A 110807-nucleotide genomic window follows, 5' to 3' on the forward strand; every position below is an offset into this window, starting at 1 on the left:
CACCTTTGGTCGTTAGCTTCAGTCTAATATTGCTTGCGACTACATAGCCTACTTGCGAGGCCTTCTAGTGGGCCGTTGACGGAATTCATCGAATCTTCCGCGCGGGTTTTGTTCTTCTCCTCAGAAATGTGTTGACCAACGTCCTCGAAACGCTTCAAGCTTTCACGCTTCACGCTTTATGCTGCGCGATCGCAGTATCGACGAAAAATATCGCAGCGAGATAAGATTATTCGAGAATAGGTTTGGCTAGCATAATTTTTGGGACGTTGTAGCCTCGTAGCGGGATACGGTGAACTTGCGAACCTGATCGCGGCGACGACTATATATCTCTTTCGACGGTTTGACAGCCACCATTGTTAGGTATGGCCATGATGGACCCAAGCGCTTGGAATGGACAAGACCAGCCCATGTCCTCGGCTGGCGAAGATGACTTTCAACAATTTCTTGAGATGGGAGGCATGTCTAATTTGGAAGACGGGTTGCAATTTGATTTCCATGACTTCAACGGTGTTAATGGCGCCTCGATGATGCACCAGCCTCATGGCGATTCTATTGATACTCCGATGAGTAACTCGAATGTACCAACGATTATTTCGAGAAATGATATGGGGCCGCAGAGCCAGATGTCCCCCATGACATCTGCTCCGAGTCACCCAGGAATTCCAACCCAAATGATGCCTCCGCACCACACATCCTCTGATGCCATCTCCGAGATAGATGCGCAGATACAGTTCCTGCAACAGCAGAGGCTACAGCAACAAAGGAGACAACTAGAGGAACAGCAGAGGCAGTTTCGGGAACAGCAAGCTGCGTTCTATGCCCAGCAGCAGAGAAACATGGTACCGCCCACCCCGCAAAGCCTTGAGATACAGGCAGCAAACCAATTTTTTGCTTCGCAAGACCAAGCGCACTCTTCGGGCATGTTCGATGGATATCATCAACATCTAAAGGAGCCACAAGATGCATGTCACTCCCCCCCAGCCTTGAATATCGTTGGCTGACCGTTCAGCAGATGGCTTTCACCCCGCTAGTATCTCCTGCGGTAACGCCCCTTGAGCCTCACTTTCCAGTTGACCCTGGATTTTCTCAGTCAGGACCCTACTTCAGCCCTTTGACCTCTCCTGCGCTACATGCGCAGAATGATTCTGCGTCAACATTTGACCATAGGCACTCGGGGCATACCACGAACTCCCCCATCGAAATGGATATAGACCCGTCTCTAGCGCAAAGCAGCACAGCAAGTTTATCGAAGAAGGTACGCAAAAGCAATGCCACCAAGGCGAGAAAGTCGAACGTCCGACAATCTCCGATCACAAAACCTCAAAGACGGAAAACGGGTTCGACTCCCATAATCAATGCTCAGGTTCTTAGTGAATTAGCCGAATCTGCAGCCGAGAGCTCAGAACACCCCCCGCAACCCAAGTCAGTCTCGGCAGTGTCGACGGAGGAATCGGAGAATGCCTCAGTATCTCCGGAAGCTCTTGAGATGCCCCCTCCGCCGCTTCCTCTACCACGTTCCGCCAGGCAATCTCCGTATATTCAGCCGCAGACTAACGGAAGCACGGCGCCTTCGGTGTTGCCTACCTCCTTGGGTGGGAAGCCATCGCCCGCAACTCCGGCTTCACTTTTTAGAATATCACCGAAGAGCAAGTCGGCCGATCCGAATAATCCCGAGCACGGCGGTTCCGAACATATAGAAAGCTTCGAACTTCCTGAATCAATTAACTTCTCCAAGCCCGACTTGCCTTTAATCGATACTCAACAACCGGTAGATCTGTCTTCCGAAGTAGAGACGGCAAAGACGTCCACATTTCAGTCTCTTCCATCCCCGGTTTTTCCTAAGCCAACACGCTCGGCAACGGCATCGGCAACGCAGAGTCCTCAGATTACTCCTAAATCTACCACTCCCAACCCTAGAAAGACTCCGTTGATAGCTCCGAGAGGTCCTAAGAAGAGGCCTAGCATTAGTTCTGTTTCACCAGCTCTACGGCCGAAAATATCCCCGAGTATCAAGCCGCTGCTCCCGGGGACACCTGGCTTGTCTGCAGAAGATTCCGCATCGAGGCTACTAGCATCCAAATCGAATTACCAGAACATATTGGAAGGGAATACCGTCCCAGGAGTTTCGTATCCAAGCGAGCTATCCACAAATCTAACTTCGAAGCGGACTTCGCACAAAATTGCAGAACAGGGGCGTCGAAACCGTATCAACTCTGCACTCCAAGAAATTGCAACTTTACTACCAACAAATGTTGCAAGAGAGTTAAGTGAAGGTGATGGCGAGTCTGGGAGCGGGGACAAGAAGGACGGCAAGCAATCCAGCGCGCCGAATAGTAAGGCTAGCACGGTAGAGTTGGCAATCATATACATCAAACAATTACAAGAAGAAATAGCCGAGGCGAATAGGAGAGCAGACGAAGCCGAGAAGAAACTTGAGGAGAAAGTGACGGCAAGTTGACAATGGCCGGATGGCGAGGACCGGGAGGCAGAGCCTCTATTTACTAAAAGCTAGCATGTGTCGGTTTACTTATACCGTTGGCGCACCGGATTGCTATACTAATTAGAAGGCACATTGCTAGCCGACATATTACATGGGAACAATATAATATGAATGTCCCTAGTTATCACTTAATGAAGCTAAAATGTATTGTCATATATTAGGTACTTTGAGGGAGAGTATCATTTTATAATATGAAAGGAGGTGGTTACCGCTGTAGTAGAGCGTTACGACGATCATGGTGGGAAACATTAACGAGGGAGTTAGAAGCTTTGTATCTATATCACGAATGTCGTATGTGTTACGATAGTAAGCTTGTATGGGCCTATGTATGATATATGTAGGTACTTGTTATTATAGAATGACCTATAAAATTATTTAAATTTTAATTCAGATGTTTTGTTTACCTAATTATTGTTTTAAAACCCAATCTACCAACAGTGCATATGAAGCAAGCCAATCAATTTCTTCCTGTAGTGTTATATCATATCACCTAATAAGGCTTGAGTGAAAAGGTGATGCAGCCTAGAAATTACGATGTATGATTGGACGAGGAGGAAGTACTTAGCCCTAGTTGGTACCTGCCTATCTGCCTCAGGCAAATTATGGAGCTTGAATGTAACGCAATGACCTGCTTAGTACCTAGGTACAGATTACGATCTAGGTAGAAGGTAGCTAATGTTTCTGTTGCCACTGCAACGGAATTTCCACTTCTTCAACTCTTTTTTATCAACACGATCAATCCCCCGCTATATTTTTTTCACCACCGTGCGTGTTCCCAATTTTGTCTACCATCGCTAGACCTGCTGGTGACAGTTTAGTAGCTTTGGTGACGTTCCGAGTTAGATTTTCAACGGCACTTAACCGAAAGCCGCGTCCTTGAGTACATTATATTTCGTTATACGTCACCAAGTCAGAAATATCTTGGTGCGCCTAGCGGGTATCCCTCAAATATCAGGTTTAGGTGTTAAACTGTGCGAAATCACAAAGTCACAAAGGGTTCTTCTTATTCCATATACTCTTCAAACTTGTAATATTTAATATAAGATAGTCGCCGACTATCTTATAAGCGATCCGCAATGTCCGACTCAGAGAGCCTCGACTATCTCCAGCCGGGCTTCGATGCGAAGACCCTTACGGTCCCCCGGCTACGATCGATTTTAGTTGCCCACAATGTTTCATATACATCGAGCGCAAAAAAGGCACAATTGATCGAAATTTTTAATGATCAGATCGTACCCCAGTCAAAGAAAATTCTAGCTGCACGTGCACGAGCAAAGCGCTCAAGCAAAGGCATTGTCGATGCAGAATCACAAAGCAGCAGCAATCCCTTTGAAGAGCAGGAAGAACTTGCACCACCTCCACGTACTACTCGTCGATCAAGGTCGCCTAGGAAAGCACCTACTAGAATCAAGACAGAAGAACCGGAAGATCAACCAATGCCGCCGCCAACCCCAAGTCCTACTAAACGAAAGCCCCGGGCTACAAGCCGCCCGGTTCAGGCTTCGGATACGGATACCGGTCCGGAGCATGACAATGGCAGAACGCTCAGTAGAGTCGGACGGCCCGTTCTTGCGCCTCGAATTAAGACTGAGGAATCTAATGAAGGCTTTTTCCGACGTACTTCGGATGTTTTCACCAATGACAACCCGTTCCAAAGTGGTAGTTCCCCACCAGCTGTGGATAACACCCCGAGCGTACGTCGAAGAACAGCCGGGCCTGATAAACCGCGAAGCCTTAGTAGGGGCGCGCGAAGGCGAACAGATGGCCACACTGTTCCTAAAGAAGAGTCACCTGGCTTGCCTATGAGTTTCAATCCTCCATTACCTCAGCAGAAAACATATCTAAAGGCCCCGGAGACGCCTGTTGTCGAGGCCGGGGAAGAGTTTACCCCAGAAGAGCAACTCGATCTTATCTCAGACGAAGCCGTAAATGGGCGCGACGCTGTTGTTACTCGGCAATCCCGACGCCGACCAAATAAGACTGGAGGTGGTACAATCTTTTCTATATTCTTTGTGACACTCTTAAGTGTCTACGCTGGGTGGTATCGACAGGAAAAGATTGCAGTCGGTTACTGCGGCGTTGGTCAAGTTGGAAGCTCGATTCCTAATGAGATCGAAACACCTGAATGGGCGCAGTCGGTACTACCACCTCAAATTACGGTCCCGCAGTCTGTCATAGACACCCTAGAGCCCGAGTGTGAACCATGTCCCTCTCATGCTTATTGCTATGCCGACTTTTCTGTACGGTGTGAACAGGATTACCTCCTCAAGCCTCACCCTCTATCACTAGGCGGTGTGGTCCCTCTTCCTCCAACCTGTGAGCCTGACGGTGTCAAGGTCCGACGGGTACAGGCGGTGGCAGATAAGGCGATCGAAGAGCTTCGCGAACGAACTGCTAAGTACGAATGCGGTGAACCCGTCGATGAAGAAGGTACAAGGCTCGAGACACCGGCGATTGAGGAGCAGGAGCTAAAGGAGATTATCAATAGCAAGAGAAGCAAGAAGATGAACAATCAAGAATTTGAGGATCTCTGGGGATCTGCGCTTGGCGAGATTAAAGCTAGAGAAGAAGTAGAGATTGAAGTCAAGGAGTAAGTAAAGTATCTTTGAGTAATTACTTTTCATACTTTATTCACCTATCTCATGGAAGATGCCTGTATCACAAGTTAAGAAGTCTGACCATTTGACTAACCAGAGTCCCTCCGGCCACCTTAGAATATCCGATTCCGGAAGCGTTCCAAACACCTACTACACGTCCACCTCTCTCGCTCGAATTTCAATCACCTGCGCCGTCCGCAGATCAATCCGACTCGGGTTGGCAAGATATCGATTCCATATTAGCGTCGTGATTGCTCTGATCGTGACAGCGATTTATGCACAGTCTCGATACAAGGCTAACCGTGCGGCGGCTGCTCAGGTGCCGGCCCTGGTTGACCTAGTGCTTGAGAGGTTAGCGAACCAGAAGCAGCTAGGGGATGAGGATATCGATGATCCGTGGCTCTTCCTTCCGAACCTCCGTGACGACGTCCTGAGATCGGTCCATTCGCTCTCACGACGCGAGAAGATCTGGCGGAGAGTTAAGGCAGTTGTCGAGCAGAACAGCAATGTTCGGACTAGCCAGCGGGAAGGACGCAGCGGCGAGGTCGGCAGGGCATGGGAGTGGATTGGCCCGATGGCTGGAGACCATAGCGCTAGGCGACGGAAGAGCGGACGTACATCATTCGGACCGGATGCGGGTGTGGATTCACCGAGTAACGGAGCAGGGGATAATGCGACCCACGCACGACACCAGAAGTGGGAGGAACCAAGACCAATCTATTAACGGAAGGGGTTTCAGACGGAAGCCATGTGGGATAGATGGACGAACAGTTATTCAGTTGGCTGGCGTTTTAGGCTTTGCTTCATTGGTACCTTGTGACTTGACGCGATAGCTACGTGCAATCAATTTATGGCATTCTCTTTTGTAAACAAGCTAGTTAGGTGGTACTCTATAATGTCTACCTACTTAATGTAACCTGTGATACGACGACCTTTCCCCCTCCCCCAAATTCTCTGTCTTGTGTCTTATGCTCTATACGTAAATGGTGGCGTTTCCAACCCGCAATTTATATAGAGGCACAGCCGGCATTACCTCGCAGTAGCTATAGATATCTACATGTGAACTTCATTGCGGCGTTGATTCTTCCCCTTTGGACCTAGGAGACTAGGCTAAGCTCGTTTCGAAACATCTCACGCTCCGTGCCGCGTAGTATGCGTAGCCATGCGTAGCAGAAATAACTCGGCCAAGATGGCCTAGTGTTTCACGGATACGACGACGCTTATTCGTCTACGTCTACCTTTCGAGGGTTCTAATTATGGGATTGGGGTCTAGGATTTATTATTGATTAGGTAGTTTGGGTTTATTTTTGACGATGTATGCGAGTCATGACGGGAGGAGGAGGAGGGTACGGCATTTGCGTGTGCCCGGGTTTGAGATAGAAATTGGGTTGGAATACGTACTTTGGGCTAGGATAGGAAAATTAGTTCATGTCGTGTTGCTGCGCTGGACTCTGCTATCACTCGATGTCGGGACTGACGCCTACTAGATTGGTAACGGGCGAGAACGTGCCTGGGTAGTCTGCATGTCGGCAGATGGATAGACACTTTACAGATACGTAGGATGAATACCAGATCTAATTAACCAAACGCCATCTATAGTTGCTTAGAGTAGGAAGCTTAAACATTTCTAAAATCTATAAGTTACAAAGTCTATTGGAATAATTTACTCAGAAGAGCAGTCTATAATTGGTATCAGAAACAAGAATCTCAAGGTCAGAATTTGTACAATTAATTCTCCCGCTACTATCCAAGTACTATACACAGCACGGAACCTCGCTCTTTGCTTAGAAGCCCGTGGGAATAGATCGCGTAAGAGATATTAGCTGTTAGATACACGCCTTAGACCTAGATAGATACAAGGACCTCCTCCCCCTTCATTATATCGCACAACCACGACGCAACTACACCGCGTTACGTCTCTCTTCTCATCTCCTCTTACACCTTCTCGCTCTCGAGCACGATCGATAAAAACAGACAAACAAAAAAGCTAGATCAGAACACGTCGTCGGGAGCAAAGCCAGTCGCCATCGCCTCGGGGACGGAGTCTAGTGGTATCATGCAAAAGAACGGATAATGAAAAGGGGCAGCCGGAGAGAAATAAATATAAAAATGTAAGTGAATATTGCTGATGACGAATGTCGAGAAAGTACCGTGGCGCCACCGATCTCTAGTAGGACGCACAACGTTCGAGCGGTGTACAGCATGCTGTAATTATTGAAGACCGAATATAAAATTGTATATGTTCAAGGTTAAAAATGCCGGCGGCTGCGCCTTTCAAATGCGAAGAGGGGTTTGCAAGTATGTTGCGGTGGTAAAAGATGATATATCCATAGGTTTATGCTGAGCTGCGCTTAGGCAGCTTGTGGTAAATGACGTCTGAACGAATGTGCGCTTTTCCGATTGACCCCCTTTTTTTTTCTTCTCCCGTGGGCGTTGTGAAGACTCGTCTATCTCTGGCCTGGCCTCCGAGTCCGAATCCAGAACTTTTGCTCCTTAAATGAGAATGGGTATAAGCGAAGGTCATGAAAGGTTTCGTAAGAGTATCATTAATGCGATGAGCAATTGAAAGGGAACACCCAGTCTTGGAGTATGTCTAAGGATTATTTAAAAGGCTGGTTTGTTGTTGTCTCCCAGGTTCAGCCAGCTCAAGTCGTTCGAATTAGATGCCTTATCCAATGGCGGCTGGTTAGAAATACCCGTTGGAGGTCTGTTCGTGGCAGGAGGCACAAGAACTGTCTGATAGATACTCTGGCTATAAGTACTACTTGGAGCTCGCACATCGCCCCAAGCCTTTTTCGCCGTTGCCGGATCCCAGGTATCGTGGACACTGGCTGGGATGCCACTAGAATAACCAGAGGATGATGCATTGGATATAGGTCGTTCTATTTGGCCGGTCATTCCCTCTATCTGAAGATTGTGCTGCGAGATTGTCGGGCTGTTTGAATTGACCTGGTTCAGCTCTGGTCGTCCTTGTGGGACTTGTAAGGCTGGTATAGATAAGGCTGGTACGGTGGCAGAATCCTGCGTTAGGCGGTTTTTATCCGAGTAGAAAGAACTTTGTTCAGAACCATTGCCACGCTGCGAGTTGCCATTCCCGAGGCCAAGAACAGACAGCGCGCTACCATCAGACCAGTATCGATTCCAGCCAGAGCTCCTTCTCATGGTATCATCTACATTATCCACTGCTGGTCGAGGTCGCGGCTTCGGCTCGCTTGCATCAGCAGCGAAGGACACGCCCTTTTCATCCCTTGAGAGGAACTCCGGCTCCGGACTCGTTTGAGGCTGCGGTCGACCAATGGTACTCTTGAATTGCTTACTGAAGATGCTGTTGATAGAACTGCGCTTCGTTTCGTTGCTCGTTTTGCGCTGTACGGCAGGTTTCTGTACCTTACCCATCAAGATGGCCATTGATGAAAATGAACCTACAGAGTCCTGTGGAACGTGCCCTCGGAAATGTCCACCCGAAGTTTTCGCAACTTCCCGTTCGAAGTCAGCCTTCTCATCCGGTATTCCACTAGCTCTTCGCGCATGTCCTGCGTCAACATGATTTTGTCGCTTCCGAAGATGTTTGATCCAGAATAGCAAGCCTAGTAAGATAATCGCGAAGCCAAAGATAGTCCCAAGTACTATACCTAGTAGAGTTGTCGCAGGAAGCCCGCTATCTTCAGCTGCAGGCGTGGTAGAAACAGGAGTAGTGGCGGCGGCAGTAGGAGCTTCAGTCGAGGTAGTAGAGGGCGCGAGAGTGGAGGAAGATATCGATGATGAGGTTGATGGCGTCGACTCGATAAAAAACCCTTTTTGTTGCCCAAGTACAGCCGTTGCATTTTTCCAAGCGTTCTGTTTCGCATTGAACATGCACAATATCTCGTCATCGTTCCCACCTGATATCACTACTAACCCATTCGCATCGGTAGCTATGGAATAATCATTTCGTATGCTTTGCGGCGCTAGAGTCGAGTTATATTTTGGCCAGTTATCCGCAGTAAGCGCTCGCTTCTCAACCGCAGCATCATCATCTTGTAATGCGCGGCTCGAAACAGTCGCTACCACAGGAGCCGCGTCAGCTATAGGGAGACCATTGCTAGTCAACAACATCGTCCTGTTGACCGTGTTCGGCGAGGTGCTCATATCAAACGTATAAAGGTGTTTGCTACCATCATCACCGGCCATGATAGCCGCCTTCATCAACGTGGAATTCTTAGGTAACGGCTCTGCTAAGGTTATTCCTGGGTCAGTCCACGAGGCAACTGGATCAAAAAGCATCACCCGCGTGTTAGTCGGGTTGCCACCGATCATGACGGCTTGTGTTTCCGACCATGGAAGTATTATTGGCGCGATTCCTGGTGGGGAGAGGGTAGACTGAAAGGCCAGCACAGAGTATGGCTTAGATGCCCCAACTGTGAAGGTCTGGGAAGATAACCCCATGTTTCCCTCGGTCGATCCCGAATAGACCAAAATCGAATCGCTGCCGTTGATGTACGCCGCGCTGTGGTATACCCGATTTTGCGTCACATTCACCTCCGGGGCTATAGTCTCCCATTTTTTAGTCGAGTATGTGAACTTTTGAAGCCCCGGGTAGTCGGACGATTTCGACTTTCCGCCAACAACAAACAACCCGGCCTTCGATAAATCTTTTGGTGTCGATCCAACACAGACGCCACCTTCAACCGAATGTCCACTGGCCAATTTTTTCCATTCTGCCCCTTCCTCCAATTTCAACGACTCGAGTCCGGCGGCCGAGTAGGAATATAAAGTATTATCGAATATGACGCTGCATGCGCCTGTTAATGGCAACAGCGGTTCTGGAAGTGACATGGTATGATATAAAACTCCAACAAACCCGATGTGATGACTCCGAATAAATGAGCGACAATGAGACCAAATACAGTGGCCTCCAGATTACCGTCGCTTATCAAAAGGTCATGATCATCTGTTAAAAGAGTGGAATGGGGCTTGGTATTGTTGGTTGCCGATGTTGTATCTTGGTTAGGGAAGTGTAGCACGATGTCTATAACATCCGCCGGGGGAACAAATATGCCACGCTATTAGAACTAGATAGTGATCTCTTGATCGTATTGGAATTGGTGATGAAGAGAAACCAAACTGCTTGACTTGGTTGAGGAACTACTAGAGTAATCCGATGCCGAAGGGAAGCTTGTCACCGTCAATATACTGGCTAGGGCTTTACTCGGTATAGCAAAGCTAACTCGATGCTAGAAGGCCGGCCCACGTAGGACAATATGATCTGCAGAACAAAGTTTGGTGGTTCCCTAAGAAAAAAAAGATGTTTCCGTCCCGTAGTCAAATGGAGAAGACAGAGTGGGAGAAGGGTGGAAACGGTCGATCTATCTCCTGACGGGCGTGGTGTCGCAGGTTGTCAAGGTATCTCAAGCCTAGCGGATCAATATACGCCTCCGGCAGGTCTAGTTGCTTAGCTGCTTTGCCTAAAAGTGTAACCCACTTCCGTAGTAGGATGGATTTATTTAGATGTGCCGCAATATCGAAATATTCATGCGCCAGCCTAGATGTAAAAGGGGAGGTTTACGGAAAGATTATAGAAGGCGACGATTAGAGGGCTGATGGATTAAAACGCTGACGAGCGAATCCTGTGGAGCGAAGGATGAAGGAATTAGGTACAAGGAGAGGATACCACAGCGATGGGATGGTGAGGTCCCGAAAGAGAGGCAAGCTGTAGTAGCAAGAGAGAGCAAGGCTTCGGCGAGCTGCTCAAAAGAGAGAACGTATGAGAGGGCGAAAGAAAGTTACACTCTCTGTTTGCGGTCGAGCACTTCGATGAGAAGGACGAGAATACGACAGGGGGGAGCGGACCAGGACCCCCCGGGCGATTATGGACCTCCCATCTCCTAATCGAATAGGAACGTAGCAATCGTCAGGGGACAAGCGATTAAAAGGTAAGCTATTGAGATAGCGTCAGGTACCTCCAACGACCAAGATACGTCTAAAATACGTTTGGTAAAGCGGGAATAGGTTAGACGCTACAAGGTACCCCAACGGGGCTACAGTACATAGATGCAATTACCCTGTGGCTGGGTATGTAAAGCGTGCCATACATAGTGGATTCAGTACTACACGAAATTTAGTGGTTGCTAACAGAAAAAAGGGGTAGACTTCTCTTTTAACCCCTGCTCATACGACCATCTGGTGGAGAGACTTTCTCGCGTGGTTATGGGTTCGAGCGAAGGATCCAGTGAGCAATTTGACATCGTTTCGCTCAGTCCGAGTTTGTTTGTTTCTTAACGAGGTTATTTAGCATGTTTAGCGGTATATTTTAGTTTGCAATAGTATATAAAATCTCATAGTTAATCTAAGTAGTTATAGTTATATGTAACTAGTTATAAAATGATACATTGTTAGATGATATATCCGTCCAGGTTGTGCGGAAAGTTTTGAATCGCCTCGTGTAAAAGGACGAAAGGTTGGGGGTAGTACCTAAAGAAGTGAAAGGCGAGAAGTGACTGGGTAAAACGAACGATAGAATTGTCCAATGGAACCCAACTTTCATAGCATGATCTGAATTACATCGTTTCTTACGAAATAAGCCTTACCTATTAGGGTTCGAACACGACGGGCACTAACCTATAAAAGAAGGCGTACATATTGTGAAACTCTAACCCCACCACGTACCGAACTCATATTGCAATGGTATGTAGTAGTTGCAGTACCTGTTGTGCGCTAGGCACCTCGTGTGCGACACACGATTGGCCACTGAAGATTCCGGTAGTATTTGTCGGAAATCGCTACCGATTAACTCTGGGTTCCTGGACTCTTGCTTACTGCGCAATAATTGATTAAACATGCAGTTAACATCGCTGAATTCTGCTACTTTCAGCTTAGATATTCTCTATTGCAGCTAAATGACATGGATAGTATACATTTATATTTACGACGTTGGATAGAGAGTTAGTCAAAACTTATAGCGTCTTGAAGGACAAGGGGAGTTGTACCTAAAAAGCCGTTTGCTTCAGAAATATTATGTGGTTTGTCATGTTTGCCTAACGGCCCTGAACATGCGACAACTGCTATTCTAGGCTAAGAAGCCATGTCTCATATTTAAAGTTATGCTGACTTTATACCAGGTAGATTCTATTCATATCGTATTAACTAGTCGAATATCGCATTTATTATACTAGAGAATATATACCTGTTAGTTAAATCATCACTATCCTACCAATTCTTGTCATACACCAACAGACTTTTCCACAAGTACCTAGTCGCAAATGACAAGTGATCGCAGAGGGGGGCCAAATTTAAAAGAAAAATACAGGCATGTCGTCATCCCGTAATGATTTCTTTCAGCAGCATAATGGATCTCTACATATGTACCGGGGACCACGTAAATCCACAGGGTCTATCGAGATGAGGCACGACTGCTGCAGGCTGCAAGCTGCAGGCCACCGTTATTCGTAAGCGCCGAGCTGCGAAACATCACTACGAGTTTCTACGCATCGCTTCACCTCACGGACCAATTGTCACCCTAAAATGTCTTCTTTATTGTAATTCCGCTTACTTCTCCCCGGGCGCCAGAGAACTTAAAAGCGCGCGGCATCAAGTCTTAATGAGCACATTAGATATTGGTTGGTTGCCCTTTATCTATTGGCCCTGGCGTCTTCCTGATAATTACCTCACAGGCAACTGGGTTAGGTATTTACATTCCATTAGCATCAGTGGCCGTCTACGTCAATGATACTAAGTCTACTTCACGAGATAATAGGGAATATTATTAAGCGCGTTTAATATTTGCTTATTAACTGATTTATTTTTCATGCGCGAAGCTTCGCCAAGACGTAGTTGAACCTGGCGGTTTCTGACCTCCAGTCAATGAGAGCTCGACATCCACGTGTTTCCGTACGGGGAGTCTCAGTCTGACTAAGGGAGTCGTCTCTAGACTCGAGAACTCTGCTTCGACCTCTCTTTCTTGAGGCCATGACCTGACTCCTTTCCTGTATATACATAGCTACACGCAGACGTAACCTGCCTAGCAAGATCCCATAATCGTTGTACAACGTAAAGACTCATAAACCATGAACTCCTAAGCCTATGCAGCATTTCTGCGAGAATTCCGAGCCAACCCAATCTAAACCCCGTCATCAGTTCTATTGAGACGTCGTAACGAAGGCGTTGGCTGGTAATTGTGCCTATTACATCTTTAGTTAGCTCAAATATCATCAATGCTACACGGGAGGTACTTACTCTTTTTTCGTTGAACATAAGAAGGGCTTGATCAAAGTTCCAGTTGGCTCCATCCAAACAGAACTTTGAGTATTCCGGAGTCATACCCGTTCGTTTGCAAAGCTCAATGACCATTTGTTGCTGCAAGTCTGAATTCGGCTGTGCTATCGGCTGCACTGCCGGTTGAACTACTACCGGTTGAGCCGTCGGTTCCGGCGTTGGCATTGAGCCTGGCGGCGGATTGAAGGCTCTGACGGAAAGCATGTCGCTGATGACGCGGATAGGATTTCTACCCGGAGCGCCAGGGCCTAGAACGAAAGTACGAGAGAAGCTTCGCTTGGCCGTCTTCATGGTACCAGGCTCTTGATCCTCGAATTCTCCATGTATGGTGATGATCATTCCATCTACACCCACCGGACTTTGACCAGCTGGGTCAGGGAGACCGTGGACAGGATGGCAATCGACAATATACTTGTTAAATTCAGCCAGTAGATCAGGGTGCCGCGTAGGAGGTAGCTGTTGCCATGCGCTTTGGATAAGATGTGTTCCGGCGAATAAACGCTGTATTCTAGTAGAGGTATGGGTGATCTTGTTGTGATTGCGGGAGAATTTAATGTATCCGCCCCAACCGGGTGTCTGACTGTTCTGTGGGTGTGGAGAGCTGTTGATAACAGCCATAGAAAAGGTACTCTCGTTGTCGTAGTACTTAGCCGCCAGACTATGTCGATCAACATCGTACATTGACATGAACTCCCTGATGAAAGCTTCGCCAATGCCATTGATATCTCGAAAGTCGGCACCGTGCTGCGGGATGGGGGTAGGCCGAGATGCGGCTTCCATTGCGGCGACTTGTTCCGGGGTCCTAACCTGGATGCCGCTGAGGTTTTGTAGTCGAGGAAACCAATTTGTTAACTCTGCTGCGTAGCTGGGATTTGCCGCCTCGATAGGGTTGTCGTTCAGGAGGAGAGTTTCGAGCTTCCTAAGGCGATATCGCCACTTTTGAAGACCCTTCAAATCCTTGAAGTGGTTTCGGCTTAAGTCCAAGTTGACTAAGTCAGGGAAGGTTTCAGTCAACGACATGATCTGAAAGACATCATCAATGTTGTTGCCTGCGAGGCTGACACTAACGACAGCGTCTCGTTTATCCTGGGCCGTCTTAAATAACCCATCACAAACAGCCATTAGTGCGCGAAACAGCTTCTCGGGTTTACTCTCGCCACTGAAGAAACCCATCTGGTTGAGCCCGGCATCTTCGCCGAGGGCAGATAGATTTAGTAGCTTCGCGCTGCCGTCGTATCGGAGGCTAAGGACGTTACGAAGCGCTTCTCTTACCTCGAGAGCGGTCGAGGACATGTTAGTCTGGCTAGCCAGGGGCAATTCGCCCGGCGCTTCTGTGATGGTAAGAGTTGTGCCGGCAAATGCGAATCCATTCAGCTTAAGAATTTCTTCCCCGTCTTCCTTGCTTGTTATGATGTATACAAAGTCACCATTGATGTGTGACTGCTAGACGTTAGCAAGGTAATGAAACCTTGATAATGCTCTAGGAATCCGGGATAGGTATGCGGCTCGGTTTAAGATTGTCTCTCCTCGTTTTTGCGAGCTATACGGCATGATAACGAATGCGGAGAATTTGTGTCGCTGCGTAACCCCCCAGATTCTCGGACGGAATGCTATCACATACCTTCTTAATCCTTATACTTCGTGTAGTCTTCGAGACGGCCTGAGCTTTTCGTTCCAAAAAGGTCAGCAACTCTTTGAGGCCGCCTCCTTCGTTACCAGCCGCCTTGCTAGACTTAAGACCCTGAACTTGGAGTGTCATCGTATTCGGCGCGTTGACTTGACGGGTGCTTTTAAAGGCTTTAGCCCCCGCAGACATTCCGGTAGCGATGCGGGAAGAAAGGCTACCACCAGTTCCATTGAAGACTCGTTGTATTATTTGCTGCGTCTTTACGTTTGGTCTCGGTGCGCGTGATCCGTTCGGTGCCGATCGTGTGGATCGCGGTGTCGTGGTAGAATCGTGCGCTTCGGTGCGCTTCGCCTTCCGAGGGTTACGGTTGGCAGCACCGGGAGCATCCATATCAAGGTCGCCATCTTTGTCCACTCTGCCTGAAGTATTACCACGACGCTTAGATATTCCACCTCTAGAAGCCGCATTCGCACCATTTGCTCCACCTCGGGAATTTCGCGGGCCAGTAGGGGCAGATCCCTTTCGGGGACCAGAGGGCGCCATTATTCGTCGTATGAGAAGCGAGCGAAACCCGCGAAAATTCTGCGTAGGGAAACAAATTTAGAAGCGATAAGAGGTTTGAAGGTTGCTACTCTAATAGAAGAGCAAGGAAGTGGTTGTAAATGATCTGGAGATGATTCCTTATGAATAGTTGTGGAAAAGTCGTCAATAATTGACGATTTTCAGGCAAGGCTAGCAAACCATGAATTGCAGATGAACGGATGGCGTTGCCTAGAAAAAGATTGTTGTAGGTTGTGAGAGTTGTGGATCCACCCGAGGCAAGTCAAGAGATTGAAGTAAAGGCAAAAATAGTTTCCCTCGTAGTATTTTTACGAGAGAAATGGTAGAACAAGCCTTTAGTTTCGTTGCATCCTTTGGGTGGGGATAAAGAAGGGAAAGATGAAAGATGTAAAAGGCTGTGACGTCGAAACAAAGGCTGACGAGAAATCAAGACACGGACAGAGGTTGATACCTAGCGCGCACGGACCACTAAAAGATGATTCCCTAGGTCAGCAGCTGCTTCAGCCACGAACCCAATTTTCTAGAAGTAACGACAGTAGGGGCAGCTTGTACCGATAGGGGATAGGTACATAAATGCTTAGGTAATATACATATTAAATGTACATAATTTAGATAATTCAAGATAAAGCCATCAGAATTACATTATAACAGCCACAATATTCACATGACTTCGCGACATTTCAATGCCAACTATTTTATAGTTGTACCCGCATTAACGCGTCTAACCCACATCAGCTCCCAACGCATGTTCAGTGACTCTCAGACAAAGGACCTATCACAAAGAGCCTATTAAATAGTAAATGGTCAATAATCTACCTATTTAGGTAATTATGTGATAGTTACTTATTAAAAAAAAAAAAAAAAAAAAAGGCTACCCTAAACTATGGATTCGGATGAGTTCGACGACGATATTGCCGACGAAGATCTTATCATCGCCGCCAGTCAGGTGCAAGCTCCAGTTCGTAGTCAACCTGCCAAGATCAACCAAGGTCGATTTCAACCCCATGTTCAACGGCCACCAGTTCAGGGGAACAAACCTAATTCAACTCACACAAGCTCCCTGGTATGAATATCTTGATTTCTATTTTCTTGGGCATGACTATGAATAACTTCGAATTATGGTATTATGACTATCACAGTTATCGGCGTTGCTCAACTGTATCTTAGTTTAGGATTTCGAAGGGCCGCACTAATACACATTTCAGCAGCGATCAAATTCTAATGGGCAATCTTTTATTGACCTTGACGACTTACCTTCAGATGCATTCTCAAGTCCACTAGCAAATCCTCAGTCTGTGTCTCAGAAGGGACCAGCAGGATTTCTACAGCCACAACGTATTGGTGACCCAGTCCCTACCTATCGACAGACCACCTTATTTGGTCAAACAATTCAACGAGATCCTGGCCCTGGATCCTCTCAGTCCAATAGAAACCGAGTATTTCGTGTAGATTTACCACCTGAGCCTCCAACTCATCATGAACTAGACTTGGAAGCTATGAAAACTTGGGTTTATCCTACAAACCTGGGGCCCACTCGAGATTATCAGTTCAGTATCGTTAAAAATGGCCTGTTCAACAACACTCTCGTCGCCCTCCCTACCGGATTGGGCAAAACATTTATTGCAGCTACTATCATGTTAAACTACTTTCGCTGGATGAAATCAGCCAAGATCGTGTTTGTGGCCCCTACCAAGCCGCTTGTATCACAGCAGATCGATGCGTGTTTCCATATTGCCGGTATTCCAAGATCGCAGACGACCTTGCTTACAGGAGAGATACCGCCAGCTCTTCGAGCAGAAGAGTGGGGGTCTAGAAGGGTCTTCTTTATGACTCCACAAACGTTGGAGAATGATTTATCTTCAGGGTATGCAGATCCCAAGTCGATTGGCTTACTAGTAGTAGACGAAGCCCATAGGGCTACAGGAAATTATTCCTACGTAAAAGTCGTCAGCTTTTTAAGGCGATTCACTAGTAGCTTTCGCATACTTGCCCTGACAGCAACCCCTGGATCCAAGGTTGAGTCGGTACAGGAAGTTATCGACAACCTCGCTATTTCACATGTGGAGATCCGCACTGAGGAATCCATGGATATCCGCCAATACGTTCACCAGAGAGATGAAGACATTGTTCTGTTAGATCCATCAGATGAGATGAATTTCATTAGAGACCTATTTTCGCAAGCCTTAAAGCCACTCGTGGAAAAGCTAAGTCAGCAGAACATTTACTATGGTCGCGACCCGATGAGTCTCACAGTGTACGGCCTCCTTCAAGCCAGGAAAGATTGGATGGCTCGTGCTGGGCAACATGTCAACCAAGGGGTAAAATTCATGACCATGGCAATCTTCGCTGTTTTAACAAGTCTAGCCCATGCTATCAAACTACTAAATTTCCACGGCATCAAGCCGTTTTATGACAGCTTAGTCCAATTTCGAGATGAAACCGAAGGGAAGGGTGAGAAGGGTTCCAAATATAAGAAGCAGATTGTCGAATCTCCCAGTTTTCAGGAAATGATGAGTAAAATCGCCAGCTGGTCGAAGAAGGATGATTTTGTCAGCCACCCAAAACTCACATATCTATCTGATACAGTCTTGAACCATTTTATGGATGCAGGTGAGGGTCGAGAAAGCGGTTCTACGAATACCAGAATCATAGTCTTCAGCGAGTATCGCGACAGTGCCGAGGAAATCGTACGGGTCCTTAATATTCACAAGCCACTTATCCGCGCCGCAGTATTCGTTGGACAAGCAGACTCGAAAAGATCAGGAGGCATGAAACAGTCTGAGCAGATCGAACGAATACAAAAATTCAAGAAGGGCGAATTCAATGTCCTTGTCGCCACTTCGATCGGTGAGGAAGGACTGGATATTGGTCAAGTAGATCTGATTGTATGCTACGATGCGTCCGCATCGCCGATTCGAATGCTTCAGAGAATGGGACGAACTGGAAGAAAGCGCGCGGGGCGTGTTGTTTTACTCCTGATGCGAGGGAAAGAGGAAGATAATTACGCAAAGTCTAAGGACGGTTACGAAAAAATGCAGCTCATGATATGCGATGGAAGCCGCTTCAACTTCCGTCATGACCTCTCAACAAGAATAGTCCCAAGAGATATCCGGCCCGAAGTTGACATGAGAGCTGTAGAGATTCCCGTGGAAAACACCCAGGCTGAAGGTCTCCCCGAGCCCAAGAAAGGAAAGCCACGAAAGAAGAAGCCACCCAAGAAGTTTCATATGCCCGATGGGGTCGAAACCGGCTTCACGAGTGTTGCTTCGCTACTAGGGAAGAAATCAGAACCCAAAAAGGCAAAAAAGGTCCCCGCACCCGTACCCGTACCCATACCAGTCGAAGAGGATGAGGTTGTCGATATACCGGCTCTTGACGGAATATTACTCGATAAACCCAAAATTGAAGAGTTACATAAGAAATACAAGAGTCTCTCATACCACCGAGACTCGATGGAAGATATTGAGCAAGTGGATATGGCTGCAAATCCTACCGCGCAAAGGACATTACGGAAGACTGTGCATGTGAAGCATGGGGCGTACACGAAGCGTTGCGTGAAGCTGCTTAAAACATTTGCGAGATCACAGTCTCCTTCAGACCGCTTCAATAAACCGTACGATGAAGCAGATGCGCGTCGTTACCGTCGACTACCACTTCCAAGCTACGGACCTGATTCAGATGAAAACGCCGCAGATGAACCAGCGTGTAAGAAGAGAAAAATAACATCCCCCATTCCAGAGGAAGATGTCGAAGTCGATAAGCTGCCAGCCGCCCCGTCTCGTCCACCGCGGCCGAAGAAAGCCTCTCTGCCCGCGAAGCAGAAGCCCCGCGCTCGAGCACGCTCCCCAGAAGAAGCTGATGACAGCGAAGACGTGGAAGAACTTCCACCGCCCCCCAAGAAACGTGCCTCCAAGTCAAAAACAAAAACTTCGGCACCACAACCACGCGGGCGGGCGAAAAAGAATACACGGACCCCAGCAGTCTACGACGAAAGTGCCGACGAAGGCGATGATTGCCGCCGCACCAGTGACCTAGATCTGACAGACGATTCAGACGATGGTGCCGACCTAGTTGGTTTCGTCGTCGCAGACGAGATGGCGACATCAAGCAACCCAGCCCCAACCTCATCTCTGCCACGGAGAAACCGACGCTCAACATCGCCCACATCACCATCTACGCCATCTACCATCGGTAGTCGTCCCGCAAAGCAGCAGAAGAAGTCGCTATACTATGAGCCTACGCACTTCGATACCACGCAGGACAGCGCCGACGACAATATCCCGTCCATGAGCCAACTCGTTAGGCAGAAACGTACTTCAAAAAAGCCCAGTGCTCGCAAGGATTCAGATAGTGACGAGGAGAGCGAGGACGATATCCCCGTTCGGAAACGCGCGCATGCTGCGAGAAAAGGGAACAATGGGAGAGCTGGGCCGTTTATGCTCGATGACGATGACGACGACGGTGATGATGATAATGAAATAGTCGAGGAAAGCGATGGGTATTAACGAATAAATAAATGGATCCCTCTTCGTATCCATGTTCTTCCTCTCTTCTTGTCTTACTCCATCCTATGTAGGAAAGACATGGCTCTTTCTCTAAACCACCTTACCTTACCTTACTTTATCTATCGATACTTAGATACATAACCTACAAGCTACCTCTCTAGGTAACTATCACGATCTTCCTTAATCAAAAAGTGACAATGTCTACCGCCTACTGAGTCTACATCGTACATACCTACCCAATGATATATATACATAACAGGAATATGTAAGTACCTAACATACGTATTGTTCGTCGCATTATATTGCAACCTGGTTCCAGACTGGACATCTATTTGCTACCTCGCTCCTACGTACAACGTGATAACTGAGCACAACACTACGAAAATTAACCCAAGCCAAGCCGTAACATGGTAGTATGGGTGCATCAGCGGCACTCTCCTCATGCAACGCGATTATTCAGAGCCCCTGCGACTACTATACTACCTATTTACTACCTATATTCTTAGACTGCCAATTGTGTTTTGACTTATACCCAACTCCCAACTCCTTTATTCATACCTATCTATCTATCTGTTATAGCGACCCAATGTTAGCATTTCGATCCCCCTTTCTTCTAGAACAGGCAGATTCAACAAGTCATTACAGCTTCAATTCAAGTCAATTCTCTGCTTTTATCCCTTCCCTTCCCTACCAGATATTCAAGATCTATGTTAAATGTGATTCCATTTCAATTAAAGCTACCCTAATCCTAAACCCGTCAATCCCAGCCATATCTGCAAGATCCCAAACATGAACGAAATAAACGTATGTCAACTCGTCCTAGTCTAACTACTACATCATCGTTTCCATGATTATGTCAACGGTATACTCACATCTACTCGACTAGTTAGCCGTCATATCGCTCAAAAATATCAACCCCAACTCCAACCAGGTATAAGAACAATGCTGATGGACGACTTCGGTATATCTCCGTCTCCCCAAGCATCAGAAACAACCAGCTTTAACAACACCTATAATATAGACCAGCGTCATACTCTACTCCGGCAGGTGTCAAACTGATGAGGTTGACGACCGCAAAAATGCACACGGCGTCGTGAACCGCGGGTCATCGATTCGTAACACGTCAATACGCCAATCCATCCGCTGTCGAATTTCAATGCAAAAGCGATAATATCAAATCCAGTTTCGGGTTCCGATTACGCTTTGCATCTCAAGCAGCCACGCTTCTGCCCACTGCAGTGCCCCAGCGAAATCTTCTCAGAGTTCCACTACCGCTTCTAATCACGTCTCTTCCACAATTACTTCCGTCGGCCACAGCGCTGGCATTAGTACCCAGACTGCCGAGGGTTTCCTGGCGGCCGACTTCTCTTCCGATAACATAACCTGCCCCGAAACCTACGACGGAGACAAGAACCACAACACCAGCACTTACAACCCACGTCAGAAGGGTTGGGCTAATGAGAGCATCCTCGCCCGAAGCTACACTAGTCTTCTTCTTCTTGGTTGCTCGTGGCGATTTTGTAGCGGGTGTGGGTGTGGCTGTTCGCTTAACCTTCTCGCCCGCGGATTCACGAGCTGTAGGCGCAGGTGGGTTTGTTCTAGAAGGCTGACCAGCTTGTGTTTGGGCCGGTGGTGGTGGGGCCATTAGTTCGCTCTCGGGAACGAAGCGCAGCTCCATAGGTTGGCTACTAGTGGTTGTAGGAGAACGTTCATCCATTTGCTTTTCGCCATCCTTGGTTCGCTTACTTGCCGCAGCTGCACAGCTAAGCAGGGTCGTCAAACTGGCACGCAGTGCCGCATCGTTATCAGCCTGATAGTGTGGCGACATAAAATTAGGGGCGCGACGGTCGATTCGAGTCTGGGATCGCTGGCCGAAGGACGGCCGGTGATGTTGAGGAATGGTCGAGCTCGCTGAGTGTCGGTGGGTCAGATGCGAAGGCGGGTGCGAGAATGCATTTGGTTGAGGTTGAAATGGCTCCGAAGGGCGTTGAGCCAATGCCGTCGCACGATCGTCGTCACTCGAGTCATCTTCAACAGGTTGAGCCGAGTGTCGCAGAGGAGTGGTCCCAGTAGGTCGAGGGGAAGTAATATTCTCGGCGGAGCTGGTTAAAACTCGGTCATCCTCGCTCTCGCTCTCTTCGTACTCCTCTTGACTGCTGTTTGCACCAGCCTGACCAGCTCGGGCGACAACAAAAGCGGGTTGTCGAGCGTCGGGTCGGGCATAAGACTGCGGATGTAAACGTCGTCGCCTTCGAGAGTTGTAAGAGGAGCCCACTTGTAGCCCCGTAGTGACGATCTCGTCTCCGATAGACGAGACGGAGGACGAGGAAGGGTGCGATGCCACCTCAACCCATGATTCTGATATAGTTAGGTTTGGTTTATGGCAGTGTAATAGGTTAGACTCACCATCATTTCGTTGGCGCTGTTGGTCGGATGCAGGCCGCATTGCACCAGAATTAGCGACCCGCTGAGAGTCGTTGCTACGTTGCCAGTTATGGCCCGACATTTTGTTTGGAAAATAAATGAAAATAAAACACGACGGCTTAGTAAAGATAATAACAAAAAGGTATAAAAAAAGACGCCCTGGATAGATGCTTGGATAAACCGAGATAGATGATGGGCAACGACGGTTAGGCAGTTGAATCTGAGAGTAGCAGTTCTATTGACAGGTACTAATGACAAGTACTAACAATGAGCGCTGTTTACCGACCGTCGGCGATTAGGCTTAGGAGGCTTGAGACTTGGTAGGTTTTGGGGGGATTTGGGGGCATCAAGTTGCCGTCTCCAACAAGAGGCCAGCAAAGGAATGCCCCGCGCTCACTGAAGCACTGAAGCACTGAAGCAGGGATCCGCTGATATGCGTTAGTTTATTCGTGCCAGGTATTAGGTATATTGTATTAATACATGCATAGAAAAGGTAGAGAGGTTTATTTTATGTACGTACGCTTCCAAGTTTTAAAATAAGCTCAGGATAATAATCGAGAGGATCGAATCAACTTGAAGATTCAATTTGAAAAGAGCCAAGGGATGAGGAATCTGGGTTCATAATAGGATGGTTGACGCGTGGGATGTTCCTAAAACGAATGATACTGGTTAGGTGATAGATACTGGTGGTAGGTGGTAGGTGGTAGGTACTAATGGTCGAGGTCACACGCAAAAAGGTAATGAGTCGGGAACAAGTGATAAAATGACAAAATGACTGAATGACTGAATGGTGGAATGATAAGAAGAGAAAGTGAGTTTCCCTAATAAGCCCGTCTTTGTTTCCAAAATGTTCCAATTCTCCTTATTGCCTTATTGCCTTAGACAAGAACAGAGACGGAAGTCCCCTGGATGGATTATGTCTTAAGTCCGCTATCGCAATCGGCCAGTTCCAGTTTATGGATATATGATTTTGGCGGGGTGCTAATAATAATACTTCATGAATGGTAAGAAAGGGACATTTATCGTTGCTGATGACGATTCCAATCCCAACCAACCGTTAGAGGGAAAGTAGAGTACAAAATCTATGTACCTACCAAATCAGCAACTATATCTACATCATATTTGGAATAGCGTCTTGGCAGATCTTGCCGATAACGTACAATATAAGATGGGTCCACTAATTTATTTGAACTATTCAAAGTGTTACATATTATCACTTGCACTTACCCAAACTCTTCCAAGTCTATCTAATTTATTTGTACAATAGAGATCATCCGATATAAACATCTGACTGCTCATATATCTTCATATATATATGTCTACCTAGGTACCTATTCATATACTCATTAGGTTGCAGATAGGTATATACATAGGTAAGTATAAATGTACTAAGCATTCCCGAGACAGAGTCAACACTAGGTTTGATACCATCGGACATCGGATCACGGGTCGGGCAGTGCAGATGTCACCAGCCCCCTGGAGGAACTGCAGGTGGTCATAGATGTGTCAGGCACATCCACACTACGCCTTATTTGGTACGCTAACCCCGTCTTGCCTATCATGCTTACACAGATTGGTATAGGTATCTAGACTTACATAGTTCGAACCTCCCTTTATCAAGTGACTTCGAGTCTCTCGTTAATACTATTAAACTTCTGATGTTAGACTTGTTTACCTCATAATCTACATACCTGACTAACAATATCCAAGGCACTCAAGTTACCTTCGTAGAACCAACAAGAAATAATCAAAACTCACAACTTGGTTCTGCCTAATGTCAAAACATATAATACAAGATAAATGACTGTTCCTAGTAAGACTATAACCATAGGACATACATACGAAAAGACAATATATTAGGTAGGCACCTAGGTTACTAATATCCAGTCACATCACTAAAACTAAATGTTAATCATTCCCATTAATGTCAGCTTTGATCTCACCTCTCGCATATATAGCTTATTTTCTAATAAGCTGACGAGGCTAATAACCCCAGCCTAGAAGTAACAATACACCAATAACAACACCTAGCCAAGAAGCTGCTAGATACCATATTTTATACTCTTCCATTCAGCTACTTGTAAATAAAGGGGAGGCATACCCTCCTTAAATAGATCCAATATCTAGCGGGTTACCATACGGGATAGCCCTGAATACCTAATAGGCTTCTTCACGGGCAAATACTCCCGGCAATAGCAGGGTGAATCTATAACGTCCAGTCATTAATTAAGCCTAGTAGCTACAGATACTTGTTTGTTATAATACGAAAAAGTGTAAACACTATGTCGTTGCATGAATTATGTGTTAAGAATTGAAGCAAGAAGTACGGAAATAACTTCATTACTTCGCAGGGAACTTTAAACCGAGCTATGAAAGCTTGAGCTATATACAAGATACCATTTGTTCTAGATGTCTCGTCTACAATCGTGACACTATGGCCCTAGCTAACTAACCAATGTAGTTACAGGTTTGTTATCAAGCCCCACGTCGGGCTACCCGGTCATCCTAATAGACGAATAATCAAGATCAAATCTACTAGTAGGGAACATATCTTGCAGAACACTTTGAGTGGAGCAAGTTAGAGCATTACTCGTTAAGTCATGCATGTAAACCTCATTCAAATACTTCTCTGCGCAGAAGTTGGCAATAGTCTAACCTAGACATATCGCTGAATAGAAGCGATGAGTTCCGCCATAGTGATAGTTGGCCTAAGCCGCACACACCACGAGGACCTTCCACTTAGTGCTATTAGAAATTTACCCTAACAACGTCGTCTCTCTCTTCCGCTCTCCACTACGCCCTTCTTCCCCTCACATCTCCCACCCAATCCAAAAGAAGTCGTAGTCGAAATCGTAGTTGTAGCCGCAAACGCCCATACCGAATCCTAACTAAGTCATTAATCGGTTGTAGCGAATTTTTAGGCTTCGCATTACCATCTGCACGTGCACCTGTAAGTAGACTAGGACTAGCAGGCAGAAATGAAAGCCGCAGAGGAAAGTCGCGGTGAGCAGATTATCCGCTCTCACGCACATCGCGCATTCGTCGTAGATAACCCAAGCGGGAGGATACTGTGATAGTGGGGAGTAGACCAGCACGGAGTCGCGCGTGAGGATCCAGTAAGCGTCTTTTCGTTTTTCCGACGATTTCGTCATCAGTATGAGCGCGTTCTAATGGGTTAGGCCTCTGTACTCGAGGGTTGGTGATAAAGAGTATTGTATTTTACTCTTAACGTACGTTAAGGTGTCAGTTCCGCTTTGCCATATTTAAGACCAGGACTTTGAGTGCCTTGATAATATCCTCGCTCGTAACGGAGTCGCGTAAGATATTATTTCCTTGTTCAGAGGCGAGGTAGTTTGTGACATACTTTGTTGCGGCATCGTAAAGCTCCTTAGTTACTATGAAAGTCTCGACTTCCTCCTCAGTTGGCCCAAGCCGCACACACCATGAGGCTGCCCTACAGGGCTATTATCGTCTCCTTTGTCTTCGGTATATCTACTCAGCTAGTAGGGTTTCTCCTTGTTGTCCTAGTAGCCCCAGTTATTATTTATGTTGGTATAGTTAAGGGTTTATACGTACATCTAGTGGGTTCCATTGGTAAGAAGTGTTTCTTATGTTTAAATCACCAATGCCACTTTTAGAATATGCAGTGTAGAGGAAAGTGTTCCGTTCGAAGTTGCTATTGTAATCGTATTGACTCTGGGTGTCCGAAGGAGGTTCTAAATTTCAAACACTTAGCCATCCCGGCCGTCTTTGTTGCCTTTGTGTCTGGATAAATTCACCAGGATGGTTACTGTTGTGGGGGAGTGAGAAGTGTTGCTATTTTCAAGGAAAGTATTTTGCGACAAGCGGGCTGGCAGTAGTGACGATCAAAACCAACACCAAGCAAACGGTGGCGACCACAGCTACCGCATCAGTAAAGAGTATCAAGGAGACGGCAAAGTCGACATCAAGTGGCGAATATTGGCCAAATGGGTCGACAACGCCATTTTCGGCGACCTCCATTCCAATGTCCAATATCCCCCCACATCGTTGGACTTTGGATCGCTATCAGAGTGTTCCGTATTGGAAGTATTGTTGATAATAGCTATAGTTCTATTAATAATAGCTTTGAATATGGTCTGCACGGATTAGGGGTATATATTGTTCGTCGTAGAAGGCAATGGATAACGGTTTCCTTAACGCCTAATGAGTAGGTGATAGTATGACAACTATCCAAGCCCAGGACCCAGTAAGGTTGGACGAGGAGAGTTACACCTTGGCTGGGCATCAAGAATCGGGAATCCTGTGAAGCATCAATCCGGAACTAATGTGCGGATGATATTCTTCAACTGGGCCTCAGATTCTGCGTTGAACAGCCACAGATCTTCCCAAAGACACCCGTCTAGGTGAGGATTAGGTAGGCATGATAGTGAAGTTAAATATAAGTGTTTGTTTCGAGTACCGTGTTGTGAACAATAGGTATGTAGTCCAAAGGAGTTTGTATGCTGACTCTCAAGACTAAAGCTGTAGAATTACTAAGTAGACTATTAAGTGTTGAAGAAAGTAAACTTCTTAATATAGGTGAAGTTGGGATTGAAATATGTTTGTAGGATGGAGAGTTGAAAGTTGGAAAGGCAGATGCGAAACTGTCTAAGGTTAAAAAAATTAGAATGGACCGGGACTTGGAAGGAACAAAGGGTAGCAACAGTCAGAGAATCAATTTGAACAGTTGCATATGAGCCTGTTGTATCACCTTAGGGTAGGAACCTAAGGAAAGAGCTATAAGTATGTTTGGATACGAAGGTGCGAGTTTAGAAATACGCGTAGCACGGCAACTGCGATAGCCCATGGTGAGGCATTTGAAAAGTCCAAGGGCCTACATATATGTACCTGTTAATAATAATATCAACTTAGGTATGTAGCCTCTGTATAAATAGTGCGTGTCTATCGGCATAGCTTTTCTATAACGAACCCTCATAGTTCACTGCCTCCACCCAACCAATAATTGCGATTTGGTATATAGGTACCTAGGTAGATATGTAGCTGTGTATTATTGGCATTATAAACAATCACTTAATAGTTCTTAACATCTAAAATATTAACAACAACTTGTTCCATAAATAAATAGTCTACAACAAAGGGTATATATAAGGATACATATAGGTTCGTAAACACTTCCAACAAGGTACCTTATCAATACTCTTCGCTCTTATCAGTGTTTAGAACAAGAGACTGGTTGTGACCTTTAAAGTCCCTTTAAATCTCAATACATAATAAACAGGGCTATGGCGCCCAATAATACTGGTGTGGATAGGGGATCATGAATAACTAAGGGGTTATATCTTAGAGCCATAGGTCGAGGTAACATGGAAGCTTTGCGACCTAAGGCCTTATGGGATTGGCACAAGAGTAGCTGGTTAATGACTACGGTTTTGAATAGAGAAAACTCTTAATTGAACTAGCTATTACAAAGTATTGAGCACATTTCACATATACTGAATTAAAGACTACACTTTTCATGAATTGGTATAATTATTTCACTTCTAACCTAAGGAAGTTGTAGGGGTAGTGACTATTAAGCTTGTGGGGTGTACAAGGCAGAGTATACTCACCGAGATCCGACTGACTAGAATGCCAGAATAATCGTAAAGAAACCGTAAGTCATTCGCATTTGCAAGAGAAGAACTTTTTTGATGCCCTCGAACGCCGTCATAAAGCCCTCGTAGTCTAGAAGCTTGATCCGCCTCCAGATGCTGGGAACGCGTCCCGAGCATAGGGAGGTTCGTACCAACTTCGTTGACTGAAAAGCCCTCAGAGCCCACAGAAGGAAAAGCCGACTGGATAAAAAACTGATATACGTAGACGCATATAGCGCCAGCACAGATGACTGCACTCAGTTTGAAGCCCTCGAACCCTCAAGCCCTCAGAATCCACATGGAGGTTACCCTCCGATCAAGCCGACAGGTCAAATCACAGCCTCTTATAGAAGCCTAGCCCTCAAAGCCCACAACTCCAGAGGAGTTTATAGTTTCGGAGAAGCCGACGAACCCACAAAGCCAACCGTCATGTGTGTCAAAGAACCCTCAGAATAGAGTCTAGTGCGGCTATGCCACTTTAAAAAGTGGTCTTCTTGCCTTGGAACGACGCGCCACCTCGAGAACCAAAACCACCTCGTCCACCACCGCCACGACCCCCGAAGCCGCCGCCACCACCACCGCGGCCGCCGAAACCACCGCGTCCACGGCCACCTCCGCGACCACCACCGCCACGACCTCCAAAGCCACCGCCACCACGGCCGCCCGAGTTACCATCACGGGGGGGTCGCTGGCTGGCGAAGTCAAGACGGACAGCGCGGGAGTTTCGGCCCTCACCGATGTAAGCGCCATTCTTGGCATCAAATACGGTCTTGGCATCTTCAACGGACTGGAAGGATACGTAACCGAAACCCTTACGGTTGCCGGAGTCACTACTCTAATATTAGTATCAAGGCACGGAGATGAGAAATTAATAGAGATACGTACGGGTCGGTGGGAAGTCGAACACTCTTGACTTCGCTGACCTCGCCGAAGAATGCAGTAACCATCTCCTCATCAACATCCCATGGGAGGTTACCAACAAATAAGGTATCGCTCTCCGGGCTCGCGACATCGCCGTGTTGGCGGGCACGGTCGGCGGCACGGGCGTTGGGGGTAGCATCCTCAGCGGGACGGGGCTTAGAAGGGTCCAGTCTCATGGGACGGTTGTCTAGTTCAACGCCGTTCATCTTGTCGAAAGCAGCCTGAGCAGCCTCAGGGTTTGCAAAGTCGACGTATCCGAAGCCACGAGAGCGTTGCATGGCCTTGTCAGTGACGACGCGGGCGTTTGTAAGGTCGGCGCAATCCTTGAATGCGTCGTATAGCTTCTCGTCATCAACAGCCCAACCGAGGTTACCGACGAAGAGAGTAGAGCTCTTCTCCTCAGACTCCTCGTCTGTCTTGGTCTTCTTGAAGGGTGTAGAAGCCTCATCTTCGGCCTTGCGCTTCTTCGGCTGCTCAGGCTTCTTTTCAGCCTCGGAATCAGCTTCGCTGGAGTCATCAGAAGCTTCCTCTGCATCAGAAGAGTCGGAAGAATCAGAGTCGTCAGAGTCTTTGGCCGATGACTTGAATTCACGTTAGCTAGGCACAATAGAATATGTTTCGAGAATTAGCATACCTCTTTCTTGGCCTTAGCCTTGTCTGCAGTAGGCTTAGCGTCGGCAGCATCATCACTGTCGTCGCTGTCGTCGGAATCGGATGAGTCGTCTGACTCGGACTTGGCGGCCTTAGCTTTGGCCTTGCCGTTGGTCTTGCCATTGGCAACGGGCTTAGCAGCCTTGCCGTTAGCCTTTGCGGCGGGCTTCTCCTCCTCGGACTCAGAAGCAGAGTCGTCAGAGTCTTCATCCGAAGAGCCGGAAGCATCATCAGATGCAGAGTCGTTGGAGTCAGAGTCAGACTCAGAATCCTCGGACTCGGACTCGACCTTCTTCTTCTTAAGATCCTTGCCCTTCACAGCCTTTGAGGCGACATCCTTGGCAATCTGCTTGGACTTAGCCTTGGGGCTGTCGGTGGCTTTGGTAACGCCGGCATTCTTGACAGCAGTGAGGGGCTTGGAAGCCTTCGCGGCTTTGCCGTTTGCTTGTTTGACCTTGCCCATTGTTAAATCTAAGTGAAGAGATTGTGGTATTGTTTAAGATAATCGTCTTCGACGTGTGAAATGTTGGAGTTGAGGAAAGAAAGGATTGTTGGAAGAAATGAATTGAGAGCTGTATTTTATATATTATATCTTGTAGAAGAAGGCGTGGTTGGTTAGCTCTCTAAAAAATTTCGAGGGACCAGAGGAAAATTTCATTCTGCCGGTGGGGCATATGCGGGCGGTAAGCCCTAGCTTGCGTGATAGCTTGATTTGAATTTTGTGATAGCACGGCCCAACAAACCACATTTGTTCATGCTAGTTCACTTAGTTCACGGAAGTGACGCTCCTCTTGTTAATCCCCACTTTGTACCTAGATACATAGGTACTTAGGTATCTGGTACGTACAGTTTTTATCAACAAATCACGTGATTATACTATGTAACATGTTGGAATTGCTTGATTGCTGACTGGGTGGAAGCTCTATTACGAAATAACGGAGACTGGAGATTCAACCCGCACTCGACAGTGCTGAACTACCGCAACTTAGAACTGTCTTCTTAACACCCAATCAATCGCGGATTGAATTGTCTGAGACTCTTCATAACCAAGATGCCGACTCCCGAATCCGAAGCTTTTTTGGCGAAGAAGCCGACCGTCCCTCCTACCTTCGATGGTGTTGACTACGACGACAACAAGCGATTGAAGCAGGCGCAAGATGCCATAATCCGAGAGCAATGGGTTCAGGTTATGATGGGACGACTTGTCCGAGAGGAACTGGGTAAATGCTATTACCGAGAGGGTGTTAACCACCTGGAGAAATGCGGTGCTCTACGAGGTTAGTTAAACCCGTCGTCATTCTAAGCGACTCGAGAGGTTTTGGACAGGTATTCCGACATATCAGTATGAAATACCAAGGATATTTAATTTGAAAAGAGAGCACCGGATTTGCTTATAGCTATGAGACTAATAAGACAATAGAGAAATACCTCCAGATGCTCAAGGACCACCGGGTACGAGGTTACCTATTCGAACAACAGAACTACATCTCGAAAACTTCGTAGACGGAGAAAAAGAAAGGCAAAATGAGTTCTACGGCTATCAATGGTATAAATTACATTGTGAAGATGCATGGGGTACGAGGACTGCTTTGGACATAGCTCTTTACATGAGGGTGTATCCGGTGCGATGCGGACACTTGTCCGTCCGCGGTAACCCGTGTATTGTACATATTCAGCAGCAATCTCAATGTGAAAACGACATAAATCCCGCCTAATGATTTAAAAAGCAAATAATTTGGTTATACTCGTACCTAAGATATCTACCTTAGGTACCTAACATAAAGTAATTAGCTCATACCTGTAAAGAGGCTGGTACCTAGGTAGGTAGGTAGGTAAACTACATACTTAACATAAGGCTCTTATCTCTATCATAACCGGGTCCGTAGCCGCCCGCTCCAATTGCCAATTACCATCGGCGAAAACTAACCTAAAGCTCCGACCCTTACAAAATTTCTGGAGCTTCGATAATTCGTATTCTAAAATCCATACCTTATCCCACCAGTACCTGCGCAATCCCACGCAAGTAGCAGCCAACGGAATTCGCCATGATCTGCCAGCGGTGCCTTCAGCGAGCCTCCGCGCTTAGCTCGCGTATACCTCTCAGATCCCCGGCCCCGTTCCTACGGCCGTTCTCTAGCACGATTGCGCGCCGGACGTCTTCTCCCGCTCCCGAATCATCATCGCCGTCTACGAGCGAATCGCCTGCGTTCAGCACGCCGCTAGCCGACGTTGCTACCGAGGAAAAGCCTGCGCTATCGGCGTGTCCGGAGGGAACCGTACTGACAGGCCTTAATTTCTTCAAAAACCGGACAGATCCCGTTGCGCTGGCCGACGATGCGTATCCGGTGTGGTTGTGGAAATGTCTAGAGGTGCAAAAGAAGGCGGACGAGGAGGCTGACGACGATGCCGGTGATGAATTCTGTAAGCCCCCTCTCTTCTTTTTCTCTCCCTCCTTTTTTTCGTTGCCCTTGCTTCCCTTGCCCTACCCTAGTCTATACACACCCTATATATTCAAGCACCCAAACTCCTGGACACCCCCACTAACCCTCCCCCTCTAGCAAAATCCAAGAAACAGCGACGTCTAGCCGCCAAGCGACAACGATCCATGGAAGCCCGTCTTCTAGCCGAAGGCAACCTCGAAGCCCTAGCGCCCAAGATCCCACTACAGCACCAGAGTATCAACTTGCCCGCCAACGAAGAGGGCACGACAGAGGGCGCCGTCGCGGCGCAGCAGGCGAGAGAGGATCTACGCAAGGCTATGCGCAAGGAGCGGAGGGCCAAGATCAAGGAGACCAATTACCTTAAGAGCATGTAATCTATGGCTTATGGCGTGGTCTGGACTGTAACCCACGAACTCTACTTCGGAGTGCCCTTATGATAAAAATGGGCGAGAAGGGGGGGAAACGACAGACCAGCGAGTTCACGCGGATAGCGGAGCTAGACGCTGCGTCGCTTTTCTACCCGAGATGTATGTACTATACACCATTAAACCTGTATACAAATCAAATATACCAAAGGACAGATACTACCCACTATAACAGACAGTTTAACGTCATGTATATCAAATCCTCGGTGTCACGAGTACGGGACAATAAGTAAAAGAATATTTAACTGATTAATTGAGTATTCAAGCTACCTTGCCTATGTAGCACTAAGGGGTATCGTTCCGAGCCATGTTCTAGTCTTACAATGCCATTTTCCTTTTCATCAAGTAGACGTCAACGCCTGAGAAAGAACCAAGAAAAATTAGGATTCCATCTTCCCCTATTTTCCAACACACGCATTCTATATTATGCGTTCTAGCATTCAATCTTCATCTGTTAAGCCCAGAGCGGCTTTCTTGACAGCAATCTCCTTTTCAAGGTTGGCCTTTGTGAGAAGGACACGCTTCTTCAAGATTGGCGCTGTGACTTCAGAGAGTTGGCGTAGGGTCTCGTCGAGCGACTTCTTTAGATGCTCAATCTCGTCAAGCTTTTCCTTGCGTTCTCGCTCTGCCACTAGCTGCTCCTCGTCGACATCGTCGTCGTCACCATCCTCCATATCTTCATCGTCGTCATCGTCATCTTCATCTTCTTCTGATATAATCTCTTGCATGGCTGCGGGAGTATTCGCTTCGACTGTCATAGGAGTTTGTGCTTCTAGTTGCATGGCTGGCGTGGCCGCTGTAGGCTCTTCATGATGCATCCCGCTTTCTGCGAGCTCGGCTTCCATGGCTGCCAACATCTCATCGTCTTCAGCATCGTCTTCCATGTCGTCCTGAACACCTGCATGATCTCCAAAATAGTCCTCCTCAGCTTCACCTTCAGCATCTTCTTCGTCGTCGGAATCTCCGGAGTCGTCGTCCTCATTTTGGATGATTTCAGTATGGGATTCTAATGCGCTCGCGTCGTCCTCGAGTAGTTTGGCTACTTGAGTAGCGGTACTCTGCCACTGCTTTTCTGATACAGTTTTTCTGAATCGTCGATGGACAGCATCGTGCATGGGAGGAGTAAGACCATGAGGCCACTTATAGTCGTTCTTAGCAGCCATAGGTGGAAGCGGGATCGTCTTGGCTTCAGTTTCGCTCTTAACAGTTGCAAAACATAAAAGCATCTCGACAATATCAGAGTTCTTCATCATGTTTTTGCGATCCCAAGACTTCATCGCCTCCGTAATGGTCGGTAGTTGGACAAGAACTGCCGCGTAATGGGTTCCGTCGATGGTGACCATAGCTCGTCGCTGCTTAGCATCGAGAAATTGAACACCAAAGTCCGCGCCTCCATTTTGCTTGGGCAATCCGATAGTGCCTTCAGCCAACGCCTTTTTCAAGTACTCTGTCGCGGCTCCTGGCAGGACGCGAAGAATAAATGTAGTTTCTCGGACAGGATCAACCTCACGGTCGCTAGCTTCAGAGTCGTAAGCATCTCCAGGATGGTGTTGAACAGGTTCACCTCTAGGCTTGAACTTGATGGTGCTAATAGGCGTCGATACCACATTTGATGCGCGATCTGGCTTTGATATGGTTGGTCTAATCTTAATCGTTTTGCTAGGCCGGTTCGATTCATGCCGAGTGACGGATAGTGGTCGATCTTCATCGCTATCATAGTGGCGCTTCTTCGACTCAACAAGCTTCTGCGTTGGCTTGGACGTCCTACCGGCTTTGGATTTGGTTAAGGTTGGTGTTTGGGCGACGGGTGTAGCGGCTGGTGTAGTTGGTTGACTACTGATCTTGATCTTGATTTTCCGACTCTCTCCAGATGGTGTAGGGGTGCCAACATCGCCGCTGAATGAAGGTTGTCGCGATGCTGTATTGAGCTTGAGGATAGGTCTCGGGTTTTCAGGATTCGATGGAGGTGGCATCTGTTGCGACGTGTCAAGCTTGAGGGTTGGCTTTACGTTGATAGACGACATGATGAAGAGAAGAGTGTACTTGAATGGGCGAAAGTAATAACTATGAGGTAGTTAGACCCTCAGATGATGAGATTTAACCCTCTATGATATGGACCAAGCCAGCATCTATAGAAGGTAGCCGGTAGATGCTTTGTTAGGTAATGAAGAGATGACATTGAATCGGGACATGCGCCGCGGACATACAGATGGTGGGGCCGTGGGTTCAAAGTACGTAGGTACCCAGGTAGATACCGCGTAGGTCCATTAGGTACCTAATGGACCTACTGGAAACAAACGAAGGTAAAGTTAGTGCCTGCCTCAGGTGCCTAGCTCTTATGTACATATGTACCTACATATACGTGTGGGTCAAAGTGGAGCTTCTTTAGCTTTGCTTTCCAACCTTTAACTCTCCCAACTTTCTAAAGAATGTGCAACTTGTAATAGCACGGATGCTGGCTGATATGGCGCACCTGCAACGGGTTGGCAACTACTGCTAAGACTTGCTGATCAGATGGATAATCAGACAGTATCGTTCGAATACGGCTAGTAAAATATTTACTCGATATATTCTCTCGGTTTTCCTCGAACTAGCATATATTCAATTTCCAAGCTCTATGCTTCAAGCTCTACGTTGCAAGCTCCAAAGCTCGACTATACGAATCGGCGAAAACCTCAATCCCAACCTGGCCACTCTGTAGCTACTTTGAGATCAAGTACTAGTACTACATTATTGGCCAGTCATACTGAGCCAGGTCAACCTACCATTGACAAATCAATACAAGTTAATGTACGAAACGAAGTCCACGATTGCCGATTTGAAAGAAAGCTTACATCCTATAAAGATCTTCGATACGACCTCCTCAATCCTTGTCCTAGTGTTCCAAGCGTCCGCTCCTTACGATCAGATAATACTAGGCGGGGCGACGAAATTCGTCCCATCCAACACTCTTGACGGTCGTGCCTCGCAATATCAGATAATAGGAGATATTCACAATGTCATCATACGCTCAGCAAGTCCACCGCGCGCCCACCGCCTCTGAGATCCACCACGCTCTGCTACGTCCAGCTATCCTACAGATCCTCCGCGCGCAGGGCTACTACTCATCGACACCCAGCACGGTTGACGCGCTAACCGAGCTCGCTGCAAACTACCTTACCGCCATTTCGCGACGCACCGCGCAGCACGCGGCACTTAACAACGAGGTGGGCGCGCCAGGCCTCCCCGACGTAGTCGATGTGCGCCTCGCCCTCGAAGACTGCGGCGCTCTGTGGCCAGAACGCGACTTCACGGCTCAAGAAGTGAGCGGGGAGGAAGACATGAGAGGGATTGACGAATTCATACGCTGGGCCAAGGGGAGTAAGAACCGGAGGATTCGCATGGTTGCGGCTCTGGACAAACCAGCTGCCGGCGATGTTGGTGTAGAAGGAGTAGAGGAACAGCGCGAGACGGACTACTTGAGTGGTTTGTTCTGTACAGACCCCATATATACCGTGCTTTATGTTAACAAATACAAACCACAGCGCTTAAGCGAAAACACAACAAGACGGATCAAGACTCTAAGTACGCGGGTACGATCTTGGGCCGAGGCATCGTCGAAGGAGAAGTCGTCCCAGAAGGTGGAAGTGAGAGCAGCATACACGCCTGGGCACGTAAGATGCACGAGACGTCTCAACGCCCCCCTGAACCCGAAACCGTCGACATCGAGTCAAGGCCGCCTAGCTCGGGCCTGAGCTCACTTGCCGACGAGGACGTAGCTATGATAGATATGGAATTCTGAGCTACCCTGATTGCTACCGATTCAGATAAAATTCTAAACCCCGAGAGGTACTAAGGGATATCAGCTCTAGTCTGAATACGATTCTCGTCTTATTGTTTCTATAACACACCGAGCTATATCTTAGCCCCAAGACACGATACGAAGGTTTATCTATACATAGGTACCTTACGCATGTGTTCTGCATGACTTACGGCGTTGGCATCAGCGGGTTTGAGGGACCACGGTTTGGCGTTGCTATTGGTATATGAAGCATACTCTGCTTGGGTGTGCGTTTTGCACAGTGGAATACCCCCCTAATCCAATTTTAGTCTAAAACTATCTACTTCCCCGTCTATTGTGACTACCTCCCCTAACGAAGGAGGTAACATTGGCAGTGATGTAGTTTCTATATCACTCTTACCCTTAACGTTGAGATGGCCGAAGAAGGAATTGGCGCCCTTGTGCTTTGAGCGTTGAGTTTATCGAGATAGACTAAGCCGCTTGGCGGTCGAGGAATGCGATGATATTAGGTACTTAAAATACCTAAGTTAGAGAGGTACATATAGATATCTAGTCGTGTATCTTGTAATACCTCGCTTCAAGACCATTATCAAGGTCTTATTCAAATCTAATGTCTCGTAATAGAAAGAGCCGCGGAAGGCTGGTCAGCTGGTTTAGGAGAAAGGTATAAATCCGAAAGAGCTTAACATATGTATATAGAACATTAGAACTATACGTTTTGAAAGTACGCATCTTGTATATTAGAAATGATATTGTTATCAGCTACTAATGAGGTCTCTCGTAAACGCGGTCGTAGATATATTACCGTCTTACCTGTAGCTCCAAATAGTAAGGGTTATTGATATACCTGTACGTACTTAGTGTACCTTAGAATGAAAATGAAAACCTACCATATAATCCTCTTACACAGCAGAATTTAAGAACAGTAAATTGCCAATCGGTATGGTGGTCTTCAGTTTAGAGACAACTTGAATTATTCATATTTTATCGTTACATCTTTTTTACTCTCTTTTAACTCTTATATCACGATTTTTTATCCTAGTATCAGGCTAAGCCATGCATCACACTACGAAGGGTCAAATATACAACTCTAGATCCTGCGGGATGCACAGGATGTCAAACCAGGCATAACGGACAGGAAGCCGAGCCCGGCAGAGTATATGTGGCAGCGAGAGCACGTCAAACAGACTATTTTGTGGAATTGGCCATTTACTTGTTCGAATATGGCGAGTACATGGCTGCTTATATGTAGGTATCGAAAATGTGTAGGGTATAAGTCTACCTTTTATGCAGAAACAAAGCCACTTAGAACGACTAATAGTACCTGGGTAGTGGCAGCAATGACAAATAAGATAAAGAAGACGAAGAAGACAAAGAAAAGAAGATAAAACTAGGCGCAATTGATAGAAATAAGAAAATATAGTTACCCACCCGTACACAACCATCTCATTGCTATGAAGGCTATCACATTCGGCGATACCATACTATACGAACCGCGCTATATCTTACCGAAGTAGGTATTATATACGTGACAGACTTTTGAAATGAAGCTTAAATGAACCTCCATATACTCCCTATAATCTATCCCGTCGCTAAGGTGAGCGATACAAGACACCCGTGAGCGCTCTTTGCCGTCAGAGCCACCTGCGCCTGATAAGGTCTCTCGTCTTCACTCTTGATTCCGCTAAACTCTTGCAATATCCGCGATACTATATACGAGGCCTCCATAGTCGCCTTTTGCTGAGCCAAGCACTGTCGCGGTCCAGCTCCAAATGGCACGAATGTAAACGGGGGAGGGCTATACTCGTTTTCCCAGCGCGAGGGACAAAACTCACTGGCATTGGGACCCCAGACTTTCGGATCGCGGTGCAGCGTAGCGAAGCAGGTGTCGAATAGAGTGCCGGCTGGCGCGAACACTGGAGCTGTGCCGTCTAAGCCTCCTCCGGTAGGTAAAATTGTGTCTTTTAAAGCAACGCGGTTCATCTGCGGAAATACGGGGTACAGACGAAGAGCTAGTCATCACGTTAGCGATATCTTCCAATATAGAGCCAAATATTATGTTAGCAGGCATACTCTCAGTGATGACATGTTGTAGGGACCTGATCCGCGGTAACTGGTCGAAATCTAGCGGCTTGTCACCTACGGTCAGAATTTCAGCTCGCACTTGGGCAGCTATAATAGGGTTGCTGGCCAAGTTACGGATAACGTGGCTAATTAAAGAAGCGGTTGTTTCGGTTGCTGCCATCATGGCCTGCACTATTTGGTTCCGCAGAACAGTCCTATCAGCAGTCGCTTGTGCCATGTTGAAAAGCAGAGTGCGTCGCTTTGTATTGTCTTGGCTATGTTCGACCGAGTTGATTTTGCTACTGTACTCGATAGCTCTATCGACATATATATCGGCGAATTTATGAACCTTGTCGCATGCCTCGAGCCAGGAACCCTTTGGCATCAAGAAGCTCAGAGGTCCCAGGGCGATGCGTATTCCACAGCCATTGAAGCCCGCCTGGAATGCATCCAAAAAGCCTTTTGCATGCGATGGGGGCGTGCCCGAAAGCATTCCGATAGGCTCCCCGAACAGAAAAAGCGTATTTAAGTCGAGATACTAGTACGCATACGTTAATACACCAGAAGCGTGGGCAGAGATTCACAAGACAAACCAGTCTTAAGAGATATGGTTGTAAATCAAACTTGGAGCCGTCCTTTGGGATCTGTTCTAGTAGGATCTGGAGGTGCTCTTCAAGGGGACCAAAATTAGAAATATTGGACCTGTGGAAGCCGGGTTTGAGTAGGCCGTGGGAAATCTTCCAGTCAGAGCCGTCAGTCGTGATAAATCCCATGCCGCAGAAAGGGCTCATACTGTGTAGTCGCAGAGGCTGAACGCCCCAGTCTGCAGCATTTTTAGAGAAGACTGCCCGTAGGTTTTCTGGGTGGATAGAGGATATGCCATGCGAACCGAAGTTCAGGCTTTCAAATGTATGACCATATGTATCGTATCGCCGTTGGTGCTCGACCAGGAATTGGTTCTTGGAGATAGCATCTCCGGTTCGCAGAAATATATCCAGACCGAATAAGGGGTCCTTATGCTTGTAGCGAGCTGCGGGTTGGCATCCATGCTGTTGGGCCGTGAGTCGCAGCGTGTAGGTTAGATACAGGCGATAGGCAACAAAAGCGGCGATAGAAGAAGCCAGCAGTGCTAGCAGTGTCACGGCAGTCATGACGATTTTAATGTAAGAGGTAGTTAAGAGTATAGCAAGTATGGTTAGGGAGAAAAAGATATGAATAATTCTCACATCCTTTATACGTAACCTTCTAACTAATATTCATTGTTTTGGCTATGAAGTAACCGTTACCAGCTTCGACGAAGACATAAAAATCATTTATTCCGATTATTGAGGGAACCGTTTAGGAAGTGTAAGCGTTCTGAAAGTAATAGTCATGATGCGTGTCTGGATTTATAGTTTTATCCTATTGTTAAGTCTACGGTTCTATTATTGAGCTGGATTTGAAGTTTGCTTGACTCCTTGAGGCTTAGTAAGCATTTGGTCCATGTGGTATACAATTACATGCTGTTTCGGCGACATTTTGAATATGGCCTACCAGGCAGAACGGAGTCAAAATAATTAGCTGTACTCAATTAAGCATCTATTGTTTAACAAGATGTGACATATTAACTTGTCAGCATGTTTAAAAACCCCCTGTAACGGCAAGGAGGTATGTTTGATGGATTTTTGGTATCATACACACGTATTGCTCTTTATATCCCCAAAATTCAACCCAAGTTCGAGCGAGTGAAATCCATACGCCAGCCGCTTATCCTGAAGACGAACCAATATATTCGTCCGAAATGAAATAGTCCCTTCCTCCTTTGGCCCGCATGGGCATGGAACTGGTAGTAAGATTTTTAGTTGCCCAAAACTAAGAGCCAATCGAGTGGGCTCTGGCACCAAATCCAACGTCTGGTATATTATGATACTTATACGCCAACATCTTGCTGCGTATCCAATTCCCTTCTTCTACATCACGATACATTTTTTATCTTTACCCTGGCCTCTCGGGATGGCAGTTGCCCAAGTCACATCCATCCAGCCATCAGTATCATCCTTTTTCTTATTCTTCCTTCGTCCCGTCCATCCTCGGAGCTTAGCATCCTGTATATTTTTTAATGCTCCCCTCCTAGCCCGACTTTGTCGGCGATTTAAACTAGTATGATGGCGTAGTGACGTTGAGGTAAGCTGCGAAGAAGGAGGTGGCGGTGGAAGTAGGTGCGGTTCTCCATTGGCTACGCCGGAGATTGTTTCTAGACGCTCGACAGTGGGGCGCAGTAAATGTGCTCCTGATATTGGTCGGGGATGTCGAGGAACTGGCGCATGCAAGACTAATCCCGCCTGTTGTCTACTCACATCTAGCTGGCCGGGATCATCAAATGCACCAGTTACACCCGTGGGCGTGCTAATTATAAGCGGCTGGGCCGGCTCCGATGCTGGCTGTATTGTAGGAACACTACCTCGTCGAAGTTCCCGAAATTGGCTACCTCGACTACCTACAGGTACGCGCGGTAGGTGGAAACCACTTGACATAGGACGGGACACATCAGAACTATTCTGCCTACTATGCAAACGTGTCGTTCGTTCTGAGTATGGCGTTGGAGGTAGAGCCGCAGCTATAATATCCTCGTTGGTCCGATCCGTTGCTGGAGCAGAGCGGGGATATCCGGTAAAAGAAGCCGATGAAGCTGTATCGGGTCGTGGTGGGGCCCTTGGCCAAGTATGAGTATTTGAAAGCTTGCCCGTGACTGGGCTGTTACTAGCCTGCTCGTTATTGCATCCCGGGACGTTCGTCATAGATGACGGGGTAGTGGGGTCGAGAGGATGAGGAATTACCGACCCTGGACGGGAGCTTCCTACGATTTGATGCGATCCAGACGAGGCAGGTGTGCATTCAGTAGCTGAAGACTGCGCTACCGCTGACATTTGGTATGGACTACGCCGCTCCGGTGTTAAATTTACCGTAGCTTGACCTTCAGATACGTGAGAGCTTGTAGCCCTGGAAGGAGATCCAACGGGAGATACATCGTAAATATCGTCATATTCATCATCCGCTTGGAGTCGTCGTTCTTGCGTGAAAGAATGAGCTGACACAGGTCTGTAAGAATGAACCCCAGCAGGCCCAGCAGGTCCAGCAGGTCCAGCAGGTCCAGCAGATCGACTGGCATTTATAGAGGCATCTGCGACCTTTTGCTGCGAAGCGTGAGGATGCCAAGACATGTGGGATGACCTGTCCCGTAGAGGAGTTGTCTGTAGGCGAGGTAACTCCGGACGGCTGAAATTAGGTGTCATGGTCATTCGCGGTGGTAAGTTAGATGAAGCGGACGGGATCGGCGGAATCGGCGGGATAGAAGATGGAAGTGGAGGAACAGGGGGGATAGAGTCTCTCCTGCTACCAGGTAGGATTCCAACACCGGGAATGGCGGAGTGGTGTATGGAGTGACGCATAAAATCGGGTAAATCACCAGGGTCCTCCTTAGTATATGGTGGTGGTGGAGGTACCCAGTTATCAGCATCACTTTCATGAGGATGCTCAGCCCTTCCGTCAGCTCGTCGATACTCAACTCGACCAGCCACAGGCTGCGGGTTCCGTCGACGATTCACTGCTGCCGCAGTTGCAGCGCGGCGTAGCGTTGTTCCGGATCGTGGATTGGCATGAGCATAAGGAGCATCGAGTGCTTCTTGGGCCTCCTCAACAGAGACATCTTCTGTTTCCTCAATCGCAGCTGCGTGGGGATTAGTACGTGCTGTGGCCATAGGTCGTGGTACTAGCGGATCCTCCGAATCATCATTATGAGCAGTCGACGGACGTAATAATACATCAACTTGACGAGACGTAGTCGTTGCCATAGTCATCACACTGGCCCGGTTCCCTCTCCGCTGCGCCACGGTTCTCCGCCTAACAATAGCTACTTCTGTATCGATGTCGCGATGCTCCTCTTCTAGTACTTCCGGTTCGTTTGCGCCAACCTCAATTGTAATTTCCTTTTCTTCGCCATCCACCAAACTGTAGTCGAAATCAAGGATTGTAATTCTACCTCCATCCACGAAATCGATGCCGTCTTCCTCAGTTACAAGTTTAGGGGGCATCACACCTCGAGCAGCAATAATCAATCGTTCTTGTGAAGACATATTGCCAAACCCGGATACCCATTTCATATGGCTAACACCACATAATTGTGTAATTTTGCGCCCGCACACGAATGTGTTGCGATACTTGTCGCATAAAATCTGCCACTGCGGAACTCGGCCACCGTTGACTTCTTGTACTCGAGTAGATGAGCGTGCCGAAACTCCGCTATTCATACGGTTTAATGATGGGGGTCCATTTGGATCGGATGCCGCATGGTTGGCTTCCGGAACTGCTTCTAGGTCTTCGGGCACACCGTACAACCAAACATCTTTCCCTTCGAATCCAGCCGAGACGAGGTCTCCTTGGTAATTGGCAGCGGGTAGGGTACATGGCAACAAGGGTCCAGGCGAAGGAGTATTTGGGACCGGCCCTGTAAAATAAGTTGTTCCATTGCGAAGGTCATCAATCCGCACGGCGCGAAAAGTCTCAAAACTTCTGTCATAAGCAAACGCCCAAGTTGCCTCCATAGAACCTGATTCTTGCAGTAGGACAGCATGGCTACAGTCCCGGCTCGTGTTAGGAAATAGAATAGAAGTAGTCCACAGTGCACTAATGTTATTTTCTTCGGACATTTGATTCCCGGGATCATAATACGGAGCTGTCAAGATGACCGTATTAGGCGTGTAGGATGTTGTTGTCGTGCCTAAAAGCTGTGTTCCATCGAACGAAAAAGCGAGAGAATCGACACCATCACATTTCACTGCCCTTCGATCTGTTGGAAGAGCCCCGGGGCTTATAGAAGACACTTCAATGCCGCCTTCGTACGCAGCTGCTAGCACACTTCCACACGGAGACAGGGCAATCGCACGAGGAGCATGGTCCAAGATCAGTGACTGCGTTCGGCGAGGTGGAACTTTTCCCAGGTCATATAAATCAACCTGCATGTCAGTAGATAATACTGCTAAGAGACTACCATCATCCAAAATGCATGCGGCCGCTGGGCGGCGTAATATTTTAAACTCCCGCTTAACGGCCAGTTCGAGTTCTCTAACATCTAGGACAAATATTCGAGACGAATTATATGCGAGTAGATGATGACCCCTAGGAGAGGAACTGAATTGCATTCCTTCGCCACCAGGGGCAGAGGACGATCCGATACAGTTCGAGATCAGCCTTATCGTAGTTGTCTTAGGGCGTAAGTAAGCCTCAAAAAGGTTTCTCTTGACTTCTCGGGCGAATAAGCGGCGGAGATTAGGTAAGTTATCATCATCCGACTTTGCGACAGGTGCGACGGTATGACTGGCGCCGTAGGATTCGCATCGAAGGAGGTGATGTGCGTAGAGATGGGCTTGCTGGGAAACACGCCTCCATTTTGAATTAAGAAGGACGAGAGATGCGAATGAGTCAGGGTCGGTCAATTGAAGTATTCTAAATTAATCAACATGTCAGCTGCTAATAATCGATGTAGCTAATAGTAATTAATAGTAACATCAAACCTACTGCTCTATAATCTCATCGGGAAGTTTGTCAAAAGCTGAAGGCGAGAGCTTGCCGCTGGAAGCACTTGGCTTTTCGTCCATACCGGACGTTTGAATTTCGGCAGACATGAGAGAGTGCTACGAATGACACCAAGGACAAGAAGTTATAAGTAAGAACGTCGCGATATATTAGAATAGTAGTGCTACGCCATGGTTCAGTAGAAGTTTATTTTTTATTTGGTATGGTCGCATCCGAACAGAAAGGGGAACAAGATTATCGTTTCTCATGAACGACTTGTCTCGGCCTGTAGTATTGCACAAAGTTGAAGCAGATCGAGCGGGGAACCAATAAGAATAGAAATGAAGACGTGTGACAAAGAAAATAAGAGGTGACGCGGCAGATTAACGCTGGGGTAAGATAGAATATTGTAAACCTTCTCGCCTTTGCGCGCGCCCCCTTGTGATCCTTGTGATAGGAGACGATGAAGGACGATGAAGGACGATTAAGGACGATTGGGGGGGCGGAGTAACAATTGGTAGCAATAGTTTTTTAGCAATGCGAGCAGGCAATGGTAACAATTGGTTCTGACCTGATTAAGGCAAGTAATAAGGTGCGTAATGTACCCCCATGTCCCTTGTAGGTTCTCATGTACGCCGTAATACGCTGTAGGTAAGTGGTACCGGCATATATTATGGGCATGTTTAGGTACCTACCTACCTACTACCTACTAACCAAGCCTTGCGCAGCAGTCAGCTCCCCTCGGAACATGTCACCTAACCTAGCCTTGTTTCGCAACTACCTAATTTAGGCGATGCAATGGGTAATGGGTGCTGTACCCCGTTATTAAGCCTAAACCCAGCTGAAACCATAATGGCCTTATAAAAGATAGGCCTCATGTACACTTTTGGTTGCACCTAACTAATCAGAATAGATATATCGACCAAAATGGTAAGAGTTATCGTTAGTGCATCGTATACAAGTCTATGCTTTGTCTGTATTATTACAAAAGGAGAATATATATTATATTTGGGAAAGTGCATCAATATTTCTTAATATTGACTAGCCACATGCTTTGTACCAAATCACTCCGGGTACTTGCGTCTTCATATATCACATCTTGGCAGGTCTTGAGATAGTGCATGTACCTACCTCATGTGTATACATATATGTCATATGTGGGCTTTCTCCGCAAGCAGACGTGCTTGCTCATGTACATGGGTATAGTAGCCCTGTTTAAAACATTAACTAGCTTGATCGAAACAACTTTATTATCACTTAAAAATGTAAATCAAACAGATCAAATTCTAATACAAAGTTTTAAATAGTTATTCATTATAACTGATAGAATTGATATTTCTGTCTTGAACTACTACCCAGTTAATAACTTTCTTAATTAATACAACATTAAAAGTATGTACTGATACTAAACGTTAATCCTGCGGGTACTTAAGATATACGATCTAGCCAACCATCTCCATATAAGGCTAGATAAGTCTATTTTTGGATCTAAAGTTCCTCATATATCAGAACCTTAAACCCAACTATACCCGTTTATCTACTCGTAGCCCGTCGAATTATACGACTTAAGGAAATTTGATCCTTTAAATACACTTTCGGTCGCATTTCTCCCATATTTGTATTAGCAGGCTACCATTGATATTACTAAGATGTTGCCTTATTCTGCACCTAGGAATAAATACCCGTCAACCGTCCCCAGCTAGTCAATACGATTTACAGTTTACCTAGGTGTATGTAACAAAACCTCAAAAAGCGATGTGACCTAAGCTTAACTTCACGACCCTTCAAAATATACAGGGTTGCCTTGCAATACGCCGAGATTACTCCTCTGAAACTGCTATAATCAACTTGATGACGTATGTAAGCAACATACCTAGCTAAAACTTATCCATTAACTAACTAGTTAACTATTAAGTACCTATCAACTTATGTAAGCTAGGTAGCTATTTCGTACCTAAGATTTCAAAGTCCCTCTAGTTAATCATATATCAATCTCAAATGTCTTAACTATGCCATGGGAATAAGGCACACGCGCATAAGCTGCCTTTATGCAGTGGCCTTACTAAGACACATAGTCCTAATGTCTGATTATATAATACAAAAGACACTAACAACTTAGCTACCCCGGGGAAATCATGGGGAGCTTACACTAAAGCTCTCTCTTAATCCACTTCATGACTTTAGTATGATGTCAGGTCTATAGCTAGCAACTCAGCTTTATTGTTCAAGACATTGACGTATACCATTTCGAGACTTACGGATTAGGAAAACTAGTCAAGTATTCTCGTAATAATACTCGTAATAATATTATACGCGCTCAAGTTGTTGATAGATATTCTAAGAAGAAAATAGGCATTTCAAGACTCCGAAGCTCCCGTTCTCATAACTTAACCCCGACAGACCTCATTTTCACTCAACATGGCTACTGCTAAGTGTAATACTCTCAACGTCTCTACAAGAGACGTTGCTGGGTATCTTCCGATTGAGAATTATGGCATGATTGGGAATATGAGAACTTGCGCGTTGGTAAGCATGGATGGGAGTATAGGTGAGTGGAACCCTCTTTACCTACTCAAGTTTAAATATTTTATTAAATATCAAGAAAGCTAACAAGAGAACGCTTTGCCTAATAAGATTTCATGTGCTGGTGAGGTTTTCTTATTATGGTGTCTTCTCAGGTTTATACTCGACCTGAATCCACCAAGTCTCTCGCAAAAGGGGGGGGGTTCTAGAACATGAACCAAGGCAACCTATAATTAACTGTCTCTTACTATATGAGCAATTTTAGAATAATAAAAGGCAGTTTTGATGTAGAATTTAAGCTAACTCCATCCATAGGCCAGACTTTGACTCCCCATCCGTGTTTGGCCGTCTCTTGGACAAGGATAAGGGGGGCTACTTTAGTATAGCCCCCCCTGAGCCTGCATCATGCACAACCAAGCAGCAATACCTCCCATCAGCCGCCATCCTACAAACTCGTTATATTAGCGAAGAGGGTGTCGTCGATGTTGTAGACTTTTTCCCTCGTCCCAAGGAGTCTACCGTTCTGTCTACGAAATACAAGCACAGTGCCTATCGTGAGGCTAGGAGTGTATACGAAGAGCTGAAGAGATGGCTTGTTCGGCGAGTCGAGTGCATTCGCGGTCAGATGTCATTGGGTCTGTTGTTCCTCATCCTTATCATAAAAGTCGGGCTACTAATATGCGTTAAGACGTGGACGTCTTCCCAGCGTTCGACTATGCGAGGGAGTCTCATACGACTACCATACTACAAGACGTGCAAGGGATTGACAGTCCCCAGAGCAAGACTGTCACTTTCCACAGCAAGAGCCTGAAGCTTCAGCTTGATGTCACTATCGACTGCGGCGGTGGAGAGTCAGATACTTGCCCAACTCTTCTTTTCAAAAAGGTGCAGAGAGAGGGTATGAAAGGCGAGGGGGTTGTCGCCAATTTTACGCTGCAAGAGGGCCAGGCAATTTCGTTCGTTATTCGAGAAGATATACAAAACCACGTTACGGAGAACATCACGAGTCCGATCCTTGATGCTAAACAACATGACACGCAAGCGTACTGGTTTAACTGGCTCTCTAAAAGCAGTTATAAAGGTGCCTGGCGCGAGGTGGTCATGCGAAGTTTCATGATATTAAAGTTGCTAACCTACGAGCCCACAGGAGCCATAGTCGCGGCTCCTACATTCTCGATACCCGAAGCGATCGGTGGAGTTCGGTAGGTTCTATTTCTGTTATGTAAGCTACGAGGAAATGACAATAATTAACTAGGTATAGAAACTGGGATTACCGTTTCTCCTGGGTTCGAGATTCTAGCTTCACAATCTACATCCTACTGCGGATGGGGTTTACGCAAGAAGCGGACGCTTATATGGAGTTCATCAGTGAAATACTACGGAAGACTACGGCGAAGGGCAGCGATCTGCCGATCATGTTTACTATTAGGGGTGAGACCGATATACCGGAGCAAGAGCTTGACCATCTCGACGGCTACAAAAGTAGTAGACCGGTCCGAATCGGCAATGGAGCCGCATTCCATAAGCAATTCGACACATATGGCGAACTTATGGACGCGATATATCTTTACAACAAATATGGAAAGCCTATATCATGGGACACTTGGGTTTCGGTCCGCAAAATGCTTGGTAAGACGTATAGCCAAATATCCCCAGATGGAAAATATAACGACTGACTTTAGACAGACCACGTTTTAACAATACTTCACGGTATATAAAACACCACTATCTAGAGGAAACTAAGCACTAACAAGAGAGCCTCTAAGAACCGGATATGTCGATATGGGAAGTCCGCAACAACAAGCAACATTTCGTCTACTCGAAAATAATGCTCTGGGTCGCTCTCGACCGGGGTCTCCGCCTCGCCGAGAAGCGCTGTCTTCCGTGTCCCAACCGCGCAAAGTGGCTCGAGGCTCGAGACACTATTTACGAGGAAGTCATGGAGAAAGGTATCTACATAGCAATCCTTCTTTTCACATCTCCACCCTCACCAGCATACCACGACTAACTCAGAAGATTAGGCTATAACACAGAAATGGAAAGCTTCATCCAAAGCTATGAAAACAATACTATCCTCGACTCGTCGATCCTAATCGCGCCCTTAGTCTTCTTCATCACCCCCAACGACCCGCGCTTCCTCAACACCGTCGACCGCATCCTTCTCGCGCCGGAGAAAGGCGGGCTAACAAGCGCAGGCCTAGTCTACCGGTATAACACGGAGCTCGCCAACGACGGTAAGCCCCCCTCTCTCCCCTCCCCCCTAACATCACCCACCTTCCCACCCCTATACGTGCCTAATCTACTAACACAACTCACCCACCCCAGGCGTCGGCGGCCACGAAGGCGCATTCAGCATGTGCACCTTCTGGCTCGTCGAAGCGCTAACCCGCGCATCAGTCTACGAGCCGCGGTACCTCGAGCGCGCCGTCAACCTCTTCGAGAACATGCTCAGCTTCTCGAACCACCTGTCCATGTTCTCCGAGGAGATCGCCCGCAGCGGCGAGCAGCTAGGCAACACGCCCCAAGCTTTCAGCCACCTGGCCCTTATCAGCGCCGCCTTTAACCTCGACCGCGCCCGAGGCTACGCGAGGAGGTGAGGATTCAAGAATCGGCCGTGACGCCCAGATTGGTTACTTCCGTAGTACTGTCGCACTAGGGTGGCGACGGAGAGAGAATAGGGGCTGTGGCGAAGTGGATGGCGATGGGAGGAATATGAGCTAAGATGCTTTGATACGTACCTACCTAGGTACCTAAGGCTAGGTATTTTAGATATTAGCAATAACAGGATATTTCCAAAGCGGGCAAAGTCAAGCTACATACCTCTTTAAAGAAGAACCCTCGTAGTCGTGAGACCCGTCAGCGATTAACCCAGCCGACCTAACTGTACAACAAATGGACCGCCTGTGCCATTTCCAAACGCACGTAACTCGGGTAGCAAGAGATACAGATGCACTCGCTCGCCACCCTCTTGCGACCATTCATACTCCCTAATGACATCACGGAATATTCCCTAGCATCGAGGGACCAACCGTTATGATTCTAGAACGAACAATATCATGTGCTTTCGAAGACCCAAGTTATCGGGCCAACGCCTAGATTCATCCTGAGAGCAAGAGTTATAGGTTTAGAATGCAATTCGCATGTCGAGGAAGCACGAAAGTACAAGGAACAACGTTACCTACGTACACGCATAGGGGGGTACCTAACGTAAATATTGATTTTATTTGCTCTAGCTACAATAGTTCCGAGCACAGAAATGTAGGTACATTTGGCAGTTTCTTGCTCACTTATTGGACATTCTTAGGGTGGTAAGATAATCAAAGTTAGCATATGATCTGTTGCAAGAGTGAGAGTGTACCAAATGAATATCAACTAAACGAAAGACTCGCATTCGGGTATCTTCCACCAATATTAGGCCTTGGTAAGAGTGAATATGACTCGCTGTGTTAGATAGCGCGACAGCTTTTCAGATAACTTACTATAAAGGCACCTTGCGTCCTTAGCAGCGTATAAAGCGCAGTATTATCGAATAGTTTTTCTCAAACGACCATACGATCAGGTAGCTCGAGTGATTGCTTACCATTTTGATAACCCAATTCCCGAAAGAATGACTCTGCATGCGACGTCCAACCCTTCCTCTACTCATAGTTTTCATATATGGTAGGAGTTAGGCTAGGATGACTGCCTATTGTTTTTGACTGCCACGATGTGGGAGTACTGCCAGTAGGTCCCCCTTTCAAGACATTCCTGAACTATGTCTTCCTCCTCCCACCACCATCGCTCGGCGTGGACAAATTTCCCCCATATCTCTTGCCACAACATTCTTGAGATGAGACATCGGAGCTCACTTTCTACTGATGTTTGGTCCTTCATATCTTCCGTCGTAGTAGCGCACTCATGCACCGCACGTACGGAGATAGTTGTGATGGTGCTTCCGAATCCACGAAGTTTTGCAACAGCTAACCAGGCGGGAAATGTGTCACTTGGTAACGTAGTACGACACTTCTTTTCAAGTTGTATCAAGAGATTCTCAAATAACCATTGCCGCAGTTTTGGACCCATTGAAGATGAGACTGGTTGGGGGTCTATAAGGGTTAAGTGTAGAGCACCGCCGGGGGCGAGGCAGCGGTAGATATGACGGAGAAGTGGTGGGATCTCGCTCGAAGGAAATAATGCAGGCATAGGTAGACATGTTACAGTTGAGTATAGCTGCGGAGCAAGCGGCCGAGAACCTGCCGATGCAGATATTGCTGGCACAAGTAGTGGTTGGACGTTTGGAAATAAATTTGGTGATATTGGCTTTGGCGATAAGTGTGATATCGAGGCTTGCGGGTGTAGAGCAGCAAGAAACGAAGCAGATGCTAGTCAAGAATATGTTATTAGGAAAACTTCAAATAAAATGCCTCCTCAATAGGGTACATACCTTGAGATTCGTAGAGTGCAAGGATCCTAGCAGATCCAGGGGGCTTTGACGAATCTGGACTCCCGGGACAGCTATCTGTGCACTCCATGAGCGGAACATATCCCTCGTGTTGTAAGGCAGAAAACATCCAACGTTTCTTAGTCATCTCAAGTTCTTTGTAAACCGTTGCGTCTGAAGAATGGCCCATGCTAGATTTGATATTGGCAAGCATAAGCTCTGGACTTGCTGCTGCCATCATTCGAACTTCACGTTGTAGCGCCGCAAGACTCGGAGACATACATCTGTCGGAATCGTCACTGATCAATGAATTATGTAATCCTTCTTCGTCGGATTGGGCTGTCGCTTCTCTGTTCGGAGTGCAATCCCACTCGTGGGGGGGCTTCCAGGCGTCCGCATTTCCTAGCCTGTCGATACCATTCCATCCCGGTGTATATATGCCGGTATTATTCTGGAATTCGATAGGAGGTGGCGTATGCGGCGACCTAGAAGAGGGCCTCGTAGATCCAGGATCATCAAATGCTAAGAAGTTCCTGGGGAAAAAAATTAGGATAATTTGGGTCACCACGTTATAAGCTTCGTAAACTTACGTTCTCTCCGAGAAATCCGGTATTGGTGGTGTTGGGGCCTTTGTCTGGCTAGCTGAGATGTGGACTTCGGAAATCAACTGGTTGATGTCCGTGTCTGGATCATGGGGCGAGTACACGACTTCGGTAGTTCTTGTGATGAATGAAGATGGCCCTAAGGTCTGAATCAAATACTCCGACTTCGTACTGGTAGTGGCGTCGCTCATGGAGGCCCCGACGCCAGTGCTATTGGTAACTGCAGATGGATCCGTCCATTTCGACAATGTGGAATCTACCGTAGCTGAGAATTAGTGATTATATATATCATCTAAAAAGATTTAGGCTTCCCACCTGGCGACGACAGACTAGAGACATCGGCCGCTTCCGAAACTTGGGTAGGGAGATAGCCTCTCTCGGCGGGTTTTACGGTAATCTCCGATTCATCCTGATGGTGAAGCAGAGTCTTGACACCGTAAGATGATGTTCGGTTGATCTTGTTAAGATTACGAACTGGAGGCGCGGGTGATGTGGTCAGGTCCTTCGACTTAGGCGACGTTGGGGTCTTCCTTCGGCTTCTAGCCGAAAATATTCCAAACCCCCGGTCACTAGAAGTTGAGCTCTCAGTCGAAATAGATTGACGACCATTCTCAGACTTTTGCTTTCTCTCTTTTTCTTTCATCTTAGCCTCTTGCTCTTTTCTTACTATCCGCTCGCCCACCAACTCCCGGTTGGGATCAGTCCAGAGAACGTCGAACATGATGGCTACTTATGGTCAACTTGCCATCTAAAAGCTTCCTGTAAAGAATTGGTATCCGTCACGGTATAATCGGTATAATGATGGCAGGTTTGGTGGATGGGGACTTTCAAGGACTCGGTGCAATCGTGACACAAAGGTAGTGTAATGACGGGCCAAATTTTCATCGGCAGTCAAGTTAACTTCTAAGAGGGATTGAATGAGCCATGTTATTATTATCTGGGATTAGAAGAGTCCTCTTCATAGATCCCTTTCGTGTTGGTTTTAATCAGGTATCGGATAGATCGGATGGTTAAGGGGCTGGCTGATTAGGGGGTCAGAAGAATAGAGGTTCACCAAGATGGCTGAGTTTCGTGTACGGTAGTATTGGTAGAAGATTCAAAAGTCCCGCCACTTGCTGTTGACGAATTGAGTGCCTCAATTGTTAGAGTGACACGGAATTAGTGATGGGACTCGAAGTGAAGTAAGGATGTAGAAGGCAGTAGGTAGGTTTTGTAAACCAAGACATATAAAGTGGAAGATAGGAGAAGTGATGAGACTGGATAACTACTACCTGAAAACACCTGAGAATTCGAAGAAGGTTGGAAACTTAGATTGAAAGGTGAGACAAATTTGAAGCTGGATCAAATTCTAAGCCGGTTTTGCATCTCGAAATCATGGCAAGTACTCATAGCAAGTACATCACCTTCGTACCTGCTCGACCCGAGAGATAGACCGCGGGAGCCTGCACTAATAAGATCGAGAGATGCACCTTCCCGTACATTTTCTCTCCAAATGCCTCTTTGACACTTCCAAATCCGCTTCGAATTATCCCCGACCTTTCCGGAATGACATATCTAAGTGTCAAACGATAAACGCCTCTACTCCACTCTGGTGTTTGTTTGTGTTTTTTTTTTTGTGTGCGTATGTTTTTTTTCTCATCAGTGGATCCGTGTTCAGTTTTACACCTCGGTCTTTTAGGCTGCGGCGAAGATCGTGGTCTTTAGGAGGTAGACATAAGAGTGCGTTAAATTACGTGGAACAGATAAACCAAATCACTGCTTCCAGGACCGAGAGTTCTTCATCAGGATAGCATCATAGAGCAAGTTTAAGGTTATTAAGCTCTTTTTTTCTCCTTGACTTCTTTTTGTCCTCTCCTTAGTCATGGTTTATATATACCTGTTACTATGAAGGATCATCCTTACCTAATAGACGGCATGGAGTGCGTACACTCGCAACCAACATATTGCCTGGCCAACCTATGAGGCTTACGATTAGAACTTTAAGTAAATGCTCTTCGTCCCATCAGATCTATTCAGTAGCTTATAAATGCCCACCTACACACCGTTTTAAATCTATACCTCTTTAACTCAAATCACATTAGCCGTCACCTACGTTGTAATACTTAATGGCCCTTATTAAAGATATAACTGCCCAAGCTTAATATACATATGATCCTAGATAGCTAACAGTACTACTAATGGCTACGATGAATGAAAAGGTTGGTTCTGTAAAGGGTGGGATATAAGAAGAGTCTCACCTCCTATCTGGGCAATCTAATTACTATCTTATTCAACCCTCATAGCAACTATGCCACAATTCTATCATCTTAGCCAAAGACCCGAAATTAAAATATATATCTCTATTAAATTCCTTACTATAATTAAGCCAAGAGGATGAAATACTTTCAAGATAGGCCGAAAAGTCGAGCTAAAGCGTTACGCCACAAGGTCGCCCCCTATTATATATGCTACGGAGAGATAGAGTGTTCCAAAACGCATCGCAATTTTCAATTCATTTAGAGCACTACCAGAAGCGAAGCGAAGAGTCTTAACGTAAAGGTCTAGTCTCTCACGAACACGGGAGTCCCAAACGACCCCACCAAGCACCCGACTCCTTGGTTTCCAAAAACAATGTCCTCGAGATCCGTAGACTGTAGCAGGATCGCAGCAAACATTAGAATGCGTACCAGGATACCCGAACCACGCACGTTTGGAGAAGCGCTGCAGCGACCCACGCATCGAACCCATGGATCGGGTATCTGTGGCTGGAGACAAGGTGCTCGAGCCGTCACTACTCCGCAGCAGATCTTCAGATCTAAGAAGTCGGGGCCGTATGACGGCTTTCAAGGCAAGCGACCTACTTGGGGGCTCAGGTGTTCCCGCGGGTACTTGCTGAGGTAGATAAGCGATGTGTTATTCTGTTCTGTAGATGGTTGTCTACGGGACGAGTTGAAAGACGTTACATTAGGTGCATATGTAGGGGCCATCCCATGCGCTTGCTTGCTTTCGTACCTGCATATTCCTACGCAGGAACAGCATCATGGATCTATAATGGGTGTTTGCGATTGCGCCTCGGTTTGTGTGTTCCTATATACGCCTCCTTATCACACATATGATATTGTTAATACCCTACCTATCATCTCGTATAGTTAGAGGTAATTAATAGAGTAGAGCTTGGGCTAAACATGTGTTTTGACGTTCTCTAGTACGCGGGTAACTCGGACCTTCATCGTATAACCTATGGAAGCGAATCCGACGAATCTCTTCCAATTCCATGGTTCCCACCAGAGCGTGTTTGCTAGATGCTCTATATACGAGCGTACAGTACGCGCATGCTGTGGATGTATTCGGCCTATCGTCCATCTGATAAGCGCATAGAGATCTTTTGGGCATATGGTAGAGACACTAAGTGTCTAACTGTCGAACTCAAGGCTCGAGCCAAAAGAGCGCTTCGACAGCACGGACGACGCCACTGCATACACTAATCATCTATTAGGAATAGCCGAAAGTGATAGCCTTACGGAGATTGACGGTCATGATCAAGGGATATGCTTGCAGCTTTGTAATTCTCTCGAAATGATGACCTAGTACATAAGTTTAGCCGTTGAGCATGTGAATTCATAATTGACATATGTAACGAGGCTGCTAGAGGAGACGAGTAAAAGGGAATATCTTGAATTTTGCACGTCCCTTGCCACCCCCCTGGTGGTCCATAATCAATTGCCAGCGGAACCGAGCACTCTGATCACTGCTGCATCTGGGACGCGATGGCACGTCATGACAGGTCCAATATTAGGTCCAATTCGCTAGACCCGAAGCCACGGGCCATAGCTGCATGGAATACGGATTGCGACGGTGAGATTTCTGCGTTACCGAGAATTTTTCCTCCTTGCGTCGGTTTGTAACCCTACTTCTCCTTTTGACGTTTCTCCGACAGCTGGACTAAGAAATATTTAACATTCTATGGGAGACTAAAAAATAACGGCATTATCATTCCGTTAGGCATGTCAGATCTAAAAGAGGGAAAGAAATCTTGTCTTCCTCATTTGGGGATAATGTCCATCACTGCAGAGAATTCGTATGTTATTTATGCAGGTACATGGTTCTTGGGGCAAGTAGCTTTACCCTTTCGAGCCTGAAAGCTCAAATTCGTGATACTTGATTGGCTAATAGATCCCCAGGGTGTTTCATCAAATACATCGTATGTCCCTATGAGAAAGTCGAACTTAACTGCCGTAATCTTGAAACTTCTTATGGGACCTTCCCTCCTCGGACTTCTATCCTGCAGGTTTTATAGAAAACAGGTTTGTTTTAATGTGGAAACTAATATTGGGAAGGGTTTAGAATATCCTAAAGATGTATGCCGACAGTAGAGGGTTGTTGATATAGCCAAGTAAACATTAATTCTAGAAAATCTTCAATCTTGCTACGCCTCTTACCTGCGCGAACATTTCAATCTCGCGTAGTATTTATTAAGATTGTAAAGCTATAGTACCACAGTAGCAGATCAGCCTTATGGGCGCTATATTCTTACTGGTCCACCTCGCTATAACTTATATAGCACATACTATAGCTTACCTACCTTTACCCCAACAGCTAGGTACGCCAATATGCTAAAAGGACCCTTGTGTCTGTCATCAGGAACGCAATGCCTTAATGTATGTATGCCAAGGGAACCCGACAGGCAAGTTCCGCATCCTATTATGATCTAGGCCGCCTTAATGCTTCTACGGTTCCTACGGATACTTAGCCTAGCATAACTTACATGGGAAAATCACCCTATTCATACTCTATGCCTTAGGTTAGATAGAAATCTATCAATGCTAGCATTATACCCAGGTAGTTGTGCTTTTCAAACAGTATTGATAAGTCAATGTCTTGAACAGTGCGCCCGACAGAACTAGGATAGGCCAGGAGAATACTCTCCAAATCACACACGATGTTACGTCTCTAACTAGATATTCTTCTCCCGGCGAAGATCTTGCCTTTCACCGCCACCTCCTCTCCTTCTAATTGTAAGTCGGTAATATCGGAAATAAAGAACACACATGCAAAGAGGAACAAGATACTAATGAAGCATGCGATGCTCAAAGTTGTATCGCTGGGCTAGATCTATCACTATACATATTGGGTACCTGCATATGTGGCCGCTCAGCTACACATCATTAGACCTAATAATTCGTACATTACAAGCGTAGTATACGAGTATTTAACTCGGTACTCAAGTAGGAAGGTTAATAAGAAGCTTTTGGCCGCTCTCGACCCAAGAAAGCTTGAACTTCTCCATATTTTGACTACTTTAGCGTTAAGGGGAAATGGTCGACCAACGAATCTTACTCCTCTCGTCCCGCTATGTCGAGGGGCAATACTACCTCATAGCGGAATCACACCTATAACCCAAACTAAGCTTCTATCCTAGTTTGTCCCGAGCCATCTAACTGACCTTGGCAAAAGGCGAAACTCAGGGGCGCTGCAACAGATTGACTAAATCGCGTATCGTTCAGTTAATAATTCATCGCTGGTAGAGTTTATATAGTTACAAGGTTTCGGTATAAGCGAAAGGCATCGCTTGTTAAGATACATATGTGCGCTTCAGAAGGGGGATAAATAATAAAAATATAAACCAAAATCTAATATTTGACACCGTTATATCGTCTACCCTTTCGCATCCTGGTGAGATTGCGACGTCCTGCTGCTATTAGCTAACTCCGTCATTGATTCGCTCTCTATGTCTTTATGTGAACTTCGGCTTGTAAGCCTGAATGCGAAATTTCGTTTATCCTGGTGTTCGTTGCCGTACTGGCTCAACTCGGGGCGTCGTCCGGTGATACGGACCCGGATATCTAAAAATGTCATCCTCACTGCCTCCCAACTTGTCGCGACGTATATCAGGCAGTTCCAGAACCCCTGAAGTGGTAAGACGATTGCGCTCATAATCTCGAGGGATGCTAGCACGCTATTCGTATTGACGATACTGTACACGCGATTCGCTGTCGAAGGAAGCCAAGTAACAAGGAGCGCCGTAAAGAAGAGGATGGCACACTTGCTATATGACCACGCAGCATTATTGGCCTCGAAGTTCGCCCTTCTCTTTTGCGATTTTGCTCGTGACTGGGCTGCGGCTGGTGTCTGCGGCACGTTGCTCTGAATAGGAATCACGACGTCCCCCTCTTGTGCTTTGCCGCTACCTTTCGCATTATTCGACGATATTGTTACCGAGTACGACGGGTTGCTCTTATTCATGCCGAATCTTCCAAGGGGTGCGAGGTCGATTCCACTTCCGCCCTCTCCAGCAGCTTCGGACGTGACTGTTACTTCGGTCGTCTTCACTGAATAGGGGTCGTTCATATTCAATGCATCGGGATCGTGGGCGCTGCTGCTAGCGCCAAAATTTCGTAGTTGCTTGCGCTTCTGATATATGTCTTTCCCTGCTCGGATATAGATAGCCATTGTAAGTAAGATAACAACCCTGAGTAGTGTTAGCAATGCCAATCTTAGAAGCATTAATTCACGAGCCCTTACCAGACAGGACCGTAGAAAGTAATGATCCGAAAGATATCCCATCCCGAGCTAACCCAACACCATAAAGTGGCATTGCCATACATCCTTCCAGCCGACTCCGTTCTCACAAAAACGTAGGTGAGCGCGGGAACGAATGGAACGCCGTAACATATTAAGAGGTACCTGAAGTTGGTATCGCGTGAGTTTCCATGCTTAGCTTTTAAGGGGTAGCGGTTGAGCTTGAACTAACCATTTTTCCATCATACGGAGTTTACCGGCGTCAAACTTGTAGTAAAAAGTTAAGTAGACATTAAATGCCATAGCCAATGTCCAAAAGGCATCAGCGGGCAGGAACCTTGGATAGTTTAGCAGGTTGAGCAAATATGTATTGGCAAATGACATACATTTGTATAAGAAATCCTTGAAATTGGCATCCAAACGTATCAATCTCCATCACGTATCTTCTTGACATCAATGTTCCAACGTTGGTCATCATATTACCGAAGGAGGCATAAAAGACTAGGCGGTTAATAGGCTTGTGGAAAGCCTTCGAGAAGGTGAAGGTAATGATAACGAAAAGACATCCCAACAGCGAGAATACGGAGCCAACTCGTTCAATGACACTGATCGCCTCCAGCTCCCCTTCTGTTAAATCACGCCCCATTTTCGTATAGTAGCTAATCTCAGATTCGAGGGAATTGGGGTGTAGTTGGTTCGATGGTTGGGCTCTGAGCTAATATATCGTACGAACAGGAACGGCCCGCTACCGAATGGGTAGTCAAATAGAGATATAGAGATGTTAGATCTATGTTTGCTTCACTCGATATAAATATGAAAGCTGCATAACTGGCCGAAGGAACGCCTGAGCCATTAATCAACGTTTTACTTTCCAGCAGGGCGGGCGAGTTGACATCATCCACGTGAATCGGATGTGCTAACTAATATAAGTCGTCAGATATCGATAGGGTTGAGTTAGTTAGATGTGTTTACGATTCATGAATCGTAACGAAGTTCCGCGGCCCACTTGTCCACCCATAGTATCAACAGTCGGGTCTCAAGAGAGTCTTATAGCTCTAGCGTCCACTTACACCGGACCTCGTAAACGTATTCGAGATAACTGGCATGGGTCTAAGCCTTGCCTATCGATGTGGATATTCTGTAGAACATCTTTGGAGGGACAGAATAACTACTAGATATGTATCTCCTGAATTCTGACTAGGATGCCACGCGACTAATAAAGAAAACCCTGTGTATATTTTATGGCATGGTCCAAATGCTTGGCTAAAGCGAACTAGAGAAAGGGTTTCGACTCCCGGGAGGGTTCCTCAGATACTAAGACCAATCAAATAAGAAATTGAACAGTAAAGAGAATTTGCGGCAAGTATTGAGAAAAGGGCCCGGGCATGACAAGCAAGGATAGCAAGTTGACTATTCTGGGATTTGACCAGCAATACCAGCCAGAGAAATAGTTACAAGCTGTACATAGACAACCAGGATGTTTCCGTCCTGACCTGTAGGGTGTTGACGCTGACGTGCGTCTGTGCCCACTTCGTTGACAGACAGAAATTGTACTACACAGTATGCAAGTGTGGGCTTTTCTCCAACTCATCTCGAGCAGCTAAGGCAACCCCAGGATATGTGGATAATAGTCGAAACATATCCAGGTAAACCCGGCTCCATAGTCCCTTAGTAACATTTTACCCCAACTTGGCGGACGATGGTGTCCTCGCCAAGCAGACGGTTAGCATGTCGAGCGACAGGAACTAGGAACAGTGTGGTTAAGAGAAGCGATTGAGAGTAAAATACCTATTATGTAGATAAGACTGCTGATGATGATAATATGTAAAGATTATTGGAAAGTGTGCAGAAATGCGCCTCTGTAGTCATCTGTGGATGACACGAGCTCAGTAGAGTAGGGGGAATACTACTGTGATAGGCAATAATGGTTGCTATCAAGAAAGCCATGTTATTACCGGTGATTCCGACTGTGGATAGGCTGGCTGGCTGGCTGGCTGAAGTAGGCATTACTGATAGATACTACATAGTATTAGAAGAGGACCTTTCCAATGAGAACAAGCGAATTGATGTTTGCCCAGGCCGCGTATCTTCAGTTTTCCTGCAACAACGATATGGATGTGTACGTGTTTCAGACGTGAGCAAGCTGTTCTATGTTGCGATTGTTATGCTGATGTAATTATACTTGATTATAATTAATGCTCACGGTTGATGATCACGGTTGGAATAAGTGCTGACGCCAACCGTGGTAAGAAAAAGTTGGCTTGTAAATATACTAGTGTATGCAGTTAGCAAGACAGGGAATAATCTGTTTATTACCTAATATGTACCAAGCTATTAGAGTAGATTCGTCTATTGAGTAATATGTAATATGGCACGTGCACGTTTTATTATGCGGCCCAAAACTTAGAGGATTTTGAATGAGGTCAACCACGATTTCGCAATCTCCACGTGGTAATCTATTATACATATCTACCTAACCTAGGTATATACTAAGCTCTATTTCAGGGGCCTTACTATGGTTTGAGCGTTTACCTGGTTCATGCTGCTTCATCGCCAGGAGATCCCTAACATCTTAAAAGAAAAGCTATGGTTAGGGTACAGGGACGAGATCAAATAGATCAAACCCATGACCAAGACTTATACACTAGAAAAGACCTCCAAGTTAACTTCTACATAGGAACTAGATAGGTAGTGATAAGTCTACGATATCAGGTATTTTCTTTAATCGTTCTCTTTGTCAGACTTTGGAATCGCCTAGCGTTTGTAGGCTAATATAGGTGCTTGCAAGCTATTTTCGTCCCGGTTCCGGTCCGAATTGTCTATCGAAATTAGTGTTCCTTATACAACTTAGACAGAGCTATGGTTTATTTACTTGATCCCTACTAGATACCCAGGTGAGCAATACAGCTACATCTCGCAAGAACTTATATGTACTCTTTATCTTGGTTGCGCACCACGATATCTAGAAAATATTTCTAAACAGGTTTCTCCCGTGAACCCCTCGTCTAGCGCCAAGAACCCTTGTCACGTTAGTATTGAAATAACTCCCGGCGTCGGTGACTTCTTTTTGATACCTTGGGGATCTGGGGGAAGTATTCAAGCTGTCTCATGGCCCAGCCGCCAAGCAGTTAGACATCTTTTTGGATGTCAAAGCGTATGCGAAACCTCTTCACTTATCGCGAGAACACACAGGGCTGTGCAGAGCACTGCATAATCCGACGTCGTTGTCTTTATAAAATCTCCGTGACTAGTAAACCCACCCGGGGAATCCTAGAACTGCCGCGGGTACTATCTCGGACCCCCGATGCAGGAGCAATCACATCTTCAAGGTTGTGCAGAACTTCGTATCCTATCGAGATTTGGATATAGCACGATGAAGGTAAGTTGGAACGTCCGTGCGATGTAACCGTGTCGACAATAGGTTCTATCAACTACCGTACCTGCCTATCCATCATTTTCGTGATGGCAAGAGGTAAACCGAGCGCGGTTAGAATTTCCTAGAGAGAACCCGATGGAACTTCGGGATACTATCCTTTACGATGACGATGTCGAGGTTTGCTAAATATTGCTTATATTGATTAAGAAGCTGTCTCTTACGCCCTTGGGTGAAACATAAGAACAGGAGAAGTTATAGGCCAACAATAAAAGCGAGCTTATATGTAAAATGGCATTACGAGCCTTTCCCAGCATCTCAACCAAGCATATTACACCCTCACTCAATACTTCTTCAAACCTAGGTCCGAACAATGGACCTTTATTTCTCACCAACCAACCTTATCAGCGTTGAAACTATGTCTCATAATAGATATTCGCCTAGATTCATAAAGGTCCATGGCTTTCAGCAACCGACACAGGTGTCAGGCGCTATTCGTTCGTTCAGTTATGACTCTCCCCACCTTCACATTCTCCATTGTCTCCTAAGTGAATCTTGAGAACTGTTGCATGACTACTGACGAGTTCTTCCGGACTGTCTGAGGCCCTCTTTATATACCAAGTTAAATAAGACGACTCAAATATCCTTACTATGGAAAACTTCTAGATCTCGCGGTCCCTACGGCATCAAATTTCCGCGGGTAGTTTTCGTAACCTACGGGGGACATCGTTACCTTATGTACGGAAATATCTTCCTTTATTTTCTAGAACCTGCCTACTGACTTTATAACACCTATGTAGTTGGCTTGCACCCTTTCAGGAGATAGAAATCAGAGAACTTCTAAGATGGAGGAAGCCCCCTTTAAGAGTTACCAGGCTCCTCTCAGTTGTCCTAGGAATCGCAGTGTCAATATGCCTACCAGAACCTCCCCAGCAACCTCAGTCACTGGCGGAACTTACAGACGTTTCGCCTGGAAGAACTGGTCATATCAAGAAAACGTTCATCAAATAGCTTAGAGAGGCATCATAGAGAGAGAGTATTATAGAAGTCATGGCAAGGAAAAGGAATGATAATAGATTCCGGGGCTCAACGACTTGTGCTAACAATAGGCGAGGCCCGCGAAGTGTAAACTTCGATGATGATTACCCCATGGGCGGTGTTAGCTCTTCGGCCGCGAATGATCGGCACTCATCGAATAGAAGAAGCAGCCAGAACAACTACAATCCGCCGCATGGTCGAGGGCGATCGCCATACCGCGGAAGTAACAGGAAAAACAACCATGCCCCATCCTTCTCGCAGGACCAGCACTCGCGCAACAATCACAATCCTCACCACGGCGCACAAGGACACAGAACCAACTCTCATAACAACCCCAACGCCAACCCTAACAACAAACACAACCGCCGCAGACACCCCAGGGCCGCAAGCACAGACAACGCCGACGCCGAGTTCGACGAGAGCACCAGCATCGACGACCCGTTCAACTCTTCATTCTTCTCCCCGCGACACACCCACAACGGCGTCTACAAAAGCAAAAGCAACAACAACATCCGGTCCTGCACAGAATGCAGTTCCGTCCGCCGCGCGAACCTGCGCTTCCGGAACTGGGCCGTGCGCGCCTTGACCCGGTGCAACGAGCGCTTCGCCGCGTGGGCCAACGAGGTGGGAGTCGAGTTTGGGACGGGGGATGAGATGGACTGGCAGCCCGAGCCCGTGGTGCGGGTGTTGCTGGTCAGTGGAGACGTGTCGCCTACTTCTACTGCTTCTCTGCCTCTTATTACCCAGTTTACAAGCATGGAGGGCCAGCAGCAGAAGCAGCAACAAGAGCAGATAGGTCCGGTACCAACACCTGGGCCGTGGGCTTGGCCCCCTTGGTCTGCGCCAACAGCATGTCCGCCGCCTGAAGCCGTTCCGGCGCAAATACAAGACGGCGGTGGGCTTGCGACGTCCCAGGGAAATATGCCGTGCGATGGGCTATGTGGGGGCGATGGTAATGGAACTTTGTCGATCTCAGGTTTCGGATCGCTAGGTGTTGGCTGTGGCGAACTGTCGGGGCCTTTATCGAATCTCAACCCTGACGTGGGCCTCAACCAGTGAAGCATAAGGGATCAGGGTAGACCCTGGGGAAGTCCAAGACGACTAAATATGTGCGCGCAAAATTATCTAGACAACTCTCTAGATAGTCAACGATCTATCAAAGTAGATAGTAGTAAGTAGTAGAGCTAGAGGTATGAATGTTTATGTTAATCATTTGAGGAGATATTATTCACTAACACCTGGCCCTACTAGACGTTGAGTATCGTAGAATTAAGCTCACGCAAATAGATAAGGGCGCTGGGGCATGTAGGGTGAACACAAGTGGAATAGATAATGGTCTTTTTCTCTCGTGTACTATGCTGACGGTTGATAAGAGAGTAGAGCTACTGGTCTCGACATGCTAGCTAGAATCACAATGATATAGGCTGAGATACTAGATCTTGACAATACGGCGATGATATACCTTATAACAAGAGATTGAATAGACAAACGTGTGGATCGAACTGCTTGCGTGGTATTGACCAGATAGACTTTTCCCTATGGAAACTGATGCACAGATGAAATATCAATAAACCGACCCTCCGAACGCCTAGTCGCCGTTGCCTGATGGGAATAACTCCATCCCACGAACCACGTGGATTATGATCGTTACATCAAGACCGTAATATAACACAAAATAGGTTGCCTTCCTCTTAGCCTATAAGGTGCCTACTTCGCCTCTTGGTATTGTCCAATCACGATACAATGATCTCGTTCATAGGGTTCTAGTTACGATAGTTAGTGGTAAGCAACTTTGATAAGAGGAACAGAATTCGTACCTAGTGTCAGTTGTTCCTGGGGCTTGATACGCTCTGCTCTCAGCTTCTGCACTTCCTGCGCGAAGACTGCTTCAGGGGCAGCTGTGCTGTCAATGCAGTTCGCCTTGATAGAGATAACTACACCACCGCCAACTTTCAGGAACATGTGTGCGTTCAGCGCAACAATACGGGCCTGATCAGGTTGAGCAACATCGGCAAAGATGCAGTCGACCATAGGTACGAGCATGCGATACTTCATGGGGTGTCGTGCATCCTCGACAATAGGGATGACGTTAGTTCGGTTTTGGGCCATGTTGACCAAGTCTCGGCCAGATCGGTGGGAGAATTCAACGGCGTAGACATTTCCAGTAGGGCCAACAATATCGGAAACGTGAGAAACCGAAGTACCAGAGGCAGCACCCAAGTACAGAACCTTGGACCCGGGCTTCATGTAGATGTTGTCGATACCACCGATAATACCGGCTGCCAACTTACTTCGGAAAGGATTCCAGATTCTGTACTCGACTTTGGTGGTAATAGGCGTACCATCCTCGGCCTTAGTGGTATTATCAATGGTAACCCTCTTCTCGCCGTAGACTTCGATGCCAGGGGCAACGCTTCGGGTGAGCAAGTGATCCTCCTTGCCGCGCGAGACGAAAACGCCTTCGTGACGGTGGGGCTCCTAAAATATAGTTAGTATGATCATGTTCACGAGCCAGCATATAACGAGGCCTATGACTTACAACAACGACTCTGGCACCACCTCTTGCGCCGCCTCTCCCGCCACCGCGTCCAGCACCGCGAGGGGCACCTCGTCCTCCTCTTGGGGGACCGCCGCGACCACCACCACCACGCCCACCTCGGTCACCGAAGCCGCCTCGGCCACCACCTGTAAGAGTAGTTAGTTAATAAATAACATTCTAAAATATAGAGCTCTTAGGATTCGACTTACCTCGTCCACCACCTCCACGGCCGCCAAAGCCACCTCCACCTCGTCCACCTCTGTCGCCGAAACCACCTCGGCCGCCTCTATCACCAAAACCACCGCGGCCACCGCCTCTACCTCCTCGTGGAGTAAAACCCATGTTTTAAAAATAAGAGTATAAGTTAAGTATTATTCTTGCGATATTTGCGATAAGTATTATCGCGTCGTTTGTCGCGTTAGGGGTTTCGCGAAGACAATTGGAGAAAAAGTTATGTTAACTTTAAGCTCCCATAAAATTTCCTTCGAGCTTCAGAAGAAAAAAAAAAATTTTGGAGCTAAAGGTACCGCTGATAGAGTTCAATTGAGAGTTTACATGGCCCGAGCTCCTATCATATTAAAGCCGAATATTTACCGTAAAGATTCATGATAAAACTTTGTTATCGATAAAGGAAAAGGCGCTTTGACCAAGTGGGGCTCTCTACATCCAAAAATTTGAACAAAAGCAGAAAAAGTACGTACCACTCAGGGCAGTAAGCGAGGGCACAATTCAATTTCCACAATTTGAACTTCCCCGAACTTTGACTTCGCGAAAATCTTCAATCCAACAAACGACATCGAGTCCATCTCCCACCTCAACACCACACAGCAGCCAAGATGGTACGTTTAGAATCCCGCTCGAGTGAATTCGTCGAATGCACATTTGTTTTACGACAACCGCAATTTCAAATTCGGTATACGACTTGAGTGCGCACAGTTGACGACTTCTCGCGATGCAAACAAAAAAAAACACCCACGAATACAGGAAATTGGGTAGCTAATGGTGATATATTCGCATAGGTTCGATACGCTGCCACCGAGATTGACTCCGCGAAGTCGGCCCGCGCCCGTGGCGCTTACCTCCGTGTTTCCTTCAAGAACACCCGAGAGACCGCTCAGGCTATCAACGGCTGGAAGTTGACTCGCGCCGTCAAGTTCCTCGAGAATGTTAAGGAGAAGACTGAGGCCGTCCCCATGCGACGATATGCTGGCAGCACTGGCCGAACAGCCCAAGGTACGAATATCTTATCTTTACGGATTTACCTCTACAAGACTTCAGAGTATTGGTGGGGCGGATAAAAAAGAATTCAATAATATTTGCTATGCGGTTATAGCTATTGCGATAGACGAGAAAGCTAACATGGTCGATCCAAACAGGCAAGCAGTTCGGTGTCTCTAAGGCTCGATGGCCCGCTAAGTCTGCCGAGTTCCTACTCGGCCTTCTAAGGAACGCTGAGTCCAACGCCGATGCCAAGGGCCTCGACACCAGCAACTTGATCGTCAAGCACATCCAAGTCAACCAGGCCCCCAAGCAGCGAAGACGAACTTACCGAGCTCACGGTCGTGTACGTATTCCACATTTCTTTCTTCTGGCCACTAGGTTTCACAGGGCTAGAAGAAGTTTTACATAAAGGTGGTTTTGCTAATAAGCCATAACAGATCAACCCTTACATGTCGAACCCGTGCCACATTGAGCTCATCCTGACCGAAGGCGAGGAGGTTGTGCAGAAGTCCGAGTCAGTCGTCGGCCGCGAGTCGGCTCACCTGAGCTCGAGACAACGCGGTGCCCGTATCCGCAAGGCCATCACTGCCGCATAGATTCCCAAAATAAGATAACGGGGACGAGGCGGTGAAGGTAGGGGGGTGTGACGATTAATGGAGATTAAAGGTTCGGGGTTAAAGTTGCTTTCAAACTCCAGGTGTCAAGGCGGTTATCGTAAAGCATGGGTCTAGGTATTCTCTGGCATGCAACTCCGCGAAATCAAAAATCTTCGTGGATTTTCCCCCAAATAACGCGCAAAAAAGTTTCTGAACGATCATCTCTTGCGTCTTCTGTTTTTATTGTGACAAATTGCTAGCCCTCTACGTACTTCTAAACTCTTTACTGTAGTCCGTTCCCTCTATCTGTGCTCTTTGGTCCGTCAAGATTGCCAACCATCAGCCAGAAAAATAAGGTAGAATAAGATACGAAGTATATTCTAATCCAAGGCATTTGTGCTTTTATTCCTTATATGCCTCTCTTCTTAAACCACTTGTATGAAAAGGCAGATGTCCTCCTCTACTAGTAAGTAGCAAAGCTTACGAATGGCTTCCTCATTTATATCTTAGGTGAAGAATTACATTAGCGTAGTTAGACCTACTGAGGCATTCCAACTACCATCGCCTCGCTACGCTTAAAATCCCACATTTACTTGAACTACGAATTAGTATGTTATCACTTTTCAGAGGAAGCATTTCATATGGGGGTATAATCAGTCATTATTACTGAATGTATCTCATCGGGGGTCTACAAAGTATGTAGTACCCAGAGACAAGCAAAAACTAGCAAAACATCTCAAATCCGCACCGTATCTCTCAAGAAAGATGAGCCATGAGCAGTATGTCAGGCAAAAATTATAATACAAGAAGCAGTCCTCCTTATGCAAAGTAACGTTCCCCTTATGCAAAGTAGAGTCCCTCTGTCCTCGCGTCTCCAGAACAGAGACAAAAGTAACCAATCGCCCATCCCGTATGGCTCCCAAGGATCCATGACTCGTAAAAATAGTTCGTAGAACGGAAAGGGGATATGTAAAAGTAGCGAGCTCAACGCAAGTGCGCTGCTGTTGCTGCTGCTCGACGAAGTGAATACACACAAAGTATTAGTATGGCCCTCGGTTGCCAAGTGCCTTTCCGAACCTCCGATATTGTTCTTGCCGGTATGCTGTTTTGCAGCCCGGTGATGTGATGCAGAAATCAAATTTTTTTCTTCTTTCAACGCCGCCGCCGTTGATGCGCGAAGATGGAAACTGACGCCTGATCTGGTAGGTATTAATCGTCGATGTCGATGTTGACGTCGACTTTCTGTTGTGTACAGAGTATGACTAGGAAAAAACCAAAGAAATAGTTGCCGAAAAAAAGAACCTCCTGAACACCTATGTGCTGTGTGCTGTATGCTGTGGACCGTATGCCACCTGATGCGCAGATAGGTGAAGGTGGTCATGCTGAAACATAAGAAATTGAACTGGAAAACATGAAGACTGAAAGTGGAAAAGCCTGCTGTGGTCGATGCGTGAATAGTACGCAAGCTCTTGCGAGGCGGGATGTAATACATATTAAGTGTATCGTAAGTAGTTCCGAATAACCAGTTTAATTGCCATTGCCATTGTTATTCTCATCATCGCTCTCTTCCGGCGGGAGTTCATAAAGCAGATCGCTCTCGAGCTTCCTCATCTCACCATTGAGGGTCTTTTTGTCCTCGATCTCGTAATCACGATCAAAAAGTGTAGTATCAAACCTGTAAGTTTGGAGTTCCTCTTCAGGAGCAACTATCTTGAAAGGATCATCCTCGATGGTGCCACTGAAGCGACCGTAACCGGGACTAGCGATGCCGTCTTGCAAGGCAGATCGGATATGATGGACTCCGTATGCATGGAACCAGCCCGCGCGCAGTCCAAAGACGATTCGCATGGAATGCTCCTCGCGAGGATCAAGTAGTTCGCATACTCGGCCTAGATGTCTGTCGGTGTTGACCTGCATGTAATCGCCCAACAAGCGTTGTTTACGAGCATATTTTTTGGACATAGTCCGGACACTTTCTCTGAGTTCAGTCGGGTATTTCAGATTCTGAAAGCGTCTGTCAGAAACGAAACGGGTGTCCGGTAGGGATACGTAGCCGCAGGACGTGAATACAAGCTTTCGGAGCTTCAGTTCCTTTTTGATATGCAGCTGCGGCTCCATGGGGAGCAGCTCTTTGAAGACGCGCTGTCTGATTGTTGGGCCCGGTGTCAGCATGTCGATGATATGGGACCAAGAAAGGGCCAGAGGGTTTTTAATCAAGCCCGGCTGGTCTGTGGGTAGTGGGCCACTGAGGGACAAAGGCCACGGTTGGTAATCCGCATCATAATCTCTCACGCCTTTTTCTTCTCGGAAGATCGGAGGACCGGTCAGAGAAACCGTTTCCAGCTCAAGAGACACGAGTTCATGTTTCTGAGCCATAGTGTGGATGATTCGATAGAATACGTTCGGAGCGAACCAGCAGTTCTTGAGAGACAAGTGTGTAATGTGAGGGAGGATGAGAAGATTCTCAATTCCTGAACAGATCACCAGTCGATGCTTCTTCAAGAATGGCGCCGGTAAGACGTGCTTGTTTCTTTGGAGCCAGCCGGGAGCTAGCTCGCCACCACAGAGCCACTCGAAATGAAGGCGCTTGATTCCTTCCTGCCGACCGATATAATCATTGAGTAGCTTGAAGACTTCAGGCAGCGCGTCGGCAGGGTAAACCTGTCTTGACTCGTACATGGCTTCGTTGTGCATGATTATTGATCTCCAGTCAGGGACAATACCCAGAGACACTTCCCGAAGTGTAGGTACTGACGCCCACAATTCATCCAAGCACAGTAGATGTATATGGAAGCTTGAAAGACGCGCGATATTGATCTTGGTTAAGGATTCGTAAGATTTGCCGTGGTCCATCACATTCACCAAAACAGACTGCACAAGTGCTTGCTGTGCTGTAACATGTTGGTATATGAGTCTTATCTGGGTGAATGTGAGTTGATCCGGCTGCAAACGGTATTTACTGTGCTGAGAAGGAGATCGGGTGACCCGGCTCTCTCCATAACGGCTCACGGGAAGGGCAGCTCGTGGTCGCTCCTCATGGATAAATCGCTCCATGGTGGTTCCTTCGCTCGCTATGATAATATTTATCGTATTCGATATATCGCCAGGGGCAACTCCCAGAGCAGCTAGTCGCTTTTCCATCAGTTCTACCTGATAAGGCTTGCTGTATTTCGTCTGAAGAGACGGAAGAGACGTGTCTACCACCTCTCGAACCGGGTTGGGTTCGCCGAAAACTGGTTGCGGACCCGGGGGTTGCCGGGGATTGAGATCCGGACCCTGGAGATAGCCTAAACCGCCACCGACTGATATAGCGAGTTCATGGATCTGCGAGACTTGGTGCATGATATTGGTGATTCCTCTCACGCGCTCCAACGAATTGGTAATCCTTCCTAGACGTGATCCAGCACGACCACTGCCGTAACGAACGGGCCATCTGTAAATACCCCAGTCGCGGAACTCGATGACATCCTCCGCGTCAATTTGGGGAGTTGCCAGCTCTAATTCACTTAACTCGAAAGAAAATCCGAGGCGAGAGACGAACGGGGCCGCGTGGTTGAGAATGTTCGTTTTCATGATGTAGTCCGTCATGTCATCTGCTGAATCATCGTAGTTTGAGCCCACGTCGATTACCAAGTGCTGGAAGTATGCATATTGCAAGTTTCTGTAGAATTCCCGGTTGACAAGGCGCAGTGTCTTGAGAGTATCGCGCTTGGGCGGCAAGTACTCTACGATCATGCAGAATACCTCGACGGGCACGCTACCCGAAGGCCAGCCAGGCTTGTCTTTTCGAGCAAGTTAGCAACAGTACTAATCTATACACATGAAGGCTTTGAATGGTAATAGAGGTAGGTAGTAGAGATAGGTAGTAGAGATGTGTAGAGATGTATAGAGATGTATAGGGACACGTGATACGGAAGTAGGGGAAGGGGGAAGGGGGAAGAGGGCAGCATAGTTGCGCGAAAAGGCAGTGTATGCATGATATGAAACGTATTTGAAGAAAAAATGAATTATAAAAGGGATAATAGAAGATAATGATAGAAGATAATGATAGAAGATAATGATAGAAGGGAATGGTAGAAGGGAATGGTAGAAGGGAATGGTAGAAGGGAATGATAAGGATAGATGTAGTAGTGTTGAAGAAAGTGTAGGTATAGGATAGTGACAAAAAGAAATGTTACTTACAGAGAAGCGGATCCATGGTAGATCCCAGTCGTAGACTGGCACGAGTAGCTCTTTAGTTGATGTTCTAGGAAAGAGAAACTCGAATGTGCGTGTGTGGTCAATAGTTGGTAGTAACAAGATTTGTAATTGATGCCCTTGACCTGTAATACGGAGCGTGTCAGGTGTAGCTTGGGAAACTTGGGCAAAGACAGAAAAGAGTAAGAATAAGCGTAGAATCAATTTGTTGATGCGTGCTTATGAAAGAATGAAAGAAAGAAAGAAGACTCTGTTAAGGAAAGGCTAGAAGGATGTCAACAACACGTGTGGTGCGTGGTGTATGTTGTATCCTTCTGGAGTAGATCCTTCTGTTGCCAAAAGGTATGTGAAATGAAAGTGAGAGTGGGAAGGGAAGAAATTCCAAGAATGAACTGCAAAGAGTTCAGTGCTTGAAATAAGGTGGTGGCAGAAAAATTGTGCTAGTGCTGAAGGTGGTGAGATAAAAAAGGCAGGAAGGGAAAGGAAAACAGTCAGGAACAACAGAAAGAACAGAATTTAGGACGGAGGGGCTGTTGTCATGGACAGACCTTCTTGTTTCCACCTTACTCGACTGTGGTTGGTGTGAGGCAACTGACAAGGCGAGAGCAGGTGGGTAGGAACCTGAGAGGTGTTTCCTGTTTTAGATGCTAGATCCAATATATGAAGTACCCAGGTAGCAAATTAATGAGGTTTATCCCTGACCACTATAGCAGGAAAGAACTCATGGATAAAATGCTGAGCTTGTTTAAAGAATGGGAGACGAAATCAAGCAGTGGTGGGAAACAAGTACCTCGCTCTTTTAGTAACATCGCCAATGAACCAAACTTACCAGGAAGTAAAATAACAGGTACTTAGGTAGATGGTAACTGAACAGTTATTTGGCATACGGCAGTGATTTGATTCATTATTTCATATTAATATGCTCGAAACGGCGAGCATATATCGATGCCTAACTCTGATTAAAGTATTAAGAGGCTAAGCTGAGGCTTTGAGCCTCAAGCTTGGCTTACGCTAGTTATAGGAATGTATGTGCATATTGGCACGGACTTGAGAACTACTAGCTAGGTAGGAAATAAGTAAAGCGTTGCTCATTCAATGTTTCACCAATACGTCAACCCCTCTTGTCAATGCGTACAATCTTGGACTCTAATTGCTCAGATAAATAAATAGCATTGACATACCTCCCGTACAATCTTCTAAGTATGCCTAGGTCAGGGGAAAGCTATGGAGAACTGATGTAGATAAATAAGCTTTAAGGCTGATGGCCATGTTGAGGGGGTCACTATGTCGTTTATGGCATGGTAAATGGAGGCATGTACTGCGTGTAAACAGTGGACAAATTTAAAAGCCACGTTATTTTCAGGCTAGTTATGTGTAATCGAACCTATCATTCTTAAAACAATAATTACTTCTACTAGAGAATCGAGTTAGATTTCATGAATTCACTTCTTAAAGACGTAAATAATATTGTCGATCGGTTGTGCTGCAAAAGTTCAGAAGGCTCTGCCCTACAAACAGCTATACGATCGATTGTAAGTATGATATATTGTCTTTTGTTGCCTCAGCTTGTGAGTCTGGTCACAGGAATTAACAGGCGTACTTTTATGTTCTAAGCTGCAAGGTTATGAAAAACTTGATTAAGAAGAAAAATAACTTGATTAAAACTACCTAACTAACTTATATTACAAAGAATAGCACATTAAATGTCCATCGGAATTAATCTGGTGTTGTAGGAATAGGTGCGTTGCTGCCGTCGGCATTGTTGTTATCACATTTAAGATGCCGGTGCCGGTTCCGGCGCCGAGAAGGCCGGGAATTTGGGCCGGAGCCGGGGCAGTCGCGGAGGGTTGCTACCGCATGTCCCTTGGAACTGTGGAACTGTGGAGTTAAACCCGGCAACACATAAAGCGGAGCTAAGAAAACACTTCGCCAGAGCAGATGACTCACCAAGGCGAATTTTAATACCATCATGTTACCTAGGTACACAATATTATTTATTAGGTACTATTTACATACTCCAGACACCACCACTATTCATAAATGTGGCTTATACCCAACAAATCGACCAACATAACAAACATCAAGGTGAAACAGTAAAACTCGGTTATATAGAAAAGGGCTTTCGGTGTCAGAACCACAGAAAAGCAACGCTGCTAAACACGACACGTCTCCTTAAGGAAGTTCTTAATGCAGGTCGTCGGGTGAAATCAGGCGCAGGCGCAGTCGCAATTTCCAGATCTGCACCTCGCTACCGGCCAGACGTAGCAATTTTAACTGCGGGTGACTGAACTGACTTGGGTCTGTCCGTGGGCCGCCGATATGTAGTTCGCTTTCCCCCCCCAGCGGCCCACGAACGTCTGCTGCAGCGCTGCAGGTCGGGCACAGGCAGCAGAGCGTTTCCGACGCGCGTGTACCTTGCAGGAACCGCTGTTGATAATGAAACCTCATCTAGGTTCCATCTCCAGCCCGAGTCTACGTACGTCCGGTTACTGTAGAGCCTTGGAACAGCAGTCGTGGAATTCTGGGAATTGGCCACATCATAGAATTTTTATTTCTCTCCTATCCCCACATCGCAAGGGCAAAAGAGAAAAAAAAAAAAGCCCAACACACCTGAGTTATGGATCCTTCTCTCTGATGTTTGCTGGTTGTTGAGTTAGTTGGACCCTTTTTCCTCATGGGATTCCCAATCACAAACTTCCTAAAATGCCGAATTTTCCGATTCGGCCAAACCCCACTGACTGCCCACTGAGCTCAATTTTTTTTCTTTTGTTGTGCACAACTTCTGTCGTGCTGATTTAGACGAGGGGCGTGTAGCTAACATATACCTTAGCTATAATTGCCCTTTCTTTTTTACAAGACATACACGTGTAGGCCGTCGACAAGGCAAAGGGGCCAACTTATTATACATGTTTTTTTTAGAAGTTTGGCCCCCTTGTGGTATCCCTCCACTAGGGGATGCAGGCTCCGGATTCCGTAAGGCGAAATGGGCGTATTGCATCTTGCCGCGACCCCTCTCGAGAGGAGTCGCTCCGCTCTGAGAAACATATGACCCCGTGTCTAGCAATCAGCACGAGCCGGATTGGAGGATTATATGGGCTGCCGAATCCTACGGTGCTTGGCGTCGCCGTTCGGAAGTTATGGCTGGATACGGAATAATTACGTAGGCCGTTTAGGCCGTGATATTTTGCTCGAAGGAATGGCGGCCGAAAATACGTGCTGTTTCTTACGGCAGGCCGGTTAATCAGGTTTGGTAAGTTAGTAGTAGGATGAAGTAAGAACTAGTAACTTCAAAGTGCAGCATTTTAACGACTCTTGGCCTATTTAGTTATGGTGTCTTAGGCTCAAGACCCTTGATTTGCTAGGTTCATAGGATCCTAATGGTCGTGCATCTTGCTTGCAGCAATGAAGATCCCATGCTATGAGTCGTGTAACGTGAGCACTAAATAACATATCTGGAAGTACTCTTTTGAAAAGATACAACATGTATAATATAATGGGGGATGGAGGCGTATGTAGTAGTCCCCTTGTGCATAATATTAATACCGTTCCCCGCATCTAGGTAATACCATAGCAGATGGCAAATAGGATTGGTGGAACTTAGAAGCATTCAACTCCATGGACTGGCCGAATAGATCACCAATAGATCACCAAGAAACCACCAACTAGGTTAGACTGCCCACTTCGCTTTCACCGGGTGGGACGGCCCGCCGATCTAGTCTAACATCACCAGACTAACGGACCGATGTAGATGTGTAGATGGATAAGCTACTTGTGATACGTGACATGACATACATTCATACGTACATTCAAGACCATAGAATCGATATACTAGGTACTCAACTGATTCTTATGGACGACAACGCTTGCGAAAACCTCACTCGGAGTTATAACATTCTGGAATAAGAGCTCTGGGGGGGTATGAGTATGACCGAACGCCTACAAAGTAGCACAGACAGCCTCCACCTGTAAGTTAACATAGGATCCGTACATGAAACAGCAATCCAACTTTGGCCCTTCCTAGCCAATGGCTAAAACTCCATCGTGATGTAAAATCGCACAAGGGGTATATAAAGTCCATGAATTAATCAATCTTTCCCAACGAGGTTTGCAAGTTCCGTTGCCCTCCGCAAACCCAAAATTTGACGACATAAGCCACCAGTGAAGTAACAAAGTAAATGAAGCCATGAGCATAATGGCCATATATATACTGAAGAGGGTATTGCATTATAAAAGAAATCCATGTTTTTCAGCCCCACGCATCTTCGATCTCCCAAAGCTTAAGATGATCAAGCTGGCCAGAGTCTGAATAGCGTCTAGCAGGAAGATCTGTCCTTGGGTTAATGGATGCCGAACTACGATCTTCGTATACGCCATCGAACTGAGCCGGCGGTAGATTGGCAGCCTGATCTTTCCACCACAGGTGGAGGACATCCTGCTGCCATCTATTGGTATCGCGGACCCTGAGACGGGAATGGAAAGTAGACCACAAAAGCTCGGCCTCCATGGGCGATAAATGAAGCTTATGAAGCAACCAGCGATTAATATAGCCCCTTTTGTCAACATCTCCAGCCTCTTCAAGTAAAGAATGGATGTTGACCTCGCGGGCCGCATCATTAACATGCTTTTGACGGGATGGCATTCCCGGGGGAAGTGATAGGGCGAGTCGGAGCGACTGTTGAGCTGTCATGGGGAATGCCTCTAGCAAGTGCGTAGGATTTGACAGTAGTTTGGGGAACACCGAATGCGCCAGGGTCTTAGGTTGCCCTCTCGCGTGCGTGTCGAACGGGACATCATCTAGCTGAATATCGTCCTTAAGGATGGGATTGACTCCAAACCCTTCCTCCTGGAAAGGTGTGTTCTTGGGCATTACTCTCTTTTCGCGGCATTCGTTCTCCAATCTTATAACATCTTTCGTGAAACGATCGATATCAAACCGAGCCTTCCGCTCCAACTTGTCGTAATCCATTAGCATTTCAATATCGTCTTCCGACATTACTCCCGATCGCTTGAGTTCGAGAGCTCGGTTCTTCCCCGCATCCCCGTACTTCTCCAGCAGCTCGATACTATCAGGAGATAACAAATGAGACTTTCCTGCACTCAGGGCTTTCCTTTTCATTTGGGTATTTACTAGAAGCTCCTTGGCTAACTGTATGTTCCGAGAAGCCTCTCGAAGATCTTCAAATAGAGGATGTATATCCTCCGGGCGATCACCAGTGATTCCTCGCAGTGCTGAGACCTCCGAGGTCACCGAACAGCTTTCATCATCAGTCTCGTCATCAGTTTCATCTACGCCCGCCGCGACGGTATAGAACCTTCGCTCTTCTAACTCCAACTCTACTTCGCCATGCTGGAGTTCATCCAACATGTCGTCGAAGCGTTGTTCTGCTTCCTGACACCTGAGCTGGGCATCTTGCATATCCTTGAAGAGATGATCTAGCTCTGGATTATTAGGAAGTATAGCCTGCACGGCAGTCATAAAGGCGAGGCTAGTTTCATCCTTCATGTGGCGTAGATCTTGAACTTGGACTCGTTTCAGATGAATGCTGTCGAACATTTCCCATAGATTAGTCCTCCGGTCTCTGAGCCTCGAGTAGTGTTCCGTTAGGCGTCGGAGACCGCGAGAAGCATGGCCGGACACGTTGTCCTGATCATCGTCCTCATCCTCAGAAGAAGAATCAGCCAGTCCAGTCTCATCTTCCTCGTAGTCGCTCTCCTCACTCTCTGCTCCAAACCCCTTCCAACTGTACGGCTTAGGCTTAGGGCCCCTGGCGTCAGGAAAACCTATCCGTCCCGATATATTGTCGTGGATTCCATGTGGAAGTGGTCGTAGTTGCCGACTCGATGGCACACGGAGGAGGTCCGGCCGATTTTGCGAGTCCAGCGGATAGTTGACACGGAGAGCGTCGGAGATGAGAGACCTCCTATGGATTTGGGAAGGTATAGACGGTGACTTCACACGTCGAAAGCGAGAAGAAGGTGAGTGAGATTTGCTTAGGTTATGTTGCCGGCGGTTTAAGCCGGTTCCCTCCGCAGCGGCGATGGTTGCTGCTAGCTTCTGTGGCAAACTCTTGGAGATGCTAGAGGACGAATTTACGGAGGGTAGAACAGGGGGGAAATGTGGTCGGCGGGCGATGCGGGCATGCGAAGTATCAGACGTGACGGACGAATCGTCATTGTCGTCTTCGGAATCAGTCCAACCTTCGGACCCGGTTGTTAGGGTACGGGATAAATCTAAGGGTATGTCCTCGGCCGACATGATAGATAATTGACTACTAGATTCAGTGGAGGGGTCGTATAATACGTCATGATGGCGGTCATATTCGAGGGGACGAGGTTCGAAGCTTTCGAGAAGAGCCAAAGGATCATCAGCCAAATTTACATGACGATGGGCGACGCTAGTAGCCATTCAGGACGTTTCAACTGTGAATTCCGTAGCAGCATCGTAAAGGGAAAGAAATGGATACGTTATTCTTTTTTCTTTCTTCTTTCTTTATTTGTTTTTCTGGAGACAAGGCTGTTGTTATTTCCTATGGACCAGGGACCAAAAGAATCGATAGGTGAGCAGGTGACGCGGAAGTGATGCGAGAGGGTGTTTTGATGCAGATTGACAATAGGTAAGGCCAAAAAAAAAGGAAAAGAAAACACGAAGGCTAGATTCGAGGCCAGTTACACAAAGCCCACCCCCCTAGCACGGCGGCGTAAGTAACTTGAAGTATCAACTATTCGTGGCCGTTGCAGCTATTGGGCTTTATTTAGGGAAGATTTAGCACGTGGCGCTAAGGCTTGTCGGAACTTATTCAACTTGTATCCCACCCTTGGGGCCTATTCTAGCATCTTACCTGCCTGGGCCTGTCTAAAAAGCCACCTAACTAGACTGGTAGTATCTCCCGACTCCGGCTCCCCCGGGCGGGACCCTCAGAACCTTAGCGTAGACCCACCCACCACAGCGATCAATTGAAAATACCCTTACCCTTAACCTTTAACCCTTAGTCTCTGTCCTTCCCCTCCCCTCCCCCTAGCTTGCCCTATCTGCCCTACGATCAAATGTCTTATTGAATTATTGAATTTAATGTAGTTTCCTTATCTACCTAATATGTGGGTAGGTGCATTGGAGTTAATCAGGATAGATAATTAACAATTACTAACTATATAAAGTTATAGTAGTCGCTATACCTTTTATAGATTAATAAGTTAATAAAAGTGGTAAAAAAAAGATTGGAGCTATCAAACTTCTACTTTACACGTGCATGTTTTTCTCCAACCCTCCAGCCGTCCTGCCGTCTAAAGCATCTAAGCGCTTAAACATCGTGAACAAGCGAAATAGTTGGGAAAACACTATGAAGCAACCCCCCCGTCTCATAACATGACGAGGCTCTCAACATCCACGAACGATTGTCCATGTCTGATGACATATTATAGCTTGTACACAAGATGAGCAGTACTTTAAACAGAGCCTCATCTTGTCATCCTAGATGCATCTGCCCGATTTCTCCTCACGCACCCCTCCGGTCCTCGCACACACCCTAACTCCTCTAACTCATCTGTTAGTGGTCATTGGTTAGTGGGGGGTGTCGTTTAGAATATGGAGACTTCTGCATTGCTACAATACATGGCCTAGTTGTTTGGCTAGGCCGTTTGCGGCTGCTACAACGTATTCGACAACGTACCCTACAACGTACTCTTGCAGTAGTGTTAGTGGACATCCCAAGTGGCATTCTAAGTTACGCCAAGTGGCTGCCGCTTGATGGTCCACGATTCCTCTATTTGCTCCCTTTTGTCAGGCTGCAGAGGTTTAGAACTCCCCTCCCCTTGTCGAAAAACGAAAAGTAAAACGGACCCTAGGATACTTACCCTGGGAAGACCCAGACTCCCGCTCGCTCGCACTCCCGCTCTACTTGCTCCTCTTTACTCCTCTTACTTTCTCGATAATAGAAAGTAACAAGAAACTCCCAGACCGGAGAAGAATAGGCGAGTATAGGTGGGCCGGCCCGCCAAGGGAGTGAGAATTGGAAATTCCCAAAAAGTTGATAAGAACGCACCACACCCCCTCTCCATTTTCCACCATGCCTTACTAGTCCTTTTTTTTATGAATACTGTTGTTTATGTCGCTTTCCGTCGCGACAGTATGTCTCGGGTTTCTTTTGTGTCCCCGTTCTGATAATTAACCGCTTAATTCGGCCGTCCGCTTCTGTTACCTTTCTCTATCCTCGTCCCGCGTCCCCGTCCTATCCTCGATGCGGGCACACTCTCACTTACATCTGAATGTCCCTCTCCTCTCCGGAGAGCCCTGAGGGAAACTCCTCCGTCCGTTATACAAACGCCGAGGTTGCAGCCACTACCATCCCCTTTGATGATTGGCTGCCCACTCTCATGCCTACATGATAGTCTTTGCCTACCTAGGCCTTACAAGCTTCCAATTCTAGTTCACCTACGATCCCTGGCCAGTTCGTCTTCTCATTCCCACATTGTCGACGCTATTTGATTCCTACGAGAGCACTGCATCTTTTTCTTTTGCCGCGAAGCTGTCACGGCCAATGACCTTTAACCGACTTTATCACGAGACATAAAGTGTGACTTCGAGCCGTCAAATCAGATAGATTTCTTCTGTCCTTAAGAGACATTTGACGTGCTGGCGTAGTGTTCACCAAAAACTGTCCCACACTCTTGGCTGTCTTCTCGACCGAAGCCATCCTTATAACGGTCTAGGGTTATTCTTTTAAGACGAGAGAACGTATCAGTGACAGAGCCGCATAGCTGATTTAAGGCTCAGTTTGCGTCGGCTTCGTCTCCTCTTCCCCGATTTGCTCGTGATTGCTTCCTCTGCCCACGACTTAGACATTGCGCATATTTCTTTGCCTGTTGACATTTCCCATGAGAAGTAAAAATACAAAATGTCACAATGCAAAAGCAGAAACATAAGCAAAAGTCGTCGCGCCCTTGGAGCGAACCCAAGTGGCACGACCAATATCAGCAATGGTATTCGGAACGAGTAGGCCGGCATGGTACGTTTTATGGTATCCTGCGAATTCCCGGCCTGGTTTGTGCTAACGAACCATTCATCAGGAACCATAGAGTATAATTGGATTGGGCCAACCCTCCCTAACGCTCCTGACCAAAGTATCCCACGGTCTGACGCTATTAACAACCTGGTTGACAACCTGGCTGTAGAGGTCGGTCATCTTAGTGTCGACCAAGGTATATACGACCAAGGCCAGTATCCTGATTATGGGGGCCACCATGCCACCACCATCGATCACGCTAGCTATACACACGATGCACGCCAGCCCCAAGATTCTAATTACCTTGATCATGTGCAGACGCAGCAGCAAAGCAGCAAAGGAAAGGGAAAATCTCTTGAAGTTGAGCAGCTTGCGGATTATGGCAGTTCCTCGGTGGATAGCAACCAACCACAAGTTACCCGTGGAGTACAACTGGCAATGGGTGACTACAGCCAAGGAACGCGCCCCCAATGTAAGATGCAATCATTACGAGCCGACCACGAGAGGCTAATGATTTTAGATACCGGTTCAGATTATTTAAGTGCTGAAACTATCGTAGCTGGTACAGCCGGAAATGTTTCAGAACCACAAGTGAATCGTTACGACGAATCCGAGGAAAACCAGGTTTTTAACGACGACGAATATCAGGAAGCTATCCGCAGGAGCCGCAGCGAGTATTACGGAACTCAAAAAGCAGGCGAACCATCTTACTCGACGCCAGTGGCAGAAGCAGCCACATCATCATCCTGGCCTACTGCCGTTGACCCTAATGCATACGAATTAAGTCCGTACCACGTCAAACTCTAGCTGACACAGTGGCTGATACTTCCAAGCAGATCCATCCCTAGTAAACGGAGACGACCTACCAACACCCCGTGGTGGTTCGCCAGTTTCGGGTCCTATGATCCCATCAACTCTATCTTACGCCAATTACATTCAGGGAACACCAGGAATGGAAGAAATCCTAGATAGCCGTAAGCCCACTTTCAGACTTTCAATTTTTCATATTTGACTAAGTAGACAATAGGATACAGAGTAGAACATTCAGCGCGGTTTCAACCAGGCGAGGTAAGTAGTGCCCTTTTTTTCATGTTTATTGAAGATGGGACAATAGCTAAATGTGTCGTATAGGTGTTCAAGATTCTTTGGTCAGAACCTCTCGGCCAAATCGGTGGCGACGACCCAATTTCCGATGTAACGAAAAGAAGGACCGCGGCTGGTAGTAAATTCTATGTTGGTTTTCGTAGGTTCATCATTGTCACAACGGACGAGAGCCATCATAGCACTTGCGTGTAAGTTATCCCACCCCCTTTTATGTTTCAACCTACTCACAGCAATAGGCCAATCCTAACGTACGACCGAAGAGGATGTCTAAAGAAAGGCGTTAGACCTAGCAAACATGGAATAATATACATGGCAGGGAGTAAGCCTAGACTTTTAAAGAATGAACCCGAACTTGGCTTCACCCCCGTAGCACTTCAGGTCTACGCGGAAGGCGAGAAACTTGCCAAGGAATCTCGAGTCAACTACTCCAAGTTAGTCACTATTGAGCACAACGTCAAGGTCTTTTTCATCGGCTCGATTACCGGAGAAGATTTCGAAAATGTCAGCTATGCTGTTGACGTGTGCTGGGATAAGAAGATGCGTCTATCGAAAAAGTCGAGGAGGTAAATCCGCTTCGCACCTAACAAACTATACGTTCATCCACGGCCTAGGCCACCATGGTATTGAACGGCACCACCCTATACATACGTTTTACACAATCTACCCCATGGCTTTATTGCCTATAACTAGCGTTCACCGACTTGGAGATCGGTAATATTATAACAAATTACGTTTCACTTCCAACGGCGACCCGTTGCCACCACATTTTTAGCGAGATTTCCACGATATAGATATTGGAAAAACAGCACACTGGTACGCAAGGACCAACAACTATTAATAGTTAGCATCCTGCTTCCGTTTCTACTATGCAGCACCGTCCACTAAGACAGCATATAACATGGCATACCGGGGTTTTCAAAAATTGGGGGGTGGCAGAATGACGCATGAATCTAAGGAATTATCATGACATTACGACTACATGTCTTACGAATTAACCAAAAGACAGACGGGGCGCAGGATACTAACTTGCAAACCCGATTTTTTTCTCCTCTTTTTTTATACTACTTAGCTTTCTGCATCTATCGTTGACACATTTTTGGCTTGCTTGGATTAGGGGTTACCACTAATAGTCCATCATCTACTCGAGAAAATACAATTCCCAGCTTTCATTTTACCATGTTGCTTTCGTACCGTATTTATCTACCTAGGTAGGTATCTATCCGTGCAGGTTTTCTGTCGTATACCTATGGATATAGACGTAAAGTCTAGCTAGAATATCCGTCGTTTTTATTTCATTCTGTCATTGCAAAACATGTATATGAGAAACTACCTAACCTAAGGGAATAGGGTTTGTATTTTGCCGTTGTCTATCTTGGCGTGTGCTCTGTATAATACATGGCAGGTATGTCAAGCGAGTAAAACCCGACAAATCAAAGCACGTGCAAATCTATTCGGCCATCGTCTTCGTTCATGTTCTGTATATTTAACAATTGTGCTCGACCTTATGCTATCTAATTACATGAATACCGCCGAAACAGTCCAAACCTCCAAGCACACACCCTCAAACCAAGAAACGCCATTGGTGCCATTTACTTGAAAGTCGCAGGGGTGTTTATTGCTCTGAGATACTCCGTCGGCATCGTTCCATACAGTTCGTATTTCATCCATCCGGCCACCCTCTTCCACTCCATTTGTGACTTATGCTCTTGAAAGGAGAAGTAATAACAATTATTCGTAACCGTGAACCCGCAACCGCCGGAGTAAAGAGGAAAAGAAATAAATCAATGTCGTCAATATGGATCTATCTCCTCCCCTAGCCTGGTTTTTTACATGACGAAGAACCAGAAGCCATGTTAAACGGCAACGATATCCTTCCTTTACCACCAGCCTTCATCATTTGCCTTGCACCACCAGTTGCAAACCGGATGAAATTAACAATCATGTACCTTAACTCATCCCCTATTCCTCATTTCCCTATCCCGACCCTTATCCGTATCAACCATCCCCCTTATCCACATGCTCATTCACCGCCTACTCTCTCCGCTGCCCTCTCGACTCACGCTTCTTCTTCTTCTTGTCTTTATCCTTGTTCTCCGCATAATCCCTGACATCTGTACCGCTTACCGTGCTAGGCGACAAGCCGGGGATAACATGGTGGTACGACTTAGTTCCCGTATCGGCGCTCTCGGCGCTGACCTCGCTGGGAACCCACCCGCTCGGCGGCGGCAGGAACCGACCGCTCACACTGCTCTCAGCCATTTCCCTCGGCTCCTCCTCGATCGTGCTCGCTCGCACCCCCGATGACACCGCGCTCTGCGGACCCGCTCGAGCGCGCTGGAAACTATAATCACGCTTCACGCCGCTGCCGCTAGCACTACCGCTGGCACGGCTCTCCTCGCGCAAGCGTCGGGCCTCAGCGCGTTTCTCACGATCTGCATTACGATCCGCAGTGCTGTATACCTTGCGAATACCGCCGCTCTTATGTCGTCCGCTGTCAGCCGTGGTCTCGCTAGCGCCGCTATGCTTGCTGTGCCGATTGCTATGGAGGTCACTACCCGCCGTCGAGCTTTCGGGGTTCGTCGAGCCGTCCCAGGTGCTGCCTTCGCTTTCCTTGTTGATGCCACCGACGCGGGCAGCCTTCTCGTTGCGGTATGCGCGTAGCTGATCCTTTGCTTCGGCCTCGGCTTGTTCGTCAACTAGGACGCCGTCTTCGCCGACGCGACGGCCGGCCTTCTCGCGGTTCCGGCGGTCCTTTTTCTTCTCGCGCTCGCGGTCTTTGCGTTCGCGTTTCTGGCGACGGCGTTCGCGCGCAGAGAGGTCGGAGGCGCCTGCTGTGATTCCGGTGAGTGTGCTTCCCGTGTCGCCTGAGATCTGCGTTAGACCGCCCGTGTACTCGGTGCGGCCGTCGTCGACGTCTTTGTACACAGAGCCGCCGCCGAGTTGAGTGGTGGGGGTAGCGTTAGATAAGATAGTGCCGTTGGGGCCCTTGCGGCGGAGAACAGTGGACTTGTAGTCATCCCAATCATCTTCCTTGAAATAGAAGCCACCGTTCTTAGCCCAGAAGAAAAACCAGATGCCGGTGCACACGAAGGCGGCACCAATGAGACCGAATAGCACGAACACGAATGTATTGTTGATATCTTGAGGCCGCACGGCACCCTTGTGCGGGTCGACCTTCTGCTCGCCATTATCGTCACCGTCTCGTGCTAATAGAATTGAACGGGCAGCTAGGGGCCCTAGTTGTTGTAGAGCATCCGTTGGAGAGCTGGGGATGTTGGTCGTCGAGCGGGAGGCGAGGTCGTTCGCTGTGCTCCGAGCTGCGGATAACAAGCTACGCGCGTGTGCCGCTAGACTTGGCAGTAGAGGTGCCATCTTCGTGGCTTATGAAAGTGTCGAATAAACGACGTTATTATTTCTGGTTGGAATGGGAAGTAGAATTGGTGAAACTAATGACTCGGCTGGTATTCTACTGGGAGAACCAGCCAAGCTGATGTTGGAAAGGTGTCTTGATTGAACCCACCCTCGTTACAATCTGGAATGCACGAGGTGAGAATTGCTGGAAGTGTTGTTGACAGGTGCTCGCTCATGCACCTTGTTGACGTTACGTTGTGAGCGGTTGTTTTTGGTGAGTAAGGAAAGAAAGAAAAAGGTAAATGTTGCACGGTTACAACGAGGCGGTTGTCCGGTGGTTTCTATGGCTGACAGCGTGGTTTCGGAAATGTGTGGCTGGGGCAACTGGGGGGGAGGTTGGTAGAATGATGTCAAAAGTCAACAACTTGGAATTGACCCAGCAACAAGTGGGTCTATTGCCAACACACTTATCGGTTGTTATCGATAATTGATAAGATCCTTGGATTATTAAAGAAGTTAAAGAAGTACCTACCTGTGTACCTAATTTATCCCAAAGAGGATAGTGGGGTTCTCTTCCCACTTTAGGCCACTTAAGGTCATTTAAGCTCCCGAAGCTGATCGCAAATCGCAACAGAGCTGAAGTTTGCCCAATGCTTATTCGTGCGTACCTTTCTGTTGGGTATTATTGTCCTATCCCCATTACATCTACATTACAAGAACTACACGGAACAATTCCACGCGTCGATTGGTGAAGCGTCTGCCGATTTCTTCGTCTAAAGGTACACCTGTTAGCGCCCGAGTCAGCTACCAACCGTACGGCTAGAATAGATTAAAGGGTCCAGTTCATGCGAATATTAGAACCCCGAATCTCTCCGTACGCTCTTGATAAAACCCAATCGGTATCGCTAACCGCTCAAAAGGCATCAGCGAATAAACTTATTGCGGCCCGCCGTCCCTCTCGCTACCTATTAGGCAGTATGTTGTAGGTAGTACTTCGTATATATATTTCGTACATATATTATAGGTATATATGTAGTAAGCTCCGTACGACAATGGAAAGGGAGAGACGTCACGTTTCAGATTCGCCTGAGCCAAGAGAACAGCAGCAACAGATTAATCGATAGCTAAAGCCAGTCGATCGACTTAGTGAACATCATAGCATCATCGTTGTCGCTAAGCGCTGAATCCCGATACCCATTAGCCTGGATATTGTCCCAGGAGCTCGGAACCGGCGGCCAGCTAGGTCTGGTTCTTTGCTATATTTATCAATCGCCCTTCAAGGGGACTATGTATGGCATAATAGGTGTCAAGGTGTGTTTCCTTTTTCGGTCACTATTTCAGGCCTTTGTAGATCATACGGAGCTTTATTACGGTGCTATCGAGAATTCCGTTTTTTGAGTAAAGGAGTAAGGGGTAGATAGATACCTTGATACCCTAATACTACACAATTCCTAAACTCCCCAACTCCCCATCTTGAGCTTGAATCCTGTAAGACTCCCCCATAAATGCCAAATTACCCCAGTCATCCTATAGGTCCTTCGGTAAGAATACATATAACCCAAAGACTCTATTATACTTAAGGACTTTATGCATAGTATTATCGTGAACAGCACGTAAACCCGACTTCGAGATCGACATAGTTAAGTCAGCATCTCCAATCCGAGGAAAGGATATGAAACAAGCCAACCCCAATCCCACAATTCCTCTGGACCGACAGGCCGATAAGTCAGACCCCTATGTATGTATGTAGGTATGTATGTATGTCAGCTATTCGTCATTCAGCTACGATCATAATAATACTCGCGCGACTAGCTGCCGTATTCGATAAGGCGTCATTTTATGTATCATTGTCGGACAACAATAATACCTCAAGCTAATATCGCCCCGACTGGCTGACTGGTTGACTGGCTAGTACATAGCGAGCGAGCTCGGTTAGTTCGATTCTGCACTAGAGTACATATATATACATACATTATACATACATTACATATGTAAATGCAAAAAGACGTGGCACAATCTACGTGGGGAAACGGGGAAACCCTGCCAACCTGCATTCCGCGGGACCTTCGAGATGATGGGCTTACGGAGTACGGACGACTCCCTTGTGTGACAATGGTGTCGTCAGTCCCTTACGCACGGCGGGATGGGACATATTTGCACTTGATTACACGGATTACATGGGTATACACTATAGACTAAGCTGCACAAGTGACGAAATCTTTAAGACATAATTCCTTCATTAAGCAAAAAGAAAAGGGAATATCCAACATGACCCGCGTAAGCTACCTCGAAATCATCCACGTACATACGTATCTATACATAGATCAATAATTAATGGACATTCCGATCAAGTCCCAAAGGCCATCCCAGGTCGTGCGATCGTGACGAATCCCTCCGCGTGTCGGCCGTCCACCAGTCAAACCCCAAACCATGCGAGCTACCACGAGGGCCCAGGCGGATCGACCGTCCTTGTGCTCCTCGCACCAAATCCCAGTGATAGCAGGCCAGGCCACACAGGGTACAAACTAACTCCTGGCCCTCTCGAGTCGACCCATCCATCCAATTGAAAACAACTCCGTACCGAAGGAAGACAACAACAAAAATCCTCCCTCGGCGCGCTTTGCAAAATCATAAACGTCCCGCTGACAGCAGAAGTGCGAACTTCGTTTTGCCCAACGGATTAAATCTATCAGTCCAACTCTTACTCCATGTGAATGCGAATGGCTTGGCTTCGAAAGCGCAAAAGGTATCGCACAACAGCATGGCACGGCCAGTTCCTGCGAAAATAAAAAGACAAAAATAGAACATCGTCCCCCTATTCCCCGATTGGCTTGAAAGGATTAAAGTGGATGTGAGGTTAGAGCCCAAGTTAGAGCCCGCTCGATGTACCTCACAGCCACCTACACATCCTCCCACCATCCAAATAAATCCCTAGTCCATGACCCGACTATCATTCCACCTCATCCGCTCGTAGATTCGTGTACACTGTTAAAAATCCACCGACCGCTGGGAATCTGGTAAGGGAACATATGCTTGTGCTTCCATTCCGCGGGCCTTTTATGATCCATTTTCGGGTATCCATAGTTTTCTGAACCCCCTTTAAGGTAACAAGTATTCAGGCCAAAGGTATATGATAGGATATAGCAGAATAAAAAGTCGAAAGGTTGAATAATGTATTCAAATGCCCAAATGCAAATAGTAAAAACAGAATAGGTAGATCGCTGCCCAGTAAAACAAAACCAAAGCGTAAAATTCATAGATTCCTTCAATTTAGCGACTTGGCATTAAGAAGAATACTCGCTATCATCATCATCATCGTGGTAAGCCAAGTAGGGAGCTGGGTACTGAGAATTGTAGTAGTCATCGTAGTGATAGGAAGACGGCGGAGCATAAGAAGACGGGGGGGCATATACAGGCGGCGGAGCGTGGCGTGTACGGGAGTATGATCCGGCCTGTGAACTAGCCCGAGTTCGCGCCACTGATCGATCCGCCCGACTCTTCCGGTCATCGCCGTAAGTAGAAGCTGGGGGGTCGCTACCTCCCGCGCGGGAGGTTCCATTACCACGGCCAATGTTGATATCGCCACCGTCCTTGCAATGGATCTTAGTATTTCCGACTTCGATAACGGCACCCATAGGGAGTTTGATCGTGATATCATCATCTCCACTGCTCGATCTTGTCGTTCGTGTTGTTGCAGATTGCTTATAATCGCTCTCGTCACGGCTTGCACTGCTCCGAGTTGAGTGGCTGCTGCCATCATTCTTCACACGACGCAAGGCCTCGGCTGTCAATGGCGGTCCACCTCCTCCACTGACGTCTTCTTGATATCGAGAAGCGTCACGTACCTTGTCCTCAAAGTTGTAGAATGAGTTTCGTCGGCCACGCGGTGCTTGTTCCATGTCGTATGAAGGATCAACGTCGAAGACCGACTCTGCATCGAAGCTCTGGTGTCTCTGTCGAGAAAAGGAAGGGAGAGCACCAGAACCGTATTCTACTTCACGCCGTGCCACGGCTTTATACATAGCAGGATCGGCGTCAACGAGTTCGTCGTCTTCAAACCCGACAGACTTTCTCCTTGAAGCTGTGTGGGAAGGTGGTGGCGGGCGGAATACCAATCGTTCTCGAGGTGGTTGTGTAGAAACTGGACGTGGAGGGGGTGGCATCCGGTCTCTCTCGTCGTGGTTCTTGCTAACCTTCCTTGATACAGACGTCCTTCTTGTGAGGGCCTTCTCTTTCGATGGCTCGTACTCGGACGGTGGAGGCGGGGGCTGAAATCCCATAGCCGATTGAGGACGACGGAATCGCGATGCCAAATCTCTGTTGGGAGGGTTCAATTCCGAGTATGTGGGAGAAGGAATGGGTTGATGGACTAGTGCATGCCCCATTGGAGGCGGTGGTCCAGCCATCCATGGAGGCACAAATGGTGGTGGAGGTCCCATATGCGCAGAGTGCGGCGGCGGCGGTTGATGAGCGTATGCCGATGTTGATAGGGGTGGTCGTTGGCCATAGTAAGACTCAGGTCTAGTACGAGCCCGTGGTCTGGAGGCGGCAACGGTCTGCTGAGGATGAATTCCGTAATAAGACGACTCATCAGAAATTCGGGATGGGGCTGACGGAGCGGTCTTGTGCGAACGGGGAGCAGGACGCTGCTGCTTGACAATAGGGTCTCGTTTCTTATCTCCCTTCATCTTGCTGGATCTAGAGTCTCTCTTGGAGACGATAGGAGGTTCGGTAGTGTCAGAATCTGAAAAAGAAGGAGTAGGTGATCTTTCTCTCCTCGTCGAATCTTTGCGTGATCTACCGGTGTTAGGTTTTTCTTTAGAAGGACTGCTCGGAGTGGAGCGGGCGTATTTAGGTTCAGAGCCGGGGATGAGATGTCCGTCGTCGTCCGCCTCCTCAAAGTATGCAACAGAAGGAGTTGACTTCTTCGCCATGCCGAGGGCTTGCGTGCCTGATAAGTGAATCCAGTCACTGAATCAGGAATGGCGGAGCTGTCCTGCTACCCAACGAAGTGGGTTTCCGAATGCGTGGCAGTTGTCCTATGCACTAGCCGTACAGTGCTGATAATGGTGGACGAGTGACTTGGAAGAATTAGAAAGGAAAAGTGGTATGTAGGTATGTATGTAAGATATGGGAGGCAGGCTAGATGAATGGGGTCAGGATCAAGTGGGGACCTGCGAACAGACGTTGCGGGCGAGACTTGTAGCGTCAGAAAGTCGGGATGGAGTCGATCATGTAATATGATTGAAGGAGATAAAAATTGATCGGTTTGGGAAAAAAGAAATGTGGTCTTCGACTGAGTGACGCAGGGTTAAGAGAACCACAATATCCCGCAGGAAGTAAGGAGACGTGTTGACTGTTGTTTTTTTTCTCTTCTTCTATTTATTCCTTTTTGGTTTTCCCTTCCTTATTTTTTTCTTCCCTTATTATTTTTATTGGAAGATGAAGAAGAATCGGGGATGCTGCATGAGGAAAACGGAAAACGGAAAAGTGGAAGGGTGTTGCCGGGTTGATGAGGAGAAACTCACAGGTACTTAAGGGGTGCCTTCTTTTTTAACAAAGTACCTCGTTATGCAAGTAGGTACATGCAACCAGCGACTGCCCTGTCTCTTTTTTTGCACTCACTTAAGCTATTGGCTATGAGTTTGAGTTGTGTGGTTAGGTACTGTCTTATACATACAATATAACACGTACACGTATTATACTGTCGTACAGATATGTACGCTGGAGGTCGGCAGGTGGATATCTGCAGATATATGTATGTAATGTGGAGAGACACGGAGTAAGAGAGAGAGCAAAGCCACACCACCTATGCCGATAAATGTACAAATAGGTAGTTTTTTTTCTTCTTTCTACTTGTACTTGCTTGTCGTAAAGATAGCTATGGTAGCTATGGTAGCTATAGTAACAGCTAATGAGAAAAAGATGGATGACGACGACGGAGGAACGGGAGATGAGGAAAGAAAAGTATTGGAGTATCGGTATATGTCGTATGTCAAATATGTCCAATATGTAAATTGTGGTAACTCTCTTTGGTCAGGCTCGTGGTTTGTGGTTTTTAAGGTGGCACCGACCGTAGGATTGAACAGGGAAGACCGATGTCCCCTCGAACAACGAGGGGTCCTGGTGGTCCTAGTGGTCCTAGTGGTCCCGGTAGCGACGTTTTTATCGATACGGTAATATCGATAGCCGAAAACTGGGGAATACCTTTTTTTATATTCCTTCCCTTTTCCCTTTCCCACACAACTCTTATTTTTCTTTTCGTTGAGTGCTTACAGAAAAATAGAAGGGTAAAATTGGGCTTGGCGGCTTATTACGCAAAGCCACACCCCTGGGGTTTTTCGTCAGAAGGAAGACTTCCAGCCGGATACGGAGTTTAGAATCCTTGAAGTTTTTTAATGCTCCCAGCAAAGTAAAAAATAAAAAATAAAAAAACGGGCAGCGGTACCCAACGGTGGGTCAAATTCCCGCAAGGCGGCAGAGATTCCCACAAAAAAAGGATCTCTTGATCAGGATGTTCGATGTTCCTGAACGACAGTGGCCTATTGACGTGCCGCCTCGTTGAACCAATGGCTATCGTTCGTTCTCTCTTATAATAAAGATTTTATGGTAAAGTCTTGTGGAGGCAAGGCCGCCCCTCCAGGTCTTTGGGATTTCTCTAGTTGTTTCGTTTTCTTGCAAACGCTTACAGTCTGTCCCGAATGTAGTTGCCGGCCTATAATTTTCCCTTATAGGGAGATTTGTAGGATCGATTGGTGCTAATAGTCAATGTCGCCAATCTACCCAATGGATCCTAGGAGTGTAGATCATATTATCCCGCAATGGCTTTTCCGTTGGTTGTGGCTGTCTCCAGATCGACGTCGCAACCGGACCAGTGGCGACGTTAGGGATGAAAATGAACGATAATTGGAATGGAAAGCCCGTGGAAAGGAATTAGAATAAAAACAACATCCGTCTTAGAGCGCCCGGGAGGCGAAAGGGACAACCAAAACAGGCAGTTTTACTGGTAGAGGTAAGACGCGGTGCTGTTAATCTGTCTAATCGGGTGTCGAGTTTAATGCCCGATTGTATATCTCGCGCTTTTGGGTACCAATAGGGCCGCCGAAAAGTTTGATAGAAAAATAATTTAGGCGGGTTAAAGGGTGGGCTTTTTTTTCTTCCTTTCCTCAACTAGCGAATTGTCTCCTTACTGAATTATCCCCAATTCTATTTACTCTTACATACTACCTAACTTATTTGTTCGTATATCGTTTCAACGCTAGCTTGGAAATAAGCAATAGGCAGACATTTCTGAGACAGTGAGTAGTGTGAATATGATGATGACGACGAGCGCCCATTTTGTGAGTTTTCGCGTAATGCTATTTGCTAGCAGGCAGACGGCAAAGAAGCAGAGAGGCAGGGAGGTGCAGGCAGAAACGGGGATGCCAACGCGCCAACGCACCATGGCTGCCATTCCGAATCTGAAGGACCGAAAAAATATAACATGTCATTGGACTGGTCCCATCACCCTATGCAGGACGTAGGGTGCATTGCATAAGTTAAGATGTCAGCATCGGCTTCCCATAGGACTAATCTACCTGTGTAGTTCGAACTACTACATTGTTTTCGCCAACCAGTCGGCCACGGTGGGAGGAATTATCGTGTACCTCGTTATTCTCTCCATCACTTTCTATTGTTTATACTGTTTAATATATACATATGTAGGTAAGGTAAGTATGTAGTCTCTTGACTCCGGACGTATACTTTCGATGCAACATTTCCAAATCAAGATAACATTACGCCATCGAGCATAAATTTTAAAACCGCTGGGCTCTTGAGGCTGGATGAATCCCAACCTAATGTCTTCAGTGTCGGTGGCCCTTACCCAGGAACTGAGATCTTATCGCCGAGTTACCACTTGGTTTGCGGCGCACCACGTTTTTTATACTAATATCTAACCTAGTATCCTATATAGATAGGTAACTTATTGAGCCGACGTATATGCATAGCGATTGGTGCATCTAAAAGGATGGGAGTACTTAGATGGTCCTAGTGTATGTGGCGAGAAGTTTGTAATTTGAGGCACTATTTGATGTTTCATTGATACCTATATCATACTCCTATAAGAAACCATCTCGAGTACTTAGATATATGAGCGATAAGCTTACCTTTATCAACTGCCATTCTCAGGTGTTGCAAAAACGGGCAGTCTCGGAGCTATACGATGCCTCGGGTAGAGGAAATACTCAAGTGAGAACGTCGATCCTTTCAAATCAAGGCGAAGAAGGGGGCAAAAAATCTCATGTTCATCCAGTACATGCAAGTTGATTGGTTCCAGATAGATTCTAGTACCTGTGTATTCTGGACCTCCCGCATCGTGAACATCTCTAGTCTGAGACTGTGCCAACGACATATCATTCAACTACCTACATAGACTAAGCTCTATCGGCACACACATATATCCGACTAGTCGCTTAGAATTACTATGTATACTGTAATCATTCACGGTGGTACGTTTCGGACGAAGGCTTTACGCCGTGGAAGGACTTGCTCATGATCTGGTGAAGTTTTTCTTCTTCTACATATGCGAGACCCCTCACTTTTTCCCTAGAGCAGATAACGACTACCAGAAAGAATGGAACCTCCACTACATATATCTTACAGACGTAGATCGTGCTATCACGATATCACGAAGTCATCACGTAGCATACATATTATGAGTCACTTCCTCTACACACTTTATGTATGCATGTACTGTACCTAATAGTTATGGCTCGCTCGGCTCGGTACAAGATGCTACGCCACCAAGCCATAAAGTTACTTATAGGAACATGATCGATACAACAAAGCATTGACGCAAGTGCAAGGTTCTAGATGCAGCATGACAACCTCTACCGTCGATGTATACGGGTAGGTGCATGATCCTCCTATGGACTAGAATTGGCTAAAAACCAACAAAAGCTAGATCGTCAAATGTTCTCGACTGCCTAGCATAGCTTAGCAAATGAGAAACGGGAAGTAGGAAATGTGGTATAATTACTAGCATGAGGATTCTCAATAGTACAGTGTATACGTTGCGGATAGGAACGTGACTGTTGAATTGATAACTGTATAAACCAACCAGCTGATACGACATTGGTTTTCGGTGAGAATCTGGACTTGTATTCGTCGACTATGTCGAACATGATTGGTGTTGTGTACCGGCAAAATATACACGACAGTATCCAACTTGCCTGCCCTGTAGGGGTCCTTGGCAATTGAACAGATATGATTGGATTAATACCACCTCATCTCAATCGGGAAATCACCAGGTTTCTCACCGCCCTTTTTATAGGAAAGGCTTCTCGCGTCACAGCTCAAGAATATTAGGGCGAGCAACGCCACAGGAATACACATTTTGGACTAATCTTAAATATTCCGATACGCCGCAAGTGTACTGCTCGTTTTGAGTGATGGGAGCCATCGTATTTCATTCTCAAGGCTCAAGTAAAGCCGCAAGAGAGCGAACACATGTCAATTGATGTTGTACAACTCTCTGCCACGCCTCAGCACTAAAATAACCAGCTTCGACCCTGTCGTCGGTGAGACCGCATTTAACATAGCGTCTCCAAGCTATTATTATTTAGAATTTAACTGAGTCTCCGAATATGACTTGTAAGTTTGTTGCTACTATCTTTGGATCAACTTATCAGCGTTCTTCGGAGAAAATGCGTTGGACAGCTTTGATGCCATTTGAACTGTTGACTTCGTATATATTGGATCGGGGATTTCGAAGACAATCTTACCCGACTTTCGAAATAGCAATGTAGTTGGTAACCACAGGTCACCGGCAAAGGATAGTCAAATGCGGCGGCATAAATAAGGGTCCGTCCGAGTCCTGAATGAGACGATTCGCAAACGCCAAATTCTCACGCTTCAGTGTGTGAATGATTCGGCTACTAGTCGCCAACCCCGAGATTCCGATGCTGACAGTTAGGATGAGGTAGCTCATAAATGCCAATAGCCTTTGGGAATTTGGACAGGATTGGCGAAAGAGGTTACTGAATCGGAACAACTGGCTCTAAGCGGCAGTGTCCGAGGCTTCTGCGCCGGGAATAGCGACGACAACTCATCAGTACATCATCATACTTCCCGGTTATGAACCGGGCGCGAAGCGAGTGGCTACCATATCTCTAAAACCGAATGGTCGATTCATTTTATTAGTAACCCCGGGATAATGAGATCTCCTAGATCTGTCGCGCCAGCTCCTAGAGGACAGATTCGGGACTTTGGTCGCACGCCTTGCGGTTTTCCCCTATGTCGTGGCCTCTTAAGGAAATTACCTGGCCAAAACCACAACCAGGGGACGACGAGAACGTCATAATCAGCCAACTCTGACTGCTAACCAGCTGATGGCCTATAGCTACAATTTCAGCACATTTTTTTATGCCTCCCAAGCCTTAGTCCCTGAGGATCCCAAGGGGTGCTGCGATAAGCAAAGGCTCACCCCTTCCTTAGCGAGGAATAGATTCAGGACACATATGCTATCTCCCAGAGGGGTATTAGGGTCATTCTAAGCGATACCCGAACAACTCGCTGCCTAGCCTTGGTCAACGGTCAATGAAACTTGGCGAGTCATCAAAACTCAAGGCATAATCCAACCCCCCAAGTAGCAATAAGGCGGCAATCCACAGATGAATATCTCCACATAACCATATTGGCCATACGTAGGATGTCCGATAACGGCCTTTGGTTTTGTTGAAGTGTTCATTACTACAGGTTACCATGGAAGTCTTATTGTAACGTCGACAACAAGACGGAGGTTTTTGGCGTCATACCTACTAAGAAACTTCTCGGGCTGCTACCTTATATCGGTCAAAGTAGCAGACGCCTGACGACATCTGGGTTCCTGGCCATTCGGGATTTGGACACATCTCAGTTGGTTGGATTTCTGATTAGGCAGGAAATGTTGGACCGTAGCCTAGTCAATGAAACCTTGATACCCCCGGTTACCCGTCCTTGCATAGGGCGAGATCTAATAAGGGATGTCAGGATTAGGGAGTAATGGTAAGTCCATAGAATGATGGCCATAGTCATTGTATCTGTAGTAGTGTTAGATAACTCTTGGGCTATCACCCCGTAGAGTGACAGATGGCTGGCTGATAGACAGCCAAGGTATACAATATATTGAAGAAGCCTGTTAAAGCCTACCCATATTCAAATCTAAGGGCACCTCAGCACCCTGTTTACTATCCAGTAGCTAACCGGTGATAAGCTTCCGTCTAGAACTCCAACCACGTCACTGAACTTGGTTAGCGAGTGCTGGCTCTGGTATTTTACCAAAGACGCTTTATTGGACGCATGGTCAACCTCATCAGAAGGTAGTTTGGTAAGCCGCCACATCGAAAGGACTTAAACAATCTTCATGAGAACCTACGTAAGGTTAGGTAGGTATTCATATTACTTGGAATTTGAGCAATACCTAGGTTAATGATCAATAGCTGCAATGATAAGAGTAAGAATTTGAGATCCCGATGTCAAAATAGAAGACTAAGGAAGCTTATAAATGAATGTACTAGAAGCTGAATAATAACTATCTAAATATAAACGTGAACTTCAAAGTGGAAGTCATTGATCATAACAGCTAGCGATGACAACGATTAAGGAACACACGTGATCATCGAATTACCTTAGGAGGTACCTATGTACATATATTAGATAAGCTTAGGTAGAGCCACAGGACACAGGTCACAAACCTTACTAGCCACAACAAGACCATGAGCCCCATTTTCTAGTGACCCGCCTGTCAGCCCAATTTCGCAATTTCAACTTTCAGCCCTACCAACCAACAATCGAGATCTAGAGAACTTATCGCTACTTCTAGTCATGCTAAAGCTTTACGGTAATTCGAATTTGCATCCCTCCTTGATGTGCCACCGACCATGTACGGTATGCATGTCAAGAGATGATCTGCAGGGACTTGCAGCTAACAATTCTATACTCACCGTTTCAAGTTCCCACCTCGAGTAACCATTCGCTTAAGATCAACCCAAGCTTCTTCAGTTTCTCTCTCTTCTTCTTCTTCTTCTTCTTTACTTTTCTACTTCACATATTGATAGGGTCTTTGGTGACGTCATTGATTCATAGTGGGGACAGTTTCTCATATATATGGCTCATACTTAAGACCACATGGACGGGTGTCAAAGATACCCAAGGTCATAAAACCCGGGTTCTCGTAGAACTTTCAGGGCAATTCTGCACTAGCAAAGACAAGTTCTAACCACACCAAAACTAATTTAGTCGTATTAGTTTCCAATAACTAAGTCTCTAGTTGAAGCTGTCAAAAAAGTTGGGCTCCCTTAAGGCTAATGCCAACTATCCTTATCGTTAACTTCAATTACCTTCAAAATAAGCGAAGGGAGGTTATTCCCCGGGATCTAGGAGGTGACCGCCGGTCGCTTATCCGGAATTGCCCGGGGTTGTATTCAAATACCATCATGGTTGTGTATTTACGACTATGCTGCTACCACAGTCAAGACAATTTCCCCTCTTCCGGTTGATAAATCTCGTCATCTGATACAGCTTATAGAGTAGGAATACCAGCGCCACTTTCGTGTTGGGGTGTTAGCGCTACTCCAAACTAAGAAATAGTCACCCCTCCTACGAGCATCCCTTGGAGTCAAAAGGTGGTGGTGTACGCACTTGCAAGTCGCCGGGCGTCGGGCGAATAGCATATCACAGCCTCTTCAACAATCAATAATGGAATCTATCACATTTCGCATACTTCTAGCGGTGGAGTGCATATACGGTGAGTTCTCCCTTGTAAGCGCTATATTCAGCTTCATCGCTTTAGAGTATTTGTGTAAGTGAGAACGGTTACAATGGTCATTCCGCAAATGTCTGGCAGTCTAGTACGACATCGCGTAACCCCGACTTCTGTATGAAATCACAACTCAAGTAACAACTCGAGTAAACAATCGTCAAGGTAGCATTTTCGACATCAAACGAACTCGTGTTCTTCTAAAGCTTGTGCCGCACTCGAGCTTCATGCAAGGTACGATGACGATGCATACGTATTCGCCGATCCAAACGCAAGTCAATTCGATCAAGTTCCGATATTATCAAATCACAAGGGCACAAGCCTCAAGACGTCGCAATCATAGCATACAGATGCAATTGAATTGCGGTTGTTTCGGCTGATTTTCTGTATACAATATTGTCAGATGCCTATCTGGCCGAACTTGAGTTGGTGGCCTCGATGTCTTAAAAAGCCGGCTTATGCTCTATCATTGTTGGTGACCCCCACCCACCAGCCCAGTCTTCAAATCAAATCCACACACCATCTCAGACGCGTGATGCTCTTTGTGGAAATCAGCTTGAAGTTCGCATTTGTCTGAGCCTCCCACGGCTAAGCACTTAGTCTAAGTGATTCATTGCGAGATAGCGCGTCCGTCCACGAGCTCTGCCAAGTTCCCAAAGGGTTGCCTTTCCCCAGTTGGGAACCTCAGGCATGACCACCATCTTCTCCAGCCCGCCCACTCACAAGGCAACCTCTTAAGCTAACCGGTGACTAACACATTCCTTGACATCTTCTGCCTAGTGGTAGTATATATTACGCGGCTTTCCCGCGCTTTCTACACTTCGCTTTCGTTCTACTTATATTTCACGACTCGTCAATTTTATCTCTCGAGGTGGTTGGCCGGTTTCAATTCTCACCTCCCGGATCATTTTACCTGAGCCGGCTCGAGCCCGGCGACCTTCGTTAAGGTTACAATAAGGCTCTTTATTCCATTTTGTTAAAGTTATCAATCCAAATTTCTAGTAATGGTCACGCTGCGGAATCCGGTCTCTTGCTCCTAACCCCCTTTTCCGGGCCCCGTCACCAACAAATTAACTACCATGCCTTTTTTACCTACTAGCACATCTATGCGTGGCCAGTCGGAGCCGTCTTGGCCGCCGAGTCCCAGCCGTCTTCCTCCGTCGTTGGAAGATGATACCAACTCAACAGACGATGATGAGCTTGACGCTCAGTGGTCTAATGAGAATCCCATGATGTATTTCCTTACACCACCAACTCCAAAGGAAGAAGATCTCGAATTTGATTTTGAGTTTGACGCCGGGATTGAGGACTCAACTAAACCTCGGGAGATCATCCGTACCGTCTCTCCTTCTACTCTCGATGGGCTAAGGAAGTACAAGCCTAGAGACAAGATGGCAGACTGCGCAGTCTTGGATGACAATGAAGATGACGACGATGATGACGAGGATTATATCCGCTTCCATCCTCATGGCCATACATCTCTACCATTTGGGTTTGAAAAATTCTTCGATCAGACAAGGCCGTCTTCCACCGTAACATCTCAGACCACAGAGTCTCTATTATCACCCGCCGCATTTCACGTCGGTTCACCCAAACGTACCGTAAAACGGTTCGCACCCCCACGGCGTCCTCTTAGAGGAAGGGCGCCTCGCCAATCGCTTCAACGACGACATTCATGGCGTGAGCCAAGTCCCGATGTTTATTCTATAGAAGAGGAACCAGAGAAGGAAACGATGAGCGAGATGGGCTTAAGCGTTGAAGACCTGACTGACGATCAGGAGAAGACGCGACCAATAGATATACCGGCTGCAAAGCCACGGAAGAAGGTTCGGTTCGTGTTACCGGTTAAGGATTAATTGCATATAGTGTTTACACTTGGATATGGCATACCTTGCATAGGACGGCGTTTGTTGATTTTCCCCCCTTTGGATTTCTTGGGCTTTCTTATTCTTGTCACATTCAATCTGCATACGGAACGGATTGAGCATCTTTAGCATAGGCATATCGGGTTTCTTTCCTAGTCTTGGAGGATACTTGAAGCAACAAAATCCTGAGGGTGTTCGGGCAGATACCAAATCTAATCTTACTTCATATTCATTAACTGCTCATCTTTTAATTGTGTGACTGGCGTCGTAATATCCCTAACAAGACTGCTCCTAGGCACCTAATAGATATCTGGTGTGTAGTCGAAACTAGGGTACACCCCACGAAGTTCGGAGTCACATCCGTATATGCACAAATATGAGGTGAAATCAGGAATCTGCTCCATCTTGCTTACGCATGCTGCAACGTAAATCAACGCCGATCCTGTAGATAGTCGGCCACACCAACTACAGGGGTATGGTAGTCCTGTCACTATATCGTCACTGGCACACCTTATTTCCATATGACGAGATAAAGAACCAAATAAGGGGTTGCTGAGACGTGCTTAGTAGCTTCATAGTTACTTGGCTGCAAGGGCTATTGTCCTACACGCCGTCCAAACCGGCCTAGAATAGATGTGCTTGTACTACTTGGCTAATCTGGATGAGTGAGTGAGTGAGTGACTTGCCCGGCCCGACTCGGATTACACAAATCGCGGCGCGGCGCGGTATCGCCTTCTGTTCGGATCGAATCGCTTCCGGCAATGGGATATGGGATGTGATGGGATGGGATGGGATGGTACTACCCAGGGAGGTGGGAAGGGTAGAAGATGGATGTATGTATGTAAGAAAGGCAGAGGCTAGCGCCAACTGCTTCGTGGCTATGCTCATGCAGCCCTACGAGCTTACATATGTATTCCCCGACGCGCATACATACATGTAGGTATGATGATCTTCGCGTCACACGACGGTGCTTTGCGTATGTAATGGGCCTCTGTGTGTGTGTATGTGGGTGTGGGCAATATGTTAGGTACATACATACATACATACTTACAGAGAAAGAAGTTCACGTAGTGTGGCCTTGGCGTCAGCATAGATACCATGCAGAGTACGCTACATACATACATATGTATAGTAAAAAAAATTAAGTTCCCAAAACAGACAGCCGAACAGACGACCAGCCAACCAGCGCCGCGGGATGCGCCCCCAAGGCACGGGTTTAGACGAGAGTTTCTATGCTAAACCCACGGCCGTTGACCGCTCATCCTGCGTGCTTGGGGGAGGCGCCAGGCGCACGTGGGTTGGGTGAGCTTCCTCGGGCGTACCGGGCTACTGGGTCGATGGCTGGGCTGGAGGTTTACGTGAGCAAGAGCTGGTTAGTGAGTAAGTCGAGTGAGCACTAGTAGAGTCCCTTTCGTCCGCAACTTGCTTTATATAAGATGCGCGCGGGATGTCTACCTACCTATGGAATGATTTGAGAAATTGGATTCTAGTTAATATAACTATGGCTTAGTCTGGTAGTCTAGCACGTTCTGTGACGATGATGATGATGATGGAAAAGCTAAGAGGTAGTGGGTTGGGTTGGGTTGGGTAAGGTAAGGTAAGATGGCTAATAATATCTGGCTTGGACCCGGTTCTGATAATGGGCCGTCTGAGCTCATGCTTTGATTTGCGAGTTTTCGCCGCGCGATTCCGAGGCTGTGACTGTTTTTAATTTCTAGCTGTTGCTCATCTAGAAGGCGAATATATTCTGTATTAGATACACAAGCTGGTTTTTGTTAATTCGTAAGCTGTGCCTCTGAACATCCCCCCTATCTTGCTCCTACTTGTGTCATAAGACAACTCCTCGTTGAGTGTTATGAGCAATAACAATTAGAGCACATCATTCATGACTGACTCAAGTAAGGATTAGGGCGCTTTGAATATATCGTATGGACGAAGCCTCCATATAAACTTGGTGTTGAGATAACGGAGGTAGATAGCGATGGTTCATCGGACTTTCTAATACCTTTCACATGTCACCGCACTACTAGACTGAGACAAAGCTGATGGGTAGTCCTAACAGCTTAATATTATGCCCATTCCGAGAATCAAATAGAAGCGTATATGTTTACGCCTCAGCCTATTACTTGTTACTTATACGACAAGGCTGCTCTGCCCCTATCAACACATCCTTTACGCTAACCCCCACCCCGTTTTCTTTAACATATATTAAGATGGATTCGCTTGTGACTAGTTTAGTGGCCTTGCAATCAAGTATCTCTGATGTAAGGTAGGGCTGGAAAAGCTACGCCACACCCTTTGCCTCTTATAGGATGGAATATAGTCAATCTCGTAACTTGGCCATATGTATCTAGAAGATATGATATATCGATAGTATCATCCAATAATAGCAAAAAGCGTCTCTATAATATGAGAAGTGCTATGACTTGTAGTGGTCGGCACAGCTGAGAACGAATTGTATATTGTACCGTTTAGTAAACTGTCCCATGTACGAGACTATTCCGACAAATCTTGAAACCTTTGACTTTTACACTTGGCACGAGCTACGCCTAGAATACCCAAACATCAATTATTCCTTAGTTCAGCCAAGATAAAACGAAGGAGTGCGCGTTAGCAAACTTCGAGGAAGGGCGGATGGATAATCAGAAGAGGACAATTTATCTGCGACATCAGTATTTCAGAGCCCAATCTTAGAATAAGGTGGGCGTGACACTTCCATTACACAACAACAAGAGAGTAATACCATCCGAAAGCAACGTGCGAAGGAAGCCATAGGGATCTTACTATCAAGTTCCACCTTAGGGGTTCCCTAACTATACGAGATAGCCTTATTCTCACCTTCTCGAATCCTAACAGACAATATCGTAAATTTCACCTAAGGAAACAGGGATATGGGTATGGGATATGATCACATTATGACTTATAATCCTATCGTGATAGGCCAAATTTTGTATTCACTTAATGCTAGGGAGTTTATATTCTGAAGTAAGGGATAAGCTGCAGTGTAGAAAAACTATTTTGTAGGCACGCACGTGTTTGCACGATAGGACTCATCTGTAAAAAGTAATCCTATTGGATACAACCAATTACCAGCTGTTATGAAGGGATTTTGTATACGAAGCATACGCATCTTATTAGGTTATGAAGCTCAATAGCCCTTGCCGCAATATTCCTCGTCGGTATAGACAACTACAACAATTCATCCTCTTCAAGGATAAATCACCCCTTCGGTTACCAGTATAGAACGTACCATAGTGAAGTATTCATAAGTTTAAACATTTGTATTTTCTTCAAGACAACGGGTCTTTCGTTTTCCTATCATCCTAAGTACACCGGAGTCTATGTATTCCTCAGCCCCTAAAGTGGAGACCGAAACAGTCAAATATTCTAGCGTGGAAGAATACCGCCCCAATAATTCATGGTATAAGTCCTATCGTGCCGGATCCTCAATCGATCCGGTGTGTTGACTAGGGACGCGAAACTCCAACGCCGCCAACGCCTTGCCCTAATGCAATTTTCGTGTGAATACAAGTCAAGAATGCAGCTAGAAAAGTGAGCACTTTGCTTTACTCATCTTCTGCATCCTCCGTATCATCTGCGTCTTCAACCGTAACCGCTTTTGCCTTTCCTTTCGTTTCACTCCTCGTTGATGTTTCTTGCTCGTCGCTTGAATTACCACGCGGACCTTCTGATGTTGAGGGTTCTCCTGCTCTCGTTCCAGGCTCATTTGTAGAGGCTGAACCACCAGCCCCGCTGTTAGAATATAGCTGAGAAGCCCCGCCCCAGTTAGGCACTACCGGGATAGGCGCAGCCACTGCAGGGGGTTCTCTCTGCGGCTGTGAGGTAGTTCCGGAAGTTTGCTCTGCTGTATACCTATTAGATGCCTCGACAATCCGAGCAAGGGAGTCACCAATTCTATGAATTGATGGCTGGGGACCACCGGCGAGGCCAGTAGTTGTAGCATTCGTATTCGCTGTATCGTTTGTTTGTAACTGCTGGCCGCTAGCATCAACTTGTTGACTGGTTGGCTGAGCCCCTACGGGAGCTTGTGGTGGCTGGCCATCAAGGCGCTGAAGAGGCAATAGTGACCAACCAGGGGGTATGGTAACACCTTCGGGTAGTTCTGAGCTACCGGCAGGGATAGCAGTCGAATAAGATACACCTCCATGTCTAGTCATTGTCGGGGTTGCTACACGAGGTGGGAAACCAGAAAGTGAGGGAAACTGTGGCATGGGTTGAAAAGGAGCAAAAGGGGGTTGTGGTGCAGTTGCATGATCAGAAGCGAATTGGACGCTAATGTTCGGGTGTCCGGGTTGGGCTGTCGGCGCGGGTTGAGGATCATGTTGCACCTGACGAAGACGGTTCAGCTCTGCTGTTAGAGCATATAGGATGTGTAATTCGGATTGGCTCGCCTGTAGGGTTTGCATTTCCATTTGGATTCGATTTGAGATGTCATGAAGTTGTGCCTGTATTTCAGTAATACTGTTCGGATTATTTGGATGGGTAGCGCCAGGGGGGGCTTGAGCGGTCGGCGTTGGTGCCGCAGGAATGTTGGCGCCATCAAGAGGGACACGAAGACGTTGAGCCATCTCATGGATATTCTGGGCGTTACCTTGGGCAAAGCCTAACCTAATAGGTCCGAACTGGAACACCCTCATATTACCTCCTGGGCGAGCTTGCGCTGGCTGACCAGCATTTGCACCCCTATTACCTGGTGCTGGTTGACCTGGAACATTAGGCTGGCCACCAGGAGCTGCGCCGTCATTAGGTGCGGCATCCTCGATAGTAACTGGGCGTCGACACGTTGGGCATACTTGTTGTCTCTCCATCCAGCTCTTAAGACATCCAAAGTGCAAGATGTGGCCGCATGGAAGCCTTTTTGGGCGGAACCGCTCTACTGCGCCTGCGGCAGATGGATCCCACGGTCTCATGTCTTCTCTGCAGATGATGCAAGTATTCTCGCGCGCCAACTCTTCTTCAGTAGCGTCAGGGTACTTAGTCATATATTTAACAGCTTTCCGGTATTTGATCAAGAGTCTGAGCTGCCCCACAAATGAGCGAGCTGTCATGAATAGGTCACGCATAATATGAATAGGTAGACCGTAAAACATCATCAGGATGGCAAAGAAAGCAGAATAGATGCCGAGCTTGACGAAGTCTGTATGCGTGTTAGTTAATAGGTAATGACAGGATCAAGAAATAGGTACTTACCAGTTAACAAATCAAGGCTTAGAACCCATTGCCCCTTGGACTCCCATCCCGGTACATCGATATCCGTCTCATCAATATCGTCCTCGTTGGGTAGCTCTTCCTGCTCCGCAGCTTCTACTTCGGCGGGATCACCAGACTCGCGACGTCTCATGATATCGGCACGCTGCTCTCGGACTTGCCTATGTCGTTCTTCTAATCTCTGCTTGGTCTGTTTCCTCACTATATCGGCCTCAATCAGTGACAGGACATATCGGAAGCCAGTGCGGAACGAGCAGGCGGTTAATATGGCGAACTCGAATAAGAACATGACCATCATGTTGGGCCGGGCCTGTTGAATAACGGCATTTATAGTATACGTAAATAGCCAGGTATCATATATGACGCTGAGCAAGAGAGATATGCTGAGTCTCGTATGGAAAAGACGCGGGTTCACCGGAGGTTGCTGTTCCAAAACTTCGACACGACCTTCGCCTATCCATTCCCAAACTTTGCCGGTGACTAGAGCGGTAAACATAACAAGGAACCAAGCACCGACTTCTTCCCGGAAGATGGTCATGGCGAGACAGGTTTCGGTAACGGCGAACCAGGCTTTCTCGTAGAGCTGCTCGATCTCAACCGGTCGGAGGGGGCCATAGCATAGTCGCTGAAGACCCCAGACAAAGGAACCATACACCAGTAGGACAAGGTTTATGAGTATCTATGATCGGACGACAAAGGTCAGTAATTCAGCACGGTGGCAAAGACTATCAATGATGGTGAGGTGTACCATAAAACATACCATAAGACTCAAATTATTCTGCGACAGGTAGACCATAGCGGAGTAGAAGTTAGCCCGCTGGTTAAATGCATAGGCAACGACACCAGCCGCCAGGGCCGTCGAGGTCTGCGCAAAGAATTGGATTAGCTTGAAGCTCCCTAGCAGCACGAGACGATATAGAGAAGTATAAAGAAGTATATATATTAAGCTTACCCCTGCGTACCAAAGAACGCGCATTATGTCAATTGTTAGCAGCAATAATTAAGGAAACGTAGAGTATTATAGATATGGATTGGTAAATGAATTAGGTGCCCATCATTTCGATGTGGAAATAAAGTCAAGAGCGGATTAAGGATCGTTTGTTCGTAGGTGAAATGGGAGGTTTGTTACAAATATTAGGTACTCAATATGTAAAGAGGTAAGTACTCAACAAATGGTTAATGCCACCTATTGAAGTTACAACTTGCAACTGCCAATACCTCATAGAAGTAACTAGAGATGACGCGACTGGGGTCACTTTTCTAATTCTGATTGGTTGCACGGATCATTCGGTCCCCGAGATACATAGTACTTAGGTACAGCTATATAAATGAGATGTCCCGCTCGGTCCGACGGCGTAACTCATATCCATTACCAGAACTTGGAAGTTGCTGCTATCTAAAATATGTAATTAGCTGCTGCTTTTGTTCCTAATAAAGTCTCCGAGTTATAATTGCCCAAGTGCTTGATCAATTCTTGAGGCATCTACAACCTTAACCATTACTTGATGCAGACGCACGTGCCATATGGAATAACAGACTTGGTACCTAGGTACCTAACCACCATCGCAAAAGCAGACGATCATCACATGTTTAAGGTCTTTTATACGTAACTCCGGTCATAAAAAAGTACGTATTCATGCGATCAGTCCTTCATCTTTTCTGGTTTAAATAATTTCTTCCCACTCTTATAAAACAGTTTGTATAGATAAGTAAGTGATAGAAAAAAGACTTCGATACTATGCTTATCTCATATTAGTCAATACAATAACTAGGGGCTTAAGCTTTTATTTTATTTTCTTAGGCTTTTATCTAATACACTCGGGCCATCTATTAGGATGGATGGCACAGATCCTTGTCCCCCCCTTGCTATCAGACGACACCTTTTGTTAACTGTTTAAGTCGCCTGGGTTAGGGTTAGGGTTAATCTCATATCATCGTTCAGTAGTTAAGTTTGACAGAAATTTCTACTACTGGGACGAGCATTGCCGTTTACATCCCAGCAAAGATCATCTATTTGACTCACAGCAGCCTGGTTTTTCTATAGTTTACAAATAATGTAGGTGATATACGGAGTGATGCATCATCAGGATAAATCACGATGATCCGCCTCCTGATAAATATATATACAACAGTACCATAATTAAATTAGCAATTAATGAGCTTCTATAGATGACAAAAACGAGACTCGGATTCTAATACTACTACTAGGAAGGTACCACATAACTATAAAAGACATTACCTAGCAATCATATCCAGATGTCAACTAAATGGTATTATTTTAGCCAAGAACGATCTTCGAGCTCTGCAAGGATTTCTTATAAACCTGTACGTTAGGCAAGCGTCAAAATACATCGACATAGAAAGGGTGTGGTAGATTTAGATATGTAGTAGAAAAATACCAAAACCTCAAATGCTAGGAGAAATAATAGGAGAAGACGAGGAAGATAGTTATAACCTCACTTAGATAAGGATGGTGACTTAAAGACTAGGCATAGGCCTAAATACGAGCAATGTAATGATATAAGGTGTGATGAAGTTTACATGTAGCAGCTAAGTCTTGGAATTTTAGCATTAAGGGACGTCCCGACTTCGAAATATTTATTTTATTAACATATCAATGTATATCGATGTATCAACTATACTTGCCTGCTTAACTAGGATAATTAGAGACAAGAATTGAACTATGCCCATCAAATAACACGTCAATCATCTCCTGCCTATATTGCGAATACAAGTTATCTTTTCGTGGGAGTTTCACCGGTCTTACTACTGCATTGTTTGCCGCTTAGGGCTCCTATGAAACCATCACCATTAGCAGCAGCCATGGCTACAAGAGGAGGCTAGGTAGTGGTCCAAATAGCATATGTATTATATGTCCCCTTTAGTCATTAATCTACCCCCATTTAGCTAGGTAAACATAAGAGGTAAGAAAGGAATATCTTCGAGAGATAAAGTCCTCTTCGATGACCATAAGCCGGTGCAAGTAGAGTATATGGGATTCATATGCTTCCAAGATAACAACCGTACTATCCTTCTGGAAGACAACATCGTCACCAACATTAGTAAAGATTATTCTCGGTGGCCGTTATGAGAATGAGCTCCCTACTGGTCTCTGCTTTGATACTAATGCCATCATGGCCCTCAAGATTAGCACAGCTTGTCTGTATGTCAGGATTCTAACATCTAGAACAAAGGACATGTTCAGTATGTATAGACATAGACTCCCGTAGTTAGGTTAGAGTTCCCTGCAGAATAACGAAGTTTTTTCCACGCTGTTTAGTCCCACCTGGTGACACTGTGGACTAAACACAGCGGGGGATCCAGCCAAGGGTTCGAAGCTTAAAGTTTGGTAATTTCCTGAGGTCTCTTAGAACTGACGCCTAAAGAAGCGTTATTGCTAACGATGGCAACAGCTTGGTTTGGTATTTCCCAACCCAATCCTTGTTAACGACTAGCGGGAGATTCTTGGGCAATAGGTACTCGGCATTATTACTCCTTTTATGCTAAAAAGTGATAATTATTTCATTAATAAAATTGACCATGGCTGATAGGCTACTTACATGAGGGTATCTTTGGCAAACTGCTCTTCGGATTAACAGCTCCCCTTGACGGCTGATGTATATCCTAAAGCCATGCAAGTCCAATTATCTAAGTAGGTAGCTTCTACTATTTGTGATCCGCACCTTCCGCTTCGAATTATTCAGCCACTCTTTATCTCCTCAAGTTGATTTCTACATCCTAGTTTTTGCTTGCCCATAGGGGTAATTACACTCGAATCTTTTAAGGGGCCTTCAACTCCTCTGAGTGACAGTGCTCCTAAAACCGTAAATCATCTTATCCGCCATCCGACTGACCATATCCAAAATTTTGCGTAGTATTCGTCGCTGGACATACACTTCGGCGGGATCAGCATCGTTGGCAATTATGTTTCGTATAGCTGGCCCTCGAGGGCAGGAGGGGAGTATCCATAGTCTATAAAACTATCTAGAGTTTCGATGGATACCTATGTTTTCTATTTTCCAGGTGGTTAGTCTAACATTAATCATGCCTGCCTAGGCACATAGCGATGAGTATTCCACTGCCATATATGTACACGCTCAGGAATGTATTGACTAACTTGATGGGCAACATCTACCTATTTAGTAGATTCGACGTAGGTAATGATATCGATAGACATAGATGAATCTCTCTCAAGTTGTACCTCTAACCAATTTCCGCTACCTACATGTTATACTGGATGCCGTTGTACATTGCGGAGTCTCCTGGATCGGCGAGACATATGAAGCTATATCCAATAGGCTGGTGCTGTACTGTAAACCCTGAATAGCGATGATCGGATATTCTGTATTGTTGCGTCTTCCGCAAGCTCCTATAGGGGTGGCATAGACGAGAGTATCTAACAGAGGTTATATATTGATTCGGTAACTAGTAGCTCCTAGGATCGCCATTCGTACACGTCTCTACATATATCCCAGGTGCGTAACTAAAGCCGAGAAGTCCTTAGGGGATTAAGAGTATATTTTCTAGAACATAGATGTCTTGCGGGACCAGAAGGTAGATAGATTGTGAATCGAAATTGAAGTAGGTGATCCCCTTTTGACGAGAAACCACGAAGATAACGAGTCGGCTTATTCGAGACGGATACTCTAAACGATCAAGTAAGCGAATTTATTACAAACGATAATGAGTCATGGGTAGTCCATCTCTATAACTATTAACTCTCATCTCGGAAGAAAACTAGTAGGAAATACTAGCTTAACTACCTAGTTAGTAAAAGAGGCGTGCGTATACGACAATTGGCGATTCCACAAGAGCGATCACGGTAATTAAAGACAACACCTAAAGAACTCGAGTGTAGATATGGTATTATCAATTATTAGATTGATGGAGCGTACAAGACTTAACTAGCTTGCGTCTAGTCAACCCGTCGCAAAGTAGTAGCCAAATCAAGAATCATTCTACAACACTGCACGACGGTCCCCCTATCCAGCAACGCCATCAACGGCCCTATGCACAGAAAGGGGCTTGCAGACATACACAGATACGACTAGTTAGTCCCGAAGGGACAGCTGAAAGACCATTACGATGCTATCATTCTATCTACATGGCAATCCCTAAACTGATGTAGTACGTGTGGCTTCGAACGAAAGCTATCGAACGATCAAATCTACTAAATCTCGCTATACGAACAAACGACTTCTGAGCAACACAGTCTCGCGCGAACCACGCCTCGGAATTAAACATGCTATCTCCACGCGACTCGATACGAGCTTCTCCTCCCTTCGCCATCGGGGCACGGCACACTGCTGCCGCGAGCGTGTGCTACGCATGGCTACGTTGACAGGAGGCTCCGCGTGGGAACACCGAGGACCAAGACGGTATAGTAAGTCGTCGCATTAAACAACATCTTTAGGGGGGGAGTGCGGAGGGGAGGGGTAGATGGTAATCGTTATGGACCTGCGTCTACGTGGACTTGCATTAAGACCGGGAAAGTCCAGCATACCGCTGCTAGACGCGTTACACATGTGCGTCGCCGTCGCCCGATGACTTAGGAGATTACGGTACGTTACTTACTGTGTCATGAACATGCTGGAGGCTTGACGCTAACGGCGTTGAAGAAAATAATAATAATACATAGTAGTTAATACTAGGTAATAAAAAGAGCGACTTTAATCTCCGACGGAGACGGGCGCTCCCCCTTCTCGCTATGGCGGGAGAGAGGGGAAAAAAACGAAACGAAACTTGTCTAAGATGCATGGCGTACAGTTCATGTAAGGCGCTGCTGCTGTAACGTTGGCTACCCCCTCGTGCGCAGCGGTCTAGGTTACGGTATTGCATCACCTTCGCAACCGTTCGCCGAGCACGACCGAGCGAGACAGAAAGTAGTAAGTAAGTAAGAAGGTCGGTCTGCGGCAATTTACCCAAGCATCACTATCATTCGCAAAGATTCCCACTCATCGGACCCATCCATCTACATCAGTAGCTCGCCCAGACGAGGGAAAAACTTCGGACGGACACTCTCGGGCGAAGCAGCAAGCAGTCAGAGTGTGATGTCGCTGGAGCAAGATGCTACGCTGTGCTGCTTGGAGCCCGACGTGTGTCGTGGTAAGCCAAGCAAGCAAGCAAGGAAGCAAGAAATCCATCAACCATGACACCTTGCGGCTCTGAGCGCAATGTCGTGGTGGTAGAAGTAGGTACTGTGTAGTATGTAGATAGATAAACAGGTAGATAGGATAGGAGGCCTGGGCCAAACTTTTGCCCCAGCCCCCCAGAGCCACCAATCATCTCGGCGATGCCTGCGATTGCAGGAGGAGCCGCGCGCATGGCAACCCCGACACTGGCGCTGCAAGACATCGAGCATGCCGCGGTTGGCTGGGAGCGCACCGCTCCCGGATGGAACCGTAAGCCTATCTAATAGTATACATACATACCTACCTCATACATAGATACCTGTCAAAAGTACGAAATTAAGGTCGGCGACATGTAAGTATGTACGTGGCCCAAAACGGGGGTCAGCCGGCCGAGAAATCTGGCTCTACGAATAGGGTGTCGTTGTCGACGA

The 110807-nt window shown here is 46.7% G+C and overlaps 26 protein-coding genes across 27 annotated transcripts; 11 read left to right on the forward strand and 15 right to left on the reverse strand.

Moving 5' to 3' along the window:
* Positions 1-362: 362 nt before the first annotated feature.
* Positions 363-2458, forward strand: GL218_07232 (Phosphorus acquisition-controlling protein; the record flags this gene model as incomplete). The annotated part of the gene is made up of 2 exons (XM_033583980.1): positions 363-962; positions 1013-2458. 2 exons carry the CDS (start codon positions 363-365, stop codon positions 2456-2458), a joined length of 2046 nt encoding a protein of 681 aa, XP_033433048.1.
* Positions 2459-3576: 1118 nt separating this feature from the next.
* Positions 3577-5821, forward strand: GL218_07233 (Inner nuclear membrane protein SRC1; the record flags this gene model as incomplete). Its single annotated transcript, XM_033583981.1, has 2 exons — positions 3577-5090; positions 5197-5821. The coding sequence occupies 2 exons, from the start codon at positions 3577-3579 to the stop codon at positions 5819-5821; spliced, it is 2139 nt and encodes a 712-aa protein (XP_033432851.1).
* A 1880-nt stretch (positions 5822-7701) lies between these two features.
* Positions 7702-9912, reverse strand: GL218_07234 (uncharacterized protein; the record flags this gene model as incomplete). Its single annotated transcript, XM_033583982.1, has 1 exon — positions 7702-9912. One exon carries the CDS (start codon positions 9910-9912, stop codon positions 7702-7704), a length of 2211 nt encoding a protein of 736 aa, XP_033433046.1.
* Positions 9913-13211: 3299 nt separating this feature from the next.
* On the reverse strand, positions 13212-15517 carry GL218_07235 (mRNA export factor mex67; the record flags this gene model as incomplete). The annotated part of the gene is made up of 3 exons (XM_033583983.1): positions 13212-13253; positions 13309-14787; positions 14969-15517. 3 exons carry the CDS (start codon positions 15515-15517, stop codon positions 13212-13214), a joined length of 2070 nt encoding a protein of 689 aa, XP_033433047.1.
* Positions 15518-16418: 901 nt separating this feature from the next.
* Positions 16419-20040, forward strand: GL218_07236 (ATP-dependent DNA helicase mph1; the record flags this gene model as incomplete). Of its 2 annotated transcripts, XM_033583984.1 has the most annotated exons (2): positions 16419-16598; positions 16744-20040. In XM_033583984.1, the coding sequence occupies 2 exons, from the start codon at positions 16419-16421 to the stop codon at positions 20038-20040; spliced, it is 3477 nt and encodes a 1158-aa protein (XP_033433043.1). The 2 variants fall into 2 exon arrangements, with proteins under 2 accessions (XP_033433043.1, XP_033433044.1); XM_033583985.1 differs by lacking the exon at positions 16419-16598 and having other exon boundaries at positions 17032-20040.
* Positions 20041-21250: 1210 nt separating this feature from the next.
* GL218_07237 (uncharacterized protein) lies at positions 21251-22546 on the reverse strand (the record flags this gene model as incomplete). Its single annotated transcript, XM_033583986.1, has 2 exons — positions 21251-22398; positions 22447-22546. 2 exons carry the CDS (start codon positions 22544-22546, stop codon positions 21251-21253), a joined length of 1248 nt encoding a protein of 415 aa, XP_033433045.1.
* Positions 22547-28557: 6011 nt separating this feature from the next.
* On the reverse strand, positions 28558-30114 carry GL218_07238 (Protein gar2; the record flags this gene model as incomplete). The annotated part of the gene is made up of 3 exons (XM_033583987.1): positions 28558-28909; positions 28965-29581; positions 29635-30114. The coding sequence occupies 3 exons, from the start codon at positions 30112-30114 to the stop codon at positions 28558-28560; spliced, it is 1449 nt and encodes a 482-aa protein (XP_033433051.1).
* A 588-nt stretch (positions 30115-30702) lies between these two features.
* Positions 30703-31154, forward strand: GL218_07239 (NADH-ubiquinone oxidoreductase 12 kDa subunit, mitochondrial; the record flags this gene model as incomplete). Its single annotated transcript, XM_033583988.1, has 2 exons — positions 30703-30928; positions 31072-31154. The coding sequence occupies 2 exons, from the start codon at positions 30703-30705 to the stop codon at positions 31152-31154; spliced, it is 309 nt and encodes a 102-aa protein (XP_033433052.1).
* A 542-nt stretch (positions 31155-31696) lies between these two features.
* Positions 31697-32466, forward strand: GL218_07240 (uncharacterized protein; the record flags this gene model as incomplete). The annotated part of the gene is made up of 2 exons (XM_033583989.1): positions 31697-32072; positions 32210-32466. The coding sequence occupies 2 exons, from the start codon at positions 31697-31699 to the stop codon at positions 32464-32466; spliced, it is 633 nt and encodes a 210-aa protein (XP_033433276.1).
* A 491-nt stretch (positions 32467-32957) lies between these two features.
* GL218_07241 (Transcription initiation factor TFIID subunit 7) lies at positions 32958-34541 on the reverse strand (the record flags this gene model as incomplete). The annotated part of the gene is made up of 1 exon (XM_033583990.1): positions 32958-34541. One exon carries the CDS (start codon positions 34539-34541, stop codon positions 32958-32960), a length of 1584 nt encoding a protein of 527 aa, XP_033433275.1.
* A 972-nt stretch (positions 34542-35513) lies between these two features.
* On the forward strand, positions 35514-36298 carry GL218_07242 (putative bromodomain associated domain protein; the record flags this gene model as incomplete). The annotated part of the gene is made up of 2 exons (XM_033583991.1): positions 35514-35982; positions 36042-36298. The coding sequence occupies 2 exons, from the start codon at positions 35514-35516 to the stop codon at positions 36296-36298; spliced, it is 726 nt and encodes a 241-aa protein (XP_033433274.1).
* A 1581-nt stretch (positions 36299-37879) lies between these two features.
* GL218_07243 (Cytochrome P450 52A12) lies at positions 37880-39513 on the reverse strand (the record flags this gene model as incomplete). The annotated part of the gene is made up of 3 exons (XM_033583992.1): positions 37880-38310; positions 38372-38900; positions 38956-39513. 3 exons carry the CDS (start codon positions 39511-39513, stop codon positions 37880-37882), a joined length of 1518 nt encoding a protein of 505 aa, XP_033433273.1.
* Positions 39514-41510: 1997 nt separating this feature from the next.
* GL218_07244 (uncharacterized protein) lies at positions 41511-44022 on the reverse strand (the record flags this gene model as incomplete). The annotated part of the gene is made up of 3 exons (XM_033583993.1): positions 41511-41607; positions 41669-43843; positions 43916-44022. The coding sequence occupies 3 exons, from the start codon at positions 44020-44022 to the stop codon at positions 41511-41513; spliced, it is 2379 nt and encodes a 792-aa protein (XP_033433272.1).
* Positions 44023-46330: 2308 nt separating this feature from the next.
* On the forward strand, positions 46331-49032 carry GL218_07245 (uncharacterized protein; the record flags this gene model as incomplete). The annotated part of the gene is made up of 9 exons (XM_033583994.1): positions 46331-46460; positions 46547-46559; positions 46751-47070; positions 47124-47637; positions 47697-48064; positions 48122-48145; positions 48202-48384; positions 48457-48669; positions 48761-49032. The coding sequence occupies 9 exons, from the start codon at positions 46331-46333 to the stop codon at positions 49030-49032; spliced, it is 2037 nt and encodes a 678-aa protein (XP_033433271.1).
* Positions 49033-50107: 1075 nt separating this feature from the next.
* Positions 50108-52178, reverse strand: GL218_07246 (uncharacterized protein; the record flags this gene model as incomplete). Its single annotated transcript, XM_033583995.1, has 4 exons — positions 50108-50796; positions 50859-51388; positions 51446-51713; positions 51773-52178. 4 exons carry the CDS (start codon positions 52176-52178, stop codon positions 50108-50110), a joined length of 1893 nt encoding a protein of 630 aa, XP_033433270.1.
* Positions 52179-57091: 4913 nt separating this feature from the next.
* GL218_07247 (Cyclic AMP receptor-like protein A) lies at positions 57092-58601 on the reverse strand (the record flags this gene model as incomplete). Its single annotated transcript, XM_033583996.1, has 4 exons — positions 57092-57905; positions 57959-58120; positions 58188-58292; positions 58342-58601. 4 exons carry the CDS (start codon positions 58599-58601, stop codon positions 57092-57094), a joined length of 1341 nt encoding a protein of 446 aa, XP_033433269.1.
* A 3876-nt stretch (positions 58602-62477) lies between these two features.
* Positions 62478-63425, forward strand: GL218_07248 (uncharacterized protein; the record flags this gene model as incomplete). The annotated part of the gene is made up of 1 exon (XM_033583997.1): positions 62478-63425. One exon carries the CDS (start codon positions 62478-62480, stop codon positions 63423-63425), a length of 948 nt encoding a protein of 315 aa, XP_033433268.1.
* A 648-nt stretch (positions 63426-64073) lies between these two features.
* On the reverse strand, positions 64074-65247 carry GL218_07249 (rRNA 2'-O-methyltransferase fibrillarin; the record flags this gene model as incomplete). The annotated part of the gene is made up of 4 exons (XM_033583998.1): positions 64074-64129; positions 64184-64844; positions 64906-65051; positions 65115-65247. The coding sequence occupies 4 exons, from the start codon at positions 65245-65247 to the stop codon at positions 64074-64076; spliced, it is 996 nt and encodes a 331-aa protein (XP_033433267.1).
* A 494-nt stretch (positions 65248-65741) lies between these two features.
* On the forward strand, positions 65742-66722 carry GL218_07250 (60S ribosomal protein L17; the record flags this gene model as incomplete). Its single annotated transcript, XM_033583999.1, has 4 exons — positions 65742-65744; positions 65925-66138; positions 66282-66469; positions 66564-66722. 4 exons carry the CDS (start codon positions 65742-65744, stop codon positions 66720-66722), a joined length of 564 nt encoding a protein of 187 aa, XP_033433018.1.
* A 1527-nt stretch (positions 66723-68249) lies between these two features.
* Positions 68250-70457, reverse strand: GL218_07251 (uncharacterized protein; the record flags this gene model as incomplete). Its single annotated transcript, XM_033584000.1, has 1 exon — positions 68250-70457. The coding sequence occupies one exon, from the start codon at positions 70455-70457 to the stop codon at positions 68250-68252; it is 2208 nt and encodes a 735-aa protein (XP_033433019.1).
* Positions 70458-75165: 4708 nt separating this feature from the next.
* On the reverse strand, positions 75166-77175 carry GL218_07252 (uncharacterized protein; the record flags this gene model as incomplete). The annotated part of the gene is made up of 1 exon (XM_033584001.1): positions 75166-77175. One exon carries the CDS (start codon positions 77173-77175, stop codon positions 75166-75168), a length of 2010 nt encoding a protein of 669 aa, XP_033433020.1.
* A 2643-nt stretch (positions 77176-79818) lies between these two features.
* Positions 79819-81589, forward strand: GL218_07253 (uncharacterized protein; the record flags this gene model as incomplete). The annotated part of the gene is made up of 7 exons (XM_033584002.1): positions 79819-79921; positions 79983-80390; positions 80439-80702; positions 80755-80892; positions 80946-80986; positions 81050-81210; positions 81259-81589. The coding sequence occupies 7 exons, from the start codon at positions 79819-79821 to the stop codon at positions 81587-81589; spliced, it is 1446 nt and encodes a 481-aa protein (XP_033433021.1).
* Positions 81590-83053: 1464 nt separating this feature from the next.
* GL218_07254 (uncharacterized protein) lies at positions 83054-84394 on the reverse strand (the record flags this gene model as incomplete). Its single annotated transcript, XM_033584003.1, has 1 exon — positions 83054-84394. One exon carries the CDS (start codon positions 84392-84394, stop codon positions 83054-83056), a length of 1341 nt encoding a protein of 446 aa, XP_033433022.1.
* A 3263-nt stretch (positions 84395-87657) lies between these two features.
* On the reverse strand, positions 87658-89307 carry GL218_07255 (uncharacterized protein; the record flags this gene model as incomplete). Its single annotated transcript, XM_033584004.1, has 1 exon — positions 87658-89307. The coding sequence occupies one exon, from the start codon at positions 89305-89307 to the stop codon at positions 87658-87660; it is 1650 nt and encodes a 549-aa protein (XP_033433241.1).
* Positions 89308-98230: 8923 nt separating this feature from the next.
* On the forward strand, positions 98231-99007 carry GL218_07256 (uncharacterized protein; the record flags this gene model as incomplete). Its single annotated transcript, XM_033584005.1, has 1 exon — positions 98231-99007. One exon carries the CDS (start codon positions 98231-98233, stop codon positions 99005-99007), a length of 777 nt encoding a protein of 258 aa, XP_033433023.1.
* A 3575-nt stretch (positions 99008-102582) lies between these two features.
* Positions 102583-105221, reverse strand: GL218_07257 (E3 ubiquitin-protein ligase HRD1; the record flags this gene model as incomplete). Its single annotated transcript, XM_033584006.1, has 4 exons — positions 102583-104174; positions 104228-104924; positions 105006-105110; positions 105198-105221. 4 exons carry the CDS (start codon positions 105219-105221, stop codon positions 102583-102585), a joined length of 2418 nt encoding a protein of 805 aa, XP_033433024.1.
* Positions 105222-110807: the final 5586 nt, after the last annotated feature.

Source organism: Daldinia childiae, assembly GCF_008694065.1.
Source record: "Daldinia childiae strain JS-1345 chromosome Unknown Scaffold8, whole genome shotgun sequence".
Taxonomy (NCBI): Eukaryota; Fungi; Ascomycota; class Sordariomycetes; order Xylariales; family Hypoxylaceae; genus Daldinia; species Daldinia childiae.